This window comes from Trichogramma pretiosum, unplaced genomic scaffold (genome assembly GCF_000599845.2).
Source record: "Trichogramma pretiosum strain Unisexual culture from Peru unplaced genomic scaffold, Tpre_2.0 scaffold57, whole genome shotgun sequence".
NCBI classification, from domain to species: domain Eukaryota; kingdom Metazoa; phylum Arthropoda; class Insecta; order Hymenoptera; family Trichogrammatidae; genus Trichogramma; species Trichogramma pretiosum.
In genome coordinates this window covers 95,010-199,801 of record NW_019641637.1, presented here as the reverse complement: position 1 = coordinate 199,801, position 104,792 = coordinate 95,010, and the positions used below count along the sequence as shown (strand labels likewise).

The 104,792-nt window shown below is 36.4% G+C and overlaps 11 protein-coding genes and 1 long non-coding RNA gene across 25 annotated transcripts; 7 read left to right on the top strand and 5 right to left on the bottom strand.

Annotated features, from left to right (window-relative positions):
* Nucleotides 1–6,842: 6,842 nt before the first annotated feature.
* LOC106649621 (E3 ubiquitin-protein ligase RNF144A) lies at nt 6,843–14,493 on the top strand. Of its 4 annotated transcripts, none has more exons than XM_023459421.1 (6): nt 6,843–7,954; nt 8,074–8,266; nt 9,236–9,898; nt 9,966–10,128; nt 10,561–10,886; nt 11,473–14,493. In XM_023459421.1, the coding sequence occupies exons 3-6, from the start codon at nt 9,323–9,325 to the stop codon at nt 11,806–11,808; spliced, it is 1,401 nt and encodes a 466-aa protein (XP_023315189.1). In that variant the 5' UTR covers nt 6,843–7,954; nt 8,074–8,266; nt 9,236–9,322; the 3' UTR covers nt 11,809–14,493. The 4 variants fall into 4 exon arrangements, with proteins under 4 accessions (XP_023315189.1, XP_014222585.1, XP_014222593.1 ...); XM_014367099.2 differs by having other exon boundaries at nt 8,065–8,266; XM_014367107.2 differs by having other exon boundaries at nt 6,843–8,266; nt 9,266–9,898.
* A 540-nt stretch (nt 14,494–15,033) lies between these two features.
* Nucleotides 15,034–27,478, bottom strand: LOC106649576 (putative uncharacterized protein DDB_G0282133). Of its 9 annotated transcripts, none has more exons than XM_023459415.1 (12): nt 22,059–22,203; nt 21,884–21,981; nt 20,420–20,657; nt 19,692–19,953; nt 18,538–19,634; nt 17,630–18,048; nt 17,086–17,343; nt 16,597–17,014; nt 16,289–16,467; nt 15,984–16,214; nt 15,802–15,904; nt 15,034–15,715 (listed from the first exon to the last, which is right to left on the bottom strand). In XM_023459415.1, exons 1-12 carry the CDS (start codon nt 22,186–22,188, stop codon nt 15,450–15,452), a joined length of 3,699 nt encoding a protein of 1,232 aa, XP_023315183.1. In that variant the 5' UTR covers nt 22,189–22,203; the 3' UTR covers nt 15,034–15,449. The 9 variants fall into 9 exon arrangements, with proteins under 9 accessions (XP_023315183.1, XP_023315184.1, XP_014222542.2 ...); XM_023459416.1 differs by having other exon boundaries at nt 18,538–19,619; XM_014367056.2 differs by having other exon boundaries at nt 18,538–19,953.
* Nucleotides 27,479–32,296: 4,818 nt separating this feature from the next.
* On the top strand, nt 32,297–34,398 carry LOC106660373 (serine/threonine-protein kinase RIO1). Its single transcript, XM_014383317.2, has 4 exons — nt 32,297–33,462; nt 33,607–33,818; nt 33,898–34,170; nt 34,245–34,398. Exons 1-4 carry the CDS (start codon nt 32,433–32,435, stop codon nt 34,344–34,346), a joined length of 1,617 nt encoding a protein of 538 aa, XP_014238803.1. The 5' UTR covers nt 32,297–32,432; the 3' UTR covers nt 34,347–34,398.
* Nucleotides 34,399–35,627: 1,229 nt separating this feature from the next.
* Nucleotides 35,628–37,490, top strand: LOC106651001 (ankyrin-2-like). Its single transcript, XM_014369354.2, has one exon. It carries the CDS (start codon nt 35,731–35,733, stop codon nt 37,405–37,407), a length of 1,677 nt encoding a protein of 558 aa, XP_014224840.1. The 5' UTR covers nt 35,628–35,730; the 3' UTR covers nt 37,408–37,490.
* Nucleotides 37,491–38,129: 639 nt separating this feature from the next.
* LOC106659575 (dystrotelin-like) lies at nt 38,130–41,485 on the top strand. Its single transcript, XM_014382181.2, has 12 exons — nt 38,130–38,703; nt 38,786–38,837; nt 38,921–39,042; nt 39,117–39,324; nt 39,389–39,632; nt 39,702–39,813; nt 39,897–40,063; nt 40,153–40,262; nt 40,342–40,564; nt 40,647–40,950; nt 41,019–41,285; nt 41,351–41,485. Exons 1-12 carry the CDS (start codon nt 38,694–38,696, stop codon nt 41,470–41,472), a joined length of 1,941 nt encoding a protein of 646 aa, XP_014237667.1. The 5' UTR covers nt 38,130–38,693; the 3' UTR covers nt 41,473–41,485.
* Nucleotides 41,486–41,559: 74 nt separating this feature from the next.
* On the bottom strand, nt 41,560–43,901 carry LOC106659586 (glycerophosphodiester phosphodiesterase 1). The gene is made up of 5 exons (XM_014382190.2): nt 42,971–43,901; nt 42,727–42,902; nt 42,458–42,662; nt 42,153–42,382; nt 41,560–42,071 (listed from the first exon to the last, which is right to left on the bottom strand). Exons 1-5 carry the CDS (start codon nt 43,391–43,393, stop codon nt 41,942–41,944), a joined length of 1,164 nt encoding a protein of 387 aa, XP_014237676.1. The 5' UTR covers nt 43,394–43,901; the 3' UTR covers nt 41,560–41,941.
* Nucleotides 43,902–44,066: 165 nt separating this feature from the next.
* LOC106660481 (tRNA modification GTPase GTPBP3, mitochondrial) lies at nt 44,067–45,759 on the top strand. The gene is made up of 4 exons (XM_014383457.2): nt 44,067–44,189; nt 44,253–44,426; nt 44,486–45,452; nt 45,519–45,759. Exons 1-4 carry the CDS (start codon nt 44,081–44,083, stop codon nt 45,757–45,759), a joined length of 1,491 nt encoding a protein of 496 aa, XP_014238943.1. The 5' UTR covers nt 44,067–44,080.
* A 405-nt stretch (nt 45,760–46,164) lies between these two features.
* On the top strand, nt 46,165–48,112 carry LOC106660399 (60S ribosomal protein L36-like). Its single transcript, XM_014383353.2, has 4 exons — nt 46,165–46,261; nt 46,441–46,573; nt 47,765–47,899; nt 47,972–48,112. The coding sequence occupies exons 2-4, from the start codon at nt 46,448–46,450 to the stop codon at nt 48,059–48,061; spliced, it is 351 nt and encodes a 116-aa protein (XP_014238839.2). The 5' UTR covers nt 46,165–46,261; nt 46,441–46,447; the 3' UTR covers nt 48,062–48,112.
* Nucleotides 48,113–48,941: 829 nt separating this feature from the next.
* LOC106660160 lies at nt 48,942–52,318 on the bottom strand. 3 transcript variants are annotated; one of them, XM_014383023.2, is made up of 3 exons: nt 52,112–52,318; nt 50,014–50,168; nt 48,942–49,938 (listed from the first exon to the last, which is right to left on the bottom strand). In XM_014383023.2, exon 3 carries the CDS (start codon nt 49,927–49,929, stop codon nt 49,042–49,044), a length of 888 nt encoding a protein of 295 aa, XP_014238509.1. In that variant the 5' UTR covers nt 49,930–49,938; nt 50,014–50,168; nt 52,112–52,318; the 3' UTR covers nt 48,942–49,041. The 3 variants fall into 3 exon arrangements, with proteins under 3 accessions (XP_014238509.1, XP_023315145.1, XP_014238517.1); XM_023459377.1 differs by having other exon boundaries at nt 50,014–50,116; XM_014383031.2 differs by lacking the exon at nt 52,112–52,318 and adding an exon at nt 50,333–50,684.
* Nucleotides 52,319–80,404: 28,086 nt separating this feature from the next.
* On the bottom strand, nt 80,405–81,054 carry LOC106650928 (histidine-rich glycoprotein-like). The gene is made up of 2 exons (XM_014369247.2): nt 81,030–81,054; nt 80,405–80,956 (listed from the first exon to the last, which is right to left on the bottom strand). The coding sequence occupies exons 1-2, from the start codon at nt 81,039–81,041 to the stop codon at nt 80,405–80,407; spliced, it is 564 nt and encodes a 187-aa protein (XP_014224733.2). The 5' UTR covers nt 81,042–81,054.
* A 4,378-nt stretch (nt 81,055–85,432) lies between these two features.
* Nucleotides 85,433–92,346, top strand: LOC106657283. Its single transcript, XM_023459368.1, has 6 exons — nt 85,433–85,564; nt 86,315–86,677; nt 86,949–87,242; nt 91,316–91,423; nt 91,558–91,920; nt 91,984–92,346. The coding sequence occupies exons 1-6, from the start codon at nt 85,498–85,500 to the stop codon at nt 92,283–92,285; spliced, it is 1,497 nt and encodes a 498-aa protein (XP_023315136.1). The 5' UTR covers nt 85,433–85,497; the 3' UTR covers nt 92,286–92,346.
* On the bottom strand, nt 88,846–89,411 carry LOC111693771. The gene is made up of 2 exons (XR_002763476.1): nt 89,152–89,411; nt 88,846–89,069 (listed from the first exon to the last, which is right to left on the bottom strand). It is a non-coding gene; the product is annotated as an uncharacterized LOC111693771 (long non-coding RNA).
* Nucleotides 92,347–104,792: the final 12,446 nt, after the last annotated feature.

Below are 104,792 nucleotides of genomic sequence, written 5' to 3'. Positions count from 1 at the left end.
CGGTACATACATCTACACCTATGCATATATATGCAGTCACACATCATACAAGTCGCCCGTAGAGTCCCCCGAAGTGCAGCGAGCTCGTGCCGCAGCACAATATACTTACAAGCCTATCGCAGCCGCGCATGTGTGAGTAAGTACTTTATTTGTCGCGTAGAAATTCCTTCGGCGTGTCGTTTTACGCTCCTTCTTTTTTTTTCTCTCTCTTCTCTCGTTTTATTTCAAACATTTTTCAGCCGTGATTTCCGAGACAATGGTACGCTCGATTTGCGATAAGGCTCATGAGCGCGCGCGGCATTATTATTTTCGGTCTCGAGCCGATACGTACACTCGTCGGCTGTGCAGAGCTGAAATAACGCCGAGAAGACAAAAGCCGATGATTCATCATTAGGATTTTAGAAAAATTCTCGGATTAAAAAATGTTTTTCAATGAAAATACTGCGCCTGAAATTAATGAGAAAATTATTGTGATGTTCAAAGCTTGGTCGTTTCCGAGTTGATTATACACACGAGCGCAACGCTATGACGCATAAATGAAATATCAGAAGGAGAAAATAGTCTTTGCGCTACGAGTTGGAGAATTTCTGACGTTTAAACAAAGTTTCTATACTCTCGAAAGGCGAAAGAAAAAAGTAAAGAAGTTTTTAAAGCGACCAGCAGATAAATATTTGTGTAAATATACTGCGTTTATCGACGAAACAAAAAAAACGTGCAGTAACAACAGGCTAATAATAGCAAGAAACAAAGTGTCGGCAATCATTGCACATGAGAATAGCCAGCGGATCCTCCAAACGCGCGCAATTAATTTTATCTTATCTCCGGCATAGATGTAATAACTATGAGATGTAAGATCACTTGAAAAAAGGAGCATGATTATATGATTCCTGCGGTGCTAACGTTAAGAGTCGAGGAAGCCAAAAAAGCTTATTCGTCGTTCGGTTGAAAAAAAATTCGAGTACTCTCTAAGTAATGGCTCCGGACGGAGCAGGACAAAAAAGTAACGATCAAAATTGGGTATCCAGACGAAAATACGTACAGACGAGGCAAATCGCGAGCGAAGGCAGTTAGAGCGCGGGCAGGTGCACTCCAGCGTCTCGGAGCCAACGCAAGGTCGCTCGCGATTCACCTCGCGATGCCACGAGAGGAGAGCGCCGAGGCACGAACAGAGCTAGTCCGCGCAACGTGACGATCGCGAGGAAGAGACACAAAAGCCCCCGAACCGTCGATCGAAAGGTAAACAGCTCGTATTGCCTACCGAGACTCGCGTGGCTCTGCGGCAGTGATTACAACGAGGTAGGTATAGTACTGGCACGAGCGTGAAAAAGAAGCGTGGCTAAGCAGTCGAGCCGCCACACATGCCATTGCCCATCGTTGCTCGCGAGCCGTCAACACGTAAAAACGTTTTAGCTCTGTGTGTTCCGGCGAGACGAATATGTATATTATAAGTAGCTCTCGTGTGTACGCGGATAAAACGCGGTCAAGGCGCGAATCAAATCGATATGAGACCCCGCTGCCACCGCCGTCGCCGCCTCGCGATCGCTTCTCGCCTGCACGAATTACCAACGTCAAACCACGCGAGCTTCTTTTTTTCTCTCTCTCTCTCTCTCTCTCCGTCTTCGTCATTTCTTTTTATTTCTCAAAAAAGCCTTTGAATGTTTTTTGCGAAACGTCTGGGCAAATATCGAGAGTTCGCGGCTACGCTCCTTCGCACGTTCTCCCGCCTCGCACGGCTATACTCGAATCGGCGGCGGCGGCGGCCCCCGAGCTTCGATTTTTCTCTTTCTTTTAGCGACGCGAGCGAATAAATGTACGCACGTAGGCTGGCGAACTTTTCGAGTCAAACATTGACTTTTATATGTCATCGGCTTTGCTCCTGATGCAGTGATTGAATGCAAAAGAAAAAGAGATGGGTGGAATACGCAGGTCGCATTTCTCGGCGATAAGCGTATGGCAGATGTTACAGGCCGCGCACGTGCTGCTGTAAACACTCGGCATACCTACTGCGACGTCGAGAGAGCATTGGATTCAAAATATTTTGAAACACATGAGACTATCAAAGTATGAACGGACGGATGTTACTATTCGGATTTAAATGTCACGCTGCTTATACGACGAGGCTCGTAGCGCGAATAACTGCCGCGCGTCGCATAATAACGTACACTTCAAAATGTATCACATTCTCTGCTTGGCGAAAATCAATCCTCCTCTTCCCATCGCAATATTATCTTTTTTTCTTTGTTATTTTTTTTCTTTCGTAAATGTGAGTGCAGACTGGCTATATAGAAACACGCGTGGCGCACATGTTCCTCGGCAAAATGTGCCTCCGATCGCTTCGTACAATCGCGCGTACCATATAATATTTATTTATGGTATATACTGACCGTTCCTTTGTGCCTTTAGCGCTAGACAGTAATTTTTTACGTTAAAATATAAAGAAGCTTCTCTCTGAACAACGAGGGAGAACACAAATGCGCTGCAGGCTTTAATTTCTTTGTGCTTTTAAGCCTTCGACGCGTACTTATGGAGATTCAATTATCTCTACGAAGAAATAATCAGAACGCTTGAAAACTGATTTGGCTCATGACTTTTGTTAATTAGCGGATGTCATAGATATGAAAAATAAAATTAACACGTGCCGAAAGGTCACGGCGTAATGTTGGAGCCGCGAGCCGAGTGCGGCACTCATCATAGCGACGATCGGAGCACGTGTTTTGTCGTCGCATGGCGCGGCGGCTTACGTTGACAGTCCGCACGCAGCTCGCGGACACAAAGCCGATCGTAGCCTCGAGGCATTGTCGCGTAAAATAAGAAGGAAAGAAAAAAAAATTATCCATTAGAAAGGACGACACTTCCTCTCGCGTCGTCGCCGTCGTGGTCGTCTCCTCGTTTTGCAAAAAAAGCCTTGGTGCGGTTCGGCACTCGCGCATGCATACATACATAGATTGCGCACACATTTGCCATTTCGCAACGCACCGATGATATCAGCAGATGCACTAGTCTGTGCCGAGCTCTCTTCGGCATCTTGGCGTACGTATTCGCGCGCGCCAACTGGCCAGTTCGAGCGAACCAAGCTTATCGTTTCCGAGTACGGCTTATTTTCGTTCGCGCGTGTGTCGTCTTTCGTTTTTACAATTGCGTCGTCGAGATGCGAGTTTATTGTCCGCTCGCGCTGTAATTCTTTGTACGTATCGAGGCGTACTTGGCGCTCGACTGCGCCTCGGAGAAATAAAGAAAAAAATAAAGACGAAGAGAAAGAGAGTTTGGAATCGTCGAAAGCGCGTGATGTCAGAGAGAGAGAGAGAACGAAATTCATTGACACTTGGCCTGCAATTATCACCTCTGCGCCTGCTTAAGTAGCATATACGCGTGTTGCAAAGGTGTCGACGCGAAAAGGCGCACGCATAACTCGGGGGGCGCGGATCGCTCGACGGGACTCGTGCGCCCGTCCGCAGCGATAAGCTTGACCGAAACGTATCGGCAGAAAAATTTTCTCGGTAATTTGTTCGTATCTAATCGTGCAGTTGATACGTTGTGATTTTGTTTCTTATTCGCTCGACGCCAGGCGTAATTATTACATTTGCACGATAACCTAGACCTACATTATATCGTGTCTTCTGCATTATACGCTCCAGCCTTGGCACTCGAAGTTTGTCAGTTTTTGGCGCAACGTATATACGTATACCGAGTATTTGCTCGGCTCGTGTGGGACTGCAGTGCAGTGTCGAGAGTCCTCGCTCGGCACTATTTATATACTCGGGCGAAGGAAGCTCGTGCACGAGACTCTGTACAAAATTTTACACCGCGCCTACATTATCTATCGTAATATATATATGTATATACCAGGCCTGGCGTCGCAGTCAGCCAGCTCCGAGCCTTTGATAATCTTTTTATCGTCTCTCCTACTCGTGCCAATGTTCGCGTACGGAATCGTAAATGCGTGTAAATGGTATATAAGCGATATGGAATCGATTCGATTACAACGATTACGTGCGCCGCGCTCCAGCAAATCCGTAATAACGACGTGAGATAATAGTTACGTATGCGCCGCGCCGACGACGTCTGCTGACGACACGATATATGCGAGTGCACTAATAAATGTATATAATACTATATTGTATATAGCTATATATAAAATTCAGAGTCGAGAAAAGAGAATCGGAGCCGCGTAATGATGAATAATCGGCTGCCTATAGATTATAATATAGATTTATACTTATTCTAATTGCATAATCAGAGCCTTCGACTGTACTTTATACACATGAATATTTGCGAGCCAAACAACTCGATAAGGCGGAATAAGAGGCGCATAATAATATTAAAGCTCGGCGGGCCGCAGGTGCGATGATTATTCCTCGTTATACCGCTTCGATTTAGTTTGCAGGAGTTTGTGGATCTGGAACGTTCGTCTCTTGGCTTTATTTTTGACTCTTTATCAAGGGAACTCGAGCGCGCGACTCGCACAGATCTCGACAACTGCGACCGTTTTTTTTTCAACGACGTTGTCTTCTTCTGCTGCTGCTTCTTGTCTCAGATTTTTGCCTCGACGCTAGTCAAGTAAATATGTGTACATGCCGATTAGCGGCACAATGTGTGTATTGTATACTCGGCGTTGCGAAGAAGAAAAACCAAGGATGCATCGACGAGGAGGTAGTAGGCGGGGACTTTTTCAGATCGTCGACACGCGCCTTTGTCGTGTACTGACACTATACAGCGGATCGTGGTATTTTTGGAATGTGATCGGTAAAAGGCAAGACGCGCGCCAACAAAGACGTCTCGACGTACGCGCGCGTTAATAATAACGTCAAATATTACGCGTTAGGCAATCCTAGGAGCGAAATAAAAACAATCGACATGCACTGCGGTGTATATGCGTCCAAGAGGCGATCGTTGGCTATTCAGCTCGGCGAAAATTTGCATGAAAATCAATTCGTTGGCGCGCGCGACGATGAGCCAGCCGATTTATTGAGTCGACGCACGAATACATTTATATATTATACACATAGCAGGTATACGCCGGGCCGTCGCACGACGCAGTGTGGCTTCGTTTGAACGAACCACGCTATAAATGTCCCGTGACAATATCTTTTGACGAAAATAATAATAAATCGCTATCGGGCTTTTTATTTGGAGAAAAATGCTCGTTTCTCCCCCCCCCCTTTCTCTCTCTCACTGTTTCGTTGGCCGGCCACTGCCGTGACAGAGGAATCGCGTACTATACTTGTGCGCCGGAATAATAACAATCGAACAAATTCAAACGCGCACATAACATGCACGTCTAATATTATACATATATAGCTGCGGTGTGCAGTATAGACGACGAGGCAAACTACGACGACGATGCGATGGCACATTTGATTTTTTCCCTACTTTTTATCATATTGTGTGCCCGATTTTGCATACTGATGAGCTCGAAAACGAGTTTGCGCACCGTCGGGAGAAAGTAGATTAGAAACCAAATAGAATATATTTTCATGCAAATACGCAGGCAGCACCGCACACGCATATACACTACAGGTAGGTATGCACACCGTGTATGTCAATAACCTAAATAAAATAACACATTTCAAGCATCCAAGTGCAAATATTGCAAAGCAACTCGTGTCACATAGCTGGTAAAACTTGAGCGGTATGTGTGTGGGCATTTTTACTGAGCTGCCGGTGCAGCTACCTATTGTTTTGATTGACCAAGGAAATTACAAAGGAAGAATTTCATCGAGTACGAGCGCTCGATTCTCTATGAATTATAGGTATGCACTCTGCGCGAATACATGCATATAATAGAGCTGCGTATAACAAAGCACGGCGAGACGATGTCGTATGCATGCAAATGCTGACGTCGCGTGGCTGAATTTCCTAATGTCGAAGCTGCAGGCGCCTCCACCGCTGCTGCTGCGGCGGCTCGAGTAGCACTTTTTACGCTAAAAAGACCGAAAATAATTACGCAATAGCATCCGCAATGTCAATGTCTCTCAGTCCGCGACTATAACTGTATATATAAACGTATAATGACTCGTGATACGTGCAGCCAGTACAATATATAGGTGCATAGACTTTCCGAATCAATAAACACAAAATATCGCTGCATCCCCTCTCTTACTCACTGACGAGAGCCTGTTTAAGTTGCTGCTTGCATTTTTCTCTCTCTGTCTCTCGAAAAACTGGTAAAGCCCGCGACTAGAATAAACGCTACTTCGCTCTGCGGTTCTCTCGGGGTATTTTTCAAAATGATCGTCGCCTTCGAAACTCCGGACATAAGACTATGCGTACGTTTCATAGAGAGCTTCCTCGCTGCTCCTCCTGCTTTTTCGCTACAGTCAAACTCGAGTGCTCCTTTGATCTCTCTCTCTCTTTTGTACCAAATTCATCGATCTTGCATTTTATCTGGAAAATCGGCTCGATTTTCCGTTCGGGAGCGGTCATATTTGCGTCGTCGGTGCAGAGCGAGCTGGCACACTCCGCGTCAAAGTCGAAAGTTTCGAGCGGGCGCGCGGCAAAGAAAGAAAGAAAGAGGAAAAAAGCTACACGAGATGCATGTATAATACGTATAGGTGCTATAATATGCATGGACTGCAGCAGAGGCACGATGATGTATGTGCTGCGAGGTGCAAGTAGGCAGGCAGGCAGGCAGGCAGGCAGGCAGGCAGGCTCGAGCTATCGGTCGCGGCATAGGTTGCAGTTTGCAGTGCGCGCCTCGAGACTCGAGAGCTAGCGCCAAGCGAAAAGCAACGTTCCGTCTGCTGTTCTCCTTTCTCGCGCGCGCGCAAAATAGGCGCTGCTCACTGCACTGCCTAAGACAGTTGGGAGCTCGGCGGTCGGCTCACTCGCTCGACAGTCGACGCTCGCGCTGAGTGACTGAGCCGCGGCGACCGCGAAACAACCAACACAGAGACGCGAATTTCGTACACACTCACGCACGCGCTCACACCGACTCGACCATTTGCTGCTGCTCTCTAGCACAACAGTGCGAGCAGCCGTCAAGCAGTGCCAGAGGCACAGCGAGCCGTTGCTGCTTGTGTTATATATTATTGCTCCGAGTGCAGCGCACGTCGTCGCGGCCAGTATCTACACTGCAGCCGCACAAATAGGCAGCAGTGCGGTAGCTCTCCCGAAAGGTTCGCCAAGAGAGAGCGAGAAAGAGAGAGAGAGAGAGAGAGAGAGAAAGAGATACACTGACTGCACTCGCAGCACAATATCCGTCCTTATCGCGTACTGCAGTTTGACTCGAGCGAGCGAGTGTCTGTGCACGCCTGCAGTTTTATTTTGTACGAGCTGCTGCTGCTGCTCGCTGCAGCTCGCTGTGTTTCTTAGATACTCGAGAGAGACACCGAGACAGTACAGCCTACGTGCAGACACGCTGCGCTAATAACGACTCTGCTGCTGCTGCTGCTGCTGCTGACTCTCGACGATTCGTCGTTTACGTGCGTTGTACGATTTTTTGCTCGCTCACGCTTCGCCTCTGCGCCACTACGGAATATACAACTCGACGAGCAGGCCTGTTATTCGCCAATAGCGATACTCCTGGCCAATCTCATTATGTGCACTTATACTTCCGGACACTGCATCGGCCCGTGTTGAGGGTCTGCGTACCGACTGTCGAGCTAAGCATGCTGATCTGCTCTGCGGCTGCCGCTGCTGCATATAAATGCTGATACTCAATACTGATCTCTCTCTCTTTCGTGTGCGCGAGTTTCTCTGTGTGTGAGTGCGACGACTGTGAGACTTGGTGCTTTTTTGGCCAACGACGAAGATTCCCGAAGCAGTGCTTATAGCTGTCGTCGTCGTCGTTTTTACTCTCCGCCTCATCCTCCTCGTCCTCGCGTCCATCCGCTCGAGTGTTTCAACGCATGATGTCTCCTGTCTGCGTTGCCCACACACACACGGCATAGACTCGTCTTCTTCGTCCGTATGTGACAGCGCGATATGATGTATTCAACGATTGTTCATGCTCCTGGTAGGCATAAATAATAAGCAAACGTCTCGCAGCGATTCTGCTATACGAGCCAAACTGCAACGGTGTGCTTGTGTTTTTTGTATAATATATCAAGTGTGTTGTTTCACGAGAACGTGCAGTGAACCAGCAGTCGTCATCAACGAGAACGCGATGTCGACCCCTTTTTCTCAGTGTTGAAGCTCGTTGTTAAACCATGCTCCATTCTACCGTGTCCACTTGAAAATATTACCGTTTTTGCTATTTACTCATGAAGCTTGACGGAAATGAAAATTCTCCTCCGAGTGTTTTTACTCAAACCAACTTCTGCAATAGGTAAGATTAATTTTACTATTTTTTAAATATTTCTTTAAAATCTGTGAAATCTCATTTTTATTTTGCACTACTGTTGCATTTGAGTGTTCTTAAATTTTATTTCAAATGTACCCGTGCACAATAAACGTGTTACCTGATGTTTAACTTGACACTTCTGAATTGTAAATAATTAAACTTCAAAAGATTTGTAAACAACTACATTCGCGTTTACTCATTTTCCATCTATCATGGTAATACGGTTAAAACTTGAACTTACATTCAATTCATTAACCAGATTCCGTTAAATAAAGTAAAAATGATATAAAGTATGTGAATATACAGGATTAAATTGAATAACGTTCACTTATCTATGCATGTTGGCATAAATTTGATTCAATCATAACATATGTTCCTTATTCCAAACTTCAATACATCATTGAAAAATCAATATCAACTATATAATGAAGATGCAACTTTATTAAGATCTCATCAAATACTTTTTTAGTATCTACTAAAAAACATTCGATAACTTTTTTACTTTGTTTTACTATTCAATGCACAATAACAGACTTTTTTTCAAATTGCTGTATATTTTATTACTTGCATTTGTCATTCCATTGTTTTGTGACAATTTGACCTTCTACATTGTTTGCTTTGTCAAAGAAAATATGTATAGTTACCACAATATAAAATATTTCTATGATAATCTGTTATTATTTAATTCAAAAAAACTTGTGTAAATGAAAATTCTAAAAAAACTGCTCTTCAAGCTTTATATAAATAGTCATTGATCATTGATTATTTTTTTCAAAAAGCATAAAATAATATTTAATTATACTGAACCATTAGTTATTCATACTGACATATTATATATATTTTTTGGGTACACACTTTTCTTTCTTTACCCATAGATGTTCTACATACTAGATCAAAATAAATTTAAAAAACTAAATAATTATATGAAAATAATGTAAGACTAATAAATTTCAGATTAGTAAAAGCAGATGTACTCTCTTCCAGAAAGGTGATCTTAGCAGCCTTAAAAGCTAGCAATCAACCAATTGCAGTAATTAGGGGATGCCTAGTCTACATTCGCTCGTCGTACGACGAGCTTCTCCTATGGACATGGGTACTGCCGCAAGTTCTGTAACTGCAGTTAATCCACACTCCAAAACCAACAGTAGTCCTAATTCTAAAAAAATGGAAAAAAATAGCAAACTCAGTGGTATAAGACTGCCTTTATTGCGTAAGGATACCAGTACCATCAGTCTTTCTCCAGCTGAAAAAACAGCAAACAAAAATGGTGGAGAAGCTCCATTATTGAGACCAGAAAGTAGTGCTAGCCTTGAAGTTCGAGGTAATAGCTGGGTCAATTTAGGGCCTACGGCGTTAAGAAAATGTGAAACAGCAGTTGGTCTAAGCACATTGACTCTCGAAGGTCGACCAGTTAATCGCAGCAGAGTATGTTCACGCTGTTCAAGTTTATTATCACTAGCTTCTGGATCACGATACAGCTTAGCTGGGGGTAGTTTTGTTCCAGCAGCTTCATCACAACAACAAATTGGCCGTTTATTATGTAAACTTTGCTTAACAGATGTTATTTCTTCAGAGACTTTTTCTATTGAAGATTGTGGTTGCTCTTATTGCAAAGATGTAAGTAATTTTATACTAGTAAATTTAAAAACCATAAACAAAATTAATAGATTTCAACGATTTTTAGTGCATGAATGCCTATGTTGAGTTTGAAATCGAAGAAGGAGCTTATGATATTAGCTGTCCAGATGCTAAGTGTGACCAAGATGGAATGCTTTCTATGAAAGAAATTAAAACTCTTGTTTCTGAAGAGCTGCTAGAAAAACATAAAAAGTTTCGTCTGAACCGAGGTATAAAACAATTCTTACAAGATACTTTTTCCTGAAATACTTTTTTGCTGCATAATGTAAAATGAAAAATTGTTAGATACACAAATTATTACTTACCATTCTTAAATAAGACAAAAGATTTGAATATTCTTTAAAATCACACAATAGATTGAAGCAACAACTGTTATTAAGCGTCTCATTTCCATAACGTTTAGAAATACATCCTCATATCACTCATTTTAATTGTGAATCTTATATTTTCGAAATTTCATGTTTTTCCAAATTCAAAAAAATGCGAAAAAAATTTTATTACTATACTCAAAGCTTTATAATTGACTGTAGCATCCACTTAATGATTCTAGTTACATAAATTTTAAACGAATTGTTTCAACTATTGAGAAACCAAAATTCTGTCAAAAATGTAAAAATATGACTTGTTCGTTTTTTTTTCAGACGTGTCGATGGACAAAGATAGAGCTTGGTGCCCACGCGCCGGATGTGAAACGATCTGTTCGTTGAACGCTGGCGAGGCAGGAGCCGGTAGCCCGTCAGGACCGGTGCACTGTCCTAGCTGTGCCACGGACTTTTGTTACCGGTGTCGCGAGCCATGGCACACGGGTCCGTGTCCTGAAACACCGCTCGGGATACCGTTCGACAGCGACCACATCAAATGCTGCCCAATGTGCTCGGTGCCAATCGAGAAAGATGAAGGTTGCGCGCAAATGATGTGCAAGCGCTGCAAGCACGTGTTCTGTTGGTACTGCTTGGCTTCGTTGGATGTAAGTTTTACGATGACTAAGTAAGATAATACTCTCAACGATGTGATATTTTGTGCCTGCGAACACGAGATAGTGGAACAAATTTTTCTGCAGCAATATTGATTACACATATGTTGTCGTAATCTTTCGATTTTCTTTGTACATCAACAGCTTTGAAAGTTGATGCATAAAATGAACTGTATCTATAGTTTTAACAAGAAGAGATTTATTACATAGTTAACAAAACGGGCTTTGATAAAATTGAGAGAAAAATTAATTTAAATATGTAAGTGTTTTTGAAGAAAAAAGGATTTTATACCATTCATTTAGTGATAATTTATCGAGTTATAAATAACAACATTTGAATTGATTTTTTTCATTTTTACTTGTAAAATAGATAGAATCTAATAGGCATAAAATGCTTGTTAAAAATGTATAGTATCAAAAACGATTGTTTGGTCAATTATCCAATGGCATATTTAATTACTCATCAACATATTATTGTAATAATTTTTTCTTACAACTGCGACGTAAATAATCGTGCATAAAAGTGCATCATCTTTATGATACATCGAAAATCACTAATTTCACGTTTTTATATGTTTAGGATGACTTTTTACTTCGACACTACGATAAGGGACCATGCAAGAATAAACTCGGACATTCGCGAGCTTCAGTCATTTGGCATAGAACACAAGTCATCGGTATATTCGCAGGTTTTGGTTTGCTTTTACTGGTGGCATCGCCTCTTCTGCTGCTCGCTGCACCATGCATCGTTTGTTGTAAATGTCGTGTCTGCGGCTCTTCAAGACTTGATCAAGACGACGCTGCTACTGCAACGGCGACAACAACCTTGGTGTCGGGAGCACCTTCGGTAGCGTCGGCCGCGCAAACAACTAACGTTATAGCCACACCCGCACAGGAGGACGACGCGACGACATAAACACACTTTCACGCACTAAACTTTAAGAAAAAAAGAAGCCTATAATTAAGTGCAGCGCGTGCTACCTTATTTTTTATTTTTATTATAATCGTTCTTTCAATGGTGTGATACTTTCTGTATATAATCGATACAAGCACTGAGAAAAGTATGTTACAGATGATTTTTATATAAAGATAAGATTAAAGAATTAATTTGATATTATAGCATTACACATAGAAATAATCAAGCTTCCAAGACTAAGACTATAATATATTATTTTAATGGAATATTTGCTCACATATGAAACGGTTAAAGAAATAATCAAAGAATAAGTATACCTTATTATAATATTTGATTATAAAAAATATCTTCATTAATGAAACACGGTAAAAATTTATCACAATTTATTTCCTTGTGATCTTTATTAAAACGTTGTAATTTTTTCTTTAATTTAATGTGATAAAAACTTGATTTCATATACTTCCAAAATGAAAATGATGTAATTTTAAAAATCTAAGTATCTAGCTTTTCAACTAGATTCTAGTTTTTTTGAGTGTTTTAATATAATTTTCACGCAAAATTCAAATTTTTGGATGTAACATAAAATATTCGATTCCTTTTTTGAATTTACTTATGAGACTGTATAAATTATTCGCAGCTATTAATTGTTTCACTTTATTTTAGAATTACAAAAAAAATATCGAATAAAAATGTATATTTTATGAAGAAATGATACTTTTCTCAGTGCACGGTAAAAAGAAATAAGTGTTAGGGGGAGTGTCATTTAATATGACAAAGTTTAATTCGATCCGCGAGATATTTTACTTCTCGCTTTAAAAAAGTCAACAAAATCATGTGAATCCTCGCTAGTTTTTAAGACGTTGAATCAAACGAGAAGAGCAACAAAGGGAAGAAAAGTCATTCTTAATGTAATATGTATTATAGATACTACTTATTGACTTCCTTTTTTTGTTAATGAAATTAGAAATATCAGTTTCTATGCGTTACATAATCAGGATAAGCTGCTATACAAATAAATTGATTATCAAGTTACCGCAAAGTTGAACATATAAAGAAAAAGGTAAAAACAAATTATACATTCCTCATATAAGAGCCAAATTCAGTGGCTTTATCGAGCAAATTTAAAGGTTATAACTATCGATTTTCTCAAAATTAAAAACTTGAAAATGTAAGATTTGGAAATAGTAATTATTGACATAGTTTGCATAGAAAAACTTTAAAGTTTTTTCACGACTGTTATAAATTAGGCTATCATTGAAGTTGCCCAGTATAAAAAAAGTTTTACAGCGGATAAAATTTGTAAAAATATCAATTTACGATTTTACGCAAAGTGTATCTATATTTCCACAAAATTATTACCTTTATAGATGACGAATCTGCATAATGTTAAAAAAGGTATTATCTACTGATTTCTTTTGGCGCGTGTGCATGTACATATACAATTAAGTAATGGTTAACGATGTTTAGTGATATTTTTATCATAATAACTAGAAATAATTATTATTTTTGACAGACAATGTGTTATATCATAATACGAAGTTTACGTAAAATACTGTATTTTTTTAATAGTTACTCTCAGATTGACTTATTAATCGTTTGTATCAAATTGCATTTGAAAAGTGTACAGAATAATTAAGTCAAATAACAAATATTTTTTCCTCTTACTTTTTAATCTATTCAAAGTTTTCATAATGAAGCTTACTCGGTCTTAACGAATATGATCTTTCACTATGTAAATAACTATTTTAAAAAGCAGAACATTTACTTAAACCATTTTTGGTGAACGTATCTACATTATAGAAATGAAAACAAAAATCTAAGCACTTGTACTTCTTTCTTCAGAGATTTCAAGAATTATTTTTTTACTCATATTGAAGTAACTTATTTGTTATGATTGAATGGAAGAAAAATTATTCTGATAAAATGAATTCATACTGTAGAATCATGTTTTTAGAAAGTCAAAATTTTTATTAGAAATTAATATGGCACTCAGTACTAGTCATTGATAATTAGATCGTAAAGCAAAATACCATTGTATATAAGAATAATTAATCTTCTATATATTTACAGTAAGCAAAACGCAAATCAGATACTTTCCACAGACCGTATTTAATTAATTTGCAATGAAGATAAAATAGTGCCAAAGTATTCCAACATTCTTAATTTATTATAAATTCAATCATTGACAATGGAATGCCAATGAGTCATTTTTTTATAATGCCTTATTCTAATTACAACACGATGTACTTTTTCAACTCTACTTTAAAGAATGTATGATAGGACAGGAAGACTCAATTATATATGAATTGTGAAGTATCATATGAAAAAACAGTGCTCCGTCAGTAAGAATTAAAGTTCCAACTGATGTAAATATAATTAAAATCATTCATTTGCCTTAGCCTTGTATAGTGTTGTACAAGAAATTATGATAATTTCAACTATACGATTAATGATATTAATTATAAAACAACATTGATAAAATGTTAAAAGAAAATTAACACAAATAAAAAGTATGTGATTAAAATATTTTGTTCTTCCATTAAATAGCATTTATATTCTTTTCCACTGTTCCACTCCATGAAAGATGAAAAATTAATCGTCCTCGAAGATGCTCAGTATTATTAATAGTTACGATGCAAGGTTTCGTTGAAAATCGGATGCATAACACTCACTTGGATTTGGGGAAAAATTATTTTATGTTGAATAAATCATATGTTTGATGAAATTAATATTATTTGAAATCATTTAAAAAATAATACAACCATGTTTACCCTCAAATCATGCATATATTTTTATGTATAAAGTTTACATGTAATTGACAAAGCATATACGAAGCACTCCTTTAATATGAAAATTATTTCTAACTTAATAGTATCATATTATGTACATAACTGCTCGATTGTGTATACTTTAAACTTCTTTATATTATTCACAAGTATTAAATAACGCCACAAAATTAATATTCAATCATTTCATGCTTTTAACAACCAAGAAATATGCTTGTGACTAAAACGACGAAAATTTATATACTTAGTAAGGTACCAAATGATCAGTTGAATAATTACTTTACTATAATTGCTTCTTTTAAGCTTTCCTTCAATTCACTATTTTCAAAGTATTTAAAAAAATGTATACAACAAATTACGAAAATAACAGTAACGACTTATATAATGTAGGCAGTAATAGACATAAATCTTGTTCATATCATGTAATTAGAAATTAAAATTGTAATTTTACGACAATTATCAATTTATTCATTATTTCAATTTCAACTTTTACATAGATTTTAAACTGGAAGGTTAATTAAACATGAAAGTTAAAATTATTAAAACTAAACGTCCAATATTTCGATTTGAAAAACTTTTTTCTATAAAAACATTGTAAACTAACTAATCTGACCAATTTTTTAAAATTGTATGAGTATTTTACAGCAATACATATGTATATTTTGAAACAGACAGTGTTTTCATTCTTTGATCAAATACAAAGTTTATTTACAAATTATGTACCAAATGCAAATCTTCTGCATTGCGAAAAGTAAACAGTTTGTAAATCTCGAGTGTCATCAATAGATCAAAGGCAAAAATGAATTACCTTATTAGAAAGAGCTTATACATAAAAATTATTTATAATTATAAAGATTATAAAGATATATGGGCAGGTTTGCTATATTGTCCGAATCTGGAATGAAAGTCAACTGCTCTAACGGCAAAATGATAGCTATTCCCTTCGGTGAACTGCGTTAATGTGCATGCCATTGGCAGTGGTAAGGCTCTAACATCTCCGACCTTCTTCCACAAATTTGTGGAGGGAGCTGTACCAGTGACTTCTTGGTAAGCAAATAATTGATAACTAACTATGTCTTCGTACTTATCTGACAAATTCATGTTCCAAGACAATACGATTCCTAGAATAAATATTTAAAAATCCATTATTTATTTGTATCCACTTGTTGGGATACATGAAAATGTGAGAGCTGTTATTAAAAATTACCTTTAGTCACTTTAGATATTTTTAGAGTTGGAGCAGGAGGTATTAATTTCCATTTAGGGTTTTCTTTTTGTGGTGGGATTTCCGGCAATGGTGCAGGATGATGCTACGAAAAACCAAATATTAAATTTTTAAACTCAATCTATCACTTTAAATGGAAATTATTGTTTTAATATTCAACTTACTCTTATCTGGAGTGCATTTCCAGTGGACGATACTAATCTTGCTTGAGTTGAACCAGTTGGTTGTTGTTTAAAAACATTTTGCACAGCATTTTTCGTATTGGAATTAGCTGTTGGTTGAACAGTATTGTTACTAGCAAACACAAGTTGTCTGGCAGGTCCTCCATTGGTATTATTGGTATGCATGAGGTACGCCACCCTTTGAACGTTGCCCCCATTTCCACCAATTGCGTTCTGCATCAATTATAAAAATAAGTTGAAATTTTGAGGGTAATGTTTTTAATGAAAAAAAAAAAAATGTTACTTACCACAATAGTCGACGTCACATTTCCCGAACCAGCTTGAACTAATCGGACATTTCCACTGTTAGGGGTAGTTATTGCGACACTAGCTGGTACAGCTTGTATAACTCTCGGGTATCGAGAGACTGCTGTTGCAGCCGATATTGATGTCGTTTGGCCAGGTAGTGTCGCTAAAACGTGAATTTCTATAAATAACAAATTTTTAAATAATATATAAAAAAACATGAGTAAAAAATAATAAAACTCAATATAAAAGAAAAAAAATTAAAAAAAAAAACAAAGATAATGAAAGTTAAAATATTATAAATATTTACTATTATTTTTATCTTCCTCGTCGGTCAAATCGATAAGATCGCTCTTTTTTGAATTATTCTTCTGTAAAGTCATAGGGTTTTGTCGGACAATCGGACCCGTGTTCAGTAAAACTTGCTGCAACGTGAAATTCCTCTTGCCAGATTCTGTCGACGTTGGTTTCGCAGCTATTGTAACAACAGGCGTAGTTGTTGTTGCTGGATTTATAATTGTACTAGTTGTCGTCGTCGATGTTATTTCTACGGTACGGGGCGACCGGGTTTTGATGGTTTTGCGAGGGCTTAGAGTGGCCAAACCAGTAGAACTATTGAAGTTGCGTTGATTTATCACTACTTTGTTTGGAGTCTGACTAGTATTTAAGCTGGTATTAAGACTACTGTTCAGGCTAGAGTTCAGACTGGCATTGGCTGATGTTTTAAGCTACATATAATAAAACACTCTTTGATTAAAATAAAAAATTGTTATGAAGAGCATAATTGGGAAAAACTTACGTTTAAATTAACTTGTAACCCAACCGATCGGTTAATTTTAATAGGTGGCTGAAACTTGCCAGCTTGGCTTAGTCTGTCTTGGTTAATGCGTGTTAGAACCGATTCGAAATTGGTGCACATCTTCAGAAGAGTTATAGCCTTTCCTTTAAGCGATTCGTTAGCCAACTGAGCTTGCCGGACTTCGTCGCGTAGTTTTCCGATTTCTCCGCGATTAGTAAGACACTCTGTGACCTTCTGTATACATAAAGCTTCCATTTCCTACACAAAGGAAGTTTTCGAATTTTACATCTCATTTGGGGCATAAATTTTACATTAAATACCTAGACCGCGAAAAAAACCATAGTCCCATGGCACGTGTAATTGAAACCGAGACTTTTAAACATGTGCACTGGGACTGTTCTTTTAGCGGGACTAGGTATGAATATGATTTTTTGTGAATCCCCCAGCAGAAAATAACAATTTCATTTAGAATGCAGGCTAGGAAATAGCTACTTTCCGCTGGGCTGGTATGAAAAAAAGTGGAAACGATAAAATGTTCACGAACCTCTCTTGTCATTAGTTTAAACTTTTTTCGAACGTCCTCTTGAGAGATTTGTTTTACAAGCTCTCTCACCTTAAGATTAGTTGTTGAATTGTGTTTATCGACGTTTTCTATTACTTTGTCGTTACTAGCAAGTTTCTGGTCCACTGATTGCTTCGCAACCAGGGTTTTTTTGTCCGTTTTTTCGGTAGACGTTTTGATTCGCTTTTTTGGTTGTTCCAAGTTTTCATCCATGATATCGGTTTGATTGCGCTTATTTGGCGCTGGCAGCGTTGGAGCTGATGCCGGAATAAGAGCGTTCGATTGTGGTTCTTTTGTGTCGTTATCGTCTTGGCTAGAATCGTCATCTTGATTTTGAATCTCCTTGCGAATCATCTCTTCGGCATACTTTGCCGAGCGACGTTTATGACGTACTCCCTCATCTGTAAGTTTCGATTTTGCAAGGTCAAACATGGTTTAAATCTTATGGTTGAATGGGTAAAAATTTACTACCCAAATGCATGTTTAATATTCAAGTAAAAATGTATAAACTGTAAATGTAAACCGTAAATGATGAGGTTATAATTTGATGGCTTTGGTATCTAGAATAGACACTCAACTGTTTTCGAAACGACACGGGCTTCAACAAAAGAGTAGGGTTATCGAAATCTAAGTAGGGCTAATTGTCTGAACCAATACGTTTACATTTACGTTTGGTGTTATAAAGTTTGTTTAGGTCTATTCAAGTGTCTAGAAATGATACTTTTAAGTTGATATTACTTTTAATGTTTATGTAAAACGGGATATTTTTTGCATATTTTGATGTGAAACATCTATATTTTGAAATGCTTACTAAAATAAATTCTAATTATTTAATTAAAGTAGTTTAATACTTTAAAATGTATTTTATCAAGTTTAAAATAATAACTCACCAAATTCAGGACCTATTCCTGCCTCTTCAATTAAGACTGCTGTTGCTTTTTTCCTCTTTTTTCTTTTGTGTTTTTCAGATTTTTGTTTTTCATCACTTTCATTTCCTTTGTCTTCTTTAAAAGGTTCCACTGTACTGGATTTGGATGATTCATCTGTAACTTCAATGTCTTCTATAGAAGAGGACTTACTAACAAGATCTGATGGACTATCAATTTCATTTCTTAAATTATTTTCAACTTCTTGATCACTGTTCTCATCCATAGGAGATAAATTTGAAGGACTTACATTACTCTTCAGATCATTAATTTTAACATCAGTTAAATTAAAATTTTTTGAATTTTGAGTAGTTGTGAATAGTTTTGTGTTCTCTAATGTTAATTCATCAGCATCTTGTATTATTGGTCTATTATCATTACAAGTAGATGAAGTAGATTCTTTCAATTTTTTTGAGTGATCATTAAAATCTGTTTCCCTTGAGTTTGAATTCAGAATTTCTTCCTTAATATCATTTTCATCATTATGCGTAACATCATCTGTTTTATTTGATACTGAATTAAATAGACCATTTGATGGAAGTTCAACACAATTATTACCTTTTGATAGTACTCTGATAGTATTTGTATTTTTTACTAAAGAATCGTCCTGGCTGCTACTATCAACATCCATTTGATCTTCAATTTCATTGCAACTTTTTTTTTCTTCAAAACCTTGTACATGAATAGAACTTTCAGCTACATTTTTTACAGAACAATCTTTTTTTTCATTTTTATGAATTATCGTTGTGTTAATATTCTCTGCAGTATCAGTTTTTGATGAGTCACACCCTTTAATATCGTTGACAACTTGATGACTATTCTTTAAAACATCATTTTTAATTGATTTATCTTGACTATGTTTTTCTACATTTTTTTCTAAATTAGTTGCTTCAGAAGTTTTTCTTATATTTTCAGGTAAACCATTATTTTCGAGCCTACTGTTTTCATTAATTGTAGTTTTCATTATATTGGATTTTTCTAGCAATGTTGAATCACTTCTGGACTTGGAAGTATCATAATTTTTTTCTCTTGGATTGTTATTAAACCTACGATAATTATTCCTATAATTTTGTTGATTAGAATTAAATCTATTTCTCTCTGGGTATCTATAGTTATACCTGTTGTTTTGATGGTGATAGTCAGATCGGTTTCTTGATTGATTATTTCCTTTCCATCTATTATCAACATTATTGGACCACAATCTTGTTGTAGTATTCCTCATAAAAGGTGCTATACTATCACTCTCTTTCATTTTTGAGTTTTGTAAATTTTCCTCACAAGATTTATCGATATATTCTTTATTTACGGTGTTATTATTTGAATTATGAATATTTATCGAGCTATCAGGAGATGAATCTAGATTAACATCAAATCCAATATCTGAAACCATAAAAATCAAATATATTTAATAAATAATTTTCAATAGTACATGATTAATAATTAAAATTTTACAGATTATGCAAGTTTCAAATTAAAAATATTAAATAAATTAATATTAAAAATAAGATTATATTTTTGGTATAAATAATGAGATTTTATTTATTACTAGATTTCAGGTCATGGGGCATTGAAAAATTTAGATATGTCTGCATATAATTGAATTTTTAAATTTGTAAATAAAACATTCAAAAAATAAATTTTATTTCTACTTAAAAATAAAGTGATTTCATTTAATGAGTCTCTGAAAAGTGTTAGTAAATCAAATGAATTATAAATACTGAACCAACTATACTAACATTGCATGCAATAGCCATACCTTTAATCCTAGCAATAAAAAAATATGTTCCATTTGTAAGAAAACAAGAACAATTTTCAAACATTTTTTAATTCAAGTCATTCGTCTTACCATCGATGCTATTATTTGTTTCTTGTTCAATTTCTTCATCATCAGTAACTACTAAATGGATATCATCTTCATCAACTAATGATAAATTATCTTTTTTCTCAGATAAATCAGAGGTTTCAACTAAATTTGAGTTTAAAATTAGCTCAACAGAAGGCATTGCTTCAATTGCTATAGAATCCATTTCATTGGCAGATGATCTTGTGATTAATCCATTAGTTAATCTCAAATGATTTGCTTTCTGTGAAGCCAAACAAATTTGTTCATACTTCTATCGAATTAAAAGTTTGTGGGGTATATAAATATTAGTGACAATTTGTCAAATGTATCTTGAATTAAATTTTGTATACGATTTTTATTGGCCGATATGAACGATTTTTCTTATAAGAGATACATTAATTAAGTTAAATTATTTGTCAACTTTCAAACCTAACCTACAATCGTTAAAAATATCAAATTCAATTTCAAAGGAGTTGATTAAAAGGTTCAGATCACTTGAAATAAATTAATTATTTTTAAGTAAAAAAATTGAATATGAAAGACTCGCGTCAAACCTTTTTAAAAGACTTTTTCAAAACTTTTTGTAAAGTTCGTGTGGCATTAATCAACATACGATTTCACATTTAGAATGTCCACGAATGTCCCACTAACTGAATTTCTAAAATTTGTAGAGGGCTCTCGTTGCAATTAACTAGAGGTAAAGTCAACTTGAAAATTAAATTTTCAATCTAATTTTGTGGACTTACTACCGAATACTCTAAAATATTTAATAGGTATTTCGAAAAATAATCAATTGATAATTAGAAAAACGGGTTAGAAAATTAGATTTTTGGGCGGGCGCCCTTCCTTCAAATTTGGTAATTGCGGAATAAGTTTTCTTGGGAAATCTTCAAAATTGTACCACTCAGTTGTACCAATCAATAGTATTACTCACATGTACCAATGACATTTTACGGACCTTATAATATTTAATACGTGGCAACAGAATATAACCTATAATCTTTTGGGACACCTGTTTTTCCATGAAAGCGCAAACACTTTTCCGCTTAAATAAAAAAAATTATAAGAATTCACCATGTACCGGAGTTTAGATTAGATAAAGATTAAAATAATAAAATTTGAAAAAATACGTTATTTGAAAGTTATGTGATAGGTGAAAGATTTTAAACAGAAATCTTTTGGATAAACGCGGAGTATTGAAGCAGATATATTAAAAATACATATTTGATATTTTAAGAAATTTATGCATTAAAAAATTACAAAAATAAAAAAAAACTTCATAAATTAATTTTATTTATTAATAAAGAATATTATAATGGCATTAGGTGAATATGTAATAACTTTGAAAGATTCCATTTATAAAAATAGATCCGGTTACATAACCTCTCAAATTCAGTACTAGCAACGTTTAATTAAATATTGCCTTGTATGTTTTGTTGAAAGTGAGGATAATATTGTGATATGCACCTTAATCGACGAATAAATAGCTTCAGGTTTTTGCATAGATGAATTTCGGACACTGTACTTCCTTGTGCATCTAAAGTAAATGATGACGACGATCGCTGCTAGAGAGAGGGAAGAGTAAATGCTTCTAGATGTTGTTGAACGATACTTTCTTATACAACAAGAAAGTGCTACTAACTTTGCAGAGAAATATTGAGAGTCACATTGACGCGCATGCTCAGTACGACTGCTGGCCATAACATGGCAATAATTACAAGTTCTAAATGAACATGATTTCGTTCGCACTGAACTACTCGATTCAGTTTCATGATAAAAAGTATTATATTGATTTGCCTTTTCTGAGTTATAGTTCATAGAAATGAACCAGTTTGAAATGTTTATTTATATTAGCACTCTTACCCAAAAATCGTAATTTTGACGCTAGTTTTAGGGTATTGTATTATTAAATATTGTATACAATTCGTGTGTATGTATGCTCTTTCAACAAAAATCGGGACAGCACGAGCTGAAGGCTCGTGCCGTAATTCCTCGTCTGTAGAAAAAAGCATATCCATACACGTTTCATAAAATATTATTGTACTCTAGTGTTTGGGCCTCCTTAGGTTCGACGTAAAAAAAATAGAAGGTCGAAAGTTTAAATTGAAGATTATATTGACATTTTAATAAAATAATACGTCTTCAACCTATGAGTAAATACCCAAGTAGATACTGAATTTAGACATTTCTCGACGATTGCATTAACTTCATATTTGTTAATCATATACGATTTTTTAATAATTTTGAAAAATTTTTATAATCATTGTTATAATAATTCCTACCCACATGGTTAGATATTCTACTTTTTTGTTGTTGTTAAAAATTTAAATGGGTTTTGCAATCATGGATAATAATCAAAGATAAGTAAGTAACCCAAGTAACCCACGTGGTTAGATATTCTACTTTTGTGTTGTTGTTAAAAATTTAAATGGGTTTTGCAATCATGGATAATAATCAAGGATACAGTTCTCTATGACTTCATTTCACGACAGTATATATTCAAAAATATTTTAAGGAGGTTCCTAAATAGTTTGATATCCAATTTCATTTTGTACAGGCAAACAGAGCGATAGCTTATCAATTTATGAATGTGCATTCGTTTGTTAGTTAATACGGTAAAGTAAAATTCATAAAAATAAGAATTGTAAATGCGAGTGTAAAATGTCAGAGTAATAGAGGGCGCTTTTAACATACCAAATGAGCTGGCCCCACGGAAAATTTTCATGCGGCAGCCATTTTGGTGTTGAAATTACTGATGCTGATAAAGAATTTTAAGGTTTAGTTCTAAAAAAAATGTACTAACCGAAAAGTAATATTAAAAAAAAATTGTTAAAAATTGATCCTATAAAGTAGTATCAAATGCAACAAGTTAACAAGTTGATGTCCTTAACCACTCATTTCTACGACTAAAATACTGGGTATTTTGAAAAGAAATTCAACCTACCAATAGGTTATCCAGCTATTCTCACGATGCTATCACAGTTTCTTTTGAACACAACTTGTTTCTTTAAAAACTTTTTTCATAACTGTAGACGAGTACTACAAAATGCCACCTTAACAAAATATAACATAGTTTTGTTTATGTAAATTACACTTATAACTATTTATCACAAAAAACAAATAAATGTACATAAACCACGATCGTAACGCTATACTATTTTTGCACGCGTACACGCACTCCTGCGGCTATCAAAGCCCCAACAGCACTGAGAACGCCTGACCAGCTGTTCTTTGACGTTCTCCGATGCGCGCGCACACATGTCTAGATTTTACGCGCGCTCTCTCTTTCTCTCTCTCTCTCTCTCTTTTCTTCGCTCACTTCTTTCTTTCGTTTCTCTCGATCCATCTAAGCTGAATACCTCAGCATGCAACGCTCTAAGTATTACGAAGGCTGTAAGGCCCAATATCAAAATTGAATTAGTTCTGGCAAAATTCGTTTGTATGATATGACGGTCATTTTATTCGATATTTAAAAATGAGAAATTTTAATATTATAATACTTCGGATAAATAAAATCTTAAATTATTAAATATTAAAGCAAATAAAACACAGTAGGGGTCAAGTGTGTGTACAACATATTCAGTAATAATAACAATTGTGCATAAGTAGACATAAGCATCGCCCCTACTTCGCTGGATTTGCGTTTTATTCTTTATAACAGAATTATACGTTCACTAAAGTAAATAAATATTAGCTTAGGTCTATAAATTATGTGCTTTCACACATTTTCACATTTTTCATACAGATCGGAACATTTATTACAAGGAAACTTGTTCGATGTAATACTCGAGTTATTTGGGTTACTAAAGCTGGATAAGTCTCTTACAAGTATAAAAGTCCGGTAACATGTTCATACAATCATGCGAGTTGATAAACTATTTTTCGTAAGATTAAAATACTGTGAACGCTAGTTTTATCATATATAAATTTAACCATTTTTGTTCAGATCGTAATTTGTATTCACAAAATAACTGCAATTTACTCATAAAAGAAGCGAGAAAGAAAATAAGAAACTTGTAAGGTTTAAACTTCTGCGATCTTTCATAAATTCGATACTTTACCGATTAAAATTATTCATTTCGACAATTTTTTCCATTTTAAATCGATCGAATCTCGTAAACTCAATTGTTTACAAAAAAATAACAAACACTCTAAATGAAATTGAATTTTATTGTAAATACATAATTATTTGTTGTGGGCAGTTTTATTAAAAATGTTAACGACGTCAACCCAAAAAATTCGCAGCTTTAGCAGCTCAAAATAAGTCAGAATAACTTTATTAGACCTTTCAAAGAAAAAAAGATTACAGTGGTCTCACTAGTCACTATGCCCCTAGGGTAAATTTTCTTCTCTTAACGCCTTCATCGTTTTCTTATGAGGTTATGTATACAATCACATTGTTATAGTGTTTCGGTATTCCCCACAAGGAGCAGCTCCTTTATATGTTAAATTAAATTGAGAAGTGCTATTTTTCGTGAGGAGCATCGATTTAATATGTGGAACAGCTATGGAAGTCAAGCAGCTATGGAGTTTCTTAATTGTTAATTCCATACTCATTCGTGATTTCAAAAATCTTACGCTATCGACCTGTTTCGTGGGGCTTCATAAAGGTTGCACTTCAAATCAAAATACTCAACTGAAGGACCGAATAATTGTTGATTCTCAAATAAGGATCGAATTTTTGCTTAGTTTCAGAATACTGCACAGTATTTGTTCGTCTAAAAACGTAGTGCAAACATCACAATTTCTTTTCAATTTTAATTTGAAAACTCGAAAAATGTTTCTTTAATGCCTTTTAAACTTTGCAAATAATCATTAAGGCATTAATTTTTGTTTTTAAGTATTTCAAGATTATAAAAAAATTAATTGTAAATGATTTTTATTACTCAGAAAGTTGTTGACTGGTATTCCCAGCAGTTTCTCAAATAAATTTGATATTGATGTTTCTTTATGATGTGCGCGCGCACATTGAAGAGCATAATATCTATCTATACTTTAAAGCACTAGTGAGTTTTTGACTGCTTTTTAGAATGATTACGATATAAGAAATGAAAATTTTCAGTGAGATGATGTAGATGTATCAATAATTTTAATTTTTTTCTTTAATAGCTAAGTATTTTATAAAACAACGAAAGTAAAGTTGTTAATGTTAAACTAACTGAACCTAGCAGTAGAGAATTCAAAATATTAAACTATATCTTTATGTTGAAATTGAGATTGTTATGTTGAAATTTAGATTGTTATTGAATTATTTTCTCCGGTAAGGAAACATGGAAAATTTTTTTTACTAGTTAAAATGTTGTATAGAACCCTTCAAACCCCCGTAATCGCAACAGGATTCCTAATATTCAAACCTTACTTTTGAGATTCATGAACATTTCACGACTTAAAATAGAATTCGAACGAATAATTTTCACGATATTGTGCGCCCCAAAGCAATTTATTCGCTATAAATAATTCGTCAAAAAACTTAGAATACTTAAATATTTAAAAATGAAATTTTATATAAATTAAGTAAATAAATCAGCTGAAAACTAATAATAAAAATTATTGAATTTTGAACATGTATGCCCATTTGTTTGAATGAATTGTATAGTCGTTAGTGTGCTCCCCTATCTTTCAAGAAGACAAAGAAAATTTATTGTTGGGTAAAAATATTTTAAATTGGAGTAATGAGTTTCTCTATAATTAAAATCTAATTGATTTAATATTAAAATTGGCAATTGAAAATGAAATTAAAGTTGAATTTACTTCAGTAATCTCGAAAGATTTTAAATCTTATTAAAAAATTCATAAATATTAGAAATGGTTCATATGATTGTACACCCGACGGACACAATATCTGTCCAGATCTTACTTCACGCTAGACATGAAAAGTTCTCATAAACGTATAGACTCCGAATCATCAGAACAAGTGAAGTCGATCCGGACAGGTATTATGTCCGTCGGGTGTACTCATAACACAGGCACAGCAGTCGGCCATCTTGTCTTGCTCATACTGCTTTGTCTGAAGTATATGTAGATACACGCCACATGAGGAATTCTCAACGGAACTTATAGCACAGATGAAGTTGAACTAAGCTATGGTCAAATTAAAGTTTTCTCTGTTAAAATTTTTTTCTTAACAATCATGTTAAACATTATGGGAGATAGATCTATTTATATTAATCGATGATATAACCCGAAACATAAGGTCACATGATTATTAGTATTTTTTGAATGATTATTAATCACTTTTTTCATTAATTTTTTATGCGATAAATATTAATGAACCATTATAAAATTTATGCGAATTTTTCCGATGAACAACGGAAGTATAAAATTTCAGATTTGATATAAATTTTAAGTCGTGAAAAGTCTATTCGTAAAACAAACGAATGAAGACACTTTTACTAATGTTTTCATTCATATTCATCAGATTAATGTAAACATAAATTCATTCATACCCGAATGCTTTACACCATATCTAATATCACTTATTAAGTACATCAAGTACTTAATATAAGTAGACAAAAATAATAAAATTAGTAAAAATAACCGAACTTTTATTAAGAAAAATATGAATTGAATTAGTATGTAGCACGATGGAAGTGTCATATACATGAAAAAAAAGAATTGGAGAAAAAATTGATGTTTGAGTTGTATTGAGAGATTAAGTTATGCAGAGCCTCAACACTGAGTTATCACCATCCAAAATAATCAAGTTAAACCTAACCTAAAAATTCAAATTTTCAACAAATCGATTTAAAAGAAGGGAAGAATCTTCGGTTCAAGATCAAGTTTTTCCTTCATTTGACTCACGAAGTCATCAGGATTTACATGAATTTGGTTTGATTCTTACAAACTTCAGTAATGGTCGCAAAATGTGTTAGGATCCCAATTCCCGTTAAGTTTAAGTTGTCTTTGATTGGTTTACGAATCAATTTTACGAACATGGGTGGACACTCTAAAGTATAGTCAATATAAATTACTTTACTTATTTCTTAAACTATACGGAAACAACTAAGTATTATGAACAAATAATAAAAGTACTCACGCTTCCTCGATCAGCTGCAATCCGCACTGGCAGCAACACATATTATGAGATAAATAACAACGCGACGTTGCCACATACTCGGTACGACCTCTATCGTTGTACATGTTGCCGCACAGAAGTATATAGCATAGACGCTTGCAGTCCCAACTTCCGAACACTACGTTCAACATAGTTATATAGTTATACTTCGCCGCCATGAGTATTTTGTATTATTTGGTGACCTAACAGGAAAACACCCTTCTTTAGCTACTTTTTTTATTGAACAACAACGAATGAAAATATTAAATCAAGCCTTATGATGGGCACTGCTAACGCATGCGTACGGTATTGATCAGATGATCACAGACACACATGAGGAACCGATATTAATACTAAACAGCATTTGATTCTCGACAAATTATTTACTGTTTTTTGAATGAGTTGACCATACACGCCACAATTTAAGAATCGAAAGTCCTATTGCACTACACAATTTCAAATTCACTTTTACTAGTAGTCCCTGTTACAGCATAGTAATGTATGCTGACAATATTTATAAATGAATCTGATTCCATTGAATAGACAGACTTGAAGAGTTAAAGAAAATAACTAAAGAGTACTCTTTTAAACGAATCAGTAGACAGTGGAAGTAAAAGACCTTAGCTTATCTTCACAAGGTTAAACGTAACAAAGACATTTCAGAAAATGCCTTTGGGATTAGTTGGTAATAAACAAAAGTTTATGTGCATATAATTTTAATCGAGTATTGAGCATTCGCTACACACAGAAAGAGTTTGCCGATGTTGTATTGCTCATATCTACAATTTTCTTACCTTGTACTATAATAAAATACCAATTCTTAAAGAAGTAAATTTTTGGGACATATATATTCCACTCAATGATTGATCGATAATATACGAAAACTAACTAATGTAGGTCATTTTGTGTCATATTCAGTCTCGGACTTTTTTAAACATTTTTTGTGAACATAGTCTGTAAAAATTAAATCTAACAATGTTTGCTAAATAATACCTACATTTGTATTTAAGTAATTATACATTAAAGATCTGATAGGTTAAAAATTTTTCATTTTCATCTGTAAGAAACAGTGACAGATTATTGGAGTACTAGACGAAAAATGGGTGATCTCTTATTGATTACTATCCATGATCGTCTCTCACTTTCATTATAATCAATTTCCAGAATAGTTTTTAATATAGGTCAATATAACTCTTGTTTCATCCAATACATTTTCTAGGAATCGTAATAATTCAATGAGATAACTGAGTCATTTTAACTGAGTACTTATGAGTGAGCACAAACTGGTACGCTCAAGTTGAACTCGGTTCATGGGTGCGCATAACTGTGAGTTTGTCATATAACTTAGAATATCGGTGCACAATAACTCAAAAAGTCATGTGGATACTGAATATCATAGCTTGGTGAAGTCAGTGTTATGTTTTGAATTATTTCCAAGGGTCATAACTCCTCTCATGTTGCACAAAACGTTGCAGGTAAAGAAGTACTTTCATGGGTAGCATATCAGGAAGAAGCTAATGGCGTCTATAACACACGAGGCTTTATGTATTAAATTAAATGGAAAAGTGTTACTCTTCGTGGGGAGCGTCGATATTTGTGTACAAATTTATACATATTTTAATGACTTCTTATTATTCCAGACTATAGAATTTCGAATTTTCCAAAGGAAAAGCAAATGACTCACTTATAAGTATTATAGAAAAATTTGGGCTTATTTATGCTCAATTAGCAACATTTAAAAGTCCATAATTTATTGTCTACAGTATGACAACGGTAGTCTGTTTTATGTTCTTCCAAGTTGGTATTTATTCCTACGTTGATAAGTAACGAATCCTAGTATATTCTAATATCTTAATATGTTGTACTTCGCATTAGTACTTGTAGTTACCACATTGCTCTTAGGCGGCGTCGCTAGTCAGAGGCATAACTTTTCTATAGTGCACGTGCAGCAATTCGTTCTGTACACCTAACTAACATGCTTCGAAAATTCGATAACGAGTAATAGAAAGCGTGGATCCAACAAAATAGGGGTTTTAATGCTATCTCGGGTACTATTGTTATTATTGTCGCGTATCTTAAACACAGACGATTGCCCCTCTATATGTTGTACCTATGTTTTCTCCTCGGATTCAAAATAAACGATGCAAATGTCTGTCAAACTCATACCTTCAAGATCTATTAACATAAACTCCCATTACTTTTGAGTATATGTAAAAATATAAACTTAAATCTGTAAAAAATGGATTACCGAGCAACAATTTGAAAGCTCAAGGATGTTAGAGAACATGTAGAAACGTATGTATTTAAATCTACACTGCGCAACAAAATTATCGCAAAAAAAAATTTTCATCGGAATTTTGTCAATTTTCAAATGCTTCTATCTTGATCTCTATTCATCGTATTGAGACGAATTTTTTGTTTATTTCTTGGAAATGTTGTCTTTTTTAAACCCATAATACTCAATATATGGTCAAATCCCAAAATAAAATGCAGTTTCGTTAACAAAAAAGGTGGAATTTTTTTTTGCGTGACCAGCGGGCCGGACCTCCGCAAATTGTTTCTAGGAGTTCTAGGAGTGAGAAAAAACGCGTGAACATGAAATTTGAAGATAGGTAATTTTTCTTTGGTCACTTCACTTTTCACGCAAATACGACTTATTACTCGATTTCTAAGTCGTTGAAAAAGTATCAAAACTCATCTAAAAAAGTAACTGACTACGGTATTCGATAGGAAATTTCCTCAGATTTCCGATGTTATTATTGGATATTCCGAAATGTCCGAATAAGGGCTAAATATGTCGAAAAATTTAGTACGAAAAAACTTTTTTATTCTAGTCCAATTACGAGTGAATTTCAATTGTAGTGAGCCGTGGGTAAAAACCTCGAGACCGCTCTGAAAACAGCTCGAGAACAGAAATCGGAGAACAGAGAACTCAAAATTCGCTTGTATATGATTGTAAAAGAGTACATTCTATATAAACGTTAAAACAATCAATTTTTTTTCAGTAATTTTTAGTGTTGTGCTCAAATACTACTGGTAACTCAATGTTAACTTGAATCTTTTGCAAAATGGAAATGAAAATTTGAATTTTTTAACTGCATTTATAGTATGACATACTTAAGGAGAATAGATCTATACAACGTTATTTTGTATTCTAATACTGTATGCATGTTACGTGGATGAAACACACCGTAACGTGGCAGAAATTACGGGACTTTCGTTCTTAGATTGACTCTTGATCTATTTTGAAAATGGTTGGTGAAACCCGTATATAATGATACATCAAATTGACTTTCAATTGATATGGAAAACTGCAACGTTCCATAAAAACATATGTTAAATCAGCAAAGTGTGCATCTAATCATCTTTCGAATTTGGTTGGGAACCCGGAATTTTTTTACCGATGAATTTTCAATTACTAAATTGTCTTGTTTTTAATCGCACAAATCAAGCGTCAAATTTCATTGTGATAGTGAGCTCGCTCCAACTGCTCCACTTATTGATTATCGCGATTTTCACTTGGTATAACGCCCATAATACATGCTTCGTACTTAATTATACCTATACACAGCATGACTTGATCATTGGTATTTATAAAAATATAGAAAACTTATACATTTGCTAAATATTAATCTTGATAGAGGGGTAAAACAAAAATGACCATAAAAAATATGCAGTTATTTATGGATGGCGACCACATAAGAATTAAAAATACAACATTTATATGAAATAATATTGATAAATATTCGATATTAAATTTTAAAAATATAACAGAAAAATTATCCTACTGGAAATCATTTCAAAATTTTCTAGAAAAAAAGATCATTTTGTAAAACGATCGCTTTTGTGAAAACTGCAAACATGGAATGATGACAAAATAATTAAAAATCTAATGCGCTTACGCAGTTGGTCGCATGAATTTTTACTTTTTTTGGAGTTGATATCCACAATGTAAGAAGCAATAGGCTGCTTTCACAGTCGTCTGTGACGGTCACAAATCGACCAGCTGATTTGACTGGAGGCCAAACAAAGCGACTGCCCGTATACTTTACATATTAAAGTTGGTTAATTAAAATACTTGTAATTAGTTTAAAGTGCAGTAAAAAAATAAACAAAAAATATCTGGAGAAAGAGGAAATCCTCGTTTATTGAAATATCGAAGCGGTTTTTGGTTAAAGTCTTCAGTTTATAATTGAAAAAAATATTGAAATTACGGCTTTTTTATCTGTGATGTTGACAATTAACTCTAATAAAACAGTTATTAAAAGTGGTTTTTTAGGTTGCAATACAAACTCTCAAGCGGGGACGTTTTTATTTTTCCAAATGACCAACGAAAAACCAAGAAACAATCGTAATTAAGAACATTATTCTCAAGGAAGGGCCAACCTTCATTGCGATTGCGAGATCATTTTCATAATTTTTTGAAATTACGATTGTTTCTTGGTTTTTCATTGGTAATTTGAAAAAATAAAAACTTTCCCGCTTGAGAGTTTGTATTGCAACCCAAAAAACCACTTTTATTAACTATTTTACTAGAGTTTATTCACAATATCACAGACAAAAAAGCCGAAATTTCAATATTTTTTTATTTACAAACTAAAGACTTTAACTAATAACCGCTTGGATATTTCGATACACAAGGATTTTCAGTTTCTCCAGATATTTTTTGTTTATTTTTTTACTGCACGGTAAACTAATTACAAGTACTTAAACAAACCAACTTTAATATGTACAGTATGACATACAGCTGGTCGATTTGTGACCGTTACTGACGACTGTGAAAACAGCCTATTGCGTTTATGCATAAGTCGCTCTTGCAAGTTGCAACCTCGTTCACGCTCATTCACGGCCATTCATAACCGTTCAGCCTTTGTAACACTCGCGAGTTCACAGTAGCGCACGCCGCATGAAGCACGTGTGAAAGTGTAAACCTATTCTGTATAAACCTGTTTAATTTAAATTATGTCTAGATTGCAAACAATATCGGACTCTCGCATATCAAAAATGAAACCTAAAATAAATATCCATTTAAATGGTTACGGAAGTAAAGAAGGTGATATAAACTACAACCCTTATGAAGATGACTATTCTTCATCTCCTTCAGATGATAGTGATTATGATGAATATGATGAACATGATTGGGAGTATGATGAAGATACAGGACAAAAGTGTTCAGTGCAACCGAATAAACAATCATCTAGTAATGCTAACAATAAGCCACATTTGAAGAATTTTGCAAGTAGAGTTATAGTTGAAGAATATAATGGACCACAGTTAAAATCAAATGTGACTAATTTGTTGAGTGAAAAAGCAAGAACAATTGATAATGACAGAAATCGTATTAAAGATAAAAGTGATCGTGCCACATCAGAACAAGTTTTGGATGATAGAGTTAGAACTATATTATACAAAATGATCTCTACACATGTAATATCTAAGATCAATGGTTGTGTATCTACTGGAAAAGAAGCCAATGTTTATCATGCATTATCTCCAGAGAAAGTTGAATATGCTGTTAAAATCTATAAAACATCAATTTTAATATTTAAAGATAGATCACAGTATGTTGTTGGTGAACGTCGTTATAGACATGGTTACTGTAAAAGTAATCCAAGAAAAATGGTTGCTCTTTGGGCAGAGAAAGAGATGAGAAATTTAAATCGTTTAGTAAAAGCAGGTATTTGTGCTCCCACACCCATAAAAATTAAAGGTACTGTGTTAGTAATGACATTTTTTGGTAAAAATGGTTGCGCCTCACCTAAATTGAAAGATGCTATTCTTGAAGCTTCAAAGCCCAGAGAACTTTATAGGGAATGCATTGTTATAATGTGGAAAATGTACAACCAATGCAAACTGGTTCATGCAGATTTGAGTGAATACAATATTTTGTATCATAAAGGATCATTAGTTATAATTGATGTTTCTCAATCAGTAGAGCAAGATCATCCAAAGGCACTTGAATTTTTAAGAAAAGATTGTACCAATATCACAGGTAATGATGTTTTTATTATAATTTTAACTTGGGAATTACTTATTACAGGTATCTTTGTACCTCTATAATACTATTTTTGTTATTAGATTATCTATAATAGATTCATTTCAATTATTAAAACTAAAATTATTAATGTACTCACAGATTTCTTCAAGAAAAACCAAGTTGCTGTGATGTCAATAAAATCATTGTTTGAGTTTATTGTTGATCCAAATATCACAGAGAAAAATATGGATGAATATTTAGATGAAATGTCAGCACAAATAGACTGCAATACTGATACTACTAGTGATCCTGAACAACAAATTGAAGATGAGGTGTTCAAGAATGTTTATATTCCACAGAGATTAGATGAGGTAAATATTTTCCACATAACTATTATTTCATCATTAAATTGGCTGAGCAGAGCATAATACTAAAATATAAATTATTAAGGTAATTGATATAGAGCGAGACATAAAAATTGCAAAAGCTGGAAAAGGAGACTTGGTTTATGAAACATTAGTTGGTTTAAAATCTGATTTATCAGCACCAGCTTCAGTACCAAAACTTTTAGAAAAAAAATATCAAAAAACATATCAAACGTCAGATAGTTCTGACTACAATGACTCAGATGACACAAAATCTGAAGATGATGAAGAAGATGAAAGAAAATCAAAATTTGTTAATTCTGCTAGACCTAAAAATGAGACTACGGAAGAAAAGAAAGTATGTATTTTTCTATTCAATGCTAATCATAATGAATCATAATGAAATATTCATATTGATTTTGTTCATTCCAGGCTAGAAAGAAAGAAATTAAAGCAGAAAAAGCTGAAGTAAGAAAGACAAAACTCAAAAAGCACATAAAAAAACGTCATTTAAAGCAAGGCAAAGATAAGTAATATGCAAAGCATATTGAAGTAATTTATTTGTTACATATTGTACATTATTATTACATGTTAGTAAATTAATAAAAAATTAAATTTTAATTGTAAAAAAAATTGATCGGTTTCATTCAATTTATTTATTTAAGTACCTTACAACATTTCAAAATTTGGGTTATCGTTAGTGTTCAATGTCTAAGTTAGTATATGTTTCTTGTTCATAAAGTTTGATGAAATATAAAAAGATGAGTATTATTAATCATTAATCAAAAAAAAACTTTTACGAAAAAATTAAGTAAATTTATTATATCAATTGTTTTTTGAGATGCTTCCATTCATTTTATGATTGTAACAATGAAAACTAGTCCTCATAAAAAGTTTGTCTTAGTGAATGCCAGCTATATGCTCATAAATATCATGTAAAAAACAACTTACATTTCATAAGCAAAAATTTAGTAATTGGAGACAATTACTAATTAGGATACGCTTGTAAAATAATTGGTAACCTTTTTTACCACCCAAACTCACGTGTTATTTTCTTTACTCGCCTATTATAGATTTTACAAAGAAAGTTTAAAGAACAAAAAGTGTTTTAAATCGTTTAATGAATATGCATGAGTTTTGTAAGTTTTATCAGACCATTTTAGAACTGTAGGAATATGACAAGATTTGGAAAAATTCAAAATGTTTAAAAAAAATCTGAAAAAATCTACAGGTTTTTAGCGAGTTTTAGCACTATTAATTCTATAAAATTTGTTTGTAAAGTTGATGGGTGTTAAGTAAAAATTTCATACATTTTTGAGTCGCAGCCCTGTATTAGTCCGCAATTTTTGAAACTTCGATATGAGATGAAAATCGCAGCACCTTGTTTTTTAAAGGTTTGGAACAAAAGTGCCCGACGTGTTATTTGGGTCCTGTAAAGGCAGAAAAATTTGTAATCGAAAACTTACATTTTTTTCGTTTGATTGCAGGATGAATAATAGTAATATTTATTTATCACAAAAATAACACCAAATTCCGAAAAAGCACACCCAAAACTCTCCAAATACTAATTTTGAAAAAAATATTAACTTTATCGATGGTATTTATTCAATGAAAAATTGATGCTTAAAATTGCAAGTTAGCTCGTTATAAGATAAAACATTAATTTTGTAAATTTTACTAAAAGAATTCTTTTAATTAATTTTTGGCTGTAAAACCAGAAACTGTAGTCAGCGCCAGAACAAGTTCGGTCAAAACTTAAACGACACATTATTATGTATCTTGCACGTGTTGAGATCTTGTCAATTCACGTTACGACATCGAAACGCGAACAACAAAAAAGATCGCGTGTTGGATCGACTGCAGCAAGTGATTTTCGAATTGTAGGTACTATGTGTTGTGTATGTAAGTGCTCAGTATAATGGACGTGTACGACGACTCATCCGATGAAAATTTCTATGGTGACGACCATGATTCCAAAGACTTGGATCTTCTTAAGCAAGAAACATTAGAAAAATTGAAGAGTATGCGTGAAACTGTTGATTGGGAGGTCGAATATGAGCGATACACATTTTTCTGTTCTCTTAGAGACTTGATTTTTAATTGGGACTGCCAACCTCCAGATCTCCTAGATATTTTTCGGCCCGAAGAAATTGATTATTTTCTCTTGGAGTCTGTAATTGATACGTATGACGATAAATATTATCAAGGAAAACGATTCATCAAGTTCGTGGCTCGCAGCAGTTACAAGGATAAGCCAAACGAGGATGAAGACGGCAAGCCATCGTTGCGTCGCACCACCGCAGTGCATCATGCAGCTAGACGCGAGTTCCTCTGTGTCGTCAATAATTTATTCAAAATTTACAATAGGTTTGACGTGAATTACACCGACGAGGTCGGTCTCACACACTTTCACGTGGCTAGCATGTCTGGATGTGAAGACGTCGTCGAGAAATTTCTCAAGCTTGGCCAGGATGCCAATTGCCTCGGATACATAACAGGTGATTCGCCACTTCATTTGGCTCTGACTTGGAACCGCGAAAGGGTGGCGGAATTACTGCTAAGAAACGGCGCCAACCCGAACTTAGCCAACGCGAAAGGACTGACTTCTCTGCATATTATGTGCGGGAGAGATGACCATTATGACTTGGTGAAGATGTTATTCGAGATTAGCAACGAAAAATGTCAGATATTGCAGGTCAACGCTCAAGACAAGTCTGGCTTGACACCACTTCAATGGGCTCTGCGCTCCGGCAACAAAAAAGTGGCCGAATTGCTGCTGATAAATGGCGCCGATCCAAATATGCCTGATTTCGAGGGATCGACTCCTCTTCACAGTATTTGCAAAGAATGCGACGACAAAGACTTAGTTGGGTTTTTCTTCAAGATCGTCGATGAAATCAAGCAGACCGTTAAAATTGACGCTGTGGACAAGTTCGGTCGGACACCCCTTCAATGGGCTGTGGCGAGTCTTTTGCCGCATGTGATCCATGTTCTTTTGGATAATGGTGCTGATTTGTCTGGTTTCGTTTTTCCCACTTCGCGTTATTTTGGCGAGAGATTCGACTCAAAAAATTATCGTGGTCATTTTAAATTGGAACTAACGTCGAAAGCTCTAATCATCGTTGAACATCTTGAGAAAAAAGGCTACAAAGTGGACCAAAGTGGCGCACTAACGATTATGACATTTTTGACCAAGCATGGTTGGTTCGAAAAGCCGTTGGATCTTGAAAAATGTTACTATGATAACGAGGAGTTCGTGAGCAAAGCAAAAGAGATAGTGATCACTCCAAGTCTGTCACTCCGTGACCTGACCCGGCTACAACCTGAAGAGGCAGCAAAACTAGTCACATATTCGGACTACTACAAGTTTGCAAACTCCTCCACATTGTTCAAGCTTTCCGAAAGGCATAGAGAGGCTTGTACTGAGCATCTGTGCGAGAAACTATCGAGAGGATTTTTTCGGCGATGGGCACTGGATTCTTTCCTGAAGTTGGCCCCTTATCCGCTGCCGATTCTCTGTTGTGAAATGATCGTTGAGCAGTTAATGAATGAAGATTTGCGGCGAATTTGCTTGGCGACTGCAGACCAAAGTTGAGAGCTACGAATCTTTTATATTCGAAACCATTATTACGGATAACGAAAAAAAAATGTAAACAATACAAATTAGCTGCAGCTTAAAAGTCATAAATATAAAAATTTGAGCTTTGAAACATATGTCAGTATTGCAACAGTAATAACTTTGTTTTGTTGGTAACGCTTCAACAGCTCTCTGAATTCTCTTCCTTGATTAATGAACATTAATTGAAGTCGAAAGAAATAAAATTAATGTATTCATCAATTTTATTGTAGTTTTAAAGATAAAAAATCATGAAGAAGTTTCACATCTTGCTGTTGTTAATCTTATATTTTTAATTTCCCAATATCTCGAAAACTATACAACAATAATAACAAGGACTTGAGCGACTTAATTATATTACTTTCATTTTTAAAAAAGTAAATAAATAATGGTTTGAATTTTTTATTTCAAACGTTAAAAAATGTTTGAAATATTCATAGCGAATAAATTTAAACTATAAAAAAAGTAAATAAATACACTGAATAAAAGTTAAATTAGTTTTGACTCCTGCAGTATGGAGATTTGACCCAACACAAGTAAAATCAGGTAGCATCAGGATTGTTGAGAGCTTATTCACACAAATGATTCATGTGTCTTATTGCAGTAAGTATATAGCAGGAGTCGAGCGATGTGCGAGACGAGAGACCAAAAACTTGTTCGACAATTTTTGGGTCTTCTGGAGGTAGACACCTTACGTATTTTTACCAGTCCCAAGAGTAGGGAGAGAAGGGGGAGATGGTGTTTATAACACGTCGTTGCTATCCTGCTGCGTACGGACGGCGGCAAAGTGACCGCCCGCCTCCATCGACGCCTGCAAATTGCACTGGCAGGATGTAAAGTTAGTATGTGAGTAAACTACATGCATACATATACACACATGGATGTATAATATGGTCTCTGGTCTGTGGTGAGGTGAGCCGTGAGTGCGCCAACGCAGTAGTCATGTGCAGGCGTTACAAGGCGTCGATTGGGTATTTTTAAAAGGAGAAAAACAATCAAACGGTCGTTCGGTGAGTTCGCCACCGACCGTAATATTTTGGCGTGTATACGTGTGTGCGCAGGGGTTTCAACTGATCGAGGACTTACTATTTTGCAAAAATGTTATTAAAAATATATTCATCGCTTATCATTTTAGCCGAGTTTTAAGAAAAGTTGCGATGTACTAGTTCTAACTTTTGGTTAAATTAAATATTAATTAAAAATTATGAGTTGATCATACATTGGTGCATTTTCTATTTGAAGACATTTTCTTAATACATTAGACAATGTCTTACGGTAAGTTTTATGGAAATTGATTTTTTTTCATTTAAATTTTCAAACTAACTGAAATTATAAATTTGTACATTAAATCTTACAGACACTCCGAAACGTAGCAAAGACGATTGTTACACTAAAATTACATTACTCAGGTAATCTTTGTTCAAGTTTTTCAATTCTTTAATTATAAACAAATATTGATTTCAAAAAAATGTTATTTTTCTATTTACTACAGGCAACCATCAATTATATCAATTATGGATGAAGTAATGAAATCAATTAATGAGTGCAATACTATCCGATATGCATCCTACAGAACTGCATGTAAAATGCAAATTTTGCATAGAATTTTAAATAGTAAGCACATTGACTTTTTATGAATTATCAATGGGTTCATTATTGATTTAATTATTTTTTATTCATTATTTTAGTGCATTATGTACATGTAGAACTCATTGCAGCAATTTTTGAACGACATAGATTGTCAGTTACAGAAAATGCTGTAGATTTAGATATACATGAAATAGATGATGTTCTATCAGATATATATTTTGCTGCTCAAAGAGAAAGTAATAAGAATTTTGATATTGATCAAACCACAAAATTAGCATTAAATTTCATTTATAAAATTTTTAACAAGTAAGTTCATATAATTAACTTGATGTATTTCTAAGTTCTCAAAATGGTGAATTTTTTTTTTTAGAAAAGAAGATAGTCACATTTCAGTTATTTCTGTCAAAACTGTTTTGACATTAATCAGTTGTGGGCGCTTGGAAGAAAAGTATGGTTATTTATTTCATCAATTGGCAGATCATAATGCATGTTTAACTAAAGCATCTTTAAAATCTCTTTTAAATAATATATGTAAAATAACTGAACTGTTGGGTGAAACAGTTGCATATGGAAACCATCTCATCCCTGCGAGTGTTGATAATTGTTTTAAAGAGGTAATTACTCTTATAATTAACTTTTGTTAAAATTTAATAAAGTCAATAACAATAAAAAGCAAAATTTAGTCACAAGGTTGTCTTGGTGTAACGGAGGCAGAATTTGCAGATTGGCTGATGCAAGAACCTCCACTATTAATGTGGATCACAACATTAAATAGAATAAAATCAGCTGAACAAAGTAAATAATCTTATTTGCACTTATTCTTTGATTTCTAAAAAAATATTCAAAGATTAATTCAATTTTCAATATAACTTTTTCAGTTATCCACAATGTTAAATGTTCTTCATGCAAAACCTCACAAATAAAAGGACCAAGATATTTATGTTTAAAATGTAGTAGCTACAATTTGTGTCAGAATTGTTTTCTATATGATAAAGTTTCAAGTAAACATAAATTAAAACATCCAGTCAGAGAATATTGTACAAAGGTAAATATTATATTATTTTAGATCCATGTAATATTTTATATTTTGTAGTATATGAAAAACTTAATTCCAACAAATTTTCTATTATACAGACAAGTAGTCGAGAAGTAAGAAAACTGCTTCTTGAGCTTTTCAGAAATAAATTAAGATTATGTCCTAGGAACGTGGACACTACTTTAGATGATTTTTCAGGATTTAACTTGTATGAAATAAGAAATATTCTTGTATTTAACAATTAATAATTTAAAAGTAATAAATCATTACAACTAATTTTTTTTCAGAGAACAAACAAATAATTTTGATTCAATGTCTATTAGAAGTACCATGAAGAGAAGAATTCTTAATGATCCTCAAAAAGAATTGCAAAGTATTATCACTAGACTAGAAGATGAAAACAGACAACTTCAAATAGAACTGAAAGGAATTAGCGATACTAGAATAGAAAAATTACAAAACCATAGGGTTGCAATTGAATCACAATTAGAAAGGCTAAAAATTTTAAAGGTAATTGATAATCATACATTAATTTTTCATTTTAATTTTTTTTTTAAAGAAGCAATTTTTAAACACTACAAAATATTTTTAGAATTACCTTTTTTTACCTGGAACAAAGAGAGTTCTCCAACCAGTTAATAGTAATTTGAGTTTCATACAAAGTACTCCCATGGTTCACACCGCTGTATCCAGAATAGCAGCCCTGCCATTAGAGTTTCAATTAAGCCCAATAGTACATTATAATAGCAGCCCGCATTATGAAAATTCTGATGTTCTTAATGTTAATGAAATAACTACTCAAATAAATTCATGCAGTGAGCAAAGTGAATCAACTTCTAGCAATGATCCTGATTTTTCTAGCAACACACAGATTGAGCCAAGTACATGGATTGGAGGTATTAACAAATGTCTTGAATATTTTTTTAATAAGAGACAATATATTACTATTAAAATTCTTTTTCAGGACATCGTACAACATTTGACTCTAGTGATAGTGGTTTCTCTCAATGGTTGAATAATTCTTCTAATAATAAAAATAAATCAGATTCTTCAAATTATAAAGGAAACAAAAATAATTCTGAAATAGATAACATTAAGAAAGATATCTTGCCATCTTTAAGACGTAGTGATAAAAATTCGGAACATAGTAGTCTGCAAAATATTCAAGGTGATCTTAATGACATTTTGGACAGATTACAAAATATGGTTGCCAATGACTGTTTACTAGAAGGTAATATTATGGTTTTCAAATTACTATTCAACATAATTAAATCTAATGAATAATGATTTTTCTAGATACTTTTAGCGAAGATAATAATTGCGAATTAAAAAGAGCTGCTACAGAAATGGAAGATTTACTAACAGGTCTTATTGAAGGTATGGAATCACGAAAAGGCAAACTTACGACAATTGTATAGAAAATAATTAGTAATTTAATCAAACTGTTTGGACATTGTGCACTCGACGATTTTGTGTCATTTTGATTATTTTATCCTTAAGATTATATTATATTATATTTTATAGATCTCGAACTATTGTGTATAATTTTTGATGTTTATATTTTCGAGAGTATAATTATGAAGTTCTACTTTGTATGAAATTTGTATATATGTACAAGTATCACAATATATAAAAATAAAAGTCGCAATATTAATTTTTGTGCAAAGTATATAAATTATTTGTATTTTATATTGATTTATATTAGTTACCATTCACTGATATTGTTTAAGAAAAACATCACATTCTAATTAATAATACTAACTATTCTTAAAAGTTTAGCAAAAATCCCTGCAATAAATTGGATTACATATAGCACTTTACAACATACTTTCTTCTTACATAAAAGATTGATTGCAGCTTTATAAATATTGTCATAATATTGCAGGCTTATGAAAGTAATGTATCAGTTAAATATGACACCTTAAGGTTTCTTAGGAAATGTGTTTTTTCTGATGATAAATTTACTGTCCAAGCGAAGACTCTGACTTCACGATTGTTCCACAGACGAACAACTTCTCTGCAATATAATTGTAAAATTTATATTTAATGTCATAAACTATATAATTTATTTGCAAAAATTAAGTATAATGATACTTACGGACTGATGAGATCTTTATGAAGTAATACAAATGACAATCCTAGTAAATAATATGTTAGACGTGGAAATGCCCAGTCATGGATAAGATCCATCATTGATGCTAACAAGTGCATGTGTAAGCTATTATAACGTGGTTCCCAAGGTCCTTTCTGCCCATTATAATTGAAATAAGTAAAAAATCCAGGTCTATAAGCCATACCAGCAATAATTTTAGGGTCTTTTTTTCTGATCTACAAGAAAGCATACCAAATATCATAAGAAAATATTTAAGATTTTAACCCACTTTAATTTAAAAAAAATTTTACATTGTAAACGGTCAAGGGATTAAAACTGGATATAGCGGCTTGATTATATAAATCTGGATATTTCTTGAAAGCATCTAAAACTACATTAACTATTTCATTGCCTGATGCTTTTATGTCAATAAACATTCTTTGACCATTTTTTAATGTTTCTACTAAAACTTCTTCAAACGATGCTATTCTTTCACCATGGAGATTTAGTTTTTCTCTGTAAAAATCATACATTTTTCCTTATTTTCAAAAGAATTTTAAAGAGTGAAGGTGAACATTACCTAAGACAGTGAGTAGCAGAAATGTCATAAGCTTGTAGGTCATTCCATGTCATATCACTTATATTACCTTCAAAGCCAGTCAATCTATCAATATTAGTATCATGAAACAATATAGGAACATTATCTTTAGTTAATGCTAAATCAAATTCAATTGCACCAACACCTTTTTGGTAGGCCTAAAGAAGAAAAAAGAATTTTATAAACTTAGAACAGTTATAAGTTGAATGATAAAAGTCATACTCACGTTGCGAAAAGCTGATAAACTATTTTCAGGATAATCAAATCCGGCTCCTCTATGGGCACACACTCTAATACAATTTTTGTCATCTTCCTCGCGTTTAAGCCTTAATTCTTCCTTTTTTTCATCATCGTATTCATTTTCTTTTTCATCTTCCTCATTTTCACATAATATATTATCAAAGGACATGAAATCTGCTACATAATCTATTTCGAGAGGATCAATGCCAAGAAACTTCTTAACTTGAACATCGTTTGGTGTAGGCACATGAATAAAAAATTTCATTAGAACAATAACTGCGATAGCTCCCCAAACAAACCATGGTAAAGTGAAGTAAAAACAATCAATTATTAAGGAAAAAATTGTTTCAAGGTAAAGCCAAAGCAACACAGCAGTTGAGCCAATTTCCAAACACTTCAATATCTTCATTTTCTTTAAACTCGATGGCAGATTTCTAAGACATGTATGCTATTTCTACAGACTAAATAGGACTTCACTTGTTAGCTTATAGTCTGTTTGCTATTCATCGAATGATAAGAGTTTTCCACGACGTAATCTTCATTATTAGGCCGAGCAATGGTGCGATGCCGAGTTTTATTTTTATCATATGAATTTCTGCATCTGCGACGCGCACGAAACGATGCCGGTCGTATTGTTGTTGACAGTAACTAAGCTATATGATGTATATCGGTGCATTTAAACACGATACACTTGCAGTGGCGTACCAACTCACACTACGTCATGTGGGAATTTGTGTTTGAATTCATTTAATTTTTGTTTAACAAACACATAAACGCAATTTCAAAATAAATTTTTTTGCACATAGACGATGCTCAACTTTCATTACGAGACTAATAAAAAACATGAGTATGACTCATGACTTATGCGGGGCTGCATAACTTTAACGTGAGCGCTAATGAACGCCAGCCAACTGACCTTACTATATTCATATATAAATAACGTCTGCTAGTTTGAAATGTTTCGATAAATTGAGTTTGGATACTCTGACATTACGTGACATGTTGATATGAGACATTAAAATAAGCATTTTTTGAATAAATAAATATTAATTTTTTATAAAATAATATTTATCATACAGCTTTTTGTTTTAGAAAAATGTCAAATAATCATTTTTTAAATGCATTTCAAAAATTTAATTTTATATACAAAACTTTTTCCACTGAAGCCTGGAAGAAAAGCTCAACCATTTATGCACTTTCATCTGGTTAGATCTTGTGCAGTAAAATACTTTATCTTAGATAATTTGTAATAACTTTTTTTTTCTTAGGCCATGGAAAATGTGGAGTTGCTGTTGTAAGAATATCAGGCCCTTGCGCTAAATTAGCAATAGAAAATATGACAAATATTTCAAAGCTAGAAGCTAGAAAAGCTTATTTAAAAAATATACGTCATCCAACTACAAATGAAATAATTGACAAAGGCTTGTGTCTATGGTTTCCAGGTATAAATTTGCATATTGTTTTATACTTTAATAATTTTCACAGTTTCACAAATTTTCAGCACCTCACTCTTTTACTGGAGAAGATAGCGTTGAATTTCAAGTACATGGTGGTACAGCTATTTTATCAGCTTTAATGTTAGCACTTTCCAAGTTAGGGTTTCGTCCAGCATTAGCCGGTGAATTTACAAAAAGAGCTTTTTTCAATGATAAACTTGATTTAACAGAAATTGAAGGCTTAGCTGATTTAATACATGCTGAAACTGAACAACAAAGAAAACAAGCTCTAATACAGGCCCATGGAAACTTAAGTGCTCTTTATAGTACTTGGAGGTCTATTCTTTTGAAATCTTTGTCTCATATTGAAGCTTATATTGATTTTGGTGAAGAAGAAAATATCGAAACTGAAACTTTTAAAGTATGCAATTCAGATCTAATAGATCTTTCTAATAAAATTCAAAAACACTTGTTGGATGATCGGAAAGGAGAGATATTAAGAAATGGTATTAAATCTATTATATTAGGTGAACCTAATGTTGGGAAAAGCAGTTTACTGAATCATTTGGTAAATAGAAATGCTGCAATTGTAACTTCAATACCTGGTACTACAAGAGATATTGTGGAATTGACTGCCAATATTGCTGGTTATCCAATTTTATTAGCTGATACAGCTGGTATCAATAGAAACACCACTGATATAATTGAAAAAGAAGGTATCAAAAGAGCTAAAGATCAAGCTAAAATGGCAGACTTTATTATGCTCGTTATCGATGCATCAAAATACAAAGCCTCTAATCAAACATTTAAGGAATATCTTCATAATTATGTAAAAAGTCTTGAACTAGAATGCTTGTTACTGAAAAAAAATAATCTAGTAAATAATTGTATAATAATTTTAAATAAGATAGATTTATTAAATGAAGTTGATAGGAAAAATGTACAGAAACAAAATGTAATTAGCATATCTTGTGCTAATGAACAAGGTTTTGAAAAATTATTGGAAACAATGGGCAAAAAATTTGAAGCCATGTAAGTTTGAATTTTTGTACTTGGTAAATTTATAGAAATTTATTTCGTTATTTTATGTTTTTACAGTTGTGGAAACCCAACCGCTGAAAATCCGACTATCAGTCAAGAAAGACATAGAAACCATTTACAAGAGTGCCATAATTGCCTTATGAATTATTTTGATATGATTTCAAGGAAAAATTATGATGTTGTTTTAGCTGCCCAAGAAATTCGAAAAGCGGCTCGCGAACTAGGAAAAATTACCGGACATGTTAGTACAGAAGAGATTTTAGATATAATATTTAAGAACTTTTGTATTGGTAAATAAATTTTATACATACATTTTATAAACTATAAATTATTCAAATCCCTTGTTTTCCGGTGTTTTCATAATTGAAATTTGCGCCTTTCGTTGTCGGTCACCTAGCATACGCAAGCTGGTGCTCTCAAAAACAGCACCAAACCAACAGTGAGCATGAAATTTAAATTTGTGTCAAGATGTAATTTGAAATTCTATTGTAAAATTTTTTTTTATTTATTAAAATAAATATGATTACCACTCTAATATTTTGTCAGCAATTATATTTTTAATTTAATAAATACCAAAAAAAATTTACAATAGATATTTTAAATTACATCTTGACATGAATTTAAATTTCCTGCTCACTTTGGTGGGTGCTGTTTCTGACTTGTCACTTGAGGTCGCTGACGCAAGCGCAGTGCAAGTTGCAACCTCGTGGCGTCGCTAGGAGGTTACCGAATTTTACGTATTGCTTTCTCTTTGGCGTGTAGACCACGAGAACACGTTCGTCATCCATTGTATAAATCCGGTAAATAAAATTATAATCTTTAAACTATTTAAATATTTATTATCATATATATGATCCTTATTGTCGCTAGTCATTGAATTCTCAAAAATTTGTTTAAACGCATCATCATACACTGCGTTTATCATAATTGTGTTAGTGTGTAACCTTCACCATTGACGCCTGATATTAATTTTTTACAGTTTAGCAATGGCTCCAAGGGTAGAATTGGCTATCGGCCTTAACAAAGGCCACAAAACCACCAAAATCAGGGTAGCAAAAAACCCAAGTGAAAAGGAGAAAACGGTTGTTGTCCGACCAGCTAGACTGAAAGGCGTAAGTACCTTTGCATATGTATTCTTTATAGGTTACAATTCTATTATCACGATAATAAAACAATCAAATTATTGTTGATAATAAACAATCACTTGTGTAGAGAATTCATCATTCAATGTTTTTTGCGATCATTAAAGAACGGTTGAAAATAAAAATTTACGTTATTAACAGATGACATCAAAAAAATATGATTGCATCTGGGCTAAGCCATAGTTTGCGTGATAATCAAAAAATTTTTTTTCCTTAATTATGGGGTCTCTAGGTCCCACCCTATTGGATTTTCAGGGTCTTAAAGTTGAATTTTCTTTTTCTGCTAATATTCTGCTTACAATTCTGATTTTTTAGGGTTTATATGAAAAAATTGTTGAATCATAGTTTTTAATGTAAAATTTGATGTAGAATTCAAATTTGTAATATGAAATCATATTAACAACTTGAATCCCCATAAAAATGATATTTTCCTGCATTAATCATATAACTGTGCAAAAATAAACATGTTTGTATCCAGCGATATGGCCAATATTGTAATATGTTCATCGATACATCAAATTACAACTTCTGATAAATTTTGATTATCGGCAGACAAACAGAATTAATTATTGAGCTTAATATGAGTCAAGAAACATGGTTTTTCTCTAATTTTTCTTGATTCTTGACTCAATAATGAATTCTGTTTGTCTGCCGATAACCAAAATTTATCAGAAGTTTTAATTTGATGTATCGATGAACATATTATAATATTGGCCATATCGCTGGATACGAACATGTTTATTTTTGCACAGTTATATGAATAATGCAGAAAAATATCATTTTTATGGGGATTCAAGTTCAAGTTCATTTAATATGATTTCTTATTACAAATTCGAATTCTACATCAAATTTTACATTAAAAACCATGATTCAACAATTTTTTCATATTAACCCTAGAAAATCAAAATTGTTAGCAGAATATCAGCAGAAAAAGAAAATTCAACTTTATGAACCTGGAAATCCAATAGGGTGGGACCTTGAGGGCTGAAACTTTCAGGATTTTCACTTTTCAATGTACTCTTCAAAAGTACATAATTTAAGAAAAAAAATTTTTTTGACCATCACGCTAACTATGGCTTAGCTCATCTGTATCTATGAATAAATAGTCTCTGTTACTCTAAATTTTTCAATTTAGGATTCTAATTATTAAATTTATTTCAGCGTCAGACCAAGCACAGCAAGTTTGTACGTGACCTCATCCGTGAAGTCTGCGGACACGCTCCCTATGAAAAGCGTGCTATGGAGTTATTGAAGGTCTCGAAAGATAAAAGAGCTCTGAAATTCCTTAAGAGGAGGGTACGTATTGATACTATATATGTAGTTGCTTTGGAAGTTTTGAATTGTGTTTAATATTCATCAATTTTACAGTTGGGAACACATATCCGTGCCAAAAGGAAGCGTGAAGAGCTTGGAAACATCCTTGTACAAATGAGAAAAGCTGCTGCCGCTCATCATTAAGTAGCATTTTCTATTTATAAGGTTTCAAAATAAAGAAAACTGTAAAAAAAATTTTTCTGTGCATTCATTTTTTCATCAATATGCTTATGGTTAAATATTTTAACACTAACCTTAAAGTTCCTTGTCAAGATAGGAACATGAACAGCAAAAATAATTTTGTGATTAAATTGAGTTAGACATTGAAAATAACTTTTTGAGTTGAAGGTGACTACATAAAACTTGAAATCTTCAATCAATTTCATAAATAATTTAATAAATGAATCATATTTCAATCTTATGTAGTTGACAAATGTGAAACAATAGACTGAATATTAAGCAAAGAACATCCTTGCAAGTTTCTCATTTTCTTTTCAACATTGTATATACAGACTAATGAAATTCCTTGCATTATTTATAAATGTTAACTTTTTAAGTTTTAAATACATGAAATGTTGGGTGATCAGTAATAGTTTCTGTACCATTCCCAGCTTAGATGGTGATTTTCTAGATAAGAAATGATGTCACAATAACACTTGGTTTATATATGAAACTAGCAATGCCACCCTGCTACTGTGAATTTACCTGTCAATGGTTTTTAAATTCATCCGATCACAACCTGAACTCTGATCATTGAATATTTATAAAAGATGAAAACTGAAATTCTGATTGTGATTGTTGATAAATAACTGATTAAATAAAAAAATTTTACCTTTATATTTTCACTATTAAAGAATAAAAATTCAAGTCTTAATTTATAGTCTCAAAGTAATGATAGAAAGCTTTCTCTGCGTTCTTTTATAAACAAATTATCTATGTATTTAAAAATTATTTACACAAAAAAGTTATGTGAATACTTATTCATTATAACGATAAACAAGTAAAATGAAAATGATACAAATAATTCAGATAGTCAGAGTAATTAGTGTACATTATTTGTTTATATAATTTACATTGAAAGTAGAAGCATCGTACTGAACCAGTATATCAATTACATCTGGTAATCATACCGATATGAAGTTGCCAAACGCATATAAGCGGGCCTTAAGAGCATTGCTGCATTTAAACTTTAAATCAACAATACCGCAAATTTCTGCAGCTTTGAGAAAGTCATTCACGTTTTCGTTAATCATTGTATCGAAATTACCCGTGTACTTGTAATTCAGCATGACAAGCATAACCTTGGAATCGATATTGTCGATTTGCACATAGGCCTCTTCGTCGAGTCTTATGTTGGTTTGTCTGAACAGATTTTCGAATAAAGTACTGCACTTGAAGAGAATCTCACGGTGAACAGGAAATATAGTGCCTCCGGCCACAATGGCCGTATTCAGACGTTCCTTGGACAATCGTGCTCTACTGGACAAGTAGACGAGATTCGATGATAGGTCGCTTTGCAACGGGTTCATTATGACTTTAATACGACAAGCGATATTTAGTTGATAGGAGAGCAACAAGCGGAATTTTTTTTTCTTCAAAACTGACAGAGGAAATTCCGTGCCTACCAGATTTTCTGAGCTGTCTTCATTGGTGTGATTAAGAATTGCCGTATAACCGGCACAAACTTTCTCTTCGAAGTTTAACAATTCGATGGTAACTTCAGCCTTTAGTCGGCAGTTCGACAAAAGATTCACCTGAACTTTTAATTTTTCTTCTTCTTTGCCAGATTTTGGATTCAGTTCCGTTCCAACTTCGAGAAACATGTTCCAGTGCATGTCACTCCGATTTTGAGTTTCGAAAATCGGCGATTGCATTGGTCTTTGCGTTTTAGATAACTTTTCAATGTATTTAAATTTGATTGGCCATTTGTATTCTGCAGTATAAGTCAATTTTTTGACAATTTTCACTATACTCTGATCAATTTTGGATGCGATGAGCTGCTTTGGAGCCATTATGCATATCTGTATAATTGAAAAAAAATCATCAATGTCTATTTATTGAGTCTACTTTCAACATTTTTTAAATTATATGCCCACATATACTACTAGCTGCTGAGTTTAGAATCTGACATCAAGAGGTTTGAAAAAAACACTTTTTCGAATGTTCCGGAGTTCCAGCCATTTTTCTTATGATAGATTTCTGAACAATGAAATTCAAAATGAAGATATTTATGATCGAACCACGGATAATTCTGAAATTTTATTGAAATTGAAATAATTAAAACGATTTTTCTTAAATGAAAACATCACATGAATATCTAAACTAATGACGAATTATACAAGTTCATGTATAATAAATAAATTCTTTGCATATTATCTCTGATCGTGCGAACCTTGCATATAAGATTATACCTACCTTTAATTTTAACTCGTGACTGTTTTATACAAATAATAATTTATATTTTTTCAATAATAAAATAAGTGCAGATGTGAGACTTTTTTCCAGCAGTATCTCTTAAAGACCGCGTTGAGAAACTGAGAGACATGTAACAGTGTTTGACTTGTTACCATTAACTAAATTGGGCACTGAACGATGGTAAAGTTATTGAGAGCATTAGCAAGAAGATACTTAAATTAAAGATACATAGAAAATAAGTTTCCAATTGGTAATTTTCCATATAAGTTCTCGTAGGCGCCTAAAATGATCAATCGAGTCAAAAATGTCTTGTTTCGTGTATGTACAGAGCTGTTACATATTTTAGAAGAGTATATCCAATGATTTAAATAAAAATAAGCTGCCGAGCGTAATTTGAACTTTTGATTGTCACGCCATCTCTCGAAATGCCAGGATATATAACAAACAATAACACTGACGTTAATTCCAATGGGTCAAGTACTTTGACGAGTTAGTCGTTTGCCACAATTTGACATGGATTGCAGCGGAATGTTGAACCGACGCTTCAGCCCCAGTCCGAGGAAGAGCGACGAGTTGGAGGAAAATCAGGTGCCGCTCATCAAGACCCGCATCGCTGTGTGCCAGTCCGAGCTGGACGAGTTCATCAAGTACGTGGACGAGCTCGAGATCCAGGAGTCCACGAGGTCCGCCCAGCTCCAAGAAATGTCGCTGTGGAGCACCTACGCCGAGGGCGTCTGGAACGTCTACTTCGATCTGAACGTCAAGCTGGCCGAGATGTGCCCGGACAACCGTCCCGACATCGACGCGGTGCGCGACGCCTACTTTGTCGCGGCGTCCGAGCTCCAGTACAAGCTCAAGATCAACGGCAAGGAGCACAAGCCACCGAGGAACCTCGTCACTCAATGAGATACCCGCGCTTTTAGGAATTTTTAAATAGAACCCATGTAACCGTAACAACTTGAACTACGGGATGGTTTTAATTTAAAAACACTACGGTAAAAATTTTAAGATAGTATAATGATAAATGAAAATTAAAACCAAGTATGGTTGCGTGTTTTCAGTTATCTTTGATTTTTCTTGCTTTGACTTTGTAAATAAAGCTTACTTCATTAGAAGAGGGAACAAATTGATTTTCATGTGAACTGTAAACTATAAAATGTCTATTTCAATGGCAATTGTAATCATACGTCAGATTGTGTACGAGCGTAAAACAAAATAAAGATTATTTACTCTTCGTCAGAAATAACAAGATTTATTTTTTAGCGGTGCCATAGTTTAGAAATAAAATCGATCCAAAGAGCAGATTATTAAACTGCGATGAGTTCGAAGTTGATTTGAATTAAAATTTGTTTTGCCGCCGACGCCGCTTCATTCATTATTCTGTTTACTTATTCGTTCTCTAGGCCAACAAAATAAAGTCACCATCATGTTTGCTTACAGTAGAGAAAGCGCGAGCGCGCCAGAGAGTTGAGATATAATTTATGACGCGTAATATAAACTTTGGTCTGGCGCACAATGAGCTCAGAACTTAAGACCCGGGAGTTGAACAACTTGAAAGTTTGTTGCGTTCGCGCGTCTAAGTGGTTTACAGTTTCGATCGTATTAAGTATGAGTTTAAGTCCTTATATACAGCGTGCCAAAAGTAGTGAGTTTTATTGGACAGTATCGCGTGTAGTTGCAAGCTTTTAAATGATCATTTCGCCTCGATTGAATTAATCCCGCAGCGATGTAAGCAAACCTCAAAGTAAGCCTTTACAAAAGCCTACTTTTCCCGCTTACCTTTGACGAAACACGGCGAGTCCGATTCTTACGCACAGCTCCGCAAATCGTTTGTCGAATATTTCGCCGGAAAATCCAATCTTAGCGGCGCCGGGGCTTTTCCGCAGAGAGGAAAACTGACGCCCCGTCGCAACGGCCTGAAAATGAGACCGGCGAAGAACTGAATTGTCCCTCGCTTCGCTACCATTCATGCTTCGCAAGTAAAGGAAGCTGAGCTACATGGCGGACTGTTTTGACAAAGGCACATTTCTCCGCGTTTGTTTATTTATTTGCAGCGCTCCGCGTATACCTGCGTGCTGTACACATAAATTTTAATGGAAATAATGACGCGACGTCTGTTTCTGAGCCATACTAGCTTGGCCCCGAGTCTATGTGCGTGTCTGTGTGTACGTGTCGACGTCTTGAGTAGATTAAATTACCAGCGAGCCAAGCTTGTTAATGAGGTTGCCTCTTGTTGTTGCTCCGACGAGATGTTTCGTTATTTCGTTTGTCGTGCGCCTTTCAACGACTCTGTTTTATATGTATATATTTTATGCACCTCTCGGGGCTTCGCCGTCGCATGTAGCGCAGCGGTGCACGCGAGGGAGGATCACCGAATTGTCGTACTTTCTTCCAACGACGTTACTTGTTCTTGCTTTTGAAGCTTGATTTAGCAAGAACAAAAGTTAGCCTCATTTCGGAGAGTGATTTGGATCTACGGGATTAATCATTGCTCAATTTTTCCGATGCATCGGGAGCCCGGATGAATAGTACATATTATGGGGCTAGTCACGTGTAATCTCTTATCGCGCATTCGGCCGTGCACTTGGAGAGAATAATACGTGGTATCGATTTATTTTTTCCTCGTCGATTCTACGATAAAAAAAATGTAAAAAACAGGCGTTTTCGGAAATAATTAACTTTCGAAACTTACTTTCTTTTCTTTTTTAGCTAAAAAAAACTTTTTGAAAATCCTTTTCCTGGAGTTAAAAATTAAGCGTTTTAGGCTGTCGAAGTTGGTGGCACGCGTTACAGGAGATTACGCCCCATATATCTGTGTAGAAACATAAATACGTACGGGCGCACACGTTCAGCCATATGTGGTGGAACTATTGGAAAAATTACCCGCAATATATATCGATAGTAAGCTGGGGGAGGCCAGCAGGCAATATAGCGTTTTCCGAGCTAATGTAAAGTATACATAATCAGTGCAACTGCTGCGATTCCCTCTCGATACGTACACGCTCTTTCCTTCCTTTTTCCTCCCCCGTTATACGCTCACACACACATACACACATGTATGTACGTATGCCACGCGTGTACACGGATTCGCCAAGCTAGCTTATACGCGCACACGATGCTCTTGTCTCATAAACTTACCTAATAAATTCGCGAAATTCAGCGAGCGCGCGATTCGCGAGGCCAATTTCCGAGAGTGCATCTACTCGAACGCTATGCGCTTCTTGATTTCTCTGGCAAGAGACAGAGACAAATTTTTATACCTCTTTTTACTGGATAAGACTATCGCTCTTGCTGTTAAAAGCCCTCTCGTATGTTTGTTTGTTTGTTTTTATCTAAAAAAATATTTAAAAAAAAGATTGTAATATCTTCATAAAAATAAGTGTATATTAAATATCGAGCGTGCAGAGGAGCATGCGATCACTCGATGTTCGTAAGTTCAAAATTTTAGATTAAACTTGAGTAATACTTAAAAGAATAAGGTGTTTTTATTTTCCAATGTATTTATAACCATAAATGTAGGAATATATGGATGATTATTATGGAAAAATTTGAAAAAACAGAGGTGATTGTTGCAAACCAGCTTACTTTTTGTAAATAAAATAAAAAAAGTGAATAAAGTGTAAGAGTTGAGAAATAGATGAATAATTATCATAATGTAAAAATTCATATTTTTTTAAGAAAAATAAACTCGTGTTTTCAGGTCTCTAATTCCACCTTCAAATTCGTCGAACACTTTCTGCAAAAAATTTTGTGAGGTAAACGTACGTAGCTTGTCGCCTACACGAAAGCTCGCGAAATCTACGAAAAGCAAGTCTCGTTTAATGCAAGTCAAGAATTATAATCCACTGAAAGATGAAATAAAAAAATCAAATATTTTCATTGATTAGTTACCACACATAAGTATGTTTCAATACTCTTTACATTAAAATTTCGCCAAAAATGTAGCGTCTCTGTTTAAATTCACATCTAGTTCGTCTGTAGTATTGGTCTACTTACCAACACTATTTTTGATGAGTAATAAGCGTTAGATACAAGCATAAAATTGACATTATCGAGGTCAATCAGTCGGGACAAGACATGGCAGCGAGACGTGGTCGCATGAAAAAAATGAGTCTCTCGGTGTGCGAGGCTGTATCGAGCTCGCCACGCGTAGGTACCTATCTGGCTGGAGGCATCTCCTTGCAACTGCTGCTGCTGCTGCTGCTACTGCTACCGCATGCGTATGGCGTCAATGGCCCTTGGCACGTCGAAGCGATAACTGGCCGGCCGTTGTAGTTGGGGCGCGCTTCCGTCTCTTGTCTCCGAATGCATACGCGCCTATTATACGTGCAACACGCGTCACGAACGATAATTGCACATTATGCGGCCGTCCGATGACGAGGCCTGATGGTAACACATACACGCGCCTACGCGTATATACTTGTGCGCCTATATACATGCCCTCTGCGTCCGTCGACTGATTTTCTCTCCTGCAGGCATACCCGCTATGCCTTGGGATTTATGAAGCTTCCGAGCATCGGCCCAATGTTGCGCACATACGGAATATTATGTGTGCCAGAGCTTGTTATTCCACAGATCGCACACTTCTAATTCACGCCGGCCAGATCTGCTCTATATGAATTATATCGATGCGCAGTAATACGACTTAAACAGTTATCCGCCCCTTCTCCGATTTGGCGACTGTAAAAATCCAAGATGTTTCGCAGTAAAGAACCCTCCGTTGTTTGTAAATCGTTAATTTTTCTCAATTATAAAAGAGTGCGTAAATCGATGAGATTGTACAAGTACAAAGGCATCTACCGGTGTAAAAACATCCCTAAAGCTTTTTAGGAGACACGGGCAAGACTAGGGGTCAGAAAGGGCTAGCTTTAATCGGCCTAGCTTTAGTTTTTGCGTATACATACATTAAGTGTATAGGTATAGTCCAAGGCACCGACGAGATTTGCGTAGGGCTCGTTTGGCCCTCATTTTCTCACTCGGTAATTAGAAAGCTCGCGCCGTGCACACCGTACAATGTATACATAGGGTGTGCGCAGCTTTTTAAACGCTTTCAGTCTGACTTTTTTTGTCGAAGCGAGCCAAGTTATTCAAGGTAAGATACAGGCTTGCGAGTCGAGCTAAAAGCGCGGCCCACTCGCCTAAATTTCGTCCTCGAGTCGACTCGAGAGAGGGAGAATCGAATGCGGCAAACAGTCAATTAGCTATTCCTTTTTTCGTCGTCCAGGCGCAAATCAGGGCGCAATATCTATTCGTAATCCTTATACGCACGTGTTTGTAAATATATATCTCCCCACGGGCTCTGCAACTAATGGTCAAATTTGTAGACGACCTCGTGCGCGCGTAGCTGTGGTTTAGCTTGATTTATGCCTGTAATACGAGTTCAGCGGGACACGCGTGAGTGTGTGTGTATGTGGGCTATATGTAGGTATACGCATACGTATACAGGAGATACGCCAGGATACGCTGCCTTATATTCCGAGTTAACTTTCAAGTTCTGAATGCGAAATTGCGCTCTCGTAGTTCTCGCTCGTCCGAAACAAATGTACCTGAATTATTAAAAAATTTGCGAGACAAAATTAAAAAAGCAAAAAAGCAAAAAAAAAAAACATCGAGCGCAGTCGGTGGCAGCCCCCCCATGCTTGGCACCCTCGTGTTTATCCGTCGCGCGCATAGCAGCACTCGACTGCGTGTGCGAAGCTATAAGCGCTGCAGTTATGGCGCGTCTCTCTCTCCTCTTGTCGCTCGCTGCACTTTTTTAATTAATCATGTAGTGGGCACTTGCATATGCATGTATATGACTATGCACGAGCTAAACGCGTCACACAATTATAAGTAAACATGCGCGTACGTAGTCGCAGCAGAGAGTGTTTGAATAAATCTAATACGTATACGCACCCCGCCAAGTTCTTTGGAAACGGCTTTTTACTCTGATGCATATACATATATTTTCGTGTTTGTATGGGCGCGCGAGAGTTAAGGGTCATCGCATTGCAGGAGTCAGCTGCCTTTGACGAGCATCTCCTCTTTTCCCTCCTGGAGTACGTGTGTATCTCGCCCCCGTGTCTGTTTGCGTCCTATTGCTGCACTGCGTCGCAGCTCCTGTCCTTGCTTGCCGTTTCATCTATACGTATCTGTGCGTACGAGTGAATTTTAAGCCCCATGAGTCAAAGAGCTACTTTCGCGCAGATCTCGTAAGAGAGATTTCAACGGTTACAAAAACGACCTGCCTTATAGTCGCTGGCAGTCGTCGTGCCAGTCGCCGCTGCCATTTAGAATTAATGAGACGCTCGTCGGATATCCTGCTACATTTCATGCAATGGCTTTTTAGAAAACATTCATAACGTATCACTAGTGTCGCTGCAAGATTTTCATCAAAGGACCCCGCAAATTTTAAGTGAAAATTCGGTTTACTTGATATTCGTGCAATTTTCGGCCTGGATTCTCCGGAGCTCGTGAGTCGAATCTCCACGAGTAGAATGCACTAAAATACTCACTTTGTTATTTACAGTGGGCTGAAGTTGCAACATTTAAATATATTAATATAATTGCCACTTTCTGAAATACCTGTTCTTCTATACGTTTACGTGCATCAATATGCATCGTGCGCTACTAGAACGCATGTGTAATATCTGTGATACGTCTCCAAAATATTAATAGATCGACCCTTATCAGTACTCTAAACTATTCTCATTTTATCGCTGCTGAACTATGCATTTGTCTTGAAAGTTCGGTGGTGTTTTTTCATAAAAAATATAATTGATATTTTTAAAATCCAAATTACTCTAGCTTGTAACTTTGATAGTTGCTCGTTGGCACCAAGATTCTTTAACATATGAAATTTTTTCGCGTGTACTCAAAGATTTTTCTTCCACTACTATGTGTTCATTCGAATACATTATTTTTGAGCCATCATAAACAAATGTAATTATGAATTATATGTTTAATGCATTAACAAAATCAAACTTTTCCTCAATCTGACCTTCAAATGACCTAGAAAATGACCTAGAAAAACTGATGCCTGATTCGGATTCAGCGATCCCAAAAACTTAATGTCCATTTGGTTCGGTCTCTGCCTGTCTAATTTACTGTAAATTAATTTCTTTATTATCATAATGATAAAAAAGCTAGGACAAGTAATAAAGGTATTAACTCTAGCGTTTAACTATTTTTTGGTAATTCTAGTTTGATTTCCAATTCAAAAAAAGAAAGAAATTCACTGTATGAATGATATTTATACTTCAAACTTGTTAGTTGCATTGGAAACAATCATCTTGTCATTGAATAATCAATTATATGTAATCTTATTCAGTTTCAAATTCGTAGGAAAATAATTTTTATTCTTTAATTATCTTTTTTCAAAAATAAATTTGTCTCATGTTGTAGGATATTTTTAGAACTTATTCGTCTTTGACTATTTTTTTGTTTATACTAGGCGAGATCTATTTTTATAATTATGGAAATTTATTATCAATTGCCTTCTACTTCTCTGGGATTTTTTATTTTGTAAATATGAATTGAAAATATAAATTTTATCTGTGGCGTGAATTTTTATCAAGATTGACCCAACAGATCGTAAAAATGGTAAAAATGTACGGATTAAATAAACTGAACGTTAATAACGCGACAGTTGATCGAGGAATTACTACCAAACATGAAGTACAGATAAGCTTCGATATTTTAACAATGATATATATTATTATACCTTTTTTCGATACTTGAATGACATCGATATTTCACAGTACTTTGCGTAAGCTACATTGTATTTTCGCAAAAGATAAACTATAATAATTACCCTTTTATTCGAGAAATGAAGTATTAGCTGGGAAATATTGCAGCTTAAGGCTGCATTTCATTGCAGAATTTTTGTGAAGTATAAAAAAATTTAAATGCACATTCGCATACAAAAGCAAGCGGCTATTGCGCATTAAAAGTTTATTATAATTGCGGAGTCTTCGTGACGGGCAAGTTAACAATTTATTTTTCATGTTTGGTGGGGTGCTGAAAATTCACAGTTTAATAATAATAATAATGATTATTCCAAGCACGTATAATATAATAACACCTATCATTGTCGTATACACACGCGAATAGGGTACGCATACAACTTGATAACATTGCGTTAATGAATTTAAAAGTTTCATTAATTTAAATAACAATAAAAAATGAATGCGTACTGCAACATAGGAAATTTTCAACCATGTTTTTAAGTAAACTTTTACATTATACAGATAAAAATAAACTCAATTTAATTTGTTATAAAGTATCATTTAAAATGCACCCGAAAAAAAAATCTAGTACTATATTTAACTGGTTCTTCCCTTTACGTGTTATTTTCATTTTCTTGAATTACTACTTTGATAAGGATATAAAGCATCAAAAATTAATTTAGTGATAAAGCAGTAGGGTGGTTCAATTTTACAAAAATTTTGGAACTTAAAACTTTTAAACTTCGAAAAAACTATCAACCTCGTTTCCCGACACTTTTCAGAGGTTTTAAACCTGGCTTTTATTATAAAAACTTGAACTCAAGAATCGCCATGAGATTTCGACAATTTTTGCAAAAAGTGAGTAGCTTTGAACAATCCATATGAAATGTGAAGGATGAAGTTAATTATTCTTTGTTTTTTAAATATTGTAAAATGTTTATTCGATCGAACTGAATATAAATTGTTTGGAGGAAACAAAATGTCATTATTCATTCCTGCATTTGCTCTACTAGCATCCTAGGTATTATATTGTTTTTTTTATTTTACTGTCGTTATTGTTAAATATAAAAAAAAATTAGTTTAAAAATGTCTGAATATGAAACGTTGAGGATGAAGTTAATGATCAATTAGTTTATTGATATGTAAAAGTTCACACGTAAAATCTTCTATTCATTCAGAGCTTGAAATGTATAAAATTGACCGAGAGCAATTAGTTTAAAATGAGAAAGTTTATTTTAATTCAGCGATGAGAATTGAAAAATCTAAATTTTTGAAATGCATCGAAATAAATTGAATTTCCATTGAAAAAATTGTTCAATTATGTACTTTTTTCGTCTGAAGCGCGCGAGCAAATCTGGTTGAGTCGCGCCTCGGAGCAACTCCAATTTCACGGGTACGCTATATGCCAACTTTACACTCTCTACAGTTTCGCGCTAAAATCCTTCAATAGTCGCTAATTTCAGCCCTCTCACTGCTGTCCCCGAAAAAAGTTAGCACTTTTGCTACATGGGGAGTTTTCGCCTTGCGCGTCGCACGTCGTCGCGTACGACAGTAACATTATATATAGACAGTGATGTGCGCGAGCGCTATCAGAATTTGATTTAACTGGCTTCTGCTCACGTGAATAATAATGAACTTGGCCTTAGTTTTATTTTATTTTTCCACTTTTTTTCGATAATTGTTCGCGCGTTCATCAGCTTTAATTTACTCGCATTATGCATTGAGAATTTACTTTTACTTATTGTTTTCTTGATTAAGCGAAAATCGTACGATATTTACTATAAAAGCGAATAATATAGGAATCTACTTACGTAAGAAAAAGTGTTGTTACATATTCAAGTGAAATTGAAGATATATCCAATCAGTTAATAAAAACGCAGTGCTCAGAACGTAAACGTACAAACGCTCACGATTTAAAGTATTTATTAAAAAAAAAAAAATGAAAAAAATGCACTGTAAAAAAGAAAAAAGAAAAATGTTTTCTACCATAGCCTTAAATTCAAAGGATTTAAGGAGAAAGAAGAAAATCGTCGCTTGCACCTTGACCGCGTATAATCTCTCACGCGTTTCGCAGAACGTAAGGAGAGAATAAAAGAACGTGTATTGAAGATAGAAACGAGCTCGTTAAAGTGGGTCAAGTATCGGAAGGTGCAGCACCTGTAACAAGGTGGGTGCCTAAGAATCAAAGCTTTGAAAAGACCAAAGAAACTTTTCGTGATTGGTGAGCAGTTTGTCTTTGCATTTGATGCACAATGAAATCTTTTTAAGACGTTATATTGTTACTTGTAATTTTATCGTTTGAGAGCTTTATAGTTATGGGTGTATTCGATTAAAACATGTCTTTGTACAAGGGAAACAAGAAAAAATGTTTGGTATAGCTTTTGATTGTTAAGAATATTGATGAAAATGCCAAAATACTTAATTAATAGTTATTAAAAATAAAATTGATGGGCAGTACTGAATCTCAATTGTTTCTCTACAAAAATACAACTTCTACCAAAAAATTGTAAAAACACGTTTTACAAATTTATAGCAGTTTGAGCGAATTTTCAAAATTCTTTAAACCCATTAAGGGATATTGACCTTAGTGGCACAAGTTTCGTTAGCAATGTTTAACTAAAGTTAGGTAGGAATATTGTATGAAATTATTTGTTCAAAAATCCATAATGTCTTAGCTATAAGAAACTCAATGCTAAAAATGAATGGCGCTCTAGCATGAATTTGAAACATATTTTTTGTAATCATTTTGTAAAAAATTCCAAAATTAATAAAATCCAAATAATCATCGATACTAAAATTTCAAATAAATTGAGTCATTCGTGATCTTGGAATATTTTTTCAAGCGTAAACACCGATTTTTCATAAGCTGGTGCAGTATAGGGCACTGATTCATAAGTGATACATTTACCTTAGCTTATTTCTTATCCACCAATGGATCAGATTGATGTAACATATTTTATAAATGTCTAAATATTCTAGACACTAAGGGGTACTCTAGGTGTCTTAATATATTTTTGTTCATTATAAATCCATTGTTTATACAGCCATAGCTTATAAATTATTGAAAGTAAATTATAGCAATTGTGCTTCATTTTATTCTTTATGAAAAACAAAATGACTGAATTTTTATTAGAAAAAAAGTAGTAAAAAATTTCGAGTTAGTTTTTGCTTTCAATACTAGTTCGGGCGCTGAGGGGGTTTACGTGGTTGATTGAGTTTCAATTAAACAAATAACGTTTTAAACGTATTTTATTCCGCAGAATTCAAAATTAAAACACGATTTTTTTGAAAAGGAGTCAAAATTACATTTACATTTGACTAATTTTGACATCTTTGACTAATTTTGAGACTATTTTTATTTAAACTTTTACATTCAAATCACTTCATTTTAGGATGGAAAAAAGCAAAGATTGAAAATGTGAATTCGACAAGAAAAATTTGAGCGTAAAATAACCCGTTTGTCAAGGAAATCCAATGGAGAAGGGGTAAATTTGTTATTGGAACATTTACATATTTTGAATAGGACAACTAAGAGGATGTCAAGGTAAATTATTCATAGCATTTTTATATTTCAACCATTGAATAATTCTTATAATGGTGCATTGTACAAAATGTATTGAATATTCAAAATTTAGAAGGGAACGTTACTAAAAAAGCTAACGTTGACGAATCATTCTCTGTAATCGCGCGTAATGCTCACTCGCTTTTTTACAGGCTAACTTGTAATGTACAAGGAGACTAAAGAAATTTCACTTCAACAAAATTTCGTTTCAATATTGTTAAATGCAATCTACGTGTGCATCTTCAGAATCTCTTATCATTTAATTGAACTCGATATCAATTTTGAGTAACTTAATTTAAATTGAATTTTCTTGGTCTTCGTATTATATAGATTTATTAATACTACAAGATATATAATGTGTGCTTATACTTATTTCTTACTAATTTTACTTATACCTTTTAATTTTCATCGGTAAAAACTGCTTCTCTATTATTATACTAAATAATGCAGCTGCTTAAAAAATGTAGCCTCTTAATAGCCTTTTACTCAGTGACACGGTTAATTAAACTAAAATAATAAATTTACACACTCGGAAAAAAAGTAAGGAACTAAAAACAAGGACACCGTGAAGATGTAACAGCCACAGAACGGTCGGACGAGTGCTTTCGTAATATGTAGCGTCGACGAGTCCATGTGTATATGTTTATAAATCATATGCGCGGGTTCGCATACGTTTCATCGTTTTCTAAAGGAAGCTTTGCAGACTGCAGTGGTAACGGTACGAGCCAGTATAATTTATCATACCTTTTCGTGAAGATTAGTTGATGCTGGATTTTTTACGGATAAACCAATTTTTGCTTTTTATCTTTTGTAGTTCAGAAATTTTGGATTTTTACTAGTTTTTAAGTAAAATAACTTGAAATTTCAAACTTTTGGTTTACTATCAAAGTAGCCCCTTGAAGCAGCTATGTGATGATTAATCGTATATACAAAAAACCTTTATAGGAAACAGAGTTCACTTCAGATAATCAAAGGATGCAGTACAGGATATAGAAAGGTGAAAAAAGGAAAAAAAACAAATAGGAGACAACCATTGAACAAATTCATGAAATTCAAGAGGCAGTATCCCATCCAACAAGAAGAGCGTACGTAGTTTGGTCAATGTGAATCCACGGATCATGGGTACATAAATTATTTCTTTCACAGAGCGCGAGGAAGCGGCAAATAATGTGACAGTATTCCAGCTAGTTCTACTTATATACTCAGTGTATATATATACGTATAAATGCACCGTGTGCTTATTCTCTCTCCATCTTTCTCTGCGGCCGTTAAGTCACTTTGCGAATATAGAAGCTTTGTCGTGCTCATGCTTTATGCACGTATATACGTTTCAGTATTATGTCCGTTCCTTTGAAATTTGAATCATCGGTGTCTGACGATTTACTACGTTTGTAAAAATAAAACTGCATCGAGACTTTTCAGTTCCATGAAATTCAAATAAGCCATATAGGTACAACTGATGTCTCAATTCGGCAAAGTCAATTCAGTACACACGATTATAGATCAAATGAGCTTTTGATAGAAAATACAGTCGCAGAATATTTACCATGTGCTTGCATCTCACACTCGTAATTTTTAATTAAATGATTGTTTTAATTTTATGCGAGATCGAGTAAGAAAATAAAATATAAGATAAACAAGTTCTATAATAGATACGAGGAAAGTCGCAGACTTCTTTGATGTTGTTTCTTCTTGCGTATACAGCGTATTTCTCGCGTACACCAGTCTTCATTCATGCCACTCGTTCTTCAATTTTGCCTTTCCTTTTGTCTTTATAAATTCATTTTAACTTATACCTAAAAACCGGCAATTTCCGTCGACTTACTCTCTCTTCATTTCAAGTTCTGCTCTCGCTATTAATTATTATCTTCTAATAAGGACGAATCCAATTGTTTGATGCCTCTTTTATTTATACACGATAGAAAAAGATAGTATGTAAGTTATATCTGAGCTTGATTAACCGAATACTGGCATAGTTCAAGAAACAAGCGATTTTTTTTCTTCGCCAGTATTCATGCAGTACAACGATTATTGCAAGTGTCATTATTCTTTCTGTTTATTCCTCGGAGCATAATCGGGCTAAAAGCAAACTCTTGATAAGCCTTTTGATTCCGATCAAGTTATAATTGAACGTACGAGCGATTAAAGCTGTTTGTAAAGGTGCATCCATACATGTATTTGTGCACAGGATCGCGGTGGCGCGGCTTTCTTTATAATTAGGGAAATGAAGCTCGTTTTTGTTGCCCTTACGCAAGTGTGCAACAACGATGCGCGGCTACATGTGATGACGATGCTTTTGCACGCTCTTCTCTGATAAAAGGACGTACGTATACCTATTATTGGTAAATGGAGATTGGAACATTTTGTCGACGTTCAATTACAGAAAAGCTGCTGCTGCTGCTGCCGTGTTACTTCCATTGTTATTGTTGTGTCTGAGTGTACGCGTGCGTCATTTTTATTTAACAAACATATTCAGCTACACTCACCTTCGAGAGGAGTGCATATGTGCACACGAGCCACGGTATTAATATTTTGCATTAAAGCGAAATTTGCTGGAACGAATCGCTGAATTTCTCTCCCTCTCTCTCTCTCCCTTCTCGTTGAAAGTCTATTTAAACCCAGATGCGTACCCGTACGGGTAAAGTTACACAACCGGGCCGTAGGCAGTTGTTATTCCATGTCGACAATGTATTTTTATCTTTTTATTCATAGATGACATGTTAGTGGAAAAACATCACGATGCACATTATCATTGTTATTCGCTTGAACATTGAATATAGTGTCAAAAAGACGAAAAAAAAAACGATTCCACCATTTCTCCGATGCAAAAGGCCGTTAAGCGAGTTATTTCATTCGATGAAATAAATTGCATTGTTACCTTTTTTCCTGTTTTCAAAGAGCTTTTATTACAAGGGCAATTAATGCCATTAAAATGCTTCAGTTGCGAGAAAAATTCTTTAATTTTTTAATTAAGCTTTTATTATGTCCATATGGTTGCTATTGAAAATTTTAAATTTGCCAGAAAAAGGTGTATAATATTTTTCACCGTTTAGTTTTCTCTTGTTCTATACAAATAGTGTTCATAAGCTATAACGCTGCAAATAAAAGAGAATCGGGCATAAAGCGGATATAACCTTATACCCATCATTCGAACAAACAAATAAACATACGCAAGTCAACAGAGCTCGAATCTAAAAAGTCCATGTTTGCCAAGGCATTAGTAATAGTAACGTGACGTTCAACAACAAATATGCATTGATTTATATCGAAGGGATTTATCACGTAGGAGTGTTGCATGGTGCAGTATCTTTGAAACTTGCACGAGCTCTCGCACGAATGCGCAAAGTGTAATAATTACGTTGAAATTCCTTTCGATGCCAATGGTCGGTTGCAACTGTTGTAACGCATTCATCCAATTGGCCGAACGATGTATCGATAGCGAATGAAGCATATGAAAAAGCAAAAAAAATGAGCAATCAATTTTCAAATCTCCACTTAATTTGTCGCTCGAGTTTAGGACATTTACAACGTTAATTCATTTATTGGCACGGCTGGCTAGGACGTTGCAAGGATACGTAATCGGTGCGTTCCCGGTGCAGAAACGCGAATTTTATCGAGTGCTCTCAATCATTAGTTTTGATGCTCGAGGTACCTAAAACTTATTGAGATTTCAGCTTGATGAATAGTCTTTTTCAAAAGTTTATAATTAAATCAACTCCGTGCTCAAAGTTGTTGGGCAAAAGCATTGCAAAATAATTAATTTTCAATCAGTTTATTCCGGAGAGTCGAAAATTGAATGAAACAATGTTTTATACTTACAAGAGCGTAATTGAGCTTGAACGAAGGCTAAGTATTTGAAACAAAAGAAAATTAACATGAAAGCTTACAGATGCGTCAAAGAAATTGAGCGAATGCTGCAGCTCCTACATATTTCCTATAAATAAGGGATGGAATCGAGATAGAAATGCCATTGTCCGCGCGAGCCAGTGCAGCGAGGAATGCGATTATGACATAACTCTTCCTTTCTCGCTCTTCTCTCATATGTATCCTCTTTTGCCGATAGATATATAGATCAGCAGGAATGCCTTGCGCATCGCAACAGTCATTCGTCGGCACAACAGAGGCGCAGTCCTTTGGTTCGATATCACCCCCGCCCATATCGACTCTAATTACAAATGTGCGCTATGTGTTGGTGTAAACATGTAAGAATCTAGCCAGTGAAATATAATAACGTTGACAAACATGCTTCGCGTTTCAGTCAATCGAACTTACGCATTCCTTCGATGTATTCAAAATTAACATAACGTCAGTAACATTGTTTTTTTATCTTAATTAGAAATGATTCATCATGGTTGAAACATTTTCAGGAAAAATATTTTTTTCTCTCAAGTATATTTTCATCCAGCGATCGTAAAAGTTCTTGGCTATCTAGCTATGGACACACATTTGCAAAGCTCTCAATTGTAATCGGAATATATACATTTTTTTCTTTTTTCTATTACTTTTCGCCGTACATTCCAAATCCAATCAACTTTTTTTCATATCTTCATTTTTGCTTCATAGACACTTATATGAGTTGCTTTTTGCTCTGCTCGGCACACACGTGGCTTTACGTCAGAGCGCGCAAAAGTGTTCATCGTTACGATACTGCGTCATAAGCAGGACAGCGGCTATTGGCGAGACGAGTGACATTTTTTATTGCATGATTCCGACTTCGTTAAGGATATATATACGACCGAGTCAAAAGTTCAATTGTCACCCGATATATACGCGCGGCGAATAATTAAAACTCGTGTTTCGAAGCTTCGGAAAATGAAACTCTATAACTTTACTTATACGGAGCTCTGCTCTTTGTCGGGCGTATTTATGGCTACGTGTATGAGCGTATAGCTCAACTGACTGCGAGGAAGAGCGGAAACGGTTAGGGTACGAATCTAAACTGCAGAGGATATTTCAGATGAAGTATGCATAAATGAAGACATGTTAAATTCCAATCCTGTGTGTGCCTTTCTCATCGATATTTCTCTTTTCATTTCACATAGTGTATCAGTAACAAATTGACGTTTTCTTTGCGAATCTAACTTTCCATTTCCAAAACTAATCCCTCGTTTTTCTTTTCATAAAGTTCTCTGTAAAATATGTTTTATATTTACTAACACTTTATTTATTCAACATCTATCAACTTAGATTGAATTACTCTTTTTTAAAAGATTATTTCATACTTGGATTATCAAAGAAATGTAAATATGGCAATCAGTAGACTTAACTTTCAAAACGCATTTTTAATAAGAAATAGATTTTACATACAATTATGAAAAATTCTTGTACCTCGAGTTAAGGGGAGTCATACAGCAATTCACTCCTCTTTGTCATTTTTTTGATATAAACCACAGTTTAATGTCAATCTACATTTTCAACATAAAATTGACATCTTTGAGCCCTAAAAAATATGAAAAAAATTGCAGAATAGGCCTTTGCATCTTAAAATAGCTTATTTCTGCTATTTTAGCCTTTCGGCACTGTGCGCAAGGTTCAGATCAGAGTTTTTGAGGTAGGAGATCCTGCTAGGTCTCAAAATCTTCAGAATAGTATCCTTTATGGGCTGAGTTTTGTGGAATTTTGATTTAGATCTTCATATCAGTTCTATTATTCAATATGTCCTCAAAAACATTGATAACTTTTTTTTATATCTTGCTTTTTTCACATCTGTTGGCATACAAACTTTTTTATAACTCTAATCAAAATTCCACAAAACTCAGCCCATAAAGGATACTATTCTGAAGATTTTGAGACCTAGCAGGATCTCCTACCTCAAAAACTCTGATCTGAACCTTGCGCACAGTGCCAAAAGGCTAAAATAGCAAAAATGAGCTATTTTTAGATGCAAAGGCCTATTCTGCAATTTTTCTCACATTTTTTAGGGCTCAGAGATGTAAATTTTATGTTGAAAATGTAGACTGACATTAAACTGTGGTTTATATCAAAAAAATTACAAAAAGGAGTGAAATGGTGTATGACTCCCCTTAATTTAATTTTTCATATAATTTATTAGGTAACTTTTACGAATTTGCTACATAAACAATTATGCGGTATATTAACAGCAGCAAAATTTCTTGTTTCCTAATTTTCACTGTACCTCTTTTGTTACTAATACTCAAACTTTGAAACGATAAAAATCATTACTTTAAACCATACATGGCAAATTCCATTATCTACTTTATTATAGTTGAACCGTCCCACTAATGTTAATCAACATTAATGTTTTCTGCAATTTTCGGCTCAGTTGCCATTGATTTTCAAGATGAACGGAGCTGGAATGTAATTTTCCATAACTCTAAGCAACATTTTTTTCCATATCAAAGTGAAACTCTTAGGCGTGCTTATAAACAGTCTTCCGCGCGTTGCATTATTTCATCTGCCACGACTATGTTGTAATATTTTCATGCATTACTCACGCGAGAATTGCTTTACTCTGGTATAGATAAATTCAACGCCCAAAACGTGTCTCTCAGAGCTTTCTAGCAGTTTGAAAAAAAATTAAAAACACTCCCCCTCTGCACCATCACAAAAATATATATTATACGCGTCGGACAAAGAGAAAATATGATACGCAAGCCGAGTGAATTACTTCGAGCACGGAATGAGAAATAAAAAAAAATGTAAAACATTTATCATTCGTTACATAAAATTTACTCACTTTTTATTTGTACAAATGTGGCCTTTAGTGTTTATTCACTTCCGGTATTTACGAGCACGACACGATATCCCACAAATAGCCAAGTTTATCACACTCGTAGGAAAAATGATTAATTCGAGTACGCGTAATGACATCCCTTTAACGCGCCACATTACGTCTGGGGGGGCTTAGCTCGTCAGATAATTAAAGATACGTTATTGCAATTAATTGTCTGTGTTCCATTCTCTTGTGCACAAATATAATTTAGCTTTTCTTTTGAAGCGCACAAATCCCTTTAGAACAACACAGCATTGAGGCGAAAAAGCAGTAGCAGCAGCCACTTCTTTCGCAAGTCACTAGATAATTAGCCCCTTTTTTCTTTGTCTATGTCGACGGTCCGTGCGCGAGTGAGCTCTCGAGTGTCGCGATGAATGAAAAAAGATGCAGCTCCACTGCAGCGTGCTCGAGACGCGTGAGTGCGTACACGCGCATTGTACGCGAAAGACGTAAAAAAGCACGCGCGCATCGTCCATTAGTCTTCTCATAGACAAGTGAGAGAGACTGTTGCATTACATGTAGAACAAATCGCACATCCAAGAATTACTTCTGCACATGGACATTGTTTAAACGTACAATAAAGAGTATAAACTTGCAAAAATCAACTGCGTGGGAAGTTGGACGATCCTCAGTTGGGATAAGATAATGCAGTACGAGTTTTTCGAGTAACAAAGTGTTATTTTGAACGAGTTTTTGATTTTCCAAAATTATACAGTAATTTTTGATTCCAAGCCAAGCCCGAGTCGAAAAAGTTTTTTTGGCACGATATCGTCAGTTACAGTCTAAATACACCAAAGAAATACAACGAGTAAAAGTTTTTTGGTGGAATAATTGAAAGTCTAGTCGCGGAGCGCGTTAATCCAAGCGTGCGCACGATCAGCTGCAAAGTTCATTTGACAGTCGAAACAGGTACGTCGCCGGTGAGAATTTAGCAAAATCTTGGCGACCGCAGCAGAGGATCTTTGGGATATCTTGAGCTATCGAAATCAGCCCGTCAAGCTGGTATAGCTTATATATTTATAGTTATACTCGCGATCACGCACACACACACTCACACACAAAAGGCGTCTTGGAGCCATTATGTGAATTTCATGCGACAATGAATTCGACGTCGCTAATTCCCTTAACAAGTCTAGGCTATGCGAAGCTACACAGCTAATTAGCTGCGATTTAAGAAGTGCTAGTCGAATCATGCAGCGTGCGGTTTTAAAGGACCTAACGAGTTTCAGCGCAGTTTCATCGAATCAAGAGCTTTAATGTACGTGGGGAGAGAGATCGTGCGTTCGAATTGTCTTGCTCTCCAAGAGTCTCCTCTCAAGGAAAGAATAATTGGAGCAGTCGTAGTAGGATCCGCGCGTTAATTATCAATCGAATCTTGAAAAAATATGCTCTACACGCAATCCTCGCACCAGCTCGTTGAATACGTTTACCTTTCACTGAGCACATCTTCATCTTGATTATCTCGCGAGATAATACCAAGGTTTATATTATACACGTAATGCAAGCCTCAAGTATTCAGGCACCGTTGAAGTTTGCTTACTTATGCGTGCGAGATAATGCGCATTATCTCTATGTATATTGGCGCGTCTGTATTAATATTTGCACGTATTACACGTGCCTTTACCCAAGATTTTCCAAACATTATAGCAGCTAAAATTAACTCGATCGAAAGAAAAGAATAATCACGAGAAGCCAGACCGAAAATAAATCAAGTATTTGTAATGCAAGTCGTATTTAGTTTTAACCGTGCGCTTCGAGCATATATTTTACAAACAAATGAAATGATTTAATTAAACTTCTGGCGATTCACATCGACTTATCTTGCTGCACTAAACAATAGCCGTGACAGGCAGTTCTAAAGAAAAGGGTGAAAAAAAAAACTATCACTGACACGCAACAAAATAGCAAACATTATCTCTCGAGTTGGAGCAAAGAGTGCAGTCGAAAAAGTTGGACGAGCGGCAGATCGTCTTGGGTAATAATTCAGCAACTCTTTGAATGGCTTGTCAAACTTTTGAGTCGCTACAGCTCGCACCGATTCCTTTTGGATGAAAAGTTCTCAACACTTTTGGCGGTTGAATTCGTTACGAGGATCTTTCGGGTATTATATTGGAAGTTGATCATTTTACAAGATATCGCTTTGGAGTGAAGAGCTTTGTAAATTAAGTAGGTCACGCATGCGTGCGCACGTCTTCTTTCCGATGCAGAGCCACGCACGTCCGTGTATATTTCGGTATTTCTCGCGCGATATGCTCGACTCGATGCTCCACTCGAGTTTTGACGCCACGCACGAAAGCCGCTGAAATATGCATACATCTGAGAGCGAGAGAGAGAGAGAGAGAGAAATAGAGAGAAGGAGAAGCACACCTACAAGAAGCAGAGTCTTCTTATCATCGATTGAATTACGAATTCTACGCGGCTCCGTTGCGTTTCCGTCGAGCGTCGAGTGTGTCGAGCGCGTCGAGCGCGTCGAGCGCGACAACTGCAACAAGCAAAGCTTGCATTTAAGTTTGTTAGGCAGCTGCTGCTGAAGCTTTATCTTTATAACTCGCGAGCTACGATTTGAATAATTTCGATTCAACTTTAACGACTTGCGCGAATTTCGTCAAAGTACCTTTCTTTCCGCGTCGGAGTGTCTTTGTTGACGAAACGCGTTGTGTTTTGTCGTTACATGCCGGCTTCTTTTGTGTAATTTACGCGCGATTCTTGGCTTGCGCAGGGAAAATTTAATTGATCCAGGCAAAGGTACAGCCTTGAGCTATTTGGTAATTCTACCATGTAAGTACTTTCCAAAGAGAATTCAAGCGAGGATTAAATGTGCGCGCCAGTTCGCATCTGACTCTCGAACCTTCGTCAACCTCGAAATTTAACGTTTTTTTTTTGAAAAAAAAAAGAAAAGACTTACCGATACGCGGCATCGCAAAAAGTACGTTGGAATAATTGAAGCGAAATGGATGAAATGCGGGCCTGCGCTCGATACAGCCAATTAATTATCGATGCAAAAATTAATTTCTTCGGATACTTGAACAATGCGCGATCGTGGCAAAATGTAACAACATTCAATTGCGCGTATATAGCCGGTGCACGCATGCATATTCGCGCGAGTCACATAGACGCTCAGGTAATATAGGAAGGACCACGAGGAGGGCTGGTATAATCGAACGATTGAAATAGGCCATTGTTCGATGGATACATTATCAGTGATTGCGGCTGCTGCGAGCGTTTATACGATTTCTCCTCTGTGTCGCGCTTGTGCGTCGCTCTGCTATACATATATGTGTGCGGCTGTGTATGTGCTGCTGCATCTATATCATTTTGGGGGGACGCAGCCGCGCGCGCTCAATTCGATCGCGCCCATTTATACGCTACACCCTCGCGCTTGTGCCAAAGCAAACTTTGGCCGCTGTGCACGCGATAACCTATTGCCTAGCGCCTACGCGTGTCTGCCTGCGCGCATATATACATACATACGCCTGCTATGTACAAAATAACACGAGGAATTGAAAATGTTACGGCTCCGCCACGTCGCTCGGGCCAGATGTATGTTAGATAAAGTGAGCGTTTGGTGCGTGTTTGCAGCATTGAGTTATTTAATCGAACGCCGTATCGAGGCACTAGCGATGACCCTCCAGGCTCGCTGCTCTGCGCAAATTCCGAGCAACTTTTTATTCAAATCTATCGACGAGAGGCTAATTTCAAACTGACTTTACTGATCGTCTCGCACTTTTACTCACCTTCCAACTTTTGCTTTCTCTTTAAAAGTTCTTTTCTTACGCTATTTGGGTTGATGCACTCTTTGATTATTTCACAAACCTTCATTTTATATAAGTTAATGAAAAACAGAAAAAAATTTATCAAGTTGAGAAATTATTTTTGGCTAAAAGCCATTTTTAGTAATGATCGTGAGTAATTTTCTGACAAAACCTATCGAGCATTTTTATAACATTTACCGAACAAATTCAAGAGAAGATTAAATTTGAATAGCACTCAAAAGTTCTTATAAGCTGCACGTATTTTGAGTTGAGTGAAATGATGGCTAGTAAATTATGAAATCTAGTAAAATCTTTATCCTTAATCTTTTTACCCATACTTCTAGTCATTGAAGATTCAGCAGATTTAAAATCTATTCTTACCTTGCTGCAATAGTTCGTGCATTATCAATGCAAATGTAAATTTGCATGGTGAATATGCTTTTGAGAATTTCTTTTAAACTTTATAAAAAAGTCATTGATAAAATTACGCTCGTAATGTAACTAATTTTTTTCATCCGTTAATTTAATTGTTAAAATATAACTAAACTTTAAGGAATTAAGGCCTTGATTTTTATAGACGAATTAGTACGAAGAAAGTAAATAATTCAAGCAGGCTCGTTTGGAAAATATTTAATGTAAAAATAATTTTTTGTTGACAAAAGATTTTGTTTTCAAAATCGATATTTTTAATTCATTTAAATTACATGCGTGGGCGTGGTTCAGGCAGGTTTATTATGAGAACTCCTCGTGGCTTAACTCCTTGAAAAAACTTTTCTTTTTTTAAAAAGTCTCTGCTTAATTTTCAAGTCACACCTGATGCGCTTTCGGATGTAGAAAAAAAGCTCCGTGTAAACGGCACAATGCGTTGACGCATAGCACAAGTAAAGTATTATTTTCTTTACTTCTATGTCCATACAAGAGATAAGACATCGTGGCGCCGTCGAGAGTAAAAAAATTCAAGTAGATTTTCCCATATGCGCAGCGCACCTATCTTTCATGCACGAGCGAAAAAAAATACTGCCTTCATGGCTGAAGCAAAAAGTGGCCTGGTGTCTTTATTCTCTTTCGTTTCTTTTTGTCTCTTTCTCCTCTATCTCTCTCGTTCTCTCTCGTCAGGTCTCTATATTAAAAACGAGCTCATATGCACGCGGAAAGACGAAGCAGGCGCACGATAGCGCGGCGGTGGCGGCAGGCAGCGGGGCGCGCAAGAAAAAGTAAATATCAGTAGCGCGAGTACAACATGCAAGAGACAGTTTCGGTTGTATCGGAACTTGAAGCACGCACAAGGTGCAAGCGGCAGGTTAGAATCTTATATACGAGAATACTACACACAGACACGGTATGTGCCGTCGTATGACAAGGAAAATAAAACAACTGTCAGATATATTCTTCATATACTCGACGCACGCTTATACACATTGTAATATAGAAAGGATGATTTCACTTTAAAAGAAGCAAAAAGCTCTTCTCAAAGCTGGTATTAAAGTCAGGCGAAGAAAAATAGCAATTTCCATGTATATATGTTTTTCACTGGCTTAAATAATAATTCGTCGAGTTCAAGCTCTTTCCTTTAATGGCAAAATCGAAAAATGGTCTTTACGCTGTTTTTTTTATCGATTTGTTGGTCTCGTTTATGCGTGAATCTTCATTCATTCGTACGTCAGGCGTTCGCGGAAGTTTTAAGGCTAGAGCTTTTTTTTCGCAACTCTCGCTCGTGAAGTTGACAAATGCAAAATGGCGCAATGCCGATGTACGCGGCCCTGCCAGCGAGCATATGAAAATTAACGATCAGCTATGAAAAACGTTACGACTTCTTCCTGCCGCGCGGTAAAGCGCGCAGAAAGAAAATAAAAAACCTCGAGCATTCTGGAAAGTTTTTCGCTAAAGGGTTGAGCTGCTCGAGCTTCTTTGTTGCGGACGCGAGAGTTTGTGCGGCAGAGCGCGTCAAGGTATAAGGTACGTAAGCCACCGTCGCGGCGAGAAAAGTAGGCGAGCGTCGAGCTTTGACCGAAATATTTTTGCCGAAAGCTCGGATTGTTAATGATGCTCGCGGCGAGATCATCGCTCACACCCTCGAACGAAATGCAGATGGAAAAAGCGATGGTTTAACGCCGAGCACGTAGCGAGGGAGTCCGCGAGAGAAATCTCGGTATATCGATTCAAAGCAAATAATCGCGGAGCTGGATAACGATATTTGAAGAGCCGGGAGTAGCGTACATAGAGCCAGTTAAGTCTCGCTAATAACGCACAGGGCGCAGGAAGAAGGCGAGGGAGGAGGAGGTGCGAGTCGCGCATATCGCGCTCATGAGAATTTACGCCCCCTCTTGGCCGGGGCCATTATATACGAGGCGCGTGTAACGCAGTTTGTTCCGCTTTGGTACTAAATCAAGTGTCTACGAGAGAGGGTAGGTACATACGAGCGTGCGTACGAGTATGTGTACGCGTATTTGTATACACGAGCTCTTTCGCGCTGCACGCACTGTACGCGCGGCATTGTAGGCAAAGTCGCGCCAATCTGTTTCTGACTGTCCCGAAGTTTTGAGTGTTTCTCTCGTGCTACCCGCGTATATAACCTTGGCTATTGTATCAAGAGAGCTGTCAAGTATTATACGGCTGCGACGACGAGCCGTATTAATGGCTTTTTCAGCATACGAGCCCGTTTGAGGCTGATTTCGCGCTGAGCGTGCTCAGTGAGTAAGGCATTCGTATACAGTCGAGGAGAGCAGCGCGCTATGTGGCGACAATTCACACTTCTCCTCGTACTGAAATCAATTGAATACAGGTCGAGGAGCCCTGATTACAGTCGAGGAGCCCTGATTACAGTCGAGGAGAAGTGTGAATTGTCGCCACGTAGCGCGCTGCTCTCCTCGACTGTATGCGATCCCGCAGACTCGAGCCGAGACGACTCGCTCAGCTCGCGTGCGTGTAGCCTGTGCTGTCTGCTACATGTCAAAGTGGCAGGCCAACTCGCGCTGCCTTTAACCTCTCTTTCTTGAATACAAACATATCTACACGAGATAGAAATGTCATTTTTAATTCATGTTTGTGTTCGCACTAAACACGATGACTGTAAAAATGAAGCAGTAGAAACTGAATAATGGAAAGAAATGCAGCGTGACCGATGTTATACCGACTCTACTCATCAAGACACTAGGAAAATCAGTGTAATGAGATTCAAGTTGGCACAACCAGTGCTTTATGCAACCTCTCGTTTTTCAGAAAAAACATATCCACACAAGTTGCATGTACAGTATTTTACACGAGACATACGCATATACAGTATGTAGACGAGAGCCGAAAACTAGCGGCCAAGTTACAGTTTTTAGTTTAGAGTGCTATAAAGAAATTAAATGGAACATAACAATTATGCATGATATAGTTCTCAAAACGAGCTCTTATGCAGAAAAATTGTTAACACATCAATGGCTGTTAGCGGTGTGGATACGTCTCAGCGTGTTTGCAGCGTTGCGGACGCTGTAGTGCCTCGGCTGCTTCGCTTCGCTACGCAGCCTCGGCGACTACAGCGCCCCAACGCTGCAAACACACCTCGACTGTATCCACACCGCATACAGCCCTTGATGTGTAAATAACTAATTACGCATTAGTTTGGGGAATTATGAAAATTATTAGTGCGATTCGAGCGCTATCTAATGCCAATACAAGCGCAGAGAGTAAACTTTCGAATTTATTCGTGCTCGGCCGCGAGAGTACATTGTTACGTGCGTATACGTCGGCGGCAAAGAGCAAAATTTGATTTATGCAATGGGCAGCACGTAACGCAGCGACTATCTCTCGCTCGTTTCTGTTTTAGCCTCTTGCCGCGCGGCCCATCCTCGCTCGCTCGCTCGTTCGTTCGTTCGTCTGCGCGTAACCAAGAGCCTACGTATGCAGTTATACAGAGAGATTCAGCAGTCGAGCAATCAATGCACTACTCTCGGGCCAAAGCTCGATACGTATAGGCGATCGAGCGCCTGCGTGCGAATCTACACGTATACGCGATGTGTGCACTGTGCACTGCGGTATAGCAGCGCCGCGCACTGCGCACTACGAGTACATACACACACATACGCAGAGCATATAGACTTGCAAGGATCGCGAGGGCACGGAGGAAATTTATGACGCGCCATACATCAGCCCTCGTATATAGAGAGACGGCGGCGGGCGCGCCGATTCAAGGTAATTTCGAATTTGATTTGCACGGATTAGATGAGCTGCAATGCGCGTGCAGGTGGCATCCGTGTACAGAGTACACTGCCTCGCATCTATATGGATCCCCGCAGCCGATGAAATAGTCGCGCTGCCAGCTATGCTGTACCGTACCTACGAGCGTCAACGCGTATACATTATATACCTGCACGGATACGTACATGTAGAGCCGTGCATATATAAGAACGAAGCTCGTGTGTGTACCCGTGTTATCGCTTCGCGTTCATCGTCGTCTGTGTCGCGATCCCAAGATAACACCAACCTGGCATGATTTAATATTAACGCCGAGTCTCGTTTACTGTATCGCATTTTTATCTCCTCCAGCCCCCAATGGAATCGTTTAAATTTTTTTCCCATTCATAATCTTTTTTTAACCCGCCGAAGATCTACGGTCGACGACGAGCTGCGAGTCGATTTTTTCTTTGCCCTTTTTTCCCTCTTTTTTCGTACAATTTACGTAGCTGCGTCGAATCTCGTTACGTACGTACATTTTATTTCATTCTTCTTCGAGTGACAAAAGTGGAGCGCGCACGATGTTTTTAATTTAATTAAAAGTACAGCTTGTTGGCCTGCGAGTAGCGACGTAAAAACTTTCATTGGGCGACAGAAAAAAAAATAAATTAATTTCCGACAAAAGAAAGATAAATTGGCGTACATGTATCATTCATGCGGCAGCCGAGGGATCAAAAGTAGCCCGAGTGCTTTTTACTAAACAACTTGCGGCGCTCCAATTGTCTTTCGAAATAAACTTCGCCGCGATCTTAGTCTGATTAACCCGGTCATTTGGCGAGTGACCCGGCAGTGGTGCAGCATCAACGAAGCCAGTAGTGCAGCAGCAGCAGCGGCTATAACGTGCATTGACAATAAGCTCAAGGCAGTTTCGCGCAACTTGTAATGGCTATAGACCATTTGCCATCATCTGGCGCTCAAGCTTCGACCATTCATTTTATAACATTGTCGAAACTTTGTGTGTTTGCGACTGCGGAGCAATTCTTGAAGCTATATATTCTCCGTGCGCCCTGCGATGCGCGCACACAAAGAAGTCTTTTGTATATATACAGGCTGGCTGTAACACAGCACCGGTAATAATGTCATTATTGCAGCTGCAGAAACTCCCGCGCGCGTATACAGCCCAAGAAGATACGCGCGCATACTTCTCTGCATTTCAGTTAGGCTATTGACTTATTAGTCGTTGCTTTTCTCGCACAAATTCTACCGCAGTCACAAAATTTCTTAAAAAAAAATCATGTTTCTTGCTATTTGTTTGCACGTGCAGGATAAATGCAATTTCTCCTTGTATAAAAAAATATAATAATAATTTTTAAAATGTGATGTTGAGCTCAAATTAGTGAAAAATAAGCGGAAAACTTGGCGAGCAATCTCTCAAGTGGAAATTCATTCGGCATATAACTAGCTGGGAGCTTAATGACCTGCGAACTTTCCAGTGTATTAAACAAAGATAAGAAGATAAATTTTTATGAGAGTTAATACGGGTGAAAACGTGGAATGCCGCAGCGTTATTTTACCGCTTTTTTTTTGCTTTCGAGATTTTTCATCCAGTCCAGCATGATTATCTTACGGCGCCTCATTTTAATCTGTACTTTAATATTTTTGTTATTGAAATTCCTGAAATTTTATGTATGAGAAGCGGGGGCGAAGGCAATTTTTGGGTATTCGTCGAAACTCGCAGAGATCGTCTGCAACGTTGTGTACCCTGAAGCTGTTTAAAATACAGCTCGCCTATACGTGCCAAAATGTTCAAACTACATAATAGGCTACGTTCGAAAACTTTCTCTATTAAAGTGTACATAAAAATGGCTGCGATGCAAAAAGTGTCCAATCTAGCCCAGTATATTTCGCAGCGTAATCAAGAGCAAATCGGCGCGCAATAAGTCGAAAATTAGAGCCAGAATTCAATGCCTCACGAGTTGGAAACTGCACACTCGACTCACGCTACACAGATCGAATTAATGCAAAATCTCTCTGGCATCTTGTAAGTTCAGGGAAACTATATATATACAGCCTCGCAGAAGCTCACGTGTTACTTATACATACTCTTGAAACCACATATACGCATTATGAGAAAGAGGGAGAGAGAAAAGGAGAAGAGAGATCGCTTAAGCTCTTGTGTGTGTGTGTGCGCGCGCGCTCGACGTGTATATGCAGCAAGATTCACCCTTCCTTTCAGCCAAGAGCAAGAGAGACGGAGAGAAAGGGCAGAATATTCTGATTGTGGCGCAAATTAAATGAAGCGGATCGTTAAGTCGCGCGTACTGCATTGTTTTAAGCTCTCCGCGCTGCGTGAGGAGAGACAAGAGAAAGAGAGAGAGAGAGAGCAAAAGATCCCGTTCACGTACATATGGCCGGATTATACACTTTAAAATGTTCCGGCCGTACAGTGTCAGAGGACTAGACACCGTGGCAAAGATGAAAATTGATTTTAGGCTTCTGCAAAGTACGCGTATTAGAGGGAGTAGTAGTTGCCCTGCCGAGTTTAATGTAATTGAAACTTAATGAATTATATGCTAAGGGATTCGATGCAGCTGCTGTACAGCATACATGAACCGATCGGGCTTTTACACATAGACAGGATGTAGGAGGCGCTCAGCGTGTTTTACGCGCCCACCGAGCTGCACACGTTGCTGCACCGCTCGAGGTTCAAAAGAGACGGAGAAATAATGTTGTTCGAAAGTTCGCCGGTGATTTTCGATTGTTCATTTCGTAATCAAGTTGTTGCTGGTAAATTATTCAAATAAAGTTATGCAGAGCACACTTTTTGCTGCGCAGCTCTGCTGCTCCATTCCGCGCCTGGCTCACCTCTCGAGCAAATTATATTTTCCACCGAAATTTCGAATTATTATCATAATCCGCGCGTTCTCTCTCTCTCTCTGTGCTTGTAATTCATATACATAACGGATGCGCGGCGAGGCACATTTGATAAGTTCCAATATAATTTTCGACAATATTTGTCAGCGATGTTTACGCAAATGTAATCGTGACTGCACTAACTTTGGAGAAGCGGCGCCGCGCGCTAGTTTCGCAGGCAAGTGTCGCTCTTTCGCGCGACACTAATAGTTAAATTCACTGTCAAAATTCCACCCTGTACGAAGATTATAGCTGCATAAGTGAGAATTTTATTCGAGAACGCAGCTGCGTAATGGGCCTCGTTGCTCTTGGACGTATCAACGCAACGGAATTTTTCGCGATTATCATTTGAGAGTCGAGCTCGCCGAGCGTCGGTTTAATTATACGCTTAATTCGTATTCAGGTTGCTCGGCGGTTGTGAGCGTACGCGTGCACGCGCATATATATGTATGGTTTAATCTCAACGAAGATCAATTCATGCAGCCAAACAATCCCATCAACTAGCTTCTGCACAACAACTACATCAGCGTCTCATCTGGCGCTTGCAAGCTCGCATCGCTCCGTACACGTGCTGCTTCTCTCTAGCCCTCTATTTATATGCGTGCTCAGACAGACAGAGAGTCTGCGTGTATAGCACAGACCAACGGCAGCAATATCCAGTCGAGTATAGGCAGTTCCTCCATTCGCCTCGTCGTCTGCACTATGCTATAAGCGTTCCGCATGACGCGTGCTCCAGCTCTCTCCGATCTCTACACAGGCTGCACGCACAGACAGTGCAAAACCCGCACGCGCGCCCGAGCATCCATTACTCGTCCTCGACGACGAGGCTAGCGTGTCAACGCTTGTTGGGGCTTGCTGGCCTACACAGCAACCGCCTACCGTGCAGACACGTGGATGGATATATTAGACTGCTGGAATGTCATGTGGCTGCTGCTGCCACTGCCGACGTTGGAAAGCTTGCAGCCGAGCATGAATACGAAAGAGACAGAATCTGAGGGGGGAGCTTGCGCTGAGACTTTGACCGAATTTTCAATGCTGCACCCTTGTACAATCCATGAATATAGATCGATTGATTTAAATTACTACTTTGCACTACTTTTCCCTTTGTAACAGCGTGACACTTTTTTAATGTTCAATGTGTTTATCAACTCGAATGAATTAGAGTAATTATTTGTTTGCATGACATTATTTATTAAAAAAATCTATAAATAATTATTACTAAATATAAATCTCATCTGCCGCTAAATATTAGTGACGTCTACCATGATGACGTCCGTTTTGTTCTTTCTCATTGTGTTGGTGTTCTCCGTGCACGTGTTCACCATGCTGATGTTCTCCATGCTTGTGCTCATGTTCTCCATGCTTGTGCTCATGTTCTCCGTGCTTGTGTTCACCATGTTGATGTTCACCGTGTTGATGTTCACCATGTTGATGTTCTCCGTGCACGTGTTCACCGTGTTGATGTTCTCCATGCTTGTGCTCATGTTCTCCGTGCTTGTGCTCACCATGTTGATGTTCTCCGTGCACGTGTTCACCATGTTGGTGTTCTCCATGCTTGTAGTCTTCGTGTTGATGTTCTTCATGTTTATGTTCACCATGTTTGTGTTCGTGTTCTTCGTGCTTGTGGTCGCCTTGTTGACGATGGTTTCCTCCATGTTGACGCCTGTTACCATGATGGCGATTTTCTTTTTTGTCCTTCACTTCGACTGGCTTTACGCCTTCGAGTCCATGAACTCCATTACCACTAACTTCGACTTGAGCTGCGGCAACAGCTACAACGGCCAAGAACACCAAAAGTACCTGAAAATTGTCGACAAAGTTCAAAATACTGAAGCTCATCTTCCTCGAGAAAAAAGTAAAAGGGCTAACTTACCAATTTGTTCATCGTGTTTGTTGCGTCTGCTTATGACTTCAAAACTGACATAATTTAAAAACTGGAGCCTTTTTATATATTTTGCACAAATTCTAAAATTAACGTAGAGCTATTATGTCATTCATGTTATGTCACCATAATAAACAGTATAATAAACTGATTCTGAGTCAGTGTACTTTCAACGTAATTGTTTATTATTTTGCATAACTTTTCAATTGCCTGAAACAAATTAATTCACTGCACAGAGATCGTGCAATCAAAGCAAATTGAAAATGTTTGCCTCCATTTATGCAATCGTTTATGTATCACTGCTTCATACGAGTGATGTGCGATTGCGCCAATTTTGAGTGTTTCCATAGTTAACGCGAAGAACGAAAATATTTACAACAACTAAAACTGAAATTACGCTACGACTACTGAAATAGATGATTTTGATAGAATTCCATCAGCATTGTGCATCTATGTTGTTCGTGGCTGAAGGTTACGTATATAAAAAGCTAAAAATAATCGTTTTTTTCGTGTTATTGATGATTAGTGCTGTATCCTTGCAGTAAGAGATTTTTTGCTATAAAATCAATTACACTTTAAAACAATATATCACGCGCTATAAATTAAAATGTCAGTGTTAATTACATATTATTTTGCAGTTTATACTATACTATTCAACTTTATAAAAGTGCAGCCTTTGTATACAAATAAGCACTAGTGTATATGCAAGGTATTTACGTGCTTATGTTTTCATGTAAATTTAATTAAAATGTAATTAGAGATCCTCAAGTGCGTTTATTAAAGTTTGAATTTCGAATTTGAAGAAAGAGGACGAGGAATAACTGCAACAGCCAAGTGCAAGAGCGAAAAGTACAAGTAAGAAGGAAGCTTCGAGTGGTCCAAGAAGCGCATCGTTAGGTGGCACGCTTGATCTGTATATAGCAGGTGAAATGAGAAAATGCCTATGCGCCTTGTACATGCAGAGAGAATAGAGAACAAGGCATATGCATACACACAGACGCGCACACAAACGCGCGGCGGGCACACATTTATATACACAGACGCGTCATCAAAGACGCCTTCGTTACATTGACCACAGTAGCAACATCGCAACGTGCTGAAATTGCAACTTGCCAGGTGCTATATACACATAGCTTGTTCTTAAGCTATATGTACATAAGCGTATGTGCTTGTGTGCGGCTATAAGCGGCATATATACAGACTGCAGATACCCGGCCATTTGGAATCACATGTATATGGCTGTAGCTAGGTAAAATCGGCCTGAAAATGTCCATTTACAAAAAAAGTTGCATTTATCGATAGCTAACGAAATAATCATTTAAAATATTTAACAAAAAAAAGTATTAAATTTTTTCTGAGAATTAACCTAATTTTGTTGGAATCGTTTTACTTGATTTTCGAATTCAACTGAACTTATACATAACACCCCCAGAATAAGTGAACCAACTTTCTAAAGTTAACTTTCCAACAAAATTAATCTTTATTTCATCTAATTATAACAAATCATCCGTACTAATATAATGTTTAACCTGAAACCATCGATTCGATTCAATTTTTACCCTCTTTTCTAATCAAATTAACTACTTTTTAATTTTAAAATTTTCCACGTTTTCAAGTTTTTGGAAAAATAGACTCCTTGAGTCTTAAGATAAAAAATCTTAAAAGAGGTTAAAAATGTCAAACAAATTCAGAAAAATCAAGAACATAATAAATATCTTATTTTACTGATCTGAACAAAAGAAAAAATGTTTCCATTTGAAATTTATTGCCTATCTGATTTCACGGAGAATTGACCATGGGTATACGTAATAAAGAAAAAAAGAGAAGAAAAGATCGTGATAGAACACACAATCACAATGAACAATGGATCGTTACAAGAGCTTAGTGACAATCATGTTGACAAAAACATCAACTAACTTTTGCTCTTGTTTCTTGTATCAACTTCCTTTGATTCTTTCAGAATTCGGATAATGTTTTCAAGCTTGGAAATGAAAGGTTGGCATAATTTTGAATCTCCGTGGAAATTAATCAAACCTTGAGTTTGGTTGATTGATGCTTTTCTTTTCTGAGATTTATATAATCTTGTCTGGCAAGTTTTTTGTCTATAATTACGTGTACATCAGTTGGTAAAGCAAAAAACACGTAGCTTTTGAAAAAGGTATCAGGTTTTGATGAATACACGTAGTTCATCGAATTTGGAAGATAATTTGAGTACATAACATGATTGTTTATGTAATGAGAAATTAAGACATCATATGCTTTCCATCGATTGCATAAGATGATAATTTGTTGTTTTAGCTTATCACTTTTTTGTCGATAATAATTGATATGAATTTTTGATACTGCAAGTAAAGAATAAATTGGCTAATATTTTATTTTGTCGTAAGTCTGTACAATTGATATTATCTAATCGCTCTCGTGACAAATCTTGCCCATTCATTAGGTGAATAAATGCGCGAATCGAATCCCGGTTACCCAAATTGGGTGAGTAATTCTTACAACGTACGAGTTGTTGTGTCATAACATATTGTTGTCATTTATATAAGATCTCACGATAACCGAACAAATTTGCACGTAGACATCATAAAGCTGTGAGATATTTTGGTAAAAAAATCATCGTCTGCACGTAGATTCTAGTGCAAATGTCTATGTGGAAGCATGTCAATGTTCAGTAACTTTTAATGCCAGCATGTGAATCTTTCAGATTATCCGAATCTATTTTCTTTTTATCTCTCTTTCTGCCGCTCTAAAGAAGCTTTTGTCTCGAGCACGAATGAGAGCTGAAAAAACGGAAGAAAATGTTGTGATGCTGTCGATAAATCTTTTGCCTTGTAGGTTAAAATCAATGCTAAGGCTCATTTCAATTTTTTTCTTTTGGAACTTCGACATTACGGGTTGATATATTTAGATATTATAGCCAAGCTAAATATCTATTGTTGCTACGTGAAATTAAAAATATGCATTACGAATATTTAGAATGACAGTCAAAGGTTCGTACATTTATTCATGGATTAAAAATACTGAATTAACAACAGTGAGGTATTTTATAAACTCGAATAAAAAAATTATTATAGTTATTAGGGCTGTGCGAGTACCCGAGTTTTCGAGTTTTACTCGAATCGAGTTCGAGTCGAGTCGGGAAAATTCGAGTACTCGAGTTTTTTCGGTTACTTGAATTTTTTCGGGTAATCGAGTTTTTCGAGTACTCGCAATATAATTAAATTTTAAGTAAATATATGATGAATTAACAGTCTCTAGACCCCTCCCTTTGTGTGTGTACGTGCTTATAAGTGTGATGAAGTGTGGTACTATTAAATTATTTTCTTCTTCCAATCCAATTCGCTGCGAATATCACACTTATAAGCATGTACATACAAAGGGAGGTAGACTAGAGACTACTAATTCATCATTTATTTCTTAAAACTTAAATAGGGTACTTATACCAGTGATTGACCGCTTTCAACCAGTAAATGACCACTTTTGGATGTGCCATAATTATCGTTTTTCCTTGTTAAATTATGATCGAACATAGAAAACAAGATGCATCGTTCACTAAAGAATTGAATTACGTCCACACAAATACATTTTAATTGTTTTTCATATGATATTTTCCAAAATGGTCATTCACTGGTACCCGGTCATTGATTGGTCTGACTACCCCATATTGCGAGTACTCGAAAAACTCGATTACTCGAAAAAATTCGAGTGTCCGAAAAAACTCGAGTACTCGACTCGAACTCGAGGAAAAAACTCGAACTCAATGAGTCGAGCTTTTTCGAGTACTCACACAGCCCTAATAGTTATCCCAGCAAGGGGTCAACTCATGTTCGTGAAATGCAATATAATATTAAAACAATTAGCGATCGCCCGTATACTTTTATAGCTCATAATTCAGGCGAAGAACGCATGTATGTAGATTCTTTAAATTTCAATCCTATAATACTTTTCCTTAAATTTCAAACATATCAAAACAGATTTTTTTTGAAAACATAATTTGGTAAACATTTTTTATTTATACTATAACTTCTCTTTAAAAACCAAATAATGTTTCAAACAATTGTTCTTAAAATATTTGAATTGTTGTTCTAATTAAAAAAATTATAAACTTAACCAGTTATAATTTAGGAATTCAAATACTATTGCTATTTGCAATGCATGTTGATTTTTAATGATCATTAGAAAACAATTTTAAACTTTTTATCGTACAATGAACAATGATAAATTGTTTGACAAGGTTTGACAAAGTTTCAAGATGAATATACTCTCACAGTATTAGCATTTCTACATAATAGGTATCCCCACATGTTGAGTTTTTTTCTAATTGTAAAAGATTTTCCGTTTGCAATAAAGATGTGGAGGGGATCTGATACATAGCATATCTAGTAGCCAAGAATTTTCACTGTGAATCTAGATTCACGTAGTGCTTTATTGTGCTCATCGCTTACAGCAGTCGTAGAAAATGATTTCAAAAAATTTTACTGTGTTATGTTTAGCTACTCTTTTTGGACTATCAAATGCCTTAGTTCGTAAGTATTAAAAGCAAATGTATCGTAACTAAGTAATTATTTCCATAAAATAAAACTTTATTTACACTCTAGAACGAAGGTTTTTTTAATATTTTTGAAGTAGATTATTTGGTCAACTACGCAAATCGCGCCTAATTTGATTTTATTAATTACATTTTTGAAAAAATTATCGATAGAATTGATGCTTTATTTTTTTTAAATGTTTGGAACGTGATTGAAATGATTGGAATTTGCATCTCAAAATAATCATATTTCATTACAATGATTTTATTAAAATTTAGTAACAACGATTTTTAAATATTTGAAAATTTTAAAAAGAGTGAAACTACACTACTACCTTGATTATTACAATTAATTTTTTCGTAATTCGTTTTTGTACACTTTTTTGCTCGTATAATCAAGCTATGATAAATACGAGAAAACCTGTTTGTAAATTGTGATCAACGATCTTTTGTATGCTGATTAATCTTTTGAAAAAGATATTCTTGAGCGATACGTAAGATCCGTTGATGATTTAAATTTTTTTACTCTAATTTCATATCATACTTTGAGCATTATTTGATGAATCACATTTAATAGATAGTTATTGAAAAATTAATCATAGGAATTCCGTAAAACTTGACGAAGGTTAAACTTATTCGAGTTATTTTCCACAATGGCATGTTCTCGCGCGCATAACTACTTCTTGACTTCCTCGACCGATCCTATATGTATCAATGTTACCGAGTATTCAAATTCTTGCAATTTAAGCATCCTACATTGAAGTCTGTGGCCGACGCAATCCGAAACTGGACCAATGTGTAATAGACAGTGCAATGAAACTACTACCGAAATTGAAAGATGGAATTCCTGAATTAGATGTACCCCCACTCGAACCTCTGGAAATTGAAGAACTTCCTATGGCCAATCTTGATTCCTTCAGAGCTTCTGCGACTGATGTTAAGCTCAGGGGCTTGTCTAATTTTACTATTAAAAATCTTAAGGTTAAACTTCAAGATTATAAAATCTACATTGAAGTTTTATTTCCTCGTGTCCATCTCAACTCTGATTACAATGTGAAAGCGAAAATTCTAGTACCTATTGCCGAAAAAGGACCTATTGACATGATCACAGGTGAATTTTTTACTTATATGAATCTTTAGAATCACGTCGAATGGATGTATTGTAGACAATGTTAGCTCTAATTAACGACTTATCAAGCTCAACTGTCAGATTAGAAATTTGCATAAGTCGTGTAATTTCGTTGTTGCATAATATAGCGGAAATACGTGGTTTTTTCAAGTGACTAAGAAATTGTCGCTAATGTTTCGTCAATTATATTACACAAGAAACGTCTAAGTGTATAATTATACATATAATGAATCAAAATACGATTTTATTTTAGAAAATATAGCTGCGAAGACTACAATGAAATTCCGGTTGATCGAACGTCGTGGACGTCAAATTATGTTTTGGGAAGAAATGACAACAAAAATTTTCATTAAAGACTACACGGCTAATTTTGAGCCTGGTGAACAGAAACCTCTGACTCAGGCCATTAATCAAGTTCTTCAAACCAATAGAAAAGAGATCATCGAAAGCATTACACCATCTTTGGAGCGAGCCATTTCTAAACAAATTCTAGATATTAGTAATCGTATATCAAAGCATTTTTCTTATGAAGAGTTATTCCCCGATCGTGAATGAAAGAGTAACACTAAGTCACATAATTCTAATTTGCAGTAACGATCGATTTGCCTAAAAATTCATATTGAAGTTGTATTTCTATTGCCAATGCATAATTCATATTGATTTGAATATGATCGTAAAATGAAATTATATGCTAAGTCTGTAACGTTCAACATTTTTTTCCAAGTTCATAGCGTTTGATTGAAAAATATTTTTCAAAACGAATTGTATATATTTTACTTATGATGAACTACATTCATCGTATTTCACGTTAAATATTAAAATTACAACTTATATTTTTATACCTAATGTAATTTAATTTCAAATCCTTAACATTATGATCATGCAATAGCTATGCAATGCAATGCAATAGCAATGCAGTTAGATTTTGTATAATAATACTTAATAAAACAAATCGAATGTAAATCGTATATTTTATTATTATTTATTATAAATTCATTCTAATCAATTCTTTTCTTGCTAAGATTAATAATAAAAAAGTAAAGAAACTGCAAATTTTTATAAATTTATTATAAATTAACATTTTTTTGATTTGAACTAAGAGAAAGTTATAATCGCATGAAGCGCTTTAGACGGGACTAGTATAAGTATATAGGAGCTCTTTATACAGCTCGAGCATACACGACATAGTAGCGAATTCATATTCAAGGATACATGTTTCATATACGAATTTATGTATTTTGCAGCTTGGGGATGTACTTATGGTATTTATTAGACCGGAGTCGAACGATAATTGCAAGATGATATCTTTTCATCATTTAATATATGATATGCACTTTGCATCGGATAAATAAACCTATTACATTTTTATGAGTTTTGAAGGTATTTTTGGTACAAATGATTTATGAAAATCATGTACTGAATTGACGCGACGTTCAAGATTATTTTTAGCCCAAATTATTCATAACAAATCTTGCATTAGAAAGGTTTGTCACAAATATGAACTGCATTCCCGTAGTTCTTACGTTTTTACTGATGCCCAAAAGATGTGTAGATGTGTAACAGATTTCACATTCATATAATTCCATGCTCTCACATGTCGTTTCGATAAGTGTCTTTAGACTTGCTTATCCTTCATTTGTTTTTCACGTTTCACACTCTTAAGATAATTTGGTTTAAGTCGTTTTTTAAAATCGTTTAACCTCTTTATATTCATCAAAAGTTTCCATCATGTGTTTATTCCCTGTGAATTTTCACGATTACATGCTGGCCATTCTCAATTTAAAATTACTAACTTAATATTAGTCAGTCAAAAAAGTACTCACAGCGTGCCAAGTAAAAATTTTTCCGTTACACGGAATTGACAGTTATTATGATAACCGAAATCTTTTTTCATCAAAATGATACGATTTTTTTTATGAAGTAATTGTTGTGAATTTAGTTTTATACTTTTACAATATGTAGAGCAACTTGATATTCAGATTTAGAATTGGATTCAGATTTAACATTTTTGACCTGAAAATCAATGAATATTTTTTCATTTAATCGTTTTTGTAACGCTACAGCCTCATGTGCATGTTTTATCTAAAATTAAAATTGTATAATAGTTTTTGATATCAAAGAAACAACACAATTCAAAACATTTAACTCACTCGTGATTTATTAAAAATGAATGTTTCAAAGTTTTTAGTTTCGTTAGAGTCCACCGAATTTATAATATAATATTCGCTTGCATCTGGTCAAGTGTCGATTCGGTTCTTCCTTCACCCTGAAGAATGATAAAGTTTGATGAGGTGATCACTTAAAAAATTATTATACCTTGCGCAAAAAGTTATAAATAACGTATCCTCTCTGCTTTCCATCATGTGTTTATTCACTGTGAATTTTCACGATTACATGCTGGCCATTCTCAATTTAAAATTACTAACTTAATATTAGTCAGTCAAAAAAGTACTCACAGCGTGCCAAGTAAAATTTTTAAGGTAATTGTGTTATTGTTCAATCGTTATTTTTCATTAAAGTCGTATTTGAATGAATTTTAAATAAAAAACATACCAAAAAAGGTGGAAAAAAGTTGGTGGATATAATATAATAAAAAAGTACTAGAGTCCGTAAGACTGCAGAAAGCAAAATGACAAGCTGCCATGATCATTGCAAATATTGAATAAGTACCGTCTTTACGTACGTCACGGAAAGTCGAAGCGAGAGACTGCGACGAACCCACACTCTCTGTGCGTGCAACTTATAATAACTCTCGATGCTGAACGTCAAATCGACGCAATGCGTGGAAAATCATAATTTTTTGTATAAAACTAGTGATATCTTATTTTTCTGTCTTACGGGTATTATAATTATGACGCGCGTCATTTATTTTGAAACACGGGTGCTCAACGCTCCATCTCAATTTGACCATCGCCACGTGCACAGTTTTGACGCAGTATCTTGCTTCGACGCTCGGTGCGCAAAGTTTAGTCGTAAAGGTATGAATTGCATTTACTAATAGAGAAACTACTATTCGAGGATGTGCAAGTTGAGGGTGATCGTAACCTTGGCGATGGCATATTAATCATAGCGCCTGTTTTTTTTTCGATGCACTCCGCAGAAGCCAACCTAGACATTCAAAATTGACCAAACTTTCGTTCTATCGTATTTACATTTCGAAGAATATTGATTAGGTGACTCTTTTCACAATTATTTCCGAAGGGGAAACGCGAGATTTTTTGATCTAACTACCCTTTTAATCTGTATATTTTATACGTGAAAGTAAAAAAGCTACAACGTTTTTCATACTACAATTCTTGATTGCTCATGGAGACCCATTTTCTGAAAATTAATGTCACCGTCGGAAAACTCAGGAATAAACAAGTCAAAATTATACATCAGTTAATTTTTTCATACATTTTGGGAGAGATAAAAATTGTGCATTTGACCGTTTTGCACGATCACGCGTGCCTAATTCTCTTCCTAAACTTCTCTCACTCCAAACCATCTCTTTGTCAGAAAATGTCTCGAGTACTATAAGTTATGACTAGCAACATTTTACGACTTTCAAAGACATTCATTGTTCGTTGCTGTTTATTTAAGGTAAATTTTACATTGTTTAACTTTATTTTAACCTCTAGAGGGCCGAAAAGCCAATGTATTGGCGCACCCCCTGATCGACCCTTTGCCCATGATCGATCAATAATTCAAGATACCTTTTAGTCAGTTTTCTATGGATGATATGACCTTTGAAATCATGGTCCTCTAAAGGTTAAATTTATATCATTATGAACTTTTTCACATAACTTGAAAAAAATGTTATTTCATCTTATAATAGAAGGTAAAATAAAAGTTATGAAAATTCTTGCTATCGAGTCAATATAACAGCCTGGCCCAGGATAATATTTAAATTTCAATAAACTACATTGAGTTGGAATTTAAACAAAAACAAACATTTCTTATTCGTATATTCGTTCAATAATTAATATTTACGATTTAATTATACACAACAGCATTTAAAAAAATTGTTTGTATGAACCGTTTATATTTAAAAAAACTTTATTATTTAAAAACTGGTATTAAGTATGATTTTATTTGTTTTGAACTCAGAGACAAAAAGGTAACTTAGATCTATGTTAATTAAATAGGATTTAAGAACGTTTTTGCTTTTGAGCTCAAAAATATACTTTCTGCCGTGGGTAAACGTTACATGAAATTTAATTAAAAATTAAGCAAAAATAATGCTTAATTGAGAGAAAATATGGACAGACCTCTTAAAAGTCACTAAGAAAAGTATTTAGATAAGTTCATGATTTCTGAATTGCACTTGAAGTAATAAATCAATTTTCAAAAATAAAAAAAAATTGCATCAATTCAATTGCTTAACATGTTACGATTCTACCTCTTGAAACACGGAAACAAAAAAAAACGATTAAAGATCTCGAACTCATTATTTTGGATCATACTTGGGTATCTGTATCAAGTGAGTTTGATTAATTTTTTGCCTGCAAAAGAAGTGGTCGTAAATAGAACATAAGATTTACTTGTCAGACGCGACAGTGTCTATAAGTACGTCATAATTTTTTCTAGTGCTCTATGCATAATCACCTACCGATGCTAAATTAAATACCAACTCGTGACTCGATTCGTCTCATAGTGGATCTAAAAGTCAAACAGTCAATATGGCCCACAGAATAGCAGTTTTCATCTGCTTTGTGACAATACTCGCACTTATCAATGCTGATATTCGTAAGTAGTAATTTTTCAATTGAAAAGTTGTTTCTCTTATATTTGCCTACGATTTCTTCTGAACTTTAAATTGACAATTATGGTGTTGAGCGATAATCTTTTTGACCCTTAATACAATTTCTTTGTTTATTTAGCAAAAACGATTAAAATATGCGGACGACGCAATCCTCAACTAAACCAATGCGTGATAAATGCTACATTGGACCTAATGCCAAAATTGAAAACGGGTGTACCCGAACTTGATTTGTCGTCAATCGAACCAATCAAAATCGACAATCTTGTCATGGCAGACATTGACAATTTCCATGCCTACGCAACTAACGTCACGCTCGGTGGTCTCAGTGAATTCAAGATAAATCTCATGAACGTCGATTTAGAGAGCGGAAAAGTTGACATCGAGTATGTTTTTCCAAAAATCCATGTCAAATCCAATTACGAAGTAAAGGCTAAGATACTCATTCCAATCAACGAGAAAGGACCGATCGATCTAATTACAGGTAAATTAATGAGCTATATCAGGAAATATCTATTTTTCATTCTCGTTTAAATGATCCATACAGAGAATACTCTGGTGAAAGCACGAATGTTGTTCAAAAAAGTAAATCACAAGGGACGCGTCATGATGTACTGGACGTCGATGAAAATGAAGATCAAGATTACGGACTACACTGCGAATTTTGTGTCGAGCGACGATAGTCCAATGACACAAGCCATCAACCAAGTGCTGGCGACTAATCGCCAAGAGATCATCGAGAGCATGACCCCGAGCTTTGAAAAATCTCTGTCGGCCAAGGTGCTGGAATTAGGCAATCAAATTTGCAAGCGATTTTCCTTTGACGAATTATACCCTGATAGGGAATGAGTTTGATTTTTCTTTGTTAATTAAAGTGTAGCGACGATAAAAAGTCTGAATTATCTATGAAGTGGGTTTAAATTTCTTGTAGTTAACATAAGTGTCCTTTCAAGGTTGCAGAGGCGAAACATTGTCAAGTTTCTACGACTCGATAGGTGATATAAATAATTAGGGAGGATAGCTGGAAGCATTTTCCGGACAGTTGGTTCATGCATGAGAAGTTTCGTCGTTGGTAAGCTTAAATATGCAACTGTTGAGCATTATCTATATCGAAGTCGGGGCACTTGTGCGTCGCAGTAGGTGGGCGCTCGCACGCGATACAGCATTTCAAAAGCTGTGTGTAAGTCCTTATCATACTCGAACGAACAATAAACACTTTGGCTATAGGTATACGCTCACGCATTCGCGTATAGACAAGTTTGGCGTCGATATAGAGAACCGCAATGTGCTTCTCTCGACGTATACACTTCCGTTTTCTCTCCGAGGCCTCCGCCTCGCCCCCGAGTTGGCCAAAGCTAAGTCGTATCTCAGTCTCATCATAATCTTCCGTGAGCGAAGTTGGCAGTTCCCCGAGAGCAAGAACTAAACGCTACCCGCGCACACACCCAAACACACACACACACACACATTTGCGCGCTGGAAACTCTTGCTATTTGATGCTGCTGCTGCTGCCGCCGAGTTCGCTCGCTGGATATAACTAGTAATTAAGCGAGGCGCTGTAGTGAGAAGCGGACCTCCTTGATCATCTCTTCCTACGATATTCTTTGTAAATGTGTGTATGTATGTGTGTGTGTGTGTGTGTGTTTGTGCGCGCGAGCTGTCGTGGAGCTGCTTCCGGAGCTGCAACGCCGTATACATAGCTGACGATTCTTGATAATGACTTTTTCTCTCAACTCGAAAACTAGAATACTTGCTCTGATGCAGTCATGATCATCTTAATTAAATTGTTGGACAACTTCGTTCAGTGTTTTTCAATGAAATTCTATACATCGGAGTTTAATAAAATTTCTCATCGATCCGATAGCAATGGCGTTTCGAGCTAGAAGTTTATTACGAAAACTTGAAGCATAAAGCTTAAGTGTTTCCATTTTTTTTTGCAATTTTATTTCGCAAAATCATTTTGTCTTTGAAAATCGTCCCAATCCACAAGTGTGGTCGCGTGATATCATCAAAAGCATAAACAATTTACGCGGAAATGTACATTTTATCATTGTTTCACTCGTCAAATCCGTTACATCGATCACTCGACAAACTCTTTATGATCTCCTCTTGGTTTGATTTTTTCTCCTTTTTTATGAGCATCGCTGAAAATTAACTGGACTCGGGCACATGCAAGTATAATACGATGACGTGAGTATCGAAATTAATGCAGCCATTTTCAATCATCGCATACGCATATATATACGGGTAAAAAAAGGTACAGCACTCGATTCGAAGCTTATCGGATCACAGGCGCGCGCGTTTAGCAAAACGCCCCGAACGGTCGATCATTTACATACATACGCGCAGTACTTTACTACACATGGAGCACTCGGTGCACTTGACATGCGAGTCAATTGATTTTCAGCTCGACGCGGCGGCAGTTTACGGCGACGAGTTTCTTGTGCGCAGGCAGCGCAGTTTTTTTGTCGCCCGCGCCGCACTATGTTTTCTTTTTTCGTCCCTATATTAGCCCCGATTAAGCTACGCTCGCGTGGCCTGCTGTTGCTGTTGCAGTCGCTGCTACACGAAAACACTTTTTCCATGCTCGTTTATGTATCGGTCTGCAAAAACCGATCGAAAGCTCGGCTTGTAAAAGATGCATGACGAGCTTGTGTTTACCAAATTTTTGCTTCATTACTCTTCAAGAGCTCGAGGGTCTTTTTTCTTTAACAAAAACCGAAGCGGCCGACATAGTTGCAACATTTTCCAGCTCGAGCTATTTACTCGCTTTTTTCAGTCCTAGATTACATCGGATGAAAAATAAAAACGTATCAAATACGGTGTATAGGTATAGGACAGAGGCAGAGCATTAGGTGATATGTTTCGCCAAGTTTTGCGTAACTCGCCCCTATATGAAGGCACATTTATCAAACTGGCACAAATTAGTCGTATGTGTATTGAACACAGTCCGAAGCCCTATGTACATATACATTTCGAGTAAATAGACTATAGGGCCATTTGTGCGAAAAGTGTTTGCGGGCATTGGGAGTTGGCTCTCTCTCTGTATAGTGTGTACTATACTATGGGCATGTATCTGTGTGTGTATGTGTGTTAGTCTGAGCTGCATTGGTATACGCGCGAGATGTACATGCATTGCGTTTATTGAATTACTGGGAGCGAGAGGGGTCGATTCGTCGATATACCGCACTTTTGTATAGTTTGGCGAAACCGACAATAACCGCGCGCCACCGCCGCTGCTCGACCCGGACTCGGATCTGTCTATATATATCGCGTGTACGAGGCGGCAAGCAGACAGAACGAGAGAGAGAGCGAGAGAGAGAGAAAGAGCAGATCGTATTCGAGCGAGGCTATTGAGTACCTTTTGATCCTGGCTCTACCTTTCAATTTTATAAATCTCTATCGGTTAGCTGCACCGCTCTCTGCCCGCTTCTACGTGTGTGTGAGTGTATCGCTACTGCACTACGTGTGCCGAAAATCATTTTTTTCTTTTGCCTCGCCGTCAGATGAAAGTGAGATACCGCATACTTGTGTGCCGGAGCAGGTATATGTACGAGCACTGCTCGGCCGCTTCCTCGACTGCCTTTTTTCCACTTGCTGATATATATACTTGGATTCATTGAAATTGTTGCGAGCCATTTTCCGAAAAATCCCTGCCTACTTTTCGAGCACGCGAACACGCGAATATGTGGTATAAACGGAAACGCAATGGAAGGAGAGAAAAAAAGGCGGAAAATGAAAATTCAATAAGGTCGAAATTGCTTCGATGAAAAATTAAAATATTTTCTCGAGCAACGAGGAGCGGCAGGCAAATAAGGAGGCGTATCCATAGGAAACCATAAATGAAATTCACGGCTCTGTCGTAATACAGCTTCCGCGAAAGCTCGGCGCTTGAGCAAAAAAAAAAGCAGCAAAAAGAAAAAAGGAAAAAAGCAAAAAAAAAGAGCGGGGAAAACACGGGGAGAGGCGAAGAAAAAAGTAGCGGTGCAGCGGCAGCAGCTTCGAGGGAGTCTACAGGTATATTCCGAGGGTGGTCTAACAGCCGCGGCGCACACGGTCGAGCGCTATCAAGCCAGCAGTGCACAGAGTTGGCGCCAAGTGCGGATATATATCAGTCGTCGCCCGCACGCATATATACCTGCACACGTAGCTATATAAACGCACATACAGAGGGTTGACACCACTACCAACGTAGCGACTACCACCACCACTACCACCATCAGCAGCAGCAGCAGCACCACCACCACCACCACCACTACCAGTACCTCCAGCATCACGCGTAGCGCGTCCCCAGCGTAAGGTGCATCTGCACAGTATACACACAGGCGTGTATATATATCGTCGGGTGAACTCGGGTCTCGGGCTCGGGGATGAAGGTGGCAGTGGGTAGGGTAGCGCTAGTGGTAGTATAGCAGTAGTGTAGTCGGTGGCGCTTCTCTGCTTCGTAGGTCGTCTGAGTGGGGGGGCGCTGCGGCCGGTGCGCCGAAACGTCCTCAGTCCGCCAGTGCTTCGCGGCCTGCATGGTTGCTGCTCGCGCCCAAAGACCTTCCCGCGCTTTCTCTCTCTCTCCACGCCAGAATCTCGTCGTTCGCGCGACTCGCGACTCCCGCGTGTCTCAACCCCGTTACATTCAAAAAAAAAAACATCGATACAGTGTGTGCGCGCGATCGCGTGTGCGCGTCGTATATTTCGCTCGTATCAACTCGTGCTTCGACTTTGACTGGCTGTGACGCATCGTCGGGTCGTGTCGGTGCGTTTACGCGCGCCCGTCAGCGATGTCGTTGACAGGTTCGCGCTGGGACGGGGCAAGAGCAGCGATACACGAGCCTTGATCGTTCGCATCGAAAAAATAGCGCAAGAGGAAGATGCTGGCCAGGTGTTACCGGTACGCCGAGATCGTGCGCGACGATGATCGTGATGTGACAGCTGACGAGGAGCATCTCTCGAGTGCCATTGCTTCTTGTTGTTGATTTTGCCAGCGGCCCTTGTTGTTCTATCATTGTTGTTCCTAGGCCGAAAGTGTGCTGCTATTGTTGTTGTTGTTGTTGATGTTGTTGCTGTTGTTGTACAAGCAGCTCTTAGTGGTGTTATGCACGTCGCTCGATGATCGTGTGAAGCGACGATATAAGCCAGAAGAGATAACGACGACGATGCCACTGTTGCAGCCGCTGTTGCTGCTGACGATGCCGTTGTGCCACGGCATCAGCGACGTCGACGGCGCGTTGACCTCGATGTGCGTGAATAGAGTTTGTGCTCCTCGTTAGTGTGTAGATCTATATATATATACAACGTACTCATATACACCCGCACTGCCGCTCGTTGCATAGACGGTCGACGTTGGAGCGATCAGCTTAGCTGCTGCTGCTGCTGCTGCTGCGGTGTCTGCAGCCGGACACGAGGTGGGTTCTCCCGAGCTTTTGTGCACTCGTCTCTCCTGTCCCTCTCCTGGACCGCCTGTATTATCCACTGGTCCACTTTGAATCATCTATGATATACAGCCTTTCATTGTCGCGGCCCGGTGTAAAGACGACGATTCGAGCCGCGAAATATCAGGCTGGCTTTATTTTCGAGCCGCGCCGAGTGTCGACAACCCTCCGATAGCTCACGACGGATACGGATCCTATTAGTTGGCCGTGTCACGCGCACACGTACGTTTGTGCTGTAAACCGTTTGATCTTTGAATTCGGCCTCCAAGTGCTTTTAAGAACGAAAGCCACGGATCGCACAGGCTCTTACGGAATTCGAAGCGCCTTGATGATGCCTGTCGACGATTGATCATAGCGCTTGGGCGCCTTTCCGAGCCAACTGCCAAGAGTAATATTTTCCAACTAATTTTATACTCGCGTGTAAAAAGTGTGCGCCCTGCAGCGCACGAGATTCGCTCGGGCGGCTGAAACACCGCGAATTTTCGTAACGAGCTCTCTCACGCGAGATCGCTGCGCAGACTCATTGAGACGTGTATAGATTGCATCTTCGCTAATAAAGATTTAACTTTTGCAGAGACTTGACAAATTACAAGCGTCTTGCTTTTCTATTAAAAAGTGACTTTGGGTCGTGTACCAGGTCGAGTCTTTAACAGGTTGGAGCACAATGCCTCGAGGCGTCATCCTGGTCATCTAAACCTTAATGAGTAATAAAACTCGCGCGTATCGCTATCCACATTTTATGTAGACTGATATTTATACTTTCTTTTTTTACATCCAAGAGAGCTATTGATTTTTTTTTTATATTTCGACCGTTCATAGAAATTGTAAACTTTTTTTGTGCATCAGGTGATTACACGCCCACATGCACATGATCGTTGATCGACGATTGAGCTTTTAATCCACTGATACATGTGAGACCGAGTGAAAATAGTCAATTACGCAACTAGTGAGCGAAGCAGGTATATTATCCACTGGTCGTATTTTTTATTCTCGCTGCGCTCGAGTGAAAAGGCTCGTGGGCGAAGCACCTGTTTCGTGCACATGCTGCGTAATTGACTATTTTTAAACACGCTCAGAGCAAAGTACCAAATTGAGTCCCAGCGTGTTAATAAAATATCTATAACTTGAGCGCAAATATGATTTTGAATAATTCAACGAGGAGAATGGCGTATAGCGTAAATGAAATTACTTAGCCGCGGAGCAGTGTGACGTCTTGAAACCGCAAAATGGAAAAATTTGTCATCTTCGCCAGTCGCACCTGTCGAGACACGCTGCAAAAAATGAATTTTCACGAAGGCCTTAAAGCCAGAGAGGCGTGCAATAATGAAATTTCAGCTTTGACGCGCGCCGAGTTCTTATCGAGAACATGCAAATGAAGAGCTGAATCGTCGTTTAACGACGCCTAAGTGGGTAGCGGCATTCGCATCACCTGCTGAAAAGGGGACGCCGCGCCGTGATACATGCGATATAGCGCACGATGTTATACAATCGGATCTGAAAAAAGGATGTTCGGAAAATGTATGTAGCGCGCGTAGGTATGCCTGTGTATATATATTACGACCCGCACCCGAGCAGCAGCGCAGCGTTGCTTCGTTAACAAAAAAAAAAGAAAAAAAATTGCCAACTCGGTATAAAAGTTTAAAAAGAGCCTGCGCGAACTATCAGGGCTATTGTATTCGATTGTCATCGCCTTGTCATCCTCTTCCGTCGAACTGTTTGAGTAGATGCTGCTGCTGTGTATATCTCGCTCCCTCTCAATAGGTATAAGCGTCGCTTTCGCGTTTTTAACGTTCTTTTTTCTCTCTCACTCGAAACAGTATAGAACGTGTCACTGACACACACACATACGCCCTGTATTAGTAAAAACGATGATATTGTATCGCACAAAACACACCTTTAAGAACATCATGATATTTTCTTTTGAAAAGTCAGTGTTAAAAACGTTGGCGCGTTGCCAAAGAATCTAGTAGATATTTTTTTGTATCTCTCTTGTTTATCGAAGAGCGAGAGGCAGCGGAAAAAAGAGAAGGGAAAGAGGGGAGCAGGGAAAAATAGTGGCGGATTTTTTTCGGGGGCAAGATTTGCGTGACGGATGAAACAACGAATGACGACCTTTTTTTACGATTCCCTCGGTATAAGTTTGTATACTTATGCCCGCGAGACTCTCGTGATGATAATGTACGTGGAGTAGGTACACTCGACAGAAAAAGGGAGGAAAGAGAGGAAAAAGTTGGAAAAAGGTTCTAATGAAGCAGACTACGAATGATTGTTTATCGCAAAAGTTCTCTGGCGTTTCTTTCTTTCCCTTATGCTTTTTCTTACGCTCTCTTTCTTCCGACACGGCGTAGCTCGTTTCTTCTATATACCTTTTTCCATTGTTAATATGGCGCGCACAGCACGAGGTATATGTGCTCTTACTACTATATACGCAGCCACCGCCGCCGCACGAGCTGCAATTGCCACTCGCGGCTAGGTAATGAAGCCCGTCCGCTTATTCTTTCGGCAGGCAACGAGTGAAAGGCTGCATTGCAGCAGTGCACGTTTTACTTGTCCATTTGGCCGTGCAGCAGCAGCAGCAGCAGTGGCAGCGGCAGCGGCTTCGATTCAGCCCCGCGATTAATCCCTATTTTTCGCCCGTGTGCGGGCTCGGCTCGGTCCGTTCACGTCCCAAGCGACGTTATCCATCAAAGCTCGAAATACGTCGCTTTTACAAAGTCCATCTTAACGTCGAACAATGTCGCGTGCTGCCTGCGTGCGAATTGTAAGCTACGTGCGCGCTGACCCGTAGAATCGGACCAATCACAGATATAGAGGCAAAAAACAAACAAATAGCAGAGAAATAGAGGAGAAAAAAAAAGTACGAACTCTATCCAATGCAAGATTTGCTCGACTTTGTGTGTGTATGTGAGTGTGTCTGTCTGTCTGCCTATGTCTGTGCGCGCACTTGTGTATTGTAGCATGTATTACGGTCATGTGTTCTACATAAAATCCAAGCTTTTTGCTTATACGTACTCGATGCATCCCTCCTATTTATTGTCGTCGTTCGTGTTTCGTATTATTTCACGAGAGAAAAGAAATATTTTATTGCGCATGGAATGTTTTTTATTTTGTATTAAAACGTACAAAACCTCGAGTGCTGTTGCGCGTTTGGAAACAATTCGACGACGGTGCATAATTTCCTTAAATGTTTACGAGCAAGTTCATCGACTCCGGTAACATATCCTTCGCCGCGGGAAAAGAATACTCGCGATCAACATATACATAAATATCGATTGACAATGTGCTTATTGTAGAGCGCACTCGAGACGTCGCATAAAGTCTACAGTTACCAACACTCGCGGTATCACTTTTCGACTTCTTTAATTCGAGGGTGTCACGGGCACTATTTGTCCAGGCGTTCGTCCAACGGTACTTTAAATTTGCATAGCTCTACGAGACCTAATGGCTCTCTAATATCATCGGCTTCTTACATATTGCAAACAAAAGTGAGGCCAAACATTTTTCTTTTACGCAGTCCAAACGTTATATTTTTTATACTTTATAACGAAGATGAATCGCTCGAAGCGAATTTCTCGTAAAATATATTACAACCACGTGACGTTGTCGAGCTTCTTCTCAATCACACGGATCGAAGCTGACTTCGTTTGATCTTGGACGCTCCAATGCAGCTACTGCCTTTGTTTTCAATACATCCTCGAGCTACTTCGCTTCTCTTTTTGCCAAGAAAATTGAACTTTTTATAATATAAATATAATTGAAATCTCCGATTCTTTGTTCAACGAACCCTTCTAATTATATTTTTTTTCTTTCTGTAATCTGCGTTTGAACTTTGATTTTTTTGCAACGGAAAGTTTTCCCTTAATGGAGCTTAATGTATTAATGAATATTGGTAATTTGAAATGTACTCAATTTTAAAAGTTCAGTCGATTCATGTTAGTAGCGTAGATTACTTTTACATGTACGCACACGATAATTAAAATACAATGTATTATTAACGGCTCGATGCGTGCTTATATTCGCGTAGCAGATCCGCAAGCATAGAGATTTTATTTATAGGACAAACGGAACAATAATATTACGGCTAGAGAAGGCAAAAGAAATATTTATTGAAAAAATAAGCCGAGAAGAGCAAAAGCTTGCGAGTCTCGAGCGTATCACACATTTCAGTGCCTCTCGCGAGGCATCAATCATACTTTGCACGCAGCTCGAAAATCATCCGAACGTCTGTCGAGTATAAACACTCGAAGAAAAAAGTGTAGCGCACGCGTAGCGCTAATGGAGCGTCTTATAAAGATCCATTAATTTAGAAGTATGTATTCAGAAGGGTGTATTTTGTAACGCCCTTTTGTTTACGCTCAAAAAAGAAAAGAAGTATGTGCACGCGAAAGGGGTTAGGGGTGGGGGTTGAGCCGCACCAAGTCAAAATAATAGGGCTTCAAGAATGAGAGAGAAAAAAAGCTTTATTAAAAAAAAAAAAAAAAACAATGTATTGGATGTAGTGGGTATTATTATACTCGACGACGAGTGCCAGTCAATTTTCATGGAGTTTTGCATTGAACCTATTTTTTTCTCATTGCCGTATGGCTAATGAAGCATATATATGAAGTTGTTTGTATATAGGCTGCGCGAGTATACAATGTGCTCATTTTATCGTTGTGCAAACAAAACTTGATACTGATACTCGTTCACGAATATTCAAAATGCACGATGTAAATGTTTGGATATGTTATAATTGAAGTACGTAAAAATTGTATCGTATGCAATTTACGTATAAACAGTACATGTGAGAAACTGAGACTGATTTCTGCACTCGTGACGACGATTGGTCTATCTATATTAAGACTCGCGCCGTATATATCTACATATGCTTCGAAGAAGGATTATATACGTGTTTTCGACGTGTATGCGCGCGCAGTCGTGCGTGATTTAAATAAATTACTCCCTTCTCGGAGATTCCTACGGGACTGCAGTGCAACGACGACGACGACTACGACTACGACGTTACAAGATGGAAAAAAGTGACAGAAACGACGAGTGAAAGCAAAAAGAAAAAAAAAGACCGACTGCTTGCGCGCATATATGTATATGAGCACATATACGTCGCAGGGCGCTGTATATAAGTTAAGAGGTCGCGCGCACGCGTTATATTACTATCACGTTTTGGGGACGCGTCAGGTCTATTAGGTTGTCGGGGCACAGCGCGTGCATGTGTGATATACATATCAGCTGGCGCGAGAGTTTATACTTTTTTTTTTATTTTTAGAAGAGATAGTGACAGAAACTTGGCGCGAATATTAATCGTCATTTTTGCGCTGAACTTGCTCAGGGCTTTTTTCCTCGTGTTTTTCTTTCATAGAAAAAGCAAGAACAGCGGCGGCGGCGGCTGCCGAGCTGGGTATAAAAAAATCGATCGAGATGACGAGAGAGACGCGCGGCCGCGCGTGCGTTTGTTTTAATTTGAGCTTTGAGAATACGAGTTTTGTTTGCGGCTCGCTCAACTTAATACAAATTGCTCGTGCGCCTAAGGCAATAATATTTACCTTTCTTCGGCAGTAAAAGAGTCGCCAAATTGGTACCCACATATAGCTGCGGATAAGTTCCGGGATTTCAGGCTTATCGTCGTTTTGGTACACATCGGGCCGGCGACGACGCATATAGCGAGATTTATCTCGAATTACGCTTGTTTTCTCGAAGACTGCGGACTCGAAGCTTTCAGCATGCGATATTTGATATTCTCCCTCTTCTGCACATATCATCATGATAATGTTATAATTATTGTTTCAGTGATGGACATTTGATGCGCAGTGGCAAGGCAAAGGAAGAAAAAACATATCGGTGCGTTTATTATGTGACGTGCAGCAATACGCTATAGGTGCGCCGTTTTTTTCTCTTGCGCTGAAAAAAGAGGAAAATGATTGGCGCGCTCAGCTCAGCTACTCGGCTGTCCAGCATAGTCGCTTTCGTCGTTCTACTTAATGGTAAGCGATTTTTTGCATTTACAATGAAAACAACGAAATATATAAATGAAAGCAAAAGTATCGTCGCTTACGAGCATTGATATTCGGTGAGTCGACGCGTTACACGAATGTTTCGCAAAGGTACAATAAAGTACGACTCGCGCACTTGTAACGTTATTATTTCTGCCTCGTAAAATCTAATAGTTGGCAAATCTGCTATATACACGCGCTATATGTGGCACAGATTCAGGGGCGCATTATAGCTATATAACACAAAGTCGACGAATAAGCGAGCGAAATGAAATTGCCAAACGAAGTTTAGGCTAAATACTCGATATATAGCGGGCGCGCGCGCGAGGTTGAAAGCTTCGCGGGTATTTGTAAGGATCATACTATCTCTGGGCGGCTCGCTCTGTGCCGTGCTCGTGCAATAGAGCTTCATCTTGTTTTATACACGTGCGGCCGCGGCGCAGCTCGCTTATGTATGTATGTGTACGCGCACGAGTTTCGGACTGGCTTTTATTTTTCCTCGGCACGCCATGCACGGCGAGAGAGAGTGGCACGTTCGATAAATCGGCCGTACTAAATCAGGCACACACGCAGCTCCACCGAGAGACTTAGGCAAATCGCCTTTTCCGCGGGCTCGTTTATCAGTAAACGATACGCGAGCGCATATAATACTACTACCCCCGTAGCTGCTGCTGTATAAAGTTACCGTGAATTTTCATTCATGGAAAAATGACGCGAGAGATTTGCCCCTGCCGGTGAATAAATAAAACGATTAAGTTATGCACGAGCCATGCGCATTGGACTTTCGCTATACCGTAGTGAACGATTATTGTTTCTGATATCGTTTTATACTATGTACGCGAGCACACATTGAGAGCTAGCTGCCATTGCGATTTTAAAAAGATGAGAACGCTACGTCGAAAAGAGAAATTTGTTTCGATCGTTTACCCTTTGAATTACGACGTCAGGTATACACATTGCTGACATACATTTTCTGTCGTGCGCGACTGCCTTTTTGTTTTGCCCCGACGATTTATTCGACCTACATTATTACATTACGTGTGCACGAGCTAAAAATGTGTCTGAATTTTTTTATGCCTTATAAGAGCTCCTAAAAAAATATCTACTCGCTAATCGACCGCTCGCAGGTTTCTTGACCTCCGCACTCGGTAAAAGACTTTAAATTATCGCCTCTCGATCTCATGCAAAACATCGACTGTTTTATTTCTAATAATTTTACTCAACGATATTTTACCTCTCTTATTTTGTTGACATCGATTCCATTATATAATCATTCGTGAGTGATAAATGGAGCTATCATACCTTGAGTGCAAATAAGTATTTAGATAGATATTTTTTGCTCCGCACTTGACGCGAAAAAACCGAATCCATTAGTATTGCAATGTAATTGAGGTTAAAGAAAAATAGAGCATTGATGCATAATTTTGTGAAGCATTAAATTGTAATTGTCACAAGGGTTTGATATGCAAGAAAATAATTGATGGGTATATTTTCATCATAGTAGCCGGATGTGATATTGAAACGTATAATTTTTGCAGTGAGAGCAGTTAGCAATGCTTTTCTTCATCAATTGATTTTCTTTGTTATAATCAATGGCTTCTTTTGATGAATGCAGATATCAACAACCTCAATTCTTATTTAGAATTTCACTATTAATTTTGTACGTATTGAAAAAAAAATCCTGATCAGCATATTCCAGATGAAAAAAAATGAATTCAGTCGACTCATCTCATCTACTCCAGCTTGTCCTCTGAATAGTGATGTAGATTTAAATTAAAAGTTCCATACAAATAGCGCAGCCCGCACTCGTCGATCATAATCCTCGTCGCGTCTGGCATGTACTATTTCCGCCGTCGCCGCCACCACCACCATCACCGAATCGGTTCTATATCTTGGCCTGAAAAAAGCCCCGAAGAATCGTAAATTATTTGCAACCGAATAGA

Bases quoted from the DNA above. Each gene is read 5' to 3' on its own strand.
- LOC106659586 (XM_014382190.2), bottom strand. From the start codon at position 43,393: ATGAAGATATTGAAGTGTTTGGAAATTGGCTCAACTGCTGTGTTGCTT. The intron at 42,663-42,726 runs GTAATGTTCACC...TGATTTTTACAG, and splicing joins TCTGCTACTCACTGTCTTAG to AGAAAAACTAAATCTCCATG. The intron at 42,072-42,152 runs GTAAGTATCATT...ATTATATTGCAG, and splicing joins CATAAAGATCTCATCAGTCC to AGAAGTTGTTCGTCTGTGGA.
- LOC106651001 (XM_014369354.2), top strand. From the start codon at position 35,731: ATGGACGTGTACGACGACTCATCCGATGAAAATTTCTATGGTGACGAC.
- LOC106649621 (XM_023459421.1), top strand. From the start codon at position 9,323: ATGCCTAGTCTACATTCGCTCGTCGTACGACGAGCTTCTCCTATGGAC. The intron at 9,899-9,965 runs GTAAGTAATTTT...AACGATTTTTAG, and splicing joins GTTGCTCTTATTGCAAAGAT to TGCATGAATGCCTATGTTGA. The intron at 10,887-11,472 runs GTAAGTTTTACG...TTATATGTTTAG, and splicing joins ACTGCTTGGCTTCGTTGGAT to GATGACTTTTTACTTCGACA.
- LOC106660373 (XM_014383317.2), top strand. From the start codon at position 32,433: ATGTCTAGATTGCAAACAATATCGGACTCTCGCATATCAAAAATGAAA. The intron at 33,463-33,606 runs GTAATGATGTTT...ATGTACTCACAG, and splicing joins AGATTGTACCAATATCACAG to ATTTCTTCAAGAAAAACCAA. The intron at 34,171-34,244 runs GTATGTATTTTT...TGTTCATTCCAG, and splicing joins AGACTACGGAAGAAAAGAAA to GCTAGAAAGAAAGAAATTAA.
- LOC106660399 (XM_014383353.2), top strand. From the start codon at position 46,448: ATGGCTCCAAGGGTAGAATTGGCTATCGGCCTTAACAAAGGCCACAAA. The intron at 46,574-47,764 runs GTAAGTACCTTT...AATTTATTTCAG, and splicing joins GACCAGCTAGACTGAAAGGC to CGTCAGACCAAGCACAGCAA. The intron at 47,900-47,971 runs GTACGTATTGAT...TCAATTTTACAG, and splicing joins TGAAATTCCTTAAGAGGAGG to TTGGGAACACATATCCGTGC.
- LOC106649576 (XM_014367056.2), bottom strand. From the start codon at position 22,188: ATGAAACTGAATCGAGTAGTTCAGTGCGAACGAAATCATGTTCATTTA. The intron at 17,344-17,629 runs GTTCGTGAACAT...TCCTTTGTGTAG, and splicing joins TTAAACTAATGACAAGAGAG to GAAATGGAAGCTTTATGTAT. The intron at 17,015-17,085 runs GTAAGTTTTTCC...TATTATATGTAG, and splicing joins GGTTACAAGTTAATTTAAAC to CTTAAAACATCAGCCAATGC.
- LOC106657283 (XM_023459368.1), top strand. From the start codon at position 85,498: ATGATTTCAAAAAATTTTACTGTGTTATGTTTAGCTACTCTTTTTGGA. The intron at 87,243-91,315 runs GTGAATGAAAGA...CCAACTCGTGAC, and splicing joins TGAAGAGTTATTCCCCGATC to TCGATTCGTCTCATAGTGGA. The intron at 91,921-91,983 runs GTAAATTAATGA...TGATCCATACAG, and splicing joins ACCGATCGATCTAATTACAG to AGAATACTCTGGTGAAAGCA.
- LOC106660481 (XM_014383457.2), top strand. From the start codon at position 44,081: ATGTCAAATAATCATTTTTTAAATGCATTTCAAAAATTTAATTTTATA. The intron at 44,190-44,252 runs GTTAGATCTTGT...TTTTTTTCTTAG, and splicing joins CATTTATGCACTTTCATCTG to GCCATGGAAAATGTGGAGTT. The intron at 45,453-45,518 runs GTAAGTTTGAAT...ATGTTTTTACAG, and splicing joins GGCAAAAAATTTGAAGCCAT to TTGTGGAAACCCAACCGCTG.
- LOC106660160 (XM_014383023.2), bottom strand. From the start codon at position 49,929: ATGGCTCCAAAGCAGCTCATCGCATCCAAAATTGATCAGAGTATAGTG.
- LOC106659575 (XM_014382181.2), top strand. The intron at 40,263-40,341 runs GTATGAAATAAG...ATTTTTTTTCAG, and splicing joins GATTTTTCAGGATTTAACTT to AGAACAAACAAATAATTTTG. The intron at 40,565-40,646 runs GTAATTGATAAT...AAATATTTTTAG, and splicing joins AAAGGCTAAAAATTTTAAAG to AATTACCTTTTTTTACCTGG.